Source organism: Hirundo rustica, chromosome 5, assembly GCF_015227805.2.
Source record: "Hirundo rustica isolate bHirRus1 chromosome 5, bHirRus1.pri.v3, whole genome shotgun sequence".
Taxonomy (NCBI): domain Eukaryota; kingdom Metazoa; phylum Chordata; class Aves; order Passeriformes; family Hirundinidae; genus Hirundo; species Hirundo rustica.
The window spans coordinates 60,626,412-60,749,776 of record NC_053454.1 but is presented as its reverse complement, the minus strand read 5'-3'; the positions used below and the strand labels follow the sequence as shown (position 1 = coordinate 60,749,776).

At 46.0% G+C, this 123,365-nt stretch overlaps 1 long non-coding RNA gene across 1 annotated transcript; it reads left to right on the top strand.

Annotated features, from left to right (window-relative positions):
* Positions 1-28,545: 28,545 nt before the first annotated feature.
* LOC131378552 (uncharacterized) lies at positions 28,546-118,046 on the top strand. Its single transcript, XR_009207824.1, has 3 exons — positions 28,546-28,773; positions 29,448-29,561; positions 117,542-118,046. It is a non-coding gene; the product is annotated as an uncharacterized LOC131378552 (long non-coding RNA).
* The last annotated feature ends 5,319 nt before the right edge of the window (positions 118,047-123,365 follow it).

Here is a 123,365-nt window from a genome sequence, read left to right as displayed (position 1 = left end):
TCTGGACAGCACTGCTTCTCGAACATATGCAGCAGGATTGCTCAGGAGAGCGATACAGCTCTCCTGTAAGAGGAGGAGAGGACTAGGACAGAGACAAATTGAGTTTTCACCAACAGCAGGGGCGGACAAACAAGCAGGTCTAAGACAAATCCACAGAACAACACAGGATGGTTAAACATAGACTTTGAGTACTCCTGAGAAATCACAAGTGACTGCCGTCACCATCCAGGCTGGGGAATGTCTCCACATGGGCAGATTCTGCTCCCAGGTATTTAGGGAGAAATCTGGACTGTTTCCAGACAAGCAAAACGAGTCACTCCTTATTCAGACCATAGGCATAATGTTGCCCTCCTGCATTAAAGCTTTGAACACAAGGGGATAAGATCTATGTAGATATTCAGGAAGAATCTTTTGGGGATATATGCATGTTAAATAATACACTTAACGTTGGACCAAAGGCAATGTAAGTGTTATGCTTTATTTGACACTGGAGGCAGAGTGTTCCGTTTCCCAGGCAGCTTGCTCTTACTTGCATATGTATTAGTTTCTATTGGTAGTATTCCCTGCAGGATTGTTTAAACTGACTAAAACCTTGCTTTCTATTTTCCTGTATTTTTAATGGTTGGCAGTACTCAGTGCTCACCAGCAGTCACACATACCTGCTGTGCCTGGCTCTGCTCATTTTTTCCCTAGGGTAAAGCCTGTGTCTGGTTGGAGGTTGGAGCCTGAGTAAGGCAGCTCCAATTATCTGTGAAAATCAATAACCCTGTTTGTGGTGTCCAAAATAGTGGTGCTGTTGCAGAACGAGTATGCAGGAGTGGTGACCATAGGCACACGTTGTCCTTGAGCTCTCATGCTTTCTGGTCATGATTCAGCTAGGCACTTAGGTGTGTTTCAGGCTGTAGTATGATAGGAAATGTGCTTGGGGCTCAGCCTGTGAGGATGTGCCTTGCTATTGTACCACCTGAACTCTCTGAACCATGTTAGACTGACATCCCACAAAGCCCCGAAGCTTTACCACAAAGAAGCTGTGCAGTCTCATTGGATCTCTTCAAATCCAGTGATCCTAAAGTCTTTCCCAGGTCTCAGGCATAGGCAAGTGCTCTGCCCATGTGTGTATTGGAAGGGGACCTGGGCACACATTGTCTCCCACCCTGATTTTCCAACGTGTCTTGCTCAGTGTGTGGATGCCACCAATGGTGTCACCAGAATCACACAGCTACCTTCAGTTAAACCTCAGCAGAAAGATTTTTGTCACAGCAGGATGGGGGAAAGGTCTTGGGGTTTTCAAGTGTGAGGAACATCCAAAAGCCAAGGGTTTCTGTCAGGTCAGAGCCCATTAAAAAATCTTTAAGGATGAAGGACTTTATTTAAGGAGTGTCTTATGTTTATCTTGCCTTCTAAGCCATGCTTAGATTGGGAAAGGCTTGGCTTAGGAAAGTGGGTATTGATGATGGCTTGTATCCCTAATTTTTAATGTCCAGTTGCCATGTGAGTCTTCAGGACTGTACCATGTTTGACAATTGCCATGTATTTGCTGGCTTTCAATAGCAATCTAACCCAGCCTTCTGTTGTTCAGAAGTAAGCAGCCTTCCCTTGGGACAGGGTAGGGCGGTTTTAAAATCGGTGTAGTTGGTAGTGGGTAATGGGTATGGTGGCATTTGTGGTGCAGGGCAGATTGGGCCCCAGGCTGGCTCAGGCCAGGAATGCCATTCAGGCTGCTTGAAGCACTGTATCGAGGCAGGGGCTGGCAGAGGCTGGTTTATCCTTGCCCTCGTGGATGAACACAGCATAAGTATGTGCATAAATTGAAATTGCAAGCAGCGCTCTTAAAGTGGGTGCTCGAGGTTATGTGCTGGCACAGGCACCCTGCTGGACTGAGACTCATCCTGACAGGTACTTTCCCATGGAACAGATCAGCATATTTGCCTGTGTGTCATGGCCCAAATCTTTTAATGCTGTCTGAGCAGAGAGTGCTGTCTGCCTGCTCTGTGGTGGGGCGAGCGCCCTGATGCAGGGCCGGAATGATTCCCTTGGCAAGCTGTATTTTCTCCTTTGAACTGATGGGTGTCAAACCCACAGTGGTGTCAAGACAGATGTGAAGTGCTCAGGGCTCATGGTAATGTATCATGCCCTGTTGTTTTATGTTGATAGCACACTGGCACAATTTACGTCAGCTATTCTGCCTTACCTTGAACTGTAAGGCACAGCAGCTGTTGGGTTTATATTTACAGCACTGTAAGTGTTTAGGCCATGCTTCTGACAAAGCACACACATATTTCATGATGCTCTGCAGCCTCTGACAGACCCTTCACATGGACGGATGGTGAAGCACTGAGTGAGAGTCAGAGAGGGGTCTGCTCTGAAGATGGGCTGTAAATTGCTGTTGAAGTAAGATGTTTGTTCTTTCCAACAAGCAACCTATTTTCATGATCCTTGCAGGACCTGAACTGTCTTAAAATGTGTCAGAGTGCTCTCCCAGATTTGGTTACAGCAGACTGGTCTACACAAAAGTTACCAGAGAAGTGGAAAGTACGGAGTCTGAATGGGTTTTATCTTCCTTTTCCCTTTAAGCCTTCCTTTCCTTTTCCCTTCCTTTTAACCCTGCTTTTAAACAGTGTTAGAGTTAAAAATGTGAATAGGATCTGGGTGCATTCATAGCAGAACTAGGTGGGAGCTGTTGTGAAGTCAGAGCTGTGCCTGGAAACGTTGCTGAATCCCAGCCTCAGCCCAGGTGAGCTGAAGCATGAAATGAAGCCTTTATTATCCTGGGATGTGTGCTATGTCCTGGCACAAGAGAGGGCTGTTGGTTGCAGGTTTTCTGTCCTCTGCAAATGACATTACATCAACGCCGTTTATTTGGCACAAGGTGGGGATATTAGAGGAATAAACAGGTCTTGCCAGTAAGAGCTTCATTCCTAGCGTGATGTGTAATAGCATCAGCCAATCAATTTTAAATGACCTGGCTCCTGCAGCCATGGGGCTTTCTGGAAGACCAGGAGTGCTCAGGCAGCCAGAATACCAGCTCTGAGCTCTCTATAACTTCTTGAGAGGCTGTGGGAATGCCCTGCAGGTGCAGGATGCTCCTCTCTGTCGTGGATACATTTGTCTTAACAGGAATGAGAGTCACATTTCCCAGAGAACATGGGAAGTAAGTCTGCCCTGCTGCAGGCTCCTGGTGTGAGCTTCAGGTAGGTCAAAATCCTCACATATATTTGCACATTGACTCCCAAGTGATACCCTGAGGCTGAAGTGTCTTGAACAGTCTGGGTCCTGCTCTCTTTGGCTTCACACATACTTTGCCCTGCCACATTCAAGATCTATCCAGGCAAACCTGCTCCATCTGCAAAGACTGTTTTTCCCTCCCTCGTCAGGGTGTTGTGAGGATAAACACAGGAGAGATTGCCAAGATTTTATTGATAATAGGAGCCATATAACTACCTGACATGGACATGCTGCTCTTTTGTTCATGTGCCTGGTAAGAAAAGTATTATTTATCCCTGCAACATCCTCTGAGAATGGAGAGCTCCCTCTGGGCTGCACCTGATGCCTTCAAGCTGATCACTGCTGTCCCTGCCATTATCCTCTACCTTATTCCCACACTCTGTAACCTACCCATTAGCTCTTTTCTTCACAAGAATTCATTTACAGTGAGCACCACCTCTGCCTCGTGCATAGGACCCTTCCCTCTCTCTCTGCAGAGCTCTATTGCACAAGTTCCTGGTAAGAATTTGCCATTCCTTTTCTGTCCAGATGGCCATTCCGAGCCCCACTTGACCTCTCACAAACAGGCTCTGGACTCAGAAGCAGGAATTAGCAGGCTTCATTCTCTACTTCACCACAAACTGTGAAGAGCTTGAGCAGGAGGTTGGCTTCAGGGGGAGGCGGTGTATCGGAACACATTGGAAAAGCCACTTCATGCAAGAAAATGTGGGGAAGCAAATGACTGATTGCTGTTGTGCCTGGAGCTGGAACTTGCTTTCCAACAGGGCTGATGGGGGAGTGGGGTTCAGAGACTCCTGCTGAAACAGAGAACTCCTTCAGGTGTCTGGTGTAAATGTCCTTTCCCAGCTATCCCTTCCTCCTGGAGTGAGAAAGGGGACACTCCTCAGTCCTGCTCTCGCTGCCCCTTTGGATTCTGTCCCCGAGAGCCACTTCCCTGGGCTGGGTGGCTCTGTGGATGCCCCTTGTGGCTGTTTTGTCCGTGCCAGCGGTGGCTGTCGGTGATGGCCATAGTGGGGATGGAACCCTCACGGGGAGGGTGGCACCGGCACCTCCAGGCTGAGTGACAAAAGCACACAGTTGAAGTTTTAGCAACAGAGGCCAAACCTGGCCTGCGTGTAACAACATGTGCGGGTTTGGTTGTAACAAAACCTCATGTGCAGGGGTTGAGTGGTCTGTAAGCTCTTCCAGCCTGGTAAGAGTTAGAGACTGGACTCCTTGGAGCACCCCTAAATGGGGGTGGACAAAAGTCATTATTGCCACTGCCAGCAGTGTGTAGGTGCTGGAGTAGGGTCCACCTGAGAGTAATTCTACTGAATTAGTGTAATGATACGTTATGGTTGGGTGTTCATCTGTTTTGTTTCTCTATTTTCTTCTGTAATGAGTCTTTCAATTCTAGAAAACTAAGACAAAATCAAAAAGTGTAAGAAGTCCTACACTAGCCTAAAATGCATGGTCACTTGATAGTCCTTTGTGCTTCTTGTTCTCTTTGACTCTGTCTCTATTTTTTTTTCCCTTTTTTTTCTTTTCTTAGTGTCAAAGAAAATATTTAAAGTTTTTAAATATTAGAAAAGTATGATCTGGCTATTTTTATAAAAATAGTCTTTTTGATCACAGTTACATATTTCAGCCCTGGTTCTGTGCTGCTGCAGGCAGCTGGGAGGCAGTTTCTGTTTGTTCCTTTCTCTTCTCTCATCATAGCGGAGTTTTGGATCCTACCATATCTACTTTTCCTCCTCTTGTTTGATGACTGTTCACCTCAGCAAATCTTCATCAGAGCAAAGTTTTGAAATGAACACTTCAGAGCCTACTGTCACTTTTAGGGGGTCCAGTTCCAGTGACATCTCTGTGGAATGCTTGTCACTGTAAACAGCAAGGTTTCCAGTAGATGTGGATGTAAATCCCAAATTTGACCAGTTTCCCCCTAAATCTCTGGGCTGGAATCAGGTACAAACTGTTTACTAAAGCTGTACCCACCATTGTTCCCAGGCTGGGGTTTTACCTGAGCAGGTGCTACTAAACTCTGAGGGTTTCAGCCTTTGGCCCTACACTGGCAGCACTCTCAAAGTGCAGGTTATCAAACACAAGGCAAACGCTCCAGAGCAGACATTCCCAGATTTCCAGTGTCACTCTCAGCAAGGCAGAGCTGCCTGTGTATCAGCTGTAGGAGGAGTGTGCCTATCCCTGAATCGCCGTCCAACGGAACAGCGAGATCATCCTGTTTGTGAAATGATGGCATTTTAATCCACTGCAAAAATCCACTTGAGCTGGCCAAGTTCCTCTTCTTTCTCCCCCTTTCTTTCTCCCCTTTCCAACTCTCATTCACTGCAGCTAAACTGTGGCCAGAAAGACTATGCAGACTGCGGTTCCAGCAATATTCTCTCCAGAACTGAGACATCCTCTGCTTTTTACTTCTGCCAGCAGCAAATTTTGAGGGGTGAATTTATAAAGTTCAAGGCCTGGGGGCTTTGTAATGGAGACACTCACAGACCCTTAACTGGAGCATTGTGGAATGCAATGCCAGAATACATCAAATACTATTCGTGAATCTGCCATAATGCTGGACATTATCACTCATTATCGTTGTAAGAAAGGAGTGATTAAACGAATAGTTACTGAGAGACACTTCTGGTGACAGGAGGCAATGATGAGAATGAACTGACCTCAGTACACATTTAGAACTGGGAATAATGGGAAGTGGCAGGAAGCCAATAAGTGAACATGGCCCACAGCTCGGATCAATGAATTACTTTTTTTCTGCTTTACAGGAGTACATGGTGTTTAATGAAAAATCAATAGCCCCCTGTAACTCAGAGCTGTAATCAATCGTTTGACCTGAAGCTTTCCCTTTTTTCTTTTTCCCTTTGCTCCCTCCCCTCCCAGGGAAAGGTGTCCTGGGCTGATGACACAATTCAGTTGCAAGGGGCAGTACTTCACCAGGCTCACACAGGGAACCTGACAAAGCTCTGCTGCAATTTATACAAGCAGCAATGTAGATATTTATATGGAAAATCTGGGGATGGACTTGGCCGGCTGTTGCTGCTGCCTTTTGCAGAGAAGTCAGAGCCATGCTTATGTCAGGTAGGTTATGCTCATGCTTAGGCCTCTGGTGCCTGCCAAGGGTGTCCAAGGGGATTGCTTGAACATCAAGGAAGGGAGAAATCTGTGTTGGAAGGTGGTGGGAAATCCACCCCAGCCAGCAGTGCCTGTTGACTTAAGAAGAAGGATCCATAATGCTGGATGTTGGGGGTGTAGTCTGTGATATATTCCAGGAAGAAGCTGCTGTCTGAGTTTTGCAGTGAAGTTGAGATGTTGCTGGTAATGCTGCAGGGTCTCTGCAGGGTCTTACTGGGGTGCACTGACAGCAGGTGTGATATGGGTCTCACGTGTGATTGCTCCTGATTTGCGTCAGTGAGGACACGAAGAAAAATCAGTAATAAATATCTGCTCTCAGCAAGTCCCAGAAAGGACTGTTTTTGGAATTCTAAGGCTTTAAGAACTACTTGACTGGAGATTTGGTTGGTTGGTTGGTTGGTTGGCTGGGGTTTTTTGGGTTGTTTGGTTTTGGGTTTTTCATGTCTTTCATCTCCCTTGCTGGCTCCTTGCTCTAGTCTTGTCACCAACTGCCAGAATCAAAGATGGTCTCCAAGGGTAGGAAACAAAGTATTGACAATGATGAGGACCTGTTTGCTGCAGGATTGTTCCCAACACAGCCTGTTCCTGATTATTTTACTCAGCCTCCTTCTGAACGCCTCAGAGACAAAAGGGCACCTTTTGCCATGGCAAGGCAGCGCTTGAGTGGGAAGGTTTTTGCTCATAACCTGAGCTCCAAGGTATCATCTCACTGTTGATTTAGGTCTCTCTTTAGGCACTGACTAAGCAGTTTTCTTCTTTGATGCATTGGAAAAATAAATGGGTTAAGCTAACATTCCCAGCATCTCTCTGCTTCCTCCCTCCCCCAGCCCCCTGCTCCTTGTTGTAGTGCGGGAGGAGAAGAGAACAAGCGTGTCTCCCGGCTCTGACGGCTCCCTTCTGCTCCTCCGTGTCCGTGGCTGCTGCTGTGCCTGCTGGCTGAGTGGCTGATTTTCTGGCACCATCACAGTGCCGGGCCCTTGGCGGGAAGCGCGGCTCACGTAGGATTGCCAAGCTACTCTTTCCAGGGATTGCGTGTGCCACGACTCTCGCTCGGTGTCACGTGCTGCAGCCTTCTGAATTCTCTTTGCATGTGGCTAAAATGTGGGTGCCTTGGGATGCGGGAGTGAGGGGGTATGATGGGACCTGGGTGGACTGGGGGAAATGCTGGGGTGGAGATGGCACGTTTCCTGAGGGGCATAGATTTAGTCATGCATGTTTTGATCCGTTTCAGAGCTTTGGGTGGAAACTGGGTGGGAAGAGAATGTTCCATGTCAGAGCTGCACACATGCCTGTATCCTCTCCTGAGAGTGTGGATGGCTTCCCTGTCCATTGACGTGCTGGGACTGTGTCTGTCAGTGCCCTCTCCAAGCCTTGGCTGGACAGGCAGGTATGGCCCCAAGGCAGGCTGATCTCAGGGGAAACCATGTGTTCAGAGCAGATCTCCACAGCAATGATGTGCATTCCCACTCCTTTTCCTTCATTCTCTCACCAGTGCTTTGCCTGTAGTGACTGGTCTTCCCCATGTGACGTCCTGCTGACCTCTTTGCTTGGAAAACACAGTTTGGGGTTGAGGACAAGCTCCTTGTACTTCTAGACTGTTCCTGATAGGTGCTGGGGGAGGAAAAGATCATACTGTACTGCTTAGGAATGTGTTTGGTTCTTGGAGTTCTCTGTTCCAAAAGGATTTTCAAGTTGATTCCTTGCCCTGTCCTACAGCTGTTGAGATTTGGAACAAAGGGAGTGGGTTTCACCCAGAAAGAACATATTCTGGGATAGCTGAGTAGTGGTAATTTTGGGGTTGCTCCGAAACGGTTCCCGAACTGGGAGAGAGAACTGGATGCAGCACTCAGAACATCTACACTGGTTTTGTATGTCACGTTTGGCTCTGAAGACACATTTATTGCTTTTATTCCTCTGTGATCCCAGTTGTGACACTGTTGTGCTGCTGTGGGTGCAAGCCAAACAGTCTTCACCGTATTCCTTTTCTGTCCCATTCCTTCCAGACCTTCACCTGGTCTGAAAGAGGACTGGCCGAGGGCCTTGGGAATTGGCTTCAGGAGAGATGATCCCTTAAATGCAAAGGGAATGGAGAGTGGAACTCTTGCAGGAGATGTTGCTCACTCCCCACTGCCACATCTATGGCTCTGAACTGCCTGCTCAGTTGCTGGCCCACTGGGTGCAGCAGGAAGCAAAAATGCTGCTGGTAACAGTGCTGGGAGTCAGAGGGTCCATGAAACTCCCAGTCTGGCTGATGCAAACCTCCTCCTGCCAGTGGAGCGAGTGAATCCACAATAATCCTGCATTGCTGCAATGGCAGCTTGGCAGGTGGCTGCGGAGCAACGAGGAGCTCTCAAGCTGTGATAAAACACTGCATGGCAATGATGTAACAGCCACATCCTACCCGAGCCCGTGTGCTGAACAAAAAGGACTGGCTTCTCCACGGGTGTAAATTGGGGGAGCAGCGCCGACCAGGGCGGCCGAGGCCTCAACCCTGGGGCTGCTCACTCAAGTCTTGCCATCAATCTCTGCAGTGTCATTTGGAGATGAACCTGTATTTTTACCTTCTGCTGCTTGTCTTAATTGATTTCTATTTTTTTTTAAATACTGTTTGTTAATTCACGTTGTGTCTTTGGCCGACCAATTATATGCATGGCCATATTGTGTGACTGCAGCAGTCTGGTGCGGCGCAAGGAGTGCCACATCATGTGAGACGTCTCATCTCCATGAGTAACCTCAGCACCGTGGCAAATGAATACACGAATACAGTACAGGCAGGAGAGATGAAATGCATTGACCGCTGCCCCTACTCACCACGCAAATGTCATTCTTCTGGAATTTTTTTTCCCCCTTTCTTGTTTTCCTGACACATTTTGGTCCCCTTTTCGCTTCTCCCCTTTTCCCTTAAGTAGAGATGACACAGATCAATACCTTTGATGGAAAGTAATAATCAGGCCTATTAAGTGACAAAGGTTTACTCTGTAACAGCTGTGCTGGCGGGAAAGGAGAGCTTGTCTGACTAATGAATCATGAAACAATCAGGCAGTAGCCATTTGTGTTTAGATCTGTAAATATGGTGTGGTTCAAGTGCCAGACCATCTCCAGCACTCCAGCTGGGGGCACAGATGGTCCACATTCAGCACAGCACAAGTGTAAAGAAAAGCCTCCCTCCTTCCCCCTCTCCTGCCTGTCCCACAGTGCCCCTCCCAAAGGAGAGAGCAGCCAGCTTGGGGATTCACTTGGGCTATGGGCAGGAATCCTGAAGTTGCCCTTCCACACTCCGCAGCTCCCAGCAAAAGGCCTGCTCCCCTGCTTGTCCAAGACACAGAAAAAAAATGGGAAACCCCTCAAAAGCAATGTGCTGTATAAGAATTCCTATATTTTGGACTGAAACATTGGAGTTTATTCCTTGCTCTCTATCCCTTGGATTTCTTCCTTATGCTCTGCTGATACCTTTCTTTCCGCAAGGCATCATGATGTCCACTTGTTAGTCCTGAAGGGCGAGTGACACAGCAGGAATTCAGAACTAAAACACAGGAGCAGATCCTGTCAGGGATTTCAGGCTCTTTCTACTCTCTTGACTTGAGCTGGGAGTGCTACTCCCAGTACTGGGAGTTGAGGCAGCCCCTTCCTTAGCCTCCTATGGGAGACTGGCTGTCCAAGGCATGGGAATGCCAAAGGCAGAAAGAGCTGAGTGTGCAGGTAACCCATTGCCTGGGGTTGGTGCTTTTGGGGCTGAGGCATATTTTATTTGCAATATATATATTTCTGTCTTTATCCTGCTAGAGTTATAGGGCGTGCTTGAAAGCATTTGATACGTGTTTTGTTGTCTTTAAATCTCCTGATAGGGAGGTGGTGGTGAGACATCACTGTCTGGATTGGTCCATGGGAGGAAATTGTTAGCACTGTGATCAACTTTTCAAACCCCTCCAAAGAAGCCAGTACTGCCAGAAGCAAGGAAAGGACTTGCCATTCTTATTTTGGTATTTATGTCTCCTAGGCATATCCAGTTAGCTCCCATCTCTGCTCATTGTTGTTGATTTCTTTTAGAGATTGTTATTCCCTCAGTAGCTTCCCACCTCCGAGAAATGTTCTTTCCAGTGGTTCTGGCCTGAGACTCCAGCTCAGCCCTGTACTATGTCTTCTGTGCTGCTCCCTGCTCACAGAGCAATGCCCTGCAAATGAGAGTCAGAGAAGGCATTTCACTGCTTGGTAATTTATGCTCATATCACTCTTGCTGTATGTATAACACTACAGGACACCAGCCAGTGAAGAGACACATCCCCAGTTTATGGGAAGCACAGGTAGGTTTCTGCACCTCCACTACCTGGTTCTGACTCCTGCAAGGGCCCAGGAACATATAAATCCTGCTCAGGACAAGTGATGTAAAATACTGTGGGATTCCCCCCCATCACCTGCCTTTTGGGCTGTAACGTGCACTCTGTGAGCTGAGTTATGCTAAAGGACTATATACAGACCTGTTAGAATTTCAGAGGTGTCAGCAAGAGAGAGTGAAGGTTGGCTTTGCTTCAGGTGGTTTTAAATCTGATCCTTTCTCCCTCTCTCTGTGAAAAAGGCTTTGGGACTGAAGTTACAGACCAGCACAACTCAGTAAAGTCCATTGACCAAAAGTTCCTGAATCTAGAAGCAAATATATAGTTTTTATGTCTCAATATTTTTGGAGAGGTGTGTAAAGCACTGGAGAAACTACTTGAATTCAGGTGACTTTAAAAAGAAAACTATTTAAAGTGTAGAATGAGGCCAAGGTGAGCAAAAGGCACGGAAGAGGCAGGTGAAGACTGCCTGACTGCCATAGCTCACTACCCTTCAGTGGCTGTGGCCGCTCGGGTCCCCTCAGTGCAGGACAGGGTGAGCTTCCAGTGCCCTGAGGGCTCAGCGCCTGACATTCACCTCGCTGGGCTTTTTCACAAGGGTTACACAGCCCTCAGCCTGGGTAGCTCAGGGTGACAGTCTGAAATAGGGAGAAAGGACAAAGAGGAGAGGGAGCAGACTTTTTTGTTCTCCTTTCATTTGTTAAGCCATTATTTTGTGAGGACAAAGGAGCAAGTTTGCCAAAACCCTAAGAAATACAGTTTTTGGACTTCAGCAATAGTAACATTCTCGCCAAAACTCACATTATGTCCCACCTCATTTGAGCTGTTGAATGGTTATATCATGCAAGAAGGTGGATGAGGGAGGAAAGCTCCTAAATTCTTCCAGCTTGATCAGAGCAATCAGTAAACCTCACAAAGGTAATTATTCTCTGATTTAAGGACTGCTTCTCTGTTTGCAATATTATTTGCTTGCAGTGACCAAAATGCCTTTGAGAACTTTGAGAAATTTAAACTCATGTAATAATGTCTTCATCCCTCTCTTGTCCAGTAACCTCCTTTCCTTTCTTTTACTTTTGGGGAGGGGATTTATATTTTTTTTTTCTCAGAAACTAGGCTGAATTTTGCTTTTTGAAGGCATCTTTTTAGAAAAAACCAACTGGGGCTGTGCACAGTTGGCTCTTGAATATGGAGTTTCTACTGAAACTTCCCCGCTATTATCTTGACAGTGTTATTATTATCAAAGCCTGCCAATATTAGGTATGACAGTGAGTGCTGACGGCAGGGAGGAGCAGAGCCTGGTCAGCAGAGGAAGGGGGCCACTCACAGTTGTGCACCCTGTTGCAAAAGCTATAATAATTTAATCTTCTCATACTGGGATCTGCATTTCTTCTGCCCTGTGTAGAGCTGCTGAGTACCTGGTTTGCTTTGGCCAAATCACAAGGGCCATTTCTTGAGCATTTGCAAGACTTCAAATAGAAGATCATGCTGGTAATGACTTCAGGGCAGGATTGGGGGTTATGTTTTTATTTTTTTCGTCCTAGAAATAAACAATTTAACTACTAAAATGAGGCAGACTTCTGGCTTTTGATTGTAATTTAGTTCAAGGTTGTGTTAAATATGTTAGTAGATCAACCACTCGCCTTCTTTCCCAACCTGCTTAGCAGAAACCAGGGAAGGCAAATCAGCTCAGTGTCGACTCGGTGGATATGGAGCGTCACATACTGTAGTCATTAACTACCAGCTGCATAATCCAGGTATGGATTTTCCTTTTTAGCACTGTGTTTGTTCTCCAATCCATCAGCATATAGCAGGATATGTTACATGTCTCATTGTAAAGACAAGTAAATTGGCAAATCAGTCCATGAGGTGTTCTCATTTCTTTGCAAAAATCTGCTTGGTCATAGAGAAGTCAAGACTGACATCTTCCTGGAAGACTGGCCCTTCCAAACCAGTTGTTACATAACCCCCTCTGAGTCCTGTTGGGATGTGCAGAGGAGGAGCTGTACAAGGTGAGCTGGTCAAAGCTGGCTGCTGAGCACGAATTCTCTGGAGCATGTGAGTTGCTCCCAGCCAACAGAAAGCATTTTCCTGTGTTTAAGCAGAACACGGGAAACAGAGCCCTGGGACTAAGCTACTGTCTTTAACAAGGCACAGATTTGCCTTTTTGTAGTATGAAATGGCTCAGTAGCAAATTTTGGTTTACCAGCTAAACTAAAGCTATACACAAAAAATCATAGGCGGTGGCTGTTCATCCAAAGCTGTACTGCGGCATTATCTCTTCCTCTCTTTGTGCTCATGTGTCTGTATCCAGAATGAGAATATCTTGCAGAGAGGTGTACACCTGGAAGTGTTAGAGTCAGCTTTGGCCAAGCTCGCAAACAAACAGTGTTAATTTTAAACGCAGGCTGGAGATTCCCATGACCACAGGGGTCCAGCCCCTTGTTTAGCAGCCTGGTGGTCTGAGGCATCGGGGTCAGAGTGCGTCTCTGGGCCTGTGTGTCTATTGTCTGTCCTTCCAGCTTGGGCTGGAGAGAAGGATAATGGAGTCTGAGCAGTCCCCACTGTCGAGCCCTCGCCACTGGCCGTGCCTGATCATGAATTATCACAGGGAGCTGCTGACATTGGGTGGCCACCCAGGAGCAAGGAAGAGAGGCCTCTCCCTTGGAATGTGGGTACTGGGAACAAGATTTGGGTTGAGCCAGCCAGGGCAACAGGGTTGACGCCCTTGGTCTTCCTCCTTTGGAAGTTGCAGTATTTTTGGCAAGAGGAAAGCCAGGGATGGGAATTCCTACATTTCCCTGGGACTGACCAGGGTCCTGGCAGCAGGGACACCAGCCCCTGTGTATACAAGTTGGCAGTCATTTTAATCAGGAAGGTAGGAGGTCTGCTGCCGCAGGTACATATCACACGGACAGCGGGGAACACAGACTGGCAGGACACTGGGAGATGGAGAGCGTGGGGAGAAGCAGTCGGAGAGATTAGTCTCTTTGATATGCCTGTTGTCGTGGAGACCGGGAAAATATTTTGCTATTGTTCTTGTGAGTTGCTGCAGTCATCCATTCCCGTTTTCCTTTGGAAGTTGGTGAAGCTACAGCTGGCTACAGCTGGGAGAAGAGAACAGAACAGTGTGGGTTGTTGCTGCCAAATAAGGGACTGCTTGAGGAAATTGAAAAGCCATATTTTGCTTACAGAAAGAGATGACATGCTCTTTTGTACCACTGCTCTCAAGCCCTTGTTACAGTCTGAAAACAGGGCAACAGGCAGAAGGTAGTTTTTAGCTATAGTTGTTTAAGGTAGCTCCAGTGCAGTCGCTGTGGCTGCACAGTGTATGTATCCCCCTATTGCCCTGTTCTGCCCCCAGTAGAGTGCTCTTTTGGGCATTGTAACTGTGTGTAAGCTGTTCACAGCTCACTGCAGGCTCCTTCTGAGGACAGGTTTCTGCTCCCAGCCAACACAAGGGATACCTGTACCTTATGAACCTGTTGTTTCTGGATACTGTGCTTGGCAGGACAGCAGGCTAAGGTGCCCTCTGCCTACTGCATGGAACAGCAGGTTAAACTCACACTGAACTTCCTCCAGGGGCTGGCAGGCTTGCACTGACCATCATGTGCCTTGCCCAGTTACATGAGAGGTAGCTGCATTTGTGTTGCTGCCTTTGCAGTTCCCAGTTCTGGGAAGGCTCAGCAGGGTCTTCATACTCTGGTATTTCCTGTGGCTTTATGCCGAGCCACTGCTTTCTGAGCAGCTGCCTAACAGGCTGCTGGCATGGTGGGGGTTAACTGGGACGTCACCTCCTGGTCCCACTAATTGTGCTGTGGCTTCCAGCACCGTTTCAGACACTTGAGGATGTGAAAAAGATGGAACGAAACCAATGCAAAGTGAGCTTGAAGTGGCTGCTCTCCTAAATGTCAGCTGCCCAACTAAATATAACCCCGAGAGTAGAATTTATGCCTTGCACTCCTTTGCTTTTTATTGTGGGGAGAAAAAAGCCAGGAGCTCAACGGGCTGTAACTTTAATAGGTCATTCCAGCCAGTGCTTACCTTTACAAAATCCTGCTAACGCTGGGAAGACAATACAGTGATCAAAAGCAGTGATGAGATTTTTTAGCAGCATTAACCGTCATGACCTAGCAAAATGAAAGAAAATGGTTTAACAGAACTGTCAGATCCAATATAGCTAATAAAGGCATGGATAAATGTTTATTACATACCGGAGACAGATCATTTCTGTACAGAAATTGAGGATGACCTTTACTGATAACTCTTATCTGCCTGATATCCTGAATAAGAAAAAGAGAAGGGGGGAGAAGGCTGCACTATTGCTGGTGTTTATGAAAGGTGGAGAAAAATTCGCATTTGCAGATGATGGTTTTTAGACAAGGCCTCTCAGCAAAATAAAGATATGGAATTGTTCATTCTGTGCAAGGGACTCCAGGCGCTGACCTGGCTGGATCAAATGTAATGAGTGCATCCAACTGGGGCACTTTATGGAGACTTGATTTTCATACATTTTGTGTATGTGCATGCTCACATTCTTGGATGTTTGTGTTTGAGTCCGCGTTTAGGGCAGTACACAAGTAATTCTGCCCTCAGCTGCCTTCCCTCCAGCTGGGTTTCTGTGCTGAGCACCAGCAGCTGAAAGCAGACTCTCAAGGGAGGCCAGTCTCCCAAAAACTCCTGTTGAAACTCAACTCAATGGCCAGACCTCTGGAAGAAATGGGAAATGGAAGCCATTTATTTTGAACTGTGAATGGCATGTAAGCTTCTCAAGGCAATCTGCCTTCTCTGTTCCCATTCCATACAAAGCAGCACGTGAGGATTTGAAACACAGGTAATTGCCAGTGCTGAACCTGTCAATTGAGGCTTCAGAAGTCCCACCCTACCTGACAGCCAGGTAAACATGGGAGCAGGCAGGTCAGCAGGCTGCCTGAAGCACCAGGAGTGGGCTAGCAGAGTTCTGCTGTCAGGCAATCAAAGAACAAGTTAAATACAGACTTTTTTCCCCTCAACCTAGAGTTCAAGCCCCCAAACCTTTGCTTTCCTGGTGTTCTCAGCATGATGTAGAATTGATATGCTGAAAACACAATTGTAGCCGTGAGGGTGAGCCTCTTCCAGAAGGGATACATCACCAGCTACCAGTCAAACAACTGCCTGGAATGAGATGTGAGTGAAATCGGAATCAGGCTTACTACATGCAGTTAATCATAAATAATGCTGTCTTGGTAATGGCTGCAATTAGTTATGAACTTCAATCATTGCTACCGTTTCCATGTTGGCCAATTATGCTGCAGGAATTACCAAGTAACCCATAGCACATTAGCTCTCTGTACTGCCATTGTGGGGAGGGCTCAGGTCACTGGCTCCTCGCAGGATGAATTAGCATGGCTCTCCCTGCACAATGGTGCTAGGCTGATTTACAGGGCTGGAAGCTGCCCCTTTGTTTGCTGGGGGTGTAGCAGCAGCACACTGGAATCACAGCTTTGCAAGGGAGACTTACCCAGCCTTACAGGAACAATGGGAAGTGCACAGCATCTCTGGCTGTGCAGGTGACTTACTAGATGCTGCCAGTAATTCGTAGGTCTGGGGGTGGTTCAGCAATAAGCTGGAATCAGACTTTGTATGGTGCAATGAAGCTGGGAAGAGAAACACAATTAATGGGCTCACCTGACTCTAAAGCGTAAAAGATGAGCAATTTCTTAAACTAATGCTGATGAGAGGCTTATAAGTTCTATAGGCACCTGCCCTACAGCTGATTGGAATGCCTTTTGTTTTGGTTTGCAGAGGTGTGGAGGACTGCTCTCTTCTGAGGGCAGGAGTGCTTGTATTACTGTGGGGTATCACCTGGCTGCAAGCCTTGGCCAAACAAGACAGGACAGTTTACTCCTGCTCTTATGGTCTTTGCCTTGATGCTCTGTCACTTGATTTCTTCAGAGAACAACTGACTTGGCTCTTTATGTGAGCTTTTGTTCATCAAGTTGTATGGAAAATACTATCCTTGACTGTTGAAAGCCATTTCTGTGTTGATAACCATAAAATCCATGGCAGTGGAAGTGTTTGAATACTTCAAAGCTTCCAGACCAGGCCCACAGCCACACTGAATTATTTTGGGCGAGAACAGCACTCTAAAGGCTCTTTTTGATGAGATCTCAAGCTCTGAGTTCTGTTCCTCTCAAGGGTACTAAGCCTGTGCTTTGAAGATCTCATACCTGGTTCTGTGCTCTGCATTTTCAGAAGGAATTATTTTAAAGCAGAAAATCTTGGGGAAATTAGCTTCAGTTTTAAAATAGAATATTTTGTCAAAATCAAATTTATTTCAACGAGGAACAATCACTCTAATGGCTGAGAAGAATGCAAAGATTCAATGAGGTATGAATAGCTGTAAGATGGTACAATTACCACCTCAGAAACAATATATTTGTAAAGTTAATTCCTCTTGAACATGAACAATCTCCTTACACTTGACCCCTCTCTATTGCCTCTTCCATGCTTGAACTCTCCTTGAACTTTGTAGATCCATCTTGAGAGTACGATATGGCCATCTCTTTTGCATCTGGTTATTTTAGCTCCAATTTGCAGCCCTAAAATGGCAATTATGGTGATATATTGCTCAAGTCACCCGACATGGATGAGTATTGGGATCAGTGCGTTTATGCACAGGAGTAGTGAATGGAGACTACAGCTATGATTTTAAATGACTTGATTAATTCTGAAACAACACTTCAGAGTCCATTACATCCAGCAGGTGTTGGGGTTCAGGCTGCACTCCCATTGCATATTCAGGCTGCCTTCCCTCAAACAGCACAAGAATGTCATCTTTATTGTCCCCTCTTTTTTTGTATGTCCAGCATTCCTTTCCTCCCCCTTGCTCCTCCTTTCATATCTTCCCTGACTTTTACAGCAGGACAAGAGGGGCAGGTTTGGGATAGAAGTGTCCCTGCTGAGGCTGCTGGCCTCTGTCAGTCTGTCCCCTGTCCTGTGGGCAGTACTTCTGGGAGGCAGAAAACAGGAGCAAAGCACAGAAATCATTTCAGCTTCAGGGCTGACTGGATCCGGATAAAGCAGGGAGCACCGGGCTGAAAACTCTTGCCATACATCACTCTGTAGGGACAGCCTTTTGTAAGGATCAGTTGTCATGGGGCTTTATTATGTGCTTGTTGCCTTTATTGGAGTCTTTGTGGCCTGATCCCGATGCACTGTGTCTTGTTTCAGCTGGAATAATTGCTGCAGTTTGGGGAGTTCAGCCCAGCAGAGCCGTGGGCTCCGGCAGAGAAACAAGACGCTATTCAGGGAGAGCACTGGAACGACTGCTCCGTGGCCGGGGTGCTCCTTCCCATGAATAAGGGGACAAAAGTCTGGGGCTAATGAGAAGCACGATGTTGGAGTGTTTGTTTTAAAGACAGTGGCTCATTCTGCAGCCTGTGCTCTGGAGGCAAGGGAAATTCTGTCTGGGGTCAGGAGTCTCCCAAAGGAAGGGGCTCCTGTTTGCCCTCAATCTGCAGCTCTTCCCAGCAGAGGTGACACTGCATGAACCTGCTCTGGAGTCCATGGAAATCACTGAGAGCCTGTCTCCATCGTGGAATGTGCTGTAATAGGACAAGCATGAGGCTTGGCTGAAGTGTATGAGAGGATCTATCGGACACATTCATGGGGGATGGAAGGGGTGTAGGGCTCACCCTAAAGCTCTCTTGGAAGGCTGCTGGCTCAGACCCACTGAGGGAGTGGAGGGATGATATGCACAGGGCTCTGTAGAAGGCTCCTCAGGGATCAGATAAGAATCGTCCTGGACATCTTGAGGGAGATGGGGGGGGACACATAAGAAGTACTTCAGCAGTTTTTTACTGTAATTTGGGTTCGCACCTCTGTGAACAGCCGGTCAGGGAAATATCTGTCATGGCCTGGAAATGCAAAGGATTGGGTTTGGGGGGTTGTGGGGTTTGGGTTTCATTGCTTTGGGAAAATACCTAGTTCCTTCTATCCTTTTTTCCCCTTGATGCTCCATCAGACTTTTATTTCATTTTTAGGGTGGATAGAAAATAGTGTGCCAGCCAGCAGCAGAAGTGGCTGACAGGACTGCCTGACTGACAGGACTGTCTGCCCAGAACCTACTCTGTGCAGGGAAAACCATTCCTTTGGAAGCCATTCCTGAGCTGGGGGCTGGCTCTGTGCAGTCTCTTCGCTCTGCACAGCCACCTCTCCTTCCACCCATGCTAGCGAGGAGGCTCCTTGCATGGGGGCTCAGGCAACTGCAAACATTCACTGCAACACCCAAACCAGGGATTATTTATATTCCAAATCCCATTTTTCAGCGCTGTCAATTTTTCCCTTACGGGCAAACGAAAAGACAGTTAAAGGGACTTTTGGTGACATCCCCCCTGTTTAATGAAGCTTGGAGTTATGGGCAAGTGACTCGAAGTGCTGTTATTATCTGCATGAGCGGGCGAGGCCGAGGGTCCAGCAGCGTGTGCAGAGCTCCCACAAATGTGCACATTGATCATGGCTAATCAGAGCACCCGGGTCAGGGGGGCTGCAGAGATGGAGAGTGCTGAAAAAGCTGACAAATGAAGCAGCAGAGCTTTGGGTTAATGCGATATTCAAACAGAATGAGCTATTCAGTTTCTTGGGAGCTTGTCACTTTTCTTTTCCTCTGACGTTTTGCTGGAGACTGCAGTGGGGAGACAGGGGAAGTGTGAGAGTTCATGAGAGAGCTGTGTCCTAACTAGGGGGGCCAGGAGGAAGTCTTTCAAGTGGCTCTAAAGAGCAGAGGAGAAAGGCACGAAGGAGTGTAATTCTCCTGTGTCCTCCTCACTTTGCCAGTGCTTTGCACTCTAATTTTAAATTAGAGCGCTTTTTGGATTTTTTTTTTTCAGAAGGTGATTCTGCTTAGGAACCTTCGTAATTTCTGCAGCCAACACTGATCTGTTACTCTGCAAAAAAACTCAGGCTCAGGCTGGAGTGTAGCTAAAGAGGAGATGTTTGGGGTGCTTGTCAGGCCAGAGCTGTGCTCTCCCCAGGGCTAAGTTCAGGACTGTAAGAGATGAGGAGCTGTGTGGGATGCTGATATGGTTGGTTGGTTGTTTTTTTTAGAACCACTGCATTGAAGGCGGCAGGCAAAACACATGTGTCAGAAGCAGCATTATTGCCTTACTTGGGCTTCTCATGACTTTCTGGTTTCTCAATAATAAATGCCTCACATGAGGGCTTCTAAGTATCTGTTAAAAAGTCCCTGTATTTCCAGTGCTTTGCATGCTGAAAGCCTGGCTGGTAATGCACAACAAACGTACTTTAAGTGGCATAAATGGTATCTGCCAGCTCCTGTGTGGAACTGCACAGACCAGACCACAGGTTTGGGGGTTTACTCCTATCACCCCTGCAGGGCAGCAGGGGGGCTGGAGGACCCTGCTGTCAGCTCTAGGGCTCTCACCAGAGGAGTGGCCGGGTTATAGTACGGTTGAGGCTGGTGTACTCTGAAGAAAGTAGCACCTCATGCTCCAGGGAACTCTTAGCAAGAGCCTGCCTGGAATTAACAGCTGGAGAGATTTATTTGGTGCTCTCTAGGTTAGAGGAACATAATGGTCTAAGGAGTGAGAGAGGTTTGAGGAATGCAGGGTCAGAGCTCCTGGAAGACCTTTGTCGATACAGTAATCCCGTGGGCACACAGTGCTGAGCTCAGCTTCTAGGGGAGGACTGCCCCAGGAGGTTCTGGGAAGTGCTGCAAAGCTTCCCCAGGGAAAGAGCAGCAAAGGATCACACACTTGTGCTTGATAACTTGGGCCATCCCTTTTCTGTGCAGCTGTTGATCAGGAAATCATCCTTGAAAAATTAATCAGATTGTGCTTTTTTAGTGGAGTTTCATCCCTCTCAGACAACTTTGATTTCTCATGTTTTACTTCGTTTCTCCTTACTCTGTTTCCTAAGCATTTTCTTCTGCTTGGAAAATCTGGAAGTTATTTTTTTCCTAACTTGCAGTTACTTCAGCATTTACAGGGGGCTCTGAAATGGCTCTTCCATCCCAGATGCAAATAACTCTGAGTCCCCCAGCAGGACATTTCAGGGCTTGACCAGGAGAGTGTGTGAAGTTGGCAAGAAGAAAGCGGTGTTATATCAGCACTGCAGGGAACAAGGAATTTCTCTTTTCAGGAATAGCGTCCCTGGAATAGCGTCACAATGAAGTTGGAATGAGAAGGGCAGAGCGAGAGGAGGAGAGGAAGCACACGGCTCTTTGCCTGGTACTTTTGGAGTGCACGACAGCTCCAGTTCAACAGTGGTGGGAGCAGCCTGGTAATGTCACTAGACTGGAGGCTGTGGCCTCTAAAGCTTGGGACAGCAGAGCTGATACGGAGCTGACAGGAATGTGTAAGAGCAACAATGCATAACACAGCAAAGCCCTGGATTTCTTTTTCCCCACACACTGCAGAAAGCACAACAGATGGAAGGAAGACCTTGGGGAAACAGTCATGGAGCTGGGGCTCAGGACATGGGAATTCAGCCATTGGGGTAGCACAAGATCAGGGAGAAGCAGATGATCTGCCTCTCCTTTGTTTTGCAGATAATTTCAAGATGTTTTTCTTTCTCCTCATCTGTTTTGACTCTCAGTTCTTCAGGGCTGGCATAGCTTCATATTATCTCCCTTTTAGAGAGAGGCTTTCTTCCAGCATCAACCTGTCCTGAAGTACAGAAGAACAATACTGACTATTTGTTAATGCCGACAGCATAATTATTTAATCTTCCCCTGCTCTAACCAGTCCTGCAGTCTGCTGCTGCCTGCCGTGTGAGGTACTTGGCAACATTCTTCTACAACAAGCTCTCTCTTCTCATCAAGCTTCTGTCTCAGAGATGCATGTGAAGCATTTCAGTTTTTTCACCCTTTTATCAGATGCCTGACCTGTTCTGAACAGTGCTCAGCTTATGACCCCTTCCCAATAAACAAGTTTCAAACAAGCTGCCACATCAGATTTTGTGCAGGAACGACTGTGAGACAGCAAGGAGAGCTGATCATGCCAAATAGCGCTCTTTGGGCCAGACCTCGCTCTCCTTCCCTGCGGGAATTAATTTACATTCTTGGAAAAGCACGACCATTTCACTGAAAAGAAATAATTTCTCCAGCACCGAGAGATCTGCTGTTCTGTGGCGAATGGAGTGTATTTAATTAGGCAAAATATTCCTAGTGAGTTGTCCTGGAATGAACAGTGTCCAGGGCACTTGGTTCTGCTGGAGTTGTGTGTGATTTCAAATGTGAAGGAGACACCACAATCACCTGAGCCACAGGTTCTTTGGTCATGGAGAGTGTCAGAAACTCCCTAACACTGCCAGCGCTGTGTGCTGGAGTCTCAGAATGAGGCAGTGTGCAAGTCGTGCTGGGGAGCTGAGTAGCTTAGAGCTGGGTCTTGGTGCTGAAAGGTCTCAGCGTAGAAATTATTTTGGTTTGGGTTTCTTTTTCATCTGCTTTGTTCCTTTAATCATAATAATCAGTGGAACTGAAAGAGTGAAGAAAATGGTGATTTTTTTTTTTTTAGTGAATTCAGTCTTTTTGACCAAAACTATTACCATCTTTGGGACACTTGCTGGCAGCTTCAACAAGAGATGCTGAAGCTCGGTGAGTGAATGGGTGACACTCACTGTGCAGGCAATAGGTGCAAATGCTGGTACACAGACAGGATCCCGTGCCCAGTGTTCCCTCCCCAGCCCCCCATTTCTGTTTCTAATAACTCCTTTCACTGCTGCTGAATGCACATTGCTCAATTTTCCCTGGCAAAGGGGGAAAGCATCCTGAGGCTTTGCAGTGCTGTTCTCTACAAAGGTGGTGTGCCAGAACAAGGCACCTAGGTGCCAGCTTTGGGCAAGATGTTGTAAATGTTGTCCATCAGAATCCCAGTTCCCAGGTGTTTGAACACAGGCACTTGCCTGGAATGTTCTCTTCTTGGTGAGCTGGCCACCGTGCGAGTATCTGCGTTGGTTTGGAAAGGTCAGAAACACTGGGAAGGATTATAGGTAAATATCTCCAGGTGTGTCACAACTGGGTGTTGACATCACTGTGCAGCTGAGCTCTGTGCACACTGCAGGGACCCATGACAGTGACAAGGCTTGATCCCTCAGCTCGCCAACCCAATCTCCAGGACACGGTCGTTTGCTGATAAATATGTGATTTTTCAATAAGTACATTTGGTCCTGGTTTGTCCTGTGTGGAGGCAGCTGTGGAAGTTGGAAGTCCTCTAACTTCTGGGCAATGCCTTGTAGGACAGCTAGCAAATGAGCAGAGGGAAGGTATGGGTTGTGTATTATTCTCTTGGAAAAGCAAAGTGGCAAGAGGACAGCCTGGGAAAATTCACCCTGTTCCAGCATTCCTGTTTTGGTAAGCTTCTGTGGAGGATGTAGTCTTCAATGTTCTCATAGTGCTCAGCAAACTCGGGCTCTCCAGACACTCCACAGTGACAATAAAATTTTAAACACAATTTGATTTTTTACATTAGCCGTGACTACTTGGTGGTGGGTGGGTCTAGAACATCTTAGGGTGTGTTTGCTGTTGGTAAGAGTAGAATAGGATAAAACAATTCTTTCAGACTTCATAGCATTTAAGACTTGGTCTGTAATTTCCCTTCCCTGGACTTGAGAGTTTAAAAGGGGGAAAATGCTTCAAACCATCTTGTAGTCACCCTCCTGACTCATAAATATTTTCTCCATCACTTCAGTGTCATAATTTCTCATTTCCAAGAGAAATAATATTCAGCAGTGAAAGCCAGGGCCAAGCCCTTTGTTAAGAGGTCAGGGACTATAAGAGCAGCATCCTTTGAAACAGGTTGTGAGGCAGGAGACCAGTGTACAGCAATGATTGCTTGTTTGTTCAGTTTCCTTGTTTGTTTGTTTGTTTGTTTTTGGGTTGGTTTTTTTTGTGTGTGTGTGAAATGGCTTGGCACCAGTTTATGCTTCATGTGAAATATTTATTGTTGTCTTATTTGCAGGAATTTTAAAGGCTTGATCAGAAATATGATCTCTCTAGTTTGTATGCATACTTACCAGTAACTCAATTAAACCCCAGCTGCTGTGCAGGAGAGCGAAGATGAGTTGGGTCCTTTTTCTGGGGATTGTTCTTTATAGATTGCTCTTGTGCCCTCTTTGACTGGTGAGAATTTAATTACACAGAAGGAAAAGAAAAAAATCTAGTACTTTGCTTGGGGATGGAAAAACCTCAGAAATCTTACGGTTTCCCAGAAATGTTTAGAACCAAATCCCGCTCTCAGCTGGTGGAACAGCAGTTTCGATGCAGTTCAGTGGAACACTAGGCTCTACCCCTCTTTCTCCCCTTTTCTCTGATAATGATGGAAGTTAGCTGGAAACCTGATTTTCAGGTGGCCAAACTCCTCCATGCCTTTTGATTGTACAGCTTGTGACTGTTCAAATCCATGGACTTCAAGATTCTAATGATTTTTCCAAAGTTATTTTGAGTCATTGTTTAATTCTAGCATTAAAGAACAATATTGTTGGTCGTGTGGAAATATTAGTTCATGTAAGATTGATAACTTCACCTTGGTTTTTTTGGGTTTGGTTTTATTTTTGTTTGTTTGGGTTTTTTTTTTTAATATTTGGACAGGATTAGGCAGTGGGAATTGGAGTGCATGCACAGTTGAAACTACATCATATGGCATTAGTGCTCAAGTCTCAATCCTAATTCTGACAATTTTAATAAAGGGAATTCATGCTGTCACTTCTGTCCTTTTAGAAAATCCTGGATAATTTTTAAGGTGAAAAAACAATCTCCTGATAAAATTTAAGCCTTCTTCATCGCAGTGAACCCAAAGGAAACTTAATCTACATAATTAGGATATAGTGCCAGCTATGTAAATTCAGCCTTTGTCGTCAGCCTGCAGAATGGGATAAGGCTCGGAGAAATGCCTCAGCTGAGGGGGTTGCTGTGCTTTGAGACTGGGGCGTTCTTGCACAGCTTGGGATTGTGTTCCCTGTGCTGCTCTTTTCCCCTGGATAGTCTGCAGGGAGCTTACTTGGGCTTTTTAAAGAGAAAGAACTTGGGAGCACCAAAAAGCCAAGATGACAAACAGCATGTTTGAGGTAAGGGGCCCTAAATTAGAAAGGTGAAACCAGAGATGAACATTTCAGATTACGGGTTCAGAAGAAAAGATATCTGGTGGAGCTGTTGACACCCCTCACATAAACCTCCTGCACAGCCCACGGTGCTCCCGTGTCCATCCCTTCCTTTGACTCCGTTGGTCTCGTCATGCCCGCTCCTGTCTGCTTTTTCCATCAGCTGTGACACTCCTGCTGCTCCCAAAGCGACAGCCTGGTTCGGGTGCCCTGAAGTCAGTTGGACAGCTTGGCTCGTGCCATGGCGCCGGCACAGCCAGGCACGCCCTGATCTCCGTCATCTGCTCCTCTCACGAGTTTTGGATGTGCACTAGCTCCTGAGAGGGTTCTGCTCCACGGCCCCTGTGCCGATCCAGCCGCTCCAGGCATGAAAGCGGCGCCGTGGGCCCATCAGGACCCGCTGGCACTTGGCACAGCCCATGGAAGGCCGTGTGCCCCTGTGCCATTCTGGGAAATGTCTCTATGTGCTGGAACTGCACACTGTTGTCAGCCTGGTGTAATTCCCGCCTTTGGGAGGTGACCTCTGCTGTGGAACCAGTTTGCGTGTTTATCATGAGCTTAAGTTGAAATTGGACATTCAGATTAGGAGTTAGAAAATATTTTTTCACTGTTTGGGTGCTCTGGAACAGGATGCTCAGGGAGGTGGTGGACTCACCATCCCTGGAGGTGTTCAAGAAGCATCTGGATCTGGCACTGTGCGATGTTGTTTAGTGGTTTAGGGCTCACGGTGGCAGGGCTGGAGACTCTGGCAGCGGGGACAGTGCAAGGCAACAGCACCGTGCCCTCGGGCAGGACCGTGTCCTACCCAGCCTGTCACCAGCAGCTTGTCCTCAAGCACTGGGCCAGAGGCTGGCTCAGCTCCTGGAGCAGAAGCCTGTCCTGGATCCTGATATTCCTTACTTGAGTTTTTGGTTTATAGCATTGTCAGGTTCACTTTACAAATGCTTTGTGCACTTGGGAGTGTGAGGAGGTACGTTTCGATCACTTGAAATGCTGTTTGTGAAAACAAAAATGCCCCTTTCCCATGGTGCTGCTCTATTTTATTAATGAAATTTTAGGATTGGTAAGTATTGAGAATTTCCTCAATTTTAAAATTCATCATCTGAAGCCAAAGGAATATTGGATAAATATGTAGTAGTTTCTTACTGACTGCCTTCTACTCGACGTGTAATATCTTCCTATTTAATTACATTTGCCAATCCGGGCCGTAGAGCTTCGAGGCATTCTTAGTCTTCCCTTGTGTCAGTTTTTGTACTGCCTTCACTTGGTTTATTGATCTGAATTAATCTGTCGTGCGCTAGTTTGTTTGTAGTCTCAAATATGAGTATGAAGAGATCGCTGGGGATTTTATCGCGACGTTTCACGCCCCGGCACTCGGCGCCTTTCGCGCCGGGAGTGACCAGCAGGGGGCGCCATCCCTTGCTCGTGACGGGGGGCGCTCACGCGCCCCTCACGTGGCCTTCGGAGCGAGGCGCGTGCGGTGCCCTCAGGGCTTGGCGGGAAGCGCTGGTCTCGCACTTCCTCTCAGATCTGGGATTCCGCTTGGATTTCGTCCGTAAGAATGCTTTACTTGCTCGGGCGGGGATTGTTTCCCGGCACTTTGGGCTCCCGAGGGGTGCGGGTCGCAAATCCTTAAGCCCAACTGATGGTCCTGTACCCTTCCTGCTGCTCCCAGTCTCAGGCTGGGTTTGACGACAACAGGTTTTTGATGTGTTGGGAAGCGGGTAGGTTTGGGTCCAAAGGGCGGCGCAAGAGTTGCGGGCTCTGTCCCAGGCTGGAAGCCTGTCTCACTGTCTAGCTGGGAAAAAAAGGGATTTAGGTCCCGTGGAGTCATTTGCAAAGCAGGTGAATTTTGCCCAGTGTTGCGCTAAGCGGTTTAAGTCTCAGTTTCCGGAGTAGGACGTTTTTCGTTTGGATTTGCCTGTTGTGCTTTTAGGTAGTTGATGTTTGTGCTAAGGCACTTTTCTTCTTACGTGCTTTTCAGATATTTCTGTGTTACTAACTAGATTTTTTCCTTATTATTTTTTTGGTTTATCAATATTATGTGTGTAAGAGTGCCGGGGAAGGGGTTTCTGCCCTTTGTTCTATTCCAGTGTTATTGTTTGTTAAGACAGTGATAACTCAGTGCTAGTAATTAGGAGCAAGTATGTGTAGTAGCATATTAATCCTACATTAAGTCTACCAGGCTTGCAACTATTTACACCAGTTGTCTATGAAACCTATTGTCCAGTGGTTTCTGAAGAAAAGGAGTAGTTCACGCATTTTTAGTTGGTGGATATACAAATTGCTGAGGCTCTTGGGTTTTGTGCGTTGGTGGTTGTTTTTTTTTTTTTTTTTTTTTTTTTTTTTTTTTTTTTTTTTTTTAAAACGTAGCTTTATCCTTTCATTGTGCTTACTCAGCTGGCAGATGGTTTAATGCATTAAGTGGTGGTCGGGTAGTAGAGTGCGTGCGGAGTGCACTGTTAGAGCTTCTCTTCCAAGCAGTGCTTTGTTTTAACCATTACCCACGGGTGTGCCCCAGTCCGGTGCCTTTAGTGGCGATGTTGGTGAGCACAGCAGTGCTGCAGGGGGTGGGCGAGAGCTCCCCCAGCTGTGCTGAGCTCACGTAATAGCAATTACGTGAAGGAATGCACCTGTGAGAGCCATCTCTCCCAGGCCATTTACAGGTATGGCTGCTTGTGGCAGTGTGTGTAATGTATTCTAACCAGCTATGAATGCAGAGGTTAAAAACTAGCTCTTAACTGATAATGACGTATATTTTATCTGTGCTTCAGCTTGGTTTCAGGGAGGATCAATGGCTTTAAAAACGTGAGGGTTTACTAAAAAAAAAAAAAAAAAACAGCACCAAAAACCACCTCCAAAACCCAATAACAGAAGAAAACCAAACCTGCAAAAAAACCTCAACAAACAACAGGAGCTCACTTTACCCTGGAAGTACAGCATCTGATTCTAGGTGCTTGTAGTCTCCAAGGATAATACTTTTCGCGCTCTCAGGTCTTTAAAAAGAATTGATTTCTGGCTGAGACAAAAAGAAGCAAATGTTTGGGGTTGTTGGTTTCATTTTAACTTTTTGTAAGTTTTTGGTTTGTTTCTTGTTTGTGTGGTATGGCACAACAGAAAAAAAGAAATTGAAGCTCTGGGGGTGCTGGGCTTTTGGGTGATCGTGAGTAAATGGAGCCCATGGATGTTGTAAGATGTGTAACAAGCTCTTCTGCTAGAGATTGGGAAACAGTTGCACCTGCTCATCACAGAGCAGGCCTTCGGCTGGGATGGTTCTTTTACTGTCTCAGTCTCCCCGTAAGGAATGTTGGGGGTTCAGTAAGAGTTACGTTATTGGGAAGGGGCTGCAGCACTAGTTCTTTACTGGCAGGGAAGCAGAGGCAGGGGAGACAGACGGCAGCATGTTTTGATACTGAGCTTTGGAGCAAGGAAATAATTATGACTTTATCAGCTAAGTGTCAGTCATTCTGTCTCTCGCTGTTTTGACATGTTCAATTCTAGTGATTGGTGGTAAAAGAGATGAGAGTGTTAGGGAGGTTTGAAGGGAAAATTTTAATGGATGGAAGCAAGGGGAGAAAAAAGCCTGTCGAAGACAATTTCTGGCAGGCAGTTGGGTTCCTGGTGCAGACAGATTGGCTGATGTTGATTGTTGACAGCTTCTGCAGCTTGCTAATTACAACTGTAAAAAATTCAGGTGAATGACAGGAACTTGAAATGTTAATTCTGCTTTTATTATTTTGCAGCTGCAACTGTTAGTTGGCTCTTGCTGTAATTGATGGACACTGCCAGTTGCTTAGACAGATGGGAATTAATACTGGTGTTCCCATTAGAACTCACCATCACAGTCATGTTGGCTTTGGTCTCCTGCACTGGGTTGATGTGTGCAAGCAAGTCCATGTGGAAGGAGCAAGCATGGCTCCTGCCTGCAGTACTTGTCTTCCAGGGTATTGGAGCCATCCATCCAACACAGAGCAGATGAGCTGCTTGCCAGGTCAGTACATGCAAGAACAGGCCCTCTGTTTGCCCTGAACTTCTGGAAGAGGTTACACGTTGATAAATGTTGCCATAATAACGTGGGAGTCTTAAGACTTGTGTTAAGTTGTTCTGATTGTTCCTCATCAGAAATGCAGCTGTCATCTTGGCTGGTGTCTCTGAGTTGTAGTCACCTGCACACCATGTCATTTGAGAGCTATAATGCTGGTTGAAAGGAAAATGCTAGAGGTAGGGTAAGTAAAGCAGTTAATAATGTTAAAGAGTAGAGGAAGATAGCAGTGAGTCAGGGTTTTTCTGAAGCAGAGGTGTAATCTTCTAGGTGGAAGAAATGATTAAGAGAGTTGTAGTTGTTTGACTGACCTGCAAGTGGGCCTGCTTTCCCTATGGGTAAAATCCTGGTCTCTGAGTATGGATTTGCTTCAGCCTTGCAGGGTTGGGTTGCTGAGGAAAGAAGTAGCTCTGTTTGTCCCTCTGAGGACTTTTTCCTTTGCAGAGGTTCAGTCTGTGGGAGTGAAGCAATTCAGCGCACGCAAAGAGCCCTTTGTGTGGGGAGGGAGCTGCAGACGTGTTGGTCCAGGTTGCTGAAACCTTGGCTGGTTTTTGACCAGCAAGGTAAGGTCATAAATTCTGAGCCCTCAGAAGCTTTTTTTTTTTTTTTTTTTTTTAAAGTAGTTTGCAGAACACATGGCTTTGAGACGGTGAGAAAAATGCTTCTTTCCTGGATGCTGAGAGGTTGCAGCGCGTGGGACTCTCATCCCCGGAGGCATCTGTGAGCTGTGGTTCCAGGTAGGCTGACAGAAGAAACAGCAGCTAAGCTGGTGGTGCCGATGTCCCTGTGTGCTAGTTTGTTGGTTCTGTGCAGGACAGGTCATGCACCCACAGTGCCCTCTCCTCCTCCCAAGTCTCCTGGCATCAGATCCGTGCCTGATGCTCAGACCCAGCAGGTCTGGCCGCTCGCTCAGCCTCAGGGCTGAGGTGTGAGAGTCACAGGAGCCCCTCCCCAAACCTGGCTGCAGAGCAGCGGTGTGCGTGGCCGTGCGCTCACACGCAGCACAGGAGATGTTTGACGCTCAACGTAGGAGTGTGTTGCCCACTGCTATGCCAATTACTGGATATTAATGGCAGTATAACATGCATATGCCTAAACTGGGAAGCAGAAGGTTAATAGACGAACAGCACCAGAAGATCCCATTTATCAGTTTCTATTTATCTCTCCTTGGGAGGTGGCAGGTTTACAGTAAATACCTTCTGTCCTCCTAATTTCCTAATGATGGGGATAATGATGGAGAATGGTGAAGTCATTAACTGGGACAGCCTCTGTGCATCACTCTGTCAACCACATCTCTCCAAGACCTGCAATGAAAAGTGATAGGCCCCAGCTGTTCACCAGATTCAGTTCCCTTCCCCCTTCTCCATGCTCAACCCCAGTTGCAGGCTTAGCAATTAAAGAACAAGGGGGAAAAATGAGACCCCAAACCTGAAATACAAAAGCCAGTCCCTTTCTCTTCCATGGCAATGGTAGCCTACTCTGCCCTGCACTTGAGTGTGGGTTGGCCCCCATTCCAATGCTCCCAGTTAAATGCAGTGGTATCCCCAGGCTGCATGGTGTCATTTGGGCCAGGTGTGCAGTCCTGGAGAGAGGAATATGAGCTGGCATGCGTGGAAGCTGGAAGAAGATTGTGCTTCTGGAGCAGAGGCACTGGGTTTCCTTGGTCCTGCCTACCGTTCTTGCCTTCTGTGGAAGAAGCTGTTCAATGCCTGTAAAAACGGCAGCAGTTCTCTGTGTCTGACTCCGTGTGCTGGGGTACTGATGGATTTTGGGGCTTACCAATGGTCTTGTGGAACTGTGAGGAGTACACAGGGTGGGATCTGGTTCTAGATCCCGCTGCTTGAAGTTCACAGGACAGGAAGGTGTTCCTGAAAGATGAACCGAAGTTCAAATGAAGATGCGTGTAAGTAAATTATTGCTTTGAAAAGATTGTCTTTTTTTTTCTCACGATGACATTTCTATGTAGGTAGTTCTTGAGGTTTTTTTCTGTATTTGTTTTACATTTGATGACTGTTTTCAGAAAGTTAAGAATGGTTTGCCATTTATAGCAGCCATGTGTTCATCCAGTGAGGGCCTGTGGTTATAGCCAGCCCTATTTCAAGCAGGTTGTGGCCTGGAGTACCATGTGGCAGGGCCACCCAGCTATCCTGTGGGTGGTGCCTTTTGGTCCTGACTGCCACTTGCTGTGCTTGAGTCTTGACTTCTGCCTGGGTGTGTTCTGAAAAGAGAAGCCTGTCTGAAGTGAGGTTTTCCTGTGCATCTGCCGTGTGCTGGGCTCATAAAAGAACTCTTGAGCTGTGGGAGCTTTGTGTTAAAAGGGTTCATTAACTTTCAGATGTTTCAATTGAGAAGTTTCAGAGCTGTCAGCATTAGACCAGGGTGGCCAACTCAGCCAAGAGTGTCCCTTGGCAGTCAGGTACAGATGTGATTGCTAGTCAGAGCACCGTAAGCAACCTAATAGTGTCCCAGCAAGTGTCATACTTGAGCTGGAAAGGATTAAACCAGATAGCCCAGAGGGGCTGTAAATGATTTTTATTGGGCTTTAAGAACTAGGGAGACAAGAGGAGCCTTTACCTGGTAGCTTGCTAGGACTGGTGCCTTCAGGGTTGCGGAATGTGTGCAGTGGTAAAAGAAAGTATTCTGGGACTGGTCTTAATCTAAGCGAGTGCCTGTGTTCTGAAGCGCCTCAGGCCATGGTGGTACAAAGTGGTGGTTTTTTTACTGATGTCTCTGGTCTCTGAGCACAGAGACTTGAGAAATGAAAGGCAATGGAAGACTTTCCTGTTTGGGAGATGTGATGTTAGCTAGTTAGCGCATGAGACTAATGGAGTGTAAATGTTCCCTAAACACTTTGTCCTGGTTTAGGGCAAATTTGGGAGAAAACCCCTGAATGGGGTCCCTCCCCCCAACCGGTCCAGTAAAGAACTTTCTTGGAGAAAAGTGGAAAAAACAAAGTGCATACAAATATAAAGAATGAATAATATGAAACAATAAAACCTCTCGTTCTGGAGTGAGATGGCAAATTGAGAAAGTTCTTGCCGTGGATGTAGCTCGGCTGTCTCTGTCTTTTATCAGTCTCAGTCCCTCTGGCGCTGCTGGAAAATGCGGAGACCCCTGTGGGCCGCAGGTGCAAGCCTCCAGTTCTCGTCTGGGTTTTTTCAGTCCAAAGCAGGTTTCAGTCCCAAGAAAAAAAGGAAAAAAGCCAGTCCAGGGAACTTCTCTGCCCTAGCTAGCTGAAGCTAACTAAAAGCAGAAAGATGTCTGTTCTGCAGTCTCTCCAAGCTTCCGCCAAACAACCTGGTCCAGAGAAGAATGTGTAGAAGTCAGGCAGTTTTCTCAAAACAAACTCTGTGCTTCTCCTTGCTCTTAGAACGAGTCTTAAAGGCACAGAACTCAATATACAGCACAAACAGAACAGGCAACTGGGGATACAAGCATCATAAAGTCACCCTAGGACACACTTCCTTCTCCTTTATTTTCAAATTGTAGATGCTTTTCTTGGCTGTTCAAACCTACCAAGTATGTTTTTCTGGTGTTTTAATTTGTGCTGATCTGTTAACTCTGTGCTGGGGAGTCTTCTCCCAAGGGAGTGGAGTTGAGATAAACACCTCTGATATCACTTGGCTAATAACTTTGTGCCTCTGGTCAGAAATTTTGAGGCCAGAAAAAAGAGAGTTTGATTTTGTGGGGGGTGATTCAGGATCCTCTGTTTAACCTTGTTAGCGTGACACAGGCTTAGGGGCTGATGTTTGACCCTAAGTCTGTCCTCCAGCTTGGTTTTAGACATGTGAGGAGGTGCCAGTTTGCTGGATTCTAGCCACCCCTAGGACAAGCTGCAGGGGCTCCTTGATGGTTTTGCAATGTTGTGACCCATGCTGGGTTTTCTGGCCAGCTGGCCTTGCCTTGTCTCGAAGACAGGCTTACCCAGCATTCCCAGTGAGGCCATGCCTTGTGGATTGCAACCCTCCCATGTTGCCATGGTTCCCATAGGAGCTCCTAGCCAAAAGTTAGAATATACTTGGTTTTTAATGTCTTAACTTGCTCTGGTCTATCTATTGCAGGCCCGGTGGTCCAGGGATGAACTCAGTGCTTTTGTTTCTGTGGCCATCCTGTCTGTTTTTGACAACTCATGCTTGACACAAACCAGGCAAAATAGAACATGTGATATTACACAGCTGTTGGCTTCTAAATAAGGAAAATCATGTTAGTCCTTCTATAAGCAATCTGTATGTTAATTTCAGGAAAGCACGAGGTGGCTGTTCTCACTGAGAAGAAAGAGCTGATAGATCTTTTAACGTAAGCTAACTGTATGGAAGACTTAAGAGCCTAGCAAGGAGGAAAGTTTTACTTCCTTGAGTAATGTTTGATGGGGAAAATAAAGGCAGAACCAGTTGCCTAACACTGTGGAAATTTGTTTGGATAGGACAATATATACAGCACCAAATCCTGAGGAGGATGGATGCTGTTACAGATATTGCTGGTCAAGTGAAAGAAATGTCACTGGAGCATTGTAATAGCTATCTGAAATAATTTTTTCAATTATGTGTAACATACAGCAGTCGATGACTTAAAAAATTATCCTATCTGACAGGACAAAGGCAGCAAAAATGTGAGATTTAAGACCATTTCTAAAGGTGCAGGGTGTACATGCTAACCCTCTGGCTATCAGTGGTTGAAAGGAAGCAGGAGTGGCTGTTGGCGGTGAGCATTTAGCTCTTTATAGCTTGCCTGACTACATCTGGTTCTGCCTGCTGCACACAGCCAAAGCTTCCGGCAGTGCTTTGCACGACATTATCGATAAACCAAATGTTTTACATGGATTTCAGTGGACTCTGACTTCCAGAGGGATGGTGTAAAAGGAAGCTGATAATGGTGTTTTCCTTGAGTAGCTAAATTGTTCCTGCCTCTGCTGGACGAGGTGCTGAAGTTTGGATTCAATAGGAGGCACATGTTCTTACAAGTGTCAGTGCTTATTGGGGCTGCTCTGTACTGCTCATGTAGGGGAGAACTCATTGACAGCTGTGGAGAAATGTGAAATAAAGGCAGGGGGCTGTTAAATAAGATGAAGATAGCTGTTTTAAAGGAGAGGCAGCTGGGTATGCAGTGTATCCCACTGCCTCAGCTCAAAAGCGATGTCCAGTGCTGCATTGGCTGTGGCACTAGGGTGTTTAAAGGGAATTCCAAGAGGTGTAGAGAGTCCTGACTGGCTATCCACCGCTTCTCTCTTCTGGAAGAGCTGTTGTGATTTGTCTTGCTATGAAGGAACCTCCCACTTGCTGGTCTCAGAACCTACACAGTGTGAATCTGCCCCTGCTGCCCTTGATTTTGACTCCTGAAAGTCCTATGGTAAAGAGCTATTAACCTCTGGTAAAGAGTTAAGCTTTCACTAAGTTGTATTTAATTTGTCATTTTTACCTTTGATATGATATTTTCCTTTCTCTGCATACATCTTTCCCCTTCTCGTCTTTGCTCCTGCTAGCAGAGGACATCTCTGCGGTTCTGTCCTGCTCCCCTTTTTCAGATAAACCATCCATGATACAGCTCAAAGCTCGATGGACTGCGCATGTGGCATTTTTGGCATAACTGCTGTAAGAAATGGGCAGCACTGTGGTGCAGGGCTGTGCCTGTCTGTTCCCAGGGCTCTCACTCAGTAATGGGGTGTGTGCTCATATACTCTGTCAGCTGCTGTTGGCTTGGCTTGCCTACACAGGCTAAATGTAAGGCCCCCAGTGAACATTTCTGTCACTTTTGCTGTTCTGGCCAGTTTGCTTAATCAAAGAGCTGGAAGGAAAGCTCTCATTAGAGAGGCTTCCTCAGTTGTACAGAAGCCTCTGCTTGGCTAATTGAGGCTTTAGAGAGCCCGTGCTTCTGGTTGGGGTTGGTCTGCTTGATGTGATCTGGGCCTGAGGCAGAATGAAGCAAGCAGACTTAAATGATGTCTGAGCAAACATGATGGCTGGAGATGAACAGGGTTGTATTTTGTAAGGCTGTTACTCAGAGACTACAGAGTTTTTTGCTGAAGCAGTAAACTGCTGGAATGTGCTGTGGGTGGAGAGGTTGTTGGGAACATGTAGGTGAAAGTGGGAGTCTGCAGAGTGAATTGATCACTTTCTGCTTGCGCATTCAGTGGCTGGAGCCCAGGCCCCTTCTATCATGTTTTGGAGGAAATGAGAGTGCAAGGCAAGGTGAGCTGCAGAGCCTGCAGTCTGAATGGAGGAAGCGGATAAATGCCAGGCAAAAAGGTGTATGGGTTGGGGGGACAGAGCTAAGGACTCTAGCTAGTGTATCTGTAGTACTTGAGGCTCTTAACCCTTCTGGAGCAGTGTAACCTAGTCCATTTTGTATATTTTACACAACTCTGTATTTTATTAAATTTGTTTGTGTAGTACATGAATTCCTCCTAAAAGTTGCTGCCTGAGAATGGGTGAACAAATGAAATTATTCCAAGGGACTTGTTTTAAATTATGTCAGTAGAACTTACGACCTTAATAGTCGGTGTCCTAGAGAAGAAGTGTGATGGAGGAGCTGAAAAAGAGCACTTGCTCTTTCAGGATGTGGGAATTCTTCCTCTGTGGTCAGTGACCTGAGTAAATCACACCTGAGCAGGGTTCCTCTGTTGTGGGCCAAAGGCAATGGTCTTAATGCTGTGCAAAATGTGGAGTTGCCAGGCTTGCTTTGGAGGGCCCTGGCTTGTAGGTGGATATGCACTGGGTGTGCTGGGTGGTGAAGAAGTGGAAGAACAAGAGACTGAAGGTCATATGTTCAGCTGCTGGTGCTGAAAGCCAATCTCCATCCCAACCAGAGTATCTGAGCAGAGATTTCAAGCTGCTCAGTTGCATCCTGCATCTTTTGGAGAATTGTGTTGCGAAGGATTAAGCTGTGCTTGAAAGAGTTGGAGTGAGCAGTTGCTGCTGGTTGGGAAGGGTTGATCCTGGTGCCTGGGCAGGGTCTCTGGTCATGTGACAGGATCCTCCTTTCCTATGTCAAAGGAAATGGACCAGCTACCAAGTGCCTAGAATTAGTAATGAAGCTGCCCAGAGAAAGGATGCAACCAGTGCAGGTCAGTTACTGAGCAGGGAAAGATGGAATCCATTTCCAAGTGGAGATGGAGGGAAGGAGAAAGGGGAAGGGTCAGTGGCAGTGTCCATTGGATGTTTACCAAATTCCTGTGCAGCATTCCTTGTCAGGCAGGCCTGGTCAGATGTGTCTCAGTAGGTCTGGCCTGTCAGGAGTCAGTGCAGAGACAAAGGACAGATGGGGAAAGGAGGCAGGAAATAAGGGAATGTACATGATGTCACCCAAGGGACGTGTTAACTGTGAGTTTCTTTGTTACCAGTTTGATGCTGTATTAGTGCCTGACCTTGCAGTGAGGATTTGGCCGTTCTCTCCTCCTCCCTGTTTCTTTTGCTGTTTGCTCTTTATCTTCTTGCAAAACAATGAAGATGGTGAAATCTGGAGAATTCCTTTGGGAGTTGAACTCTTTAGATACAGCACTGATTTGTGAAGAGAGGTGGAGGAAGTTGTGAGGGTCGGAACGAGAAGGTTTGTCAGGAGAGCTTGGGCGAGGAGCTGAGATGACTGTGAGACAGCACAGTTGGGAGCAGTGCTGGGTAGTTGCCTTACTCGTGTTGTGTCAGAATCTTCCCACGCCACAGCGGGTTCCAAATGTGTGACAGAACTGTGCCTATGACTGAAGGATTCTCTGTCATATATCTGCTGTCTGTCTCCCACATATGGAGGCGACAGGGACCTTTGTTTGGTGGCAGAGGATCCTTGGGCAAGCTGTCTGCACTGATCTGAAAAGATGGCTTTGTGGGCTGGAGATGAAGGTGTGGCTGGGCAGCGAGGCAGCCAGGAGGGCTCCAGGGAGCTGAGTGCAGGTTTGCAGACAGATCTGACTTGGCTGAGTGATGGCTTGTCAGGCAGGGGTGAAGTCTGGATGAGTGCCTGGAATAGATACCTTATGGAGAGCTGTTTAACACAGAAAAGCCATCCTGAGCTCAGGTAGTCCCAGAGCCACACATTGTTAGGGACCGGGCATGTGTCCTGAATGAGTGTCCCCATAGGCCTGCTTTATTCTGTGTCCCTTGCCAACATTCTGTGTGCTGCTGGCCTTTGTCAGAGTGTGCTGGGCTGGATGATTCTTTGATGTGAGCTACAATAGATGTTCTTCTGAAAGAAAGTACTGCAGAAGTGGTGTAAAACAAAGGGAGCTTAGAGTTCTTAAAAATACATCAATGACTTCTTACTGACTTAGCTAATTTTTTCTGGCTCACTGGTTGTTGAAAACAAGCAGAGGAAGCTCTCTGGTCTTTGGGCTTTAGAGAAGAGGAGCAAATGATTTTTCCCCTGACTTTCAAGGATCCTGGGCCCATGGCAGTGGTAAATCAAGGTGGCCTCTACAAGGCAGAGCAGGATAGTGGAGTTAGTGGATGACTCAGGGAGTATGCAAAAACTTATAAATATATCAGAGCTAGTCATGAATGAAATGTGTCATGTTCTGATTCCCTAAACAATTCTGAAGAGCTTGATTCAAGACTTTGTTCTTACATTGTAGTTGTGGCTTTGTCCCCATCTTTGCAGTGGTCTTTCACTGCTCACCTTTCTAATAAGAGCTGTCTTTTCCCTTGGATAAGTGATCTGTAGCCCCAAGAGCCCCAGAGGAGTAGGTGTGGCCAGGTCTGCCCATGGAGTCCTGCTTTGTCATACACATAAAGTGCTCTTGGTGGATTATGTGGGTGTACTGACTCCAGCTTTGTTTATTCCTTGTTTCCCAAACACTTTTTCAGAGCCTGGCAATCTCCACAGAGCAGGCTACAGTAATCACAGCTGTGGGAAGGTGAGGAAGCCGTGGACAGTCTTGGGTTGGAGCTGCCATTGTTAGTTGTCATTGTTTCTCTCATGTCTAAGTGAGACTTTTATACCTGGGGTAGGACGTGGTCAGTCCTTCATGAAACCTTGTGTGCACCCTGCCCCCAATGGCGATGTCAAACCAATCAATGAAAGGGTCTGTGATGATTTTGTATCTTGCAGCCAACTGGAAGGAAAATAGTGTCTTAAATGACAGCCATTAAATCCAGTAAGGAGCCAATTTATCATGGATGTGGAGTCATATTTCCTGTCATCTGGGACTGTGAAAAGGTGCTCATGGTAATGCTTGCTTAAAATATGTTTCATCTTCCTAAGAACGTTTGGGATTTTTTTTTTCCCCAGCTGAAGATCTCTGTGTTGCAAAAGTACACTGGGATTTAACATATTAAGAGCAATTAGCTAATCCTAAAACTTGCCTCTGGCATTTGAGTGTATACTTATGTAAGTAACTATATATATATGTATGTATATATATGTGTATATATATATATATATATATACACATGCATATACACACACTGAAATTGAGGGTGTGTAGTAAATGATGGACAGCTTCAAGAGCAAACTGACCAAGGTTGTGTAAAAGTTACAAAGTGGGGAAAATAACTAATAAGATAGAAAAAAAAAAGGTTGCTTAAATAATTGTATTCTGAGATTGTTTTCCTATGGATATTCATTGAACTGCAATATATATAGTGGGTTTGGAAGGAGGTGAATTCTCCATCCAAGGTAGAAAAGAGAAGGTTTAGTACAAGACATGCTTAGATACTTCAGAAACTCCTAGAGGCCCAAAATAAGAGATTCAGCATAGGAGTTAAAATTCTGATCCATATCAACATCTGGAGTAACTTTTTGTGTGAGACTATTCAGCCCTTATATACCTGAAGTTACTTAGATTGGGAAGTAAAGGTGAGGGTCAGAACTCTTGAGCTGTATCTGAGTATGCCCAAGCCGAAGCACATGTCAGCCTCTGTACATCTCACAGGCAGATGCAGCATGGCCTGGAGGATCTGACCTGGCCTGGCCCATCCTTAGATTTCCCACCTGCTCTGTGGTGAGGTAAAGCAGCAGTGCTGGAGCAGAGTCCAGAGTCAGGAGTTTCCAGGTCCCTGTGACTGCCTTTGGAGCTCTGTGGAGCTGAGTTTGCATCATTGTAAATTAAGCTCCTGCTGAGGTCAGAGGGCAGGAGCTAATCTGTAAATGAACATTCCTCAAACTCTAGTTATGCATTGGATCTTTGAGATCAGCTCTAACAAGCGTAATGCAAACTGGATTAGTTTGTTGTATGCCACTGGGAAATTAAATGTGTCTTCCAAGTTCTTGTCACTTAAAATTTGCTGTGACATTTACTGTGTTTGACAAAATGCAAGAAAAAGAGGTTCCAATTAACGAGGACATGAAATGGTGTGGATGGTGCAGTTTATTTTGGAGGCATGATACTCCAAAAGGTCAGTCTCTCAGTCAGCTGACCTCTGTTGTTTGTAGCGTTGGCTGTGGCTAATGAGCACTCAGCTCAGTCCATAATGGGAGCTTTATGGAGGACAAATCCAGATAATGGATGTTTGTGGGCAAACTGGCTCTTTCTGATAGCTGGGGGGGAGGGGGGGTAGATGTATAAACTCTCTCTAACATAGAGAAAAAGGGTCTGAATGCAATGTTTAAGAGCCAGGAATGTCACCAGAAGGTCAGTATCCTCACACCTGAGGGGAAATTGTTGCCGTCTTAGTGTTTCTGCTTGGGCTTGCACAGAGCCATATGTAACAGGATGGTGGTTTCAAGCTGGAGCAGAGTAGTAGCTCCTTGGGTATGGTAAGTGGAAATGTATTGCTGCATCCACACAGTGCAGTCAGTGCTGACAAAAGCCTGGAGAGAAGGTGGCCAGGTCTCCTGATAGGCTGTTTCTTCATCTGCTTTAAATGTTGGTATCTATCAGCTGCAAGTAGCTCATTACTTGTACCAAAATTCATGGCAGCTGCTGGCCCTTTATGTGGGCTGTTTCCAGTGTCAGAACTGGGCTGTAGTATTTCAACCTAAAAAAAATTACAGTTTGAAAATTCGACAGTTGGGCAGAGGTTCTATAGATTGTGCTGCATTTATACCAAACTGCCCCCCAGGAAATGTTAAACTGGCCAGTGACCTTCCCTTTTCACTCAGAGCTTTAGGTGTTCAGGTAAAAGAATGTGTCATTTTTCTGTGTCCCATCCAAACCATGTTTTACTTAAGTTTTTAAATGCACTGTATCTCACAGGTTTTTTTCTTCTGTTGTTCAGCGAAGCCTGGTAGGGCAGTGCTGGCAAGTGGCGGCTCTTGAAGGTGGTCAACCTTAATGCAGCCCACAGATCTGAGCATCCCTGATGCTGGCTGAGTGCTTGGGAAATGTTAGAAAGAAATGTTAGAAAGAAATGAAAATAGTTCAATATGCTGCTGGGATCTCTCTAAACTTTACTTATTTAAGAGGTAAGGATGAACACTTTCTTTGCTGTATAGTCCTGCTTCTTAAATACTGTGTTTGTTTTCCTTCACTGAACTCAATTCCCTGTATCCACAGTTTCGGAGGGGTGTCCAGCAAGTACCAAGGTTATACTGTGCTGTGAGCACGACATCCTCTAGGCAGTCTCTAGGATTTACCTTGTCTGCTTTCCACTGGGCTCTGTTGAATTCAGTGGGAGTAGGATTCCAACTTCCACTGGAGTTGGGAGAGGAGAGGAAACAGTGAGAGTAAGAGGGCTGGGAGAAAGCTTGGACTGTTGTAAGTTGGTGGCAGTAGGATCACAGGCCAGAGCAAGAATAAGATGGTTGCCTTGAGATTCTGGTAGGAAATAAAAGCAAGAACTTGGAGTGGTGGAGCATGATACTCTCAGGCTTTTGGCTGAAGCAGACTTCCTGAGGCACAGTGCGAAAGAAATAATTTCTCAAATTAAATAGAACTCCCTGCATAACCGAAGTCATAGCAACCAGATGACCTCACTGCAACTTTACTCCCCCCTCCTTGTAGTTGTTTCTTTAATTTTGTACAATATGTTATTCTTGTTGTTTGGAATCATGGGGAGGAGGGAGAGAGGGAAAACCAACCTGTGTAAAAATTAGCTTTGAGTTATTCCATCTGTGGACTCTTAATTTTGTCATGAAAACAGAGAAGCCTGGCAGGAAGCGAGCTTGTGACTGGCTCCATGTATCCTCTTGTCTGGAGCTGGGGAAGAAGTGTGGCATTTAGAATGAAAGCAAAAGCTTCATTTCTGGAACTCTGAGTGTTTGCCCAATTCTTTGACCATCTGTTTTTGTTGACAACCACCTCTTTGTGTTGTGCCAAAGTTATTTTGGCTTTTATAATTTGTAGATGCATGCGTGTGTGTGTATGGTGGAGTGGTTGTGTGTGTCTGTGTGTAGATCATTAGGGTGCTGCTGACTGGGTCAGATTTGGGGAAGTGGGATGTGTAAAAATAGGTATTTTGTGAGAATTGAATTACCAGTGAGTAATCCTGGCTTCTCTCAGAGACACTTGAGTCCTATCCGTGTTACCCTGTCAAAAGCTGCCAGCTTCTAGTGGCTGTCCTTAAGTGTCCTTTGGTTGCATCACAGCCATTTAGAGTACGCAAGTACTTGCCTCAGAAATCACTGCTGGGATGAGCAGTCCTGATGGAGAGCCCAGCAGCTGACTGAAGATGGATAGCCAATGGGTCCCTGTGCTCTGTGGTGCTGGCATGGAGGTGCTCAGCCACCTTAGCCTCTCTTGAGCTGTGCTTCTCTTCCATTCTTGGTGTCAGGGGATAGGTATTCAATCCCTGTATTCTTCATATGCTGATTTTTTCCTCATAGAAAAAATTTTTTCCACTATAGACTGGAGATGCACTGGAGCAGCTGATGCTGAGAGCTCTTATCATGAAGCTGCAAAAGCACTTGGAAATTCAGCCTCAAAATCAAGCATGAGACACCTTTTTGAACATACATGTATGTTTCTAAACCTGCATTTTAGTAAAATGTCTTGGTTTTCTTCTGAAAGCTATGTAGAGAAGCTGAGCCCTTTCTGTGCTGCTTACCACACTGGGCTTTTCCTGCAGTGCTTTCTGAACTCCTGTTGGCATGAGGGTAGGCCAGAGTAACATCTACAGCCCATGACAGCGGCAAAATGAGGCTAACAAATATCCTTCCGAGGATGCAGTGTGACAGCTTCATCCATCCCGCTGCATTTGCATCAGGAGTGTGGAATGGCTGTGTGTCATGGGCCACTGCCACTGCACACAGTCATTTATTTAATAACTCGTGCACAGGCATTAAAGGGGAGCCTGCAAGACATCAGTGTGGTGGAGACAAATAAGAAATTAAGAGATGGCAGCATTTAGACAAGTCTGGTTTGTGCTATTCCATCATCGTAACCTTCTGGTCAGCAGTGCTTCAGGTATAAAGTGAATGGAGATTTTATGGACAGTAGCAAGGCATGCGTTGTGGCATGACACAGGGGCTTCCCTGTGGTTTTTGCTATGTTCTGAGTTTGAGGGTGGCCTTTTCCAAAGGTAAGCTTGTTCCCTTGCAATATAAAGTGTTGAGTTAATTATGCACTTTACATGAGATGTTTCTGGTGCGTGAACCAGGTAGTTGAAACTGCTTCAAATCTGGATTACTTATTTTTCTCCAGAGCATCATTAATTCACATGAAATTGACTCTCTTTGTTAGTCAAGATTTTCCAGAAATACCAAGTGCTGTAATTCCTTCCTGGGGAGAACTGATTTAAGGTGGAGTGCCTTGAGATCCAGCTGCTTAAATATTTATCTAGAGAGAAAAAGTGGAGAAACTGAAACCCATGAAATTGGTAGTCACTTCTGAAACTCTGTTCATAAGCATAGAATGAAAATCCTTCTGTCATTTTAGATGCTTTTTCATGGACTGCCTTCCAGTCCTGTGTTTCTGTGTGCAAACAAGATGTCCGAAGTCTGTGAGATGTGTTGACTTGTACAAATGCTTCTGGTGAGTGCTGGTGTAGTTGGCAATGAACAGATTACCTCAGAAACAAAACTGGAGTTATAGTAAGAAAACCAGGACTGAATTCAGGTGGGGACAGTATGTCATGCTGAAAAAAGGGAACAGCAAAAGTTCTGTGCATGTATAAATAGATGGTGTCTTTATGGTGTCTTTTCTGTGAAAAATACAAAGTGGGTTTTTAAATGGTAGAGTCCAGATGCGAAGCTCCTAAACCCTGTGCAGACACTTAAAATGGATGCTTTTTGCTGCAGTGGGAATGAAGAGTCCTTAATTTTTCTTCAATTTTAACAACATAAAAAAGATTTCATGTTGTCTGCTCCAGTAGTAAGTCATCAGATTAACTAGAGAGGGACACCAGAGGTTGTCAGTCCCCCTTAGCATCAGTGGTGTTTTTCTCACAGCCAGGATAGTTCTAACCCTTCAGTTCTCGTTTGCAGAACTTGCTGTGTGCAGGAAATGTCTCCTGGGTCGCTTTGCTTAATAGCAGTTAAGAATAAAGGGCCTCAGAAGTGTCGTGTTCAAAGCATTTCTGTTCTCAAAAGGCTGGAGAAAAAGGTGTTTGAAAAATAAAAAATGCCAAGGGCAGAACATGCATGGAAGAGTAGAAAAAAGGCTCAAGCAAGAGGGATGACTATTCCTTTGTGTTCTCACTGACCTAGCACCCTGTATTTCCTGTGTTGTTGTTCTTACTATTATTGCTGCCACTGCATTACAGGATGGCTGCAGTGGTTATGACTGCCTGCTGGGTAGGGGAGCGAGTGTCTCAGTCTTATCTAGAAACTGGGGTAGCTCAGCAGCAGTTTGTGTATGCAGCTGGAGAGAAAGGGGACCTCTTGGGCCAGGCTTGGAGAACGGTCACCTGTCTGTGCATGTCAGACACCTGAGGTGGTTTCTACTGTTGGCACATTGCTGAAGGGTGGCACATTGAGGGCTGAACTGCAGTGTCGTGTGTGTCTGCAGTCACTTGCTTGGGCTGCTTAAAAGCACCGATGTGAAGAAAAATGTGCAAGCAGGGTTGGCCACTTGTATCCTCTCCATACCTGGAATACTCAGGACATAAAGACAGCATGTTCTGCAGCTCTGGGAACCCATACTTTTAGTCATTACTCAAGCTGTTTGTTGGTATAAATGAGTGCCCCTTCATGGATTTCAGTGGCATTATCATCCATGAAAGCAGGCAGGTGGTGTTGGAGAAGGCATGTAACAAAACCAGAAGGTTCTTGTGGAGTTGTGTGTAGTTTTGTGGTGTTGCTTTCTGGTGATATTTAAGACTGATGTTTAAGACCTGTGTGTTTTCTAGATGGCTAAATAGTTAAAAAAAATACCAGAAAAACAAGAAAGGCACCATATACTTGATGGACAAGAAAAAGCGTGTACCTAAAACAAAGCCACGTGTAAACTCTGAGTTCTGCTCACTATTATTCTGCTCAGAATAATAGTTCATTTATGTTGCAGTGGCAGATTGTTTCAAGGGTTGATTTCAAAGCAGAGAGCAGTGCAAAGGGAAAGGGTGAGAGCTCTGTCTACCCATCAGTCTGGGGTGATGGGTGGTGATCCAGTCAAGTGGTATGCAGGACCTGCCTCTCTGACTGCAGTTTTGTGATTTTGTGGTGCCCTGCTTTTTTTCAGGCTGTTAATTTGGGCAAGATTTCTAGTTTTCAGCATTATTATGAGACCACTGGTAACGGCTGAGCACAGCTGATGCCTTATGACTGCTATAGCTATTTGGAACTAACAAATACTTAGTTTGGAAAGCACATGGATTCAGTGAGATATGAGTTGCTTTCGTAAGATGTAGCGGACTCTTGAAAAGTTTTTTTAGTGACTCTTGGGATGTGTTTGATCTTATGGCTCCAGCTTGCCTAGCAGCTGCAGTCTCAGTGTGGAATATTTCAGATCCTGATGGGTTGGTTTGTTTCTCAGTTTCTGTTCAGACTTCTTCCCGTGGGTGGAAAACATGCCTTTTTGCCTTGCTGATATTGGCACCTACCTAGACTTTCCAAAGTTGATGGTAGAAGCTAATGCAAAATACTGAAATTGTAGATATGTATAAACTTTCTAATGAAATTGTAGAAAATGTGGATAGAATCCAAAGGTTCTGTCTTTGGAGATACGCGGTACCATCTCATGTCAGAAGGAGTTAAAAGTGCAGAAAACTGATTTGAGGAAGAGTGGGCTGAAAGGCCCTCTCAAGCTTCCTTTCAGCTGTAATTCTTTGGATTTATTAGTCTTATTTGCAGCATTCTTTGTCACTAAGGAAGTATTGTAGACTGTTGCTAATTCTGGCAGGAAAACTTGTTTTGGTCAGCAGAAGTCTTGCCTGGCATTTGCTAGGTGCTTGGTGGTTTATGGGAAAGGCTGTTTATCAAAGAAGACTTCAGGACTTGAAATCCAAACCCCAGGTTCTTCCAGAAGGAATAGAATTGTCCTAGTGTGTGATGACCTTGATAATTTTGATGAGAATTCTACATTACAACTGTCTGATCTTGTTAGTCTGATTTTTTTTTTTTTTTTTCCCTGTAAGTTTTAAACCTGATTTGGACGAGATTGAGTAGATAAATTGTGGCAGGTCTTATATACTGCTCAGTTCTGGAAGCTGTAGAACATTTAAGTGAGGTGGTGTCCATTGAGGTGTGAGTAGCTTGTTGGATCTGGTGGGACTTGATGATGATCCATACAGTGTATCTTGCTGAGAAAAAGAAAGCAGCCAGGGAGCTTTGGGGGGCATGAGGCACTATGGGTTAGATAAGGAGGATGGGGGCAGAAGCGGATGTATGAAAAACAGCAGCAGCAAAAGACAAAAGCCCACATATTGTCTTTGACTGCATAAAACATCGATGGAGTAATCTCTAATACTTACTGTGTTGGTTCTGGGTGAATGCTAGGTATGTTCAGAGGAACAAATGAAGTTAGGGGAAGCCATACAAACCCTGTTTTTAACCTTCAAACTTGTTCATGAAGCATTTTGGGTTTCTGTGCAGGTTAACAGCCTGATTGGGCAGAAAGTCTGATTTGGTGCAGTTCTACTGCCAAGAAAAGGCTGCCCATTTATGCCACTGGGGCATGATGTGGTGGTTAAAATGTACAAGTTGTAGCTCCAAAGGGGTTAAAGCAGTTTGAGGTGAAACACTAGATTGGCAGTGTTTGATTAAATAAAAACAAAACAAACCAGAGGGGAATATTTGAGCACGTGGGTAAGTAGAAATGCTCTTTTGTTTTCTTTTTTTCATGCTTCTTAATGTGTAGAGCGGTATGGAAAAAATGCTAGATTGCTGTGATGTGCTCATGCTCCACATCCCTTAAATCCATCTGTGGCTGCAGAGCTGTTGTCACACACAGGCTCTGTGTGCTGCGTATTTTGCAAACAGCTACACCTACTTGAAGGCAGCACGAGGCATTTGGGCTGGGATTGCCAGGCTGCTGGATGTGCTCGGAGCCCACAGGCGGTGAAATGCATCATTCCAACCTGAGTCACCGCTTTGGCTGTGTGGGCATCAGAATATCCTCCCGTGCTGGGGGCAGGGGCAGCACACTCTGTGTCTGACTGGAGGGTTTAATGGGCAAGGGTTAATGAAGTCGCGAGGCAGTGACAGTGAAACTGCAGTGCAGGGCTGTCGCTGTGCATGGGGGTGCGCAGGGGGGTGGATGGAGGCAGGTGTAAACTCTGCTTGGAGAAATCAGAGCTCTCCATCTATGCCATGTCCTATTGGAATATTTGTCTGGTTCATTCTGGCTTCCCCACCATGGATGTGTTGTAAGAGTAACTGTGGTCCCCATCCTCCCTCCCTCCTCTTCCTTTCCCCACCGCATACACCCCCCCCTCCCCCCCCCCATTCCTCCCCCCCCCCACAAGCTGGAGGGCCAGAAGGTGGGGTGGTACCTCAGGATAATGGTAGCAGAAGGCGAAGGAGGCAGACAGCTGGCAAGTTCTGCCCCAATATGCTTCTCTGAAAGAGGCAAGGAAAATGCAGAAGATGTGATGCCTGAATGGCTCACTTTGCAGCAAAAGGGAAGATTAAAAGTAAAATTAGTTAACATCTTGCTCATTTCAAACCACCACACGCCATCTTTTTGCTTTCCTCCTCTCCCCGGCTCCCCTCCAGCCATTCCTCTGAGGCTTTATATTCTGAGGGAAGGAGGGAAAAGTCCCAGGCAATCCAGGGATTTTGCAGAAATCTATGTAGTGAGCAGTGCTGCAAAAAGACTGAGCTCTCCTGGTAGCCTTTGTGTTGTCTCCCTGTCATCTGTATGAGCCTGGGCACCTGGGGCAGACAGGCAGCCACAGGCCTCTGCCAGGAACTTCTGTTCACTGTACTGACATAACAGTATAGGAGTGTGCAAAGGCAGAGGGTGTGGATGGAGGCTGGGGGCCCTGCAGTGGTTCAGTCTGGGAGGGGAGTTCCAGAAGCAGGGTGTGGGTGCTCCTAAGGGGATCTGGGACGCTAGAGATGTTGAGTGGGAGAGATGTTGCTGCTGTCTGCAGCTGCTAAATGGAAGGGTGAGAGGAGAGCTGAATGCTCCTGGAGGTACACTGTGAGAGGGACAAATGGAGCAATAGGAAATCCCATCTAGATGGAAGGCGGGAATTAATTCCCTGGGAAGGTGGCGAAGCATTTGAACAGGGGGTTGGAACTTAAATGAACAATACCTTATGCTAAAAGGTTTTTATTTTGCCAGCTACTGCTGCTTCAGACCATGTGACCAGCACACCCCTTGCTGGCAGGGAGCTCCTGGTGTGTGGTGGGCTGGATATGCCAGTACTGCTGGGAACAGCACTCTGATTCAGGACAGGATTGCCTTGTGCCTGTTGTGTAGGGGATGGGTCCCAGTGATCTGAGGGTCTGATTTCTTTGTTGTGTGGTCAGCTGTGTTTTGAGGAGGTTTTTGGTTCAGCCAAACAAAACTCCATGGAATGTTGTGGTGGTTGGTTTTATGTAATGCTGTTCAAGCAGAACCCGGGCCCTCAGTGAAGCAGATGGCAGCTTATTGAGCAGCCGTGAGCAGAGGCTAGGTATTCACTAGACCCCTCTAGCAGCAGTGCTGCGGGCTTTACTCTGACACATGACTTTTCCAAGGAGTCTGGTGAAACTTGTACCTGTGACATAAGACTGGAACAGTGGCTGTTTGGCTCTGAGTGGGTACTGGTCACCAACAGAGTCTGCAAAGCGATGCAGAGGAATTGGGAAAATTATCATGTTTAATCCTTCTATCTCTACTAGAAATACTAACTAACCAGTCTTAAATGTGTACGAAACACTTCTCTGGAAACTTAGTGAAAGTTCAGCTAAATCATCATGCAATTATTGTAGAAATATGTATTTTAGTACAGTTGATGCAGTTGAGGACAATTCCTTTGGGTAAATGTTGCAGTTGGTTAATGGAACAGAAACAGATAGATGCCAGTGCAGACCGCTTTTGAAAATTCCTTTGTTACCAACACCCCAAATCCCATGTATTGCTGTTTTCAGTACAAACCAACCATGCCAGCAGTTGGGGTTGGGGAAAAGCACCTTCCAAAAGCTGTTTGCTTGGTTACTGCTCATGGCAGATTTTCTCACACTGACTCCTGAACTATGTGCTCTGGATTGCTGTTGCAGATCCGATTCAGTTTCAGCTGGAATGTAACTCTGATCCTGCTTGCTGATTCTCATGCTGGACAGGAGTCTGGTGGGAAAGACAACAAACAAGGACGTTAATTTTTTACTGATTTTGGGGCCTAGGTCTCTGAGGTGCTTGTTACTCTAGCAATGCCTTTATAGGTGAGGGATGATGGTGCTCCTTGATACCAGATTGATTTCTGTTGTAGCCCAGCAGTGCTGCTTAATCAGCACTTCTCATGCTCGTGCTAAATGCTTTGGGCTGCTAAGCAGAGGTCATACCTAGGCACTCTTGTTCTTAAATATTCACCTGCAGCACTAGTTCATTAACTGCTTTTCTCTTTCTTAATCTCTTATTTATAAAACAGGCCCAAATGATTGGTGGCCCTAGGGAATACCTGAGATGCCTCTAGCGAGGCTTCTTGTGTGTCTTGTCTGAGCAGACAGCACCTAAATGCCCTGGGCTGTGGCATTTTCACTGTCAGTATTCAAGTATTCCATCCCTGAATTTCTGACCTCGTGGTTGTTTTGGTGATGACTCAAGTGATGTGTCTCAGGTTACCATAAGCAATGGGTTTTTACTGTGATGTGTACATGACTATTGACATCAGGATGAGTAAAAGAATAGGCTTGTCACTTGCAGGCTACCCAATGTGGCAGAGGTGGCTTTGGAGTACCAAGTTCCTCAGCTGCACGTGTATTTTTTATATATTTGCCTGTATACTTCTAATGGGGTGGGAAAGAAAGTACGGTCATGATGGGAAGTTATTTAGTGCTGCATGGAGTTAATTGCTTCTAATCAGTGCTTACATCCGTCTGGTTTTATGGGAGACAGCAAGCCTTGGTTGGATGTGCTCATTAGCTATCCTGTAAATCACAGGGATGCTCTGGCATCTACCGTATTGTGTGCCGGTTGTCTGGGTTGTGTTACCATGTAGCCGTGAAAGAGGAATGGTGTGCACTGGGATGGGGACGGATTTGAGTCTTCACTTAGGATACCTTGTAACAATTTGCAAGTAGAAGTTGTTTCCCAGTTGGCCACTTAAGCCTTGATGAGAGAGTTCCCTAGCTGTGTTAAATTCCATGAGAGCGAATTATGTGTCAGGATCTGCTTTCCCAGCAGATGTGAAAATGGTGCTCAGGATGGCATAGTCATTGTATTGATACACAGTGTGAAAGTGCAGTCACTCGTCCTGGGGGCTACTCTGAGGGGCTCCCCATCCTTAAAAAGAAGAGTTTCAAAAATTCAATGCAAAGGGGCTTCTCCTTTTTGTCAAAATAAGCAAGTTGTGTCAAAGAATCTATGTTCTTTGCATGTCTTGATAAGTAGTAAGTAGTGCTGGCAAGAGGTTTTGGCTCCTCTATTCCAGGGCCAAGTTAGATAATGAGTTGGAGAACCTGCCTTCTGCAGCTGCAGAGGTGCCCTGTCCCCAGGTGTTGTGGAGCCCTGCCAGGCCCTGTATGTGCTGCAGCATGATGGATATGTGTGGGGTGATGAATGGCGTGTGTCTGGGCACCCATTAGTGCTCAGGCACTGCAGGAAGATTAATTGGGTCGGGTCGTACCGGCATCTTTCAGGACTCAACATATTGGACATTTATCTATCCATCTTCCACATCAGTTACAGCACTGTGTGCTCAAGTCAGGAGACCTACGGGTGAGTTAGAGCTGTGTGCAGATAGAGGGGGGCTGTGGCTGTCTGCTGCAGCTCCTGCTGCCAGGGCATTGTGAGCTCAATGCAGGCAGAAAAGGAGTCCACAGGAGCGTTGGTCTTGGATAGAAACTCGGCTGCTACATTCCTGGTAATTCTTAGTTTTTTCCCTTAAATCTTTCTACTCACAGCTCTCTCACCAGGTGGCAGCCTCTAGCATGCTACGCTGGGAGCCTGGGGACATGGGAGACTGAACCTGGATTGTAAATCAAGACAAGAAGGAGGGGAAAAAAAATCCAAAACTTAGCCAGTGTCTGCTTCTGGAGTTTTTAAATGTTGGGGTTTTTCATAGTTTTTCAGAAGCTGTCACCAGGAGATTGAGCAACTTTTGGGGTTTCCTGCTATTATTGGTTAGTTTTGTTTTGTTTTATTTTTTTTTTTCTAATTTCTTTGAAATGGCATTGGCAACAGTTTTGCAATCCTGTGATTGTAGACGTGCATGCATGCAGCATGAGTGTACATGGCCTGCATCTCTTGAGTCTCCACTGAGTCGAGGCACAGACAGCTCTGCTCATTCCTTCAGGAGGAAGTCTGTGAATGGAAGATCATGGTATGGTTTGGGATAGGGTGGTTGAGGTATGCTGGAGACAGTGCAAATGAGAGTGCAAAAGGAAGCAGTGCCCAATAGCAATATATTTGATATAAAAAAATCACATAGAGAGAGAAGAGGATGGGTGTAGGGTGCACGGAGTGCACAGCCTGGATAATAGGTGAGGAAGCTAATCCAGTCACCAACCAGTGAGGGTTTTTAGGGGAATGGAGAGATTAAGGAAGTAACAGTTCATTGTATTCTGCATGCCTTATGGGCTTAGCTCTATCTTTATAATTGATTAGCTGCCAAAAAAATGTGCATGGACAGTTGTGTTTGCTCATGTATCAGTTCTGATTACGTGGCCGATCTGGGATTGCTTAGAGCCTCAGCAACAGAAGTAAACCAAAAGGCAGGAATCCTAAATCTGGGTCTCACCTCCTTTGTTGGCTGTATGGGAAGCCAACAGGTTGGTAGGGCTCTGGGAAATTGTACTGTGAAGTGAAAGTCCATGTAGGACTAAGGAAGATACCTAGTTTGGTTCCAGGTCAGGCAGCCTGAGAGAGATGTGCTTGAGAGAGAAGTGATGAAAACATAGGAGATGGTAGTAACCATTTTGGAAGAATAGGAGCTTCTAGCCTTACTGTGAAGGTGTAGGGCTTGCAGGCTCACATGGCAGCACCATCTAGAGGATTCTCCTATGCTCTGGGTCCAGTGGAGATGTTCACCTGCCTGTCTGTATTCACAGGTACAAGGTTTGCCTTCTTAGCTTGGCCTAGAAGGATCACGTAGACACACATAGGGAAAAACTTGTTCTTGGGGTGAGAGTTTTGAGTTGCTGAATACTTTGGAAAAATAGTTGCACTTTTAAGAAATGACTATTGGGGAAGGTCTCTCGTGCCTAATGGGGTTCATGTGTTGGTCCATAATCCAGAGTAGGGCAGGGGAAGATGGAAAGTTGGGGCATCAGAGATTTACAACTAATGCTGTGGCTTCTGTGTCTGGATTTCTTTAGCCAAGCTCACTCTCCCAGCCAAAAGCATTTAATATTAACGTCTCTCCTAAGCTGCTGGGTTTCGCAAAGCTCTGGAGTTCCTTTTTTTCCAGTGTTTTTTTTTTTCCTGCCTGCCTGTCAGGCAGTCTGGACTCTTGGAGTGAATTCCTGTGCCTGTGTGTGCAGAGCTGCTAAGAGATGGCTGCCTGCACTGCTGTGATGTCCCTGTCCCCTGCTCCTATTACATGCGTTTGCAGTTTAGTAATTGTGTGTGGATGGCAGAGTTGGTGCCAAGCCCTGCGTATCCAAAGTCGTTTGGTGAAGGAGTCCATTATGCTTGTGGCTCGCAATGATAAATTCCCTGTGATGGTGGCAGCTCACAGCAGCCCCCTCTCATAATGGCATTCTGCTCCTGTTGGCAGCCTTCCCTGGGCAGGAGACACTGCCCTGAAATAGCGCAAGTGATGAGAACAGCAATGGCTGTGCAACACTGGGAGACCAAAACATGGAGCAATCAGTGCTTCCTTTCCTGGGATTGCTGTGTTTAAGGAAACTTGCAGAGGAGATGGCACCTAGACATCCGGATGTTCCCAAGGCAAAAAGTCAGATGGACTAACCCAAGAGACCCATTCCTGAGCATGAGGGGCTGAACACAGTTCTCAAAAGTAGATCAAAGTGTCTTATGTGCCCTATTGCAGTAACTTCACAGAAGAACCATTTGGAACTTGTTTTTAAGATGTAAAGGATGGAGCAGGGGTCAGCTAGCAGTGGGGGAGGGGGCACAGGTGACACATCTGAAATAGAAGCAGCTTCCAAATTATGTACTCTATCCAGAACCTTTTGTTTTTCATGTGTTGACCTTGGGAATAGTGCACCAGCCTTTTGATGGACTTGTGCCCCATTGAAACCTAATCTAACTAAAGCAGCACTTGCTGCTCAGTAGGGGCCAAAGTGCAGTGGGGTCAAATGTATGTCAGTAATTTAAGGATTTAGTTATAAGGCTGTAAAATGATAATCAAGAAAGCTGTCTCTAGTGGAAACAGTTCAGTGCAATGGGTAAAACACTGTTGGAAGAAGATCCTGATATGCCAGTGCTGTTGCCAGAGACATTTGATACATTCTGTAAGGGATTTATACATGAGAAAGAGTTCCCAGGGAATGGCTGGAGGATCGGTTTATTCATGGACCAAAACAGTTGATGGAGGACTTATCTTCCTTCCTCTCCTTTCTCAAGAAGTCAGCCCAGTTATCTTAGATTCAAGGGTAGAAATCCACTTGAATTTGGGCAAGTAGGTTTTTGTTTGCAGACGAGTGGACTTAGAGCTCTGAGGTGAAAGAAAATGCAGCTTTAATAATCAGGAAATGGTTGATACTGCTGAACTCATTAGATACCAGTCACTTATAGGGTGTTAGGCTGTCTGTTTCCTAATTGTTAATGTTAATTGGCTGCTTGTCTACTTGTATGGGGTAAGTGGTAGGGAACCACTGCCATAGACCCAGGCCCCCAGCTGTGAAGGGCTGGAAAAGGACAGTCGCTCCTGCCTAGATGGGCTAGTGTGAGGAAAATTAATTTATGGCTTATGCCAACCTTGAAAAAGGTAGCTTGAGTCAGCGAAGGGAGCACTGAGTTCCTGTGCTGACCATTTCGTGCAGGCCCCTTACTTGGGCTCTGAGTGAGGCACAAGAGAACTGCAAAATTAAACCTACTGCCAGCTACTTGGGGTGTTTTTAAAGACTGTTCTGCACACAGATACATACAGAGCAGGCATGCTTTTTTTGCTAACCAGTTTATTTCAAGCGTGGGTATTTCTTTAACTGGGTTATTTGCAAGTCCCTTGCTCCTGTCATTTGCCCTTGACTGCGGTATAACCATAAAACATCTACTGCAAGACCATGAAGAATCCATATGTCCATGTCAGGCCACCAAGATGCCAGGGCTTGTGGGGTAGCATAAGGATGTCTGAAGGTGACACATGCTGTCATTTGATGAACAGAGATGCAGAAGGGGATTCTGGCAGCCACTACCTTGGCCTTGACAACTTGTGATGGTGACCAGGTGGGGTGTGTTATCTTAATAGTCTGGAGCTCTTGTGAATTATTTGCTGATAGATGTAAACAGCTGTTATTCTTGGTAATGGAAAGCAATTAGAAACATCTGTACTCTTGGCGATGAGTAATGCCTCCCATCTTCACTGCTCCCAAGTGCCAGTTGGAAATAACTACATCATCAGGATGGGTTGGCAGCCCTCACTGCATTACGGCCTGGTTCGTACTGAGCTGTGAAGAACAAGAGGTGAAGCACGGTGGAATGAGCCTGTATCTGAGCTTGCTTGGGTTTGTTTCCCCCTTCAGGATGAGCAGAGGGCAGCCAGGGTGCTCCATGGCTCCCTGTCAGCCTGCAGGTAACTCAGCGTTCAGAAGCTTTGGGCTGGTATGGCTTCTGGAGCTGGAAGTCTGTGATAGCACTTTGTGCCCAGATACCATCTTAGGTGGAATTGCAGTGATCCCTGAGGCCTCAGCCAGACACATATGTCCATCTCAGGGCTCGCTGACAGATGGAATGAGGTCCTGGTTTGGAGACTCTTTAGTAAGGGAAAGACCAGGAGAAGCCCAAGAGCGCAGGATCTAGCAGCTATGATAAGGCTTCTCAGATAAGCTCAGAAGGCCCTGGTGACAAACAACCTAGTAACAGTGAAGTGTATTGTGCAGAGAGGCTGGTTTTGGCCCTCAGTACCCTCTGAGGCGTGTTGTTGAAGAACACATGGGCTGGAGCTTGTCTTTATTCCTCCTTGTAAATTACAGAAAACTCATTCTGGCTTCCTGGCCCTTCTGAATCACAGAATGACACCCTTGATGTCTCCACTTGAGACTAGATGAGTTTCATTTAACAAAACAAATAATTGGGATCATTTAATATAAAATCCTTATCTTTCAGTTTTTGAGTGTGTGATTTTTATTCACAGTTTTCCAGGAGCTCTGGAAAAGGTAAGAAACTAAAAAGGCCCCAGAATCCTGATGTACAGAGTATCTGCTTTAATCCTTTGAGAGCAAGGTCATCTTTAGGTAAGGAAGGGTTGTTAGCAATACTTCTGAAGTATTTGTGAGGAAAAGGGACTGATGGAGCTTGATGGGTTGGTAGTGTTTGGTCTGTGATGGATTTTTTTTCTACTTTTAGTTGACTATTTGTTTGTCTCTGTTATTTAAAAATAAAATAAGAAAGTGTTCATCAGACAGGACTTCCCTATTTGTTAACTGTGCAGGTGTTTTTTACTTTCTGACAGTTCCTCTTGGTTTTTTTTTCAGAGTCAGAGTGAACTTGTTTTCCATCATTGTTTTCATTGTGCAGGAGTGCATCATTTTATGGCTTTCACATGGTTTTAAAACAAAGAAATGCTGAATTTTGTGTTTGTAGCCTCTCTGTAGTATCCTGGTTAATAAATTGCGGGCTGCTCTCAGAACCAGATGGATCTGTTTCGTTCCTGAATTGTAGTTTATAAGCGGAGAAGAAGGACTAGATGGGCAGAATGGACAGTAGAGGTGTACAGCAGGTTTTTTGCTGTATTAGTTCAGTCTCACGGGCTATGTGGGTTAATTCTTAACCCCACCACATGAAGAAAAGCAGGGAAGTAATTAACACATGAGACAGAAAATATGAACTGCGATTCTGTGCAGGGGCATTTCATGCTTTATTGGCTTCATGAGAAGGCCGAGGTGCCAGAACAATAATTAATATATTGAAAGAAGAAAAAACAGATAAATTATGCAAGGTCAGGGCATTTGTTGGCTTTGCAAGCGGGAGAATTGTACTGAAGCATGTGGTGCTTGCGCCATGCAGAAGCAGTAGCTGGGCTTTTATGCTCCCTTGGTGTGGGGTGGATGGCTGCAGGGATGCAGGTATGGATGGTCTTGGAACAGGCTGTTACCCTGATGCTGAAAGCTAGGCCTGACAGAGCAGCTGCTTTCCTGTGGCTGCTGCTGAGGGGGTCATTTCAGAAGGACTCTGGAGTGTTGGAAAGTCCATGCTTGGAAATGAGTACTGAAGATGTTTATACAGGCAGTCTAAATTCTAGTTAGAAACAGGAGTGGTTGTTGTCCTCCTGTCCTCCTGAGTTCCAGTAAAATCAGGACAAGTAACTTGTATGTGCTGTGTCTCCACACACAGCAGGGTGAAATTCCCTTGGGATGCTTTGCCATGCTAAGCTGCCCATGTGGGGATGTTTCACTTCATGGTGAATCAAGTAAAAGGTGATTTCTTGGTTTCAGATTATCTGCAAGGGAGAGGGAAACCTTCAGGTTTCCTTGTCCTTTGGTGCCTTGGAGCTAGGTAGGTGCACAGTTCATAGCCATGCCATGGTCCCAAGTGTTCCTTGAGGTTTCAGTGGGAGTTAGCAGAAGGTCTTCCTTTTGTGTAACTTAATGAAAAAGGGAGAGTGGAGGAGGTGGAGCTGGCCCTTTGGATAGGGATCTCGAAACAGTACCTGTGAGTGCCACTGGCTGTGGTATCCCTGCACAATGGGATGTGTGCTAATGGAGAGAGCAGGTGGGTGCTAGGTAGGGCAAAGAGAACTTGAATACCACCTCTGGCTCTCAGCTGGGTTGGAAAAGTTGGGAAGCTGATGGGCAGAGTTGGGGAAAGAGCACAAGTTGTATGGATTGATGTAGCTGTCCCAAGGACTGGGATTTGATCAGTACGACTGCGGTTGTATGCCAGGGACAGCTGCTGGATGAAGGATTAGGATGGACTCTGATTGCTAAGGTTTACTTTACAGATGTCATAAAAAGGCCTTCTTCAAACCTGTTCATTCCTCCAGTGCTGCTTTTCCAGATGGGAATTACAGAGCAAGATTCAGTGAAATCTGCTTCTGTGTTATTTAACAGAAAAGAATTACAGTAACCTTTTCTAATCCTTTCATTTCAGGTTTGATTTACCTGCTGTACTTTGATCAGAAATTTGTGTAGTTTTACAGGATTAGGTATTTTCATGTCCAGTTGTGGAATGAGTGTAGTGTATAAAAAATTTTATGATTATTGTATTTTGAAAGCTGGGATTAACCTGTGATTCTTGATTAAAAAGATATATTGTACAGGATGGGGGTGGGTACTGATATTGTTGCTTGGCTTGTGTCCCTTCTTGTTAGGAAGAAAGCAAAACTGAAAGTGTTTTCCAGAAAGTATGCTAGCGGAGTAGAGAATTTTGGAATTAGGGAAGGTAGAATTGTTTTTACCTGTTTAAACACTTGGAGTTTCCTTGTGAACAAACAGAGAATGGTTGGTAACAACTAGGCCTTTGCTTACTGTGTCTGATGCTAGGAGATGGCAGTGCTGAATCTGTGTCTACTGTTGTAGCTCTGCTGAGGATGGTATCAACCTCCTCTAAGTCAGGGACTTCAGTATCCAGTGGAAAGCCTCTCATTAAGGCCGAAGCTGACTGATGTTTAGGAGGTGTCAACAAAAAGCTAGGTTTGTGCAAGTTGCTTTTTTCTGCCTTGGTGCAAAATGGTAGGGAAGGCAGTTCTTAAAGTCACCCTTAGACACAAGTGGAAGAAAGGTGCCATGAGGGACAGTGTTACCTGCCACTGAATGTGGGATACACCACAGCCAGATGGCTGAAGGGATGGCTTGGAATCATGTGGATATAAGGAATACTTCCATATATGTGTTTAATGTAGAAATGCATTTTAAAAGCTTAAGTGTTTATATTGTACATAGCATTATCTTCAACCTAGTAGAGAAGTGTTGGGACTGCTGTGTATATTTTACATATAAATAAAGAATAAATCCATATAATGTGCTCTATTACAATTGAAGTCCTCCTGAAAGCCTTTTTTTGGTTCTGCTGCTGTTCCTCCCTTGAGTAGAGGAAAGCAAATAGTACAGGTCTGCTTTGCTTAAGACTATTGTGGGAATTTTGGTGAGATAATAGCATGGTGGATGTCCACAGCTGTGTGAGGGCTGGATTTTTTTCTTGGTCATCCGTTTTAGACAACAACCAGCATTTATGAGGGAGAAGGTTTTCATAGGTTTGTAAATGAGCAAAGGGCAGTCTTGCTCTCAATATCAAGGCACTGCCTAGTGCAGCAGGAAGGAAAGGTGCTTTGGCTAGTGGGCAGCTTGTTGAGAAAAGGGCTCCGGTGGGTAGGTTTCCCTTGAAGAACAGCTTCATGCTTTTTCTCCCCTTAAAGCTGTTGTCTGGGTAGTGCTGCTGACCACCGATAACACAGTCCTGTTGTGGATGCAGGAGTCAAGGGGCTAACAAGGAATTTCTTTTCTCCATGCTGGGTATGAAAGATATGGTCCCATGAAGTCCCTCAGGAGAAAAACAGGAATTGAGGGCAGGCTGGAGCTGTGTACTACCAAATGATACAGTCCTGGCTGAACTGGAGCATAGCGTGCAAAATCAGAGCCAAAGTTCCAAATGGCAATTATCAAGCAGCTTGGTTAACTCTCTCTTCCCTAGGAAATCACTCTCAGGATTATATGGTCTCAGGAAAGATTAGCAAAGCTGAGGAATCTTCAGGTTGATAAATAGGAAGATTAGATGGAAGCAGTGGGAAAGCTACTTAGTACTGAAGTCTTTGCCCTGAGAGCCAAAAGAAAAGCATTTAACTAAGTGCATTTGGAAGGAGCAAGCCTGAAATTGCAAGAAAAGATGGCATAAGGAGGCAAGATGACAGCTGGAACCCAAAGCAGCTTTCAGTTGCTTCTCCTTCCCATTGATGGCAACTTAACAGGAACTAGTACCAGGAACAGACAGTACACCATAACCCTGACTGCAGCTGTAACTGAGACTATACACAGGCTAATCCTCCATGGCATGAGGCTCTAGGGGTTAGGGGAAGGACCAAACCTCAGCTAGACTGGAAACTGTGGGTACTGAATCATACAACCCAGATCCCTGATGCAGCAAACTAAATCTTCCTGTTCTCTATTCACAATCGCAGCCTGCTTGCAAGGGTGTTCTGGGCAGTGAGTCTTGGTAAAGCCTGTGAAAAGCATAATTTCAGCTCAAATGAGTTTTTCAGTTTGATTGCCACAAACAGTGCAGTTGAGTAGCACACAGATAAGAACGAGTTTGTGGTAAGTGAAAGTTGGTTTGGTGTTTTAATGTTTTCGGGAAGTTAGTGTATTAAAGGATTTTCTCGTGGCCATGGACTTTTCCATCCTCCATTGACAACGAGTTGTGGTGAGGCATCCAATTGTCTGTCTGAACTGTGCAAATGGAAAGCCTGTTGTTTCTCCCTGAACACCCTCTCTGGAGAGTTACGTGAGGTCAAGACCAACGTCCCATTTGGGCTGCAAGAGTTGAGGTGATCTGGAGCTGAGATGTCTTGCTGCCAGGACTCCATGTACCATCTGTCCCCAGGACACACTTCCACCTCTGTGCCAGCGCTTGCTTTGCTGCCTTGCTGAGGGATGTGCTTGGACCCCTGGGGCTCTGGGGTGTCACTAAGGATGGAGCTCAGGAGTAGATTGTAGCTGATAAGTAGTGTGATGATCCTAAGGAGAAGTGCAGGTAGAGGAGCTGGAAAATATTTTTGTGTTCTTGTATCTCTTCTTAGTACAAACGTGGAAACAACAGGAACCCTGGGGGTCTGTAAAATTCTGCTTAAAACTGATAGAAAATGGATCTTTTCTCACAACTAAGAAGTTTTCACTTCTATCCACCAAATGAGAGACCAGTGGTCATTTTGAAAGGAATTCTGTTTCTCTCCTGGATCTCCACTGCTTGTTTTGTAGTTTATAGATGCTCTTTTAACTTGTTCATTTAACATCACTGGTGATCCATGGATACCTGGATATAGCAATGTGATAAAATTAATGTCTTGGAAGTGTCATATGTTCTGTATACTTGTGCTGTCAGGAAGCAATGCAGCAGAAACATGAGAGCATTACACTGAATGATGTGGCAGTCATCTGACTTCTTGCTAGTGATAAACAGCCCAAATATTCCAGGGAAAAATTAACAAGGAAAAAAAAAAAATCCAGACTGGGCAGTTGGAAAGTTACAGAGGCATAGTGGTAAAACTAAGTGTGAGCACGTTTGATATGTGTTGGCAGGTGACTATTTTTAAAAATAAAGTCTTGCTTATGCCACTGAGATGGAAAAATGTGTAATTGTTGTGGTTTTATTATAAGAACAAAGTTGGATACAATGAGTTTGAAGGACAAACAGCAAAAATACAAAAAGGATTTTCAGCTTGAATTTGTGTGGCTGCCTTTCAGCTTTGCTGAGTGTAATCACTCCTGTCATTTTCTGAAATGACTGTGTGTCATTAGAGGAAAAAAGCCCAAATCTGAGCCCCTTAATAGGGCACCTGTGCTCACATTTGTGTCTGGAGCCAGGTTTCAGTATGACTTCCAGCACACTTCTCTGCTCTTTGTGTCTGTACCATTAGAGAGGCGGGTTCCTTGTCCTGCTGTCCCAAAAACCCTGGCTGACTTCTCAGATCTGCTGTAGTCTCTGTCTGGGATTTGGCACAGGAGCATTGACATTACTGGTTCCAGTGCTCATTACTTACTGCTATAATTTTCTGTCATCTATTCTGTGTTTTCAAAGTCTTCTATAGGTTGGACTAATCCAAATGAGTCGGTATTATCTGAATAGGTTGTCACCTCATTTCTCAGCTTCTTCTCTAAATCATGACTAGTGACTGTAAATAACTCTGGTCTTAGTGTCTTGGGACACCTCCTTGTTAATCTTGAGCCATTATATTAATTGACCATTTGATCCTCATCTCTGCCCCGCCCCTCCCTTCATCCCTCTAACTTGCAGCCAGAATTGTCTGTCGGTGCACAACTGCCTGATATTTTCGGAAGGCTTGATGAGACGCTTGGAGGATCTTTGGGAGCCCAGAATCAGATGTCATCACACACAGCTTGGTCTCTTGCTTTGATGCAATTGCATTATGGCATAATTTTCCACACTCTTCACAGGCTCACTGGTGATTCATTGCACCACTGTGGCAGCTGCTGCTGTTGCTCCTTTTGGTGTCTTGTTGGCTCTCCAGAGGGGAGGATTGAGGTGGGGAAACAACTTGGGAGAGATGTATGTGGCAGGGGAAGGCAAACAAGCCCTTTGTTCTGCTTGCTCACAGTATTTCTGCCAGCATGTTACCGTGTCATCTCAGAAACAAAAGTGGAAGTGGGAATTGATGACTTTGTTGGAATAAAATAAAGAAACTTACTCTGTAAGATTATGTACAAGTCAATCAGTCTCTCATCTGTTATTCACTCACCATTTCGCTGTAAAGCAGGTTATAAGAACTGGCTTTATCGATTCTGTGTTTCACAGTTGCTGTATATTGGGGAGTGGAAGAAGTTTGGTGTTTCTTTTTTCTCTGTCTCAGCGCCTATAGGCCATGTTTTAAAGGCTAAGATTCCAGGATATCTGCATAAGGAAATACAAATCTTTCTGGCATTTCAATTTTCCCCCTGGAGATCTTGTTTTGATGCTCACGTGCTGGGGAATTTTGGGAGCTCCTTTGGTTATTTCTGCCTTTATGAAAGCAGCTTTTCCATCAGTGCTGTGAGTTTGGTACTTAGCAGGAAGGTAGGGGAATACAGGCGATGGCTACTGCAGTCCAGTGCTTGTGTAAACTTCATGTTAGTAATGGAATAAATCGATTCCAGGGCAGCCAGTCTCTGCGGCTTGGCAATATTAGGGAAGTAGTTGCTCTGTGTGTGTATGTGCAAACCCTGTGTGACAGAGCTGCTGAGGAGTCCTAGACCCACAACTGGTCTGTCACAGTCCCATCTCACTTGTATTTCCCTCTCTTGTTCCTGAAGAAAGAGGTGATGGAGGCAGGAAAAATAACTGAACTCTGCAGAAGAAAAAGCAGAGTTGCCAAACAGTTCTAGTTTGGATTGAGGCAGAGACTGGATGCTGGGGTGGGGAGCTAGATGATCCATTTCGCTGGTGTCATAGTTGTGTTAAGTGAGCACTCGGAGAAGCTGTAGTTGGGAGTCCCCCTATCTCAGAGGCCAGGAATTTGACCTGGATGTTGATAAACGAGAGGTCTGTAGATGTATTGTGGATGAACTTTGCTGTGTGAAATGTTACACTGAGTCTCTTCTGCTCTTGGGTCATTGTTGAGATTTTTTTTTGGTGGGGAAATTATGGATAGATAGATGTGAAGGTGGAAGACAGATGGATAGACAGAAAGACAGGATCAGATAGTAGATGAGTTACAGTTGTAGCCTAATGCATGTGCTGTCTTAATGCTGCAATATTAGCACAGCATCAGAGTCTCTCTACATCTGCCCCCCTTCCTCCAACTGTACCGATTTATATGAAAATTAAGATTACAAATTAAAACCAGGCTATCCTGGAGTTTTCCAGTTCATCAGCCATCCAATAAAAATGATGTTGAGCTTGTGTGCATAATTCCCAGAAGATTACTTTGTCCTTACAGCTAAGCTCTGTCCCTGATACAAAAGATCTCTATCCAGTTTTATTGAAATAAAGAACTAACATTATAATCCCAATATTGAGGTATAATCTTCATTATCTCCTGACCCTCTTGAGATTTTTTTTTCTCCCACCCCCATTCTATCCTGATTCAGATTTATTTCATTTATAATCTCTGTGTGTTTACCTTTATTCAGATAGGATTATAAACCAAATAAATAGAAACCCTTCCCCCAACATGCCCTAACACACAGCAAATACCCTTCAGCTGAGCTTTCATTCCGTGATGTGTTGGGCTGAGCTGTGGTGCACTGGGTTCAGTTCCCGCTGACTCTGTACCTGGGGTTCCCCACAGCAGCACTGTCCACACGCCCCTGGACCTGCTCCTCGGGGCAGGGGCTGATGCTGGACCCCCATGCTGGCAGGCATGGTGGGAACACGGTGAATGTCCATGGGGGTGCAGGCAGGTGGGCTGGCCTGTGTTGGAATGCTGCTCCTGCTGAGTGCACCTCCTCCTTACAGTACTTCCAAGCACTTGGTGGTACTTGAGTTTCCTTCTATGCTGAATGCCTGGCTGAGGCCAGGAGTAAGAATGAGCTGACAGGCATTTGGTGACTTGGTCAAAACCTCTGTTCAGCTGATAAAAAGAATGGCTTTTCTTTTCCCAGTCACTTTCTGGCTGCATGCTGTGCCCTGGGCTGGTACCTGCCTTAGTGCTCAGGAAATGAGGGTCACTGTGCTGCTCAGATCGAGGCTTTTTTGGATACAGAGCAGTGTTTCTGTGCTGTAGGAACAGCCAAGTGGTAGAGGAGAAATCTGTACCTGCCTCCTTTTAGTCACACACGGCAGGGTCTGGTAATGGGTGATGTCATGGTCAAGTGTTTTTATGTCAAAGGGTTAATACAAAGCCTACCTCTGCCAAAGGGTAAGGAAGGCTTTTGGTGGCTGTGTTCCATAGTGGTGAGATAGTATTAAGGATACCTCTTTGCTTACTATAATCACTAGAGTGTTTACCTACATGGAGAAGAGAGGAAGCAACCTCCAAAACGTGAAGTGGTAAAAGCGGTGGTTTTCGGAGGTATGTGCATTGTACACCATCGCAGCAGGTTGGAGATCCCAGAGGTGTCTTGGTGGCATTTCTTTAGGAATGTAAGGAACAGTCACCTGGATAAGAGCTGAAGAGGCCAACAGAACCAGTGGGGTCTAGTATAGGAAAAGGAGCTCCTGGCTAGCCAGGTGGCATTTCTGGTGGCCCAGTGTCTCCCTCAAGTACTCAGTCTGTATGAAATGAGGTTGGAAATACTAGGTTTCAGTGAGAAGAACTTGGGAGATTCCAAGGGGAAGACAGCAGTGCAGTAGTAAATATGTGATGTTAGAGGGGATAATTTAGTTTGCTACAGAGATATTCCATGTTGCATTGCTGAAATAACTGTGAGGCTTGTCCTGGAGTAAAGTAAGTATGTACTTAAGAAATCACCCAGGTAAGCTGAGGTTATTCCTTCTGTGTCTCCATCTGCTAAGCTGATAACACAGAGACATATTGATGAGGGCTCAAGGAAAACATGAAATATTTCATCAGTAAGATTATACCACACAGAGACAGATGTTGGGAAGCTGTAACATTTAAAAATAAAGGGATAAACACATGCTTGCAGGAGGGATGGAAAGATTATGGTGGGTGGTTGTTTTAGGGTTTTGGTTTGTTTGTTTATGGTTTTTTTTACTGCATGGGCTGAGTGGGAGGAGGGAAGGGAGAACAAGATGCTGAGAGAGGAAGAGGCTGTATCAGAACGTAAAGGAGGGGTTACTACATGAGGGCAGACTGAGGAGGTGAATGCTGCTGCCTTGGGATAAGCAGCTTTTGCGAGAATAAGGTAGGAAAGTGAGCTTAACCAGGTTTATGTCTCTTATATGGACCAGCCATGCTGCTAGTCACGGCAGATTGTGTTTAAGTCATTAATTGTAAAGCTTTACTTCTGAACTAGTCAGACCTAGGAGACAGGTAGTGCTTGACTTAGGGGCATCAGTGAACAGAAGGCCCACTGTCTGCTACAAGTAGTGTCTGTTTGATTGTGTAATACTTGCATGCAGGTGTCAGTCAGGTGAGTCTTCTGCCTTGCCTGTTGCTGCCATGGTGTGTGACAGGCACTGCCGAAGTTCTCCTTTGGAAAAGTTCCATGAGCCGTGGAGTTGTGCTGCTCTGTAGCAGCTGTCCCAAGCTTTGCTGTCCTGCTGACCCTCACAAGGCTCTCAGCTGCTATGAGTCATGCCTTGAGCAAGCTGCATGTTATTCCTGAGTGGTGTTTAAAAGCTGGAAGCATTTCCATTGGGCTGGGGCGGTCCAGCCATAACTGGCTGGTACAGGTGTTTCTGCAGTCCCCAGCAGGTTGGATGGTGGTGCGGAAGCTATGTGCGTGTAATAAAATGGATGTTTTCAGCAGAAATGCTTCAATGGAATTGGTTATGTAGTGCCTGGGGAGGAAGAAAAGTGTCTTCATCCTTCTCTGAGGGTGTGAGAGCCTGTCAGTGGCTCCTGTCTTTAGCAAAACTGGCAGTACTTTGCAGGTTTGGTGCCAAAGAGGGTCCTACTGGCACAAGTTTGTGGCTCTGTAGGTCTCAGTGGACCAGGCATCTGCACTGATCCACAGTTCCTATGAAATTATGCAGAGGTGCAGATTTGTTTAGGGCCCCGCTGGGCAGTGACCAACTGAAGCTTCCTTGTCTCGTGCCAGTGCTCTTGGGCTGGGGAGCTGTTGACCCCAGGCCCCCACTGACAGGTTTCCTGTGGATGTCTGACAGTTGCACAGAGTTCCTGGGGTCAGGAAACAATGCTTAGCTTCCTAGCTGAGACGAAACAGAGGCCATCAGGTAAGGGATGTGCTTTCCTCTTGTCAGAGAGGGTTCTGTGAGGAGTAGATGAGGAGGCTGTAATGGTGAAGTCATTCTGTTGGAGCTGGGAAGGACACTACTGCTGCTTTCGGGGGTTGTCCTGATGATCCCCAGAGTCGCTGAGTGCTGGGAGAGTTTTCCACACCTTGGTGAAGTACGGAGTTTACTGCCTCACCAGCAGGGAGAGTTCCTTTGTAACTTTCTCACTTTGATCCTGTGATGGATGACACTGCCAGGGACATCTTTAATGCTGTACAACCTCTGAGGTTCCCTAAAGGTGATATACATCATGTGTAAACGTTGCCATCTGCAGAATGCTGCTTTATGAAGAACTTCCAACTCTGCCTTAAGTGGGAGGCTGGAGTGACAAAGTGATGGTGTCACTTTGCAACTGGCCCTTGAAAGATGGTCCGTTCCCTTCGGGAACCATCTGTGTAGCCCCGTGTGCCTGATGGAATGTTTATTGTGTTTGGCTGAAATAAAGAAAATCATCTTTATGTTCCTTGTGCTGTGATTTTCAGGGAGTTTAAAAGCTTTCTGAAAATTTGTTTCCTTTTGGCCCAAGGACAGTTAAGTTTGGAGCTGGAGCACAGGCTGAAGGTTTAGCTTTGGAAGTTTTATGAATCCCAAGTGTCACAAAGAGCAGTTGATACTGATTTCTTTCCTCTTCGCTCGGGAACCAGCCTTCTGTTTGCCTGTGATTAATCAATTTACATAGCAGGTGGGGATAGCAAATTACCTACTTAGCTACAAGCGGGAGTGGCTTTAAAGGGATGGAAACATCTGAAATAATGTTTGAAAAAAGAACTTGTGAAGCTGTGTGAGGTCAGTGGCCAGCTGTTGTTAGGAGGAGTGTCTGAGGAGCAGCCTGACGTAGATTATCACCTTAATAATGATCGTGTGATTGCCCCTCACTCTGGCTTGGCCAGCCCTTCATTCCCCCCTGTGTCAGCCTTCTTCCCTGAGGCTCTTGGAAAGGTTGCAAGGAGAGCAGAGATGTATGTGGGGGTGTTCTGACCTGGGCTTACTAAGGTAATGCTTATCCACAGGTGCCCAGGTACTGGTTGGGTTCTAGTGTTTTCCAGCATTGGTGTGAGCATGTACCTGGAATGGGCTGAGAGAACAGCATGAGGGTACCTACACCTGGAACTGCTGCTGCTCTTGTGTGGCTGGTCCACAGCACTCTGGCTCTCTTTACAGTGGTGTTTTGTATCAAGTAACTTAAGAGCTATTGTTTCTTTAGTGTAAATACTGAGGAAAAGGTTTAGAAAAGTGCTGAAATTCAGCCCTTCTGCCTTCTATCAAGTTCCCTTAGGTTGCTTTGTTGTTGTGGTGGTGGTGGTTTTTGGTGTGGGGGGTTGGAGGTTTATTCTTTTTTTGTTTGTGCTTTTTGTTTCAGCTGTGGGGGGGAGGTGGGGTATTTTCCTTTTTTTTCCCCAGTATCTGATTTTGTTATTTCACATAAAGGCAGGGAAACACTGTGCATGGCACAGAAAAGATGATGGTAACAGGGACAGATGAGGAAGGAGGGCAGCAGTGCCCATCTCAAGAGACAAGGCTGGAAAGAGCAGCTTGGTTAGCTGTGTGTTATGGCATCTGTCGGGAGTATGTCTGGGCCATGAGCTGTTAGAGCTGAGAGATGGAATGGGCACACAGGGAAATGCGTATAAACCGCTCACAGAAAAATACCCTCTAGCACAGGAGATGGGCTCTGCTGTGCAGAGATAGGCTCAGGCAGGGGGGCAGTTCAGTATTAGAACATGGCACTGACCCACCTGCCCTGTGCAGCTGTCCTGGGACACATGGAGGCTCTGACACTGCTCACCGCTGAAGCTGTGTGTATCAGTAAGATGGTTCCTCGGCTGGGAATACCAAACAGCTCAATCTGCGTGTGGCATTGCAAACTGGGCTTGTCCTCTTTCCTGTCTTTCCTTCTTGCCTTCCTCCTTCTGCCTGGGGTTTCTCTCTCTGGGTGATTGTCTTCAGAGCCCAGAACCACTGGCTGTGATGCCAGTGTGTCCCTGTCCCAGCTGATCCCTAGTTGTGCCTAAATGCTTCTAACAGCCCTTCCAGTGTGGGTGAGAAGGCATCCTTGATCTGCTGAATCTCAGTTTTTCCAGTGGCAATATGGGCAAATTGATTTCCTAATTTCTCATTTTATGTGAATGGACAGCAGGACAGCTGCATGATGCTGGTTACAGCAATGGGAGTGGAAAATGCAAGGATCTGTACATGTCTCTAAGTCCTTGGCTTCTTGACTAAAATAGCTTCAAGCGATTTCCAAGAAATTTATTTTTCTTGCTCTAGCATCACTAGAAAAATCTAGCCATGGGGTATTCAGAACAGTCTAAAGTAAATAGTAATGACCACTCATTTAAAACCCTAGCGTTTCATTAAATGTGGTTGTGCATGGTTCTTGTAGATCTGCCAGTAAGGGACATGGGTTTGGCTTCTTCAGGCTCCAGGGCTGACATTGGTTTAATTGGGAGGAAATAGACAAGACAGCCAAGTATCAGAATTTAAGATGCAGATGTCAGGCTAAATGTTCATAGTGCAGGCCTTATATGTAAAAAAGTAGTTGCGCATAAGGGTAGGTGGGGCATCCTATTAGGAAAGGCGGCTCACAAACAGCACTATGCCACCTGCAAACCGGGAAAAAGTGGTGCCTGCTTGGAATATTGGCCTTACAGACCTGTTTGGTGGCTGGCATCTCTGGGGTGTGTGTGCTGTCTGAGCTGCACCCTCAGCAGCACAGTGGGAATGGCAATGCACAACATCCAGCAGTGGAAACAAAGGTCATATGCTGGTCACCACTCTCCTGCCCTACCTGGCTTATGTGGCAGAGCTGCCACTTCTCATGAAGGTCAGAAGGGAGCTACCGTGTGCTCTCTGGAGTGGTTTTTGGAATCATTGACTATTATGAGAGATATGAGGATGCGCTCAAGGAGTTTCTGCAGTCAGAAGGCCTTTGGCTGTTCAGATGGGCCTAGGTCAGGAGGGATGTCTGGAGAGGAATATTGCAGGGCAGCAGTGAAGCATGTGGAGAATTTCTATGAGCAGTTCTCTGCAAGATGCATTTGTCTACAAAGTCTCTCAAGGTTCCTTGGAGAAGATAAATCAACTGTCTTCCATGTTAACAAGAACACAAGTTGAGGAAAGATTTGGCAGTGAGCAGGGCAGCAGTGCCCACCCTCATGGCCAAGGACATAGATGGAGCTGCAGGACAAGAGGAAGCCTGAAGGGATTCTGTCTTGAACCTGACTTGGCAGTTGGGAGGCTGAGGTGCACAGCCTGGTCCATAGCCCATTCTTTGAAGGTGTGTGAATGGAAACATCCGGAAGAGGGCTGGCTTGGAGCACTTTATTACTATCAGTGCCTTAGTAATGTTAACACTTTGTCATTGCTCACTTTTATGGGGGGGCTGGCTTCAAATGCAGTATATTATGCAATGGTTTTGTCATGTATCAGTGATGATATTAACAGTCTAATGCTAAACAGGTTCTGAGGAAATGAGGAGGAAAAAAAAATGACTTACTATATTTACCCTGAAACAAGATTCAATCTGCCACTGTATTTAATGCTGTATTTTTCATTATCTCACAAGCATATGTTGGAACTGCTACAGATGATGAAGTTAGCTGCTGGGCAGAGCTATCATCAATGCTTTCCATCTTTATTTTAATAAGAGGAGCGAGCAAATTGTTTGTGACCTTTGTCAAGGGCTTCCTGGAAGACAAGAAACCTAGCTGCAACAGAATTGCTAGCCTGGAGCCCTGCTGAATATTCAACGCTTGAGCCCTGACTGAAACGTGCTGTAACAAAGCCATTGTGTCTGATGGAGCCATGTCTGCCACAAAGGAACTGGGAGCTAACAGCAAAAGTTAAACCTTTCCTTTCTTTTCCTCACACTCCTGGAACAATGTGGCAATATGCTGTTTTGTTCAATCTACTTGCAGGGCAGGAAGCTGAAAATGGTATTTCCCTGACAGCTGGCTCATCATGCATATGCTGCTGTGTAGAGAAAAAAAAAGTGGGCTTTTGGGGTTTTTTTAGGAAGTGAAAAGCTGGCATATGTGCTGTTGGTATGTGTCACATGAGGGGCATGTCCCCTATGGCCGAAGCACTGAGGAATAGGGAGATGCTGTTTTGAGATACCTCACACAAAGAGAACCTTGTGTGACTCAAAGCACATGACAGTATGGAGCAAACAAGAATGGTGAGGCAGAGTTGGTTATAAAATGCATTCCTGGCATGGAAGGGGTTCCTGCAGAATCCTCTCGCTCATGCCAGAACACCAAATGCCACCACCCCTCCACATGAAAACTCCATCCTGAGGCATTACTCCAGTCTGTAGGCAAACTGGGACGGGGGTGGCCAGGCCTGGGACTGGAATTACCTCTCAGCAGCAATGGCTTTGACGTTTTTACTTGTGCAGTTCTTAACAGTTTGTGGAGATGGAGATTGTGCCAGATGCTTTCTGTTGATGCAGGTGAAGGCTTTGCAGGTGACCTCAGATGAAACACTTCACTGTAGGTGCTTATTTAAGCTTCCAGGAAGCATTTCATATATAGGGAGAAAGAAAAGTGCAGTAGAAGTGATAATACACCCCTGTCTGCTATCACACCCCTGTCTGCTATCTCCACTGCTGGTGACTGACTCAAGTGTTCACACTCCCATAGTATGGTGCACAAAGGTGATCTGGGCACCAGGTTTGTAGTGGGGTGATTTTATTTTGACATCAATTGTTTATAATTCTCTGAAATCTCAGTGCATTACTCTGAGACATTGACAGTAGTGTTTTGCTCACTATGGTATCCTCGAAACTTGGAGGGAAAGCCCTTTTGATCATCTGAGGAAGTTCAGTTATCAATGCAAATTTCTTCTTCTTTTGTGGAGCCCACAACACTGGAACTTGAAAATATCATTCCAGAATTGGTATGTAGTTATCCTTGTATGGATGTAAAGGCTGTACGTTAGACAGGGAACCTGCCCTTAATTCTCCTTGCAAAATGAACAATCAGTGATCTGGAATGGCCAAGATATAAGTCACCTTTGGCACCTTTTTCTAATGACTTCAGACCATTTGTTGCACCTTTGACTTGGTGATGCCATTTATCAGGATTATTTTCACATCAGAAACCTTCTGAAAACCGGGTGTACACTGATTCCTGGCATTAATGCTTCTGTGTAAAACCATCTGGTGGAAGCTTGGAGTGCTGAACGAAAGGTGTAAACCTGGATTAGCATGGATATGGTTCTCTATTGCCTTTGGCTCATTCACATTTCACTGGATGTTTTCCAGGTTCCCTTGAAAGAGCCAAGATTGCCATCATACAGTGTAATGGCATATGTTAAGATTCATATGACATATTACCTAAAAGTCATAAATGATTATAGTGTGTCTCTTTAAAGGGCTGTGATTAGAAATTTTTGTATAAATGCACCTTCCCAAGAAAAATGGCACATGATGTTAAACAACAGTATGTATGGCAGCTCTGATGAGGTACTTTGACTCAGGATGTTGCCTTGAAAACAATCTGATTGGATTATAATGAGGAATTCATATCCTTTATTAAATGCACTGATCTTAGATGAGGTTTCTGCTGGCACTGACATTGCTGGGGAAGAATATGATTGAGAGACAAACTTGTAGAACATCCTGTTCTGTGAACTGGGAATACGTGGCCCTAGAGTCCAGTTTGTGGTCCTGGCATTTTGTCTGTGTCACTTGACAGAAATCCAGTATGTACACTCGTGTATAGAGATGTCCCGTTGTCACATATGACTGAGACAAGGGTTCAGTTGGGCTTTTAAGTTGCTGCCATAAAAGTGAAAAAGTTATCCCTCCCTTAAATTCTCATTTTTCTGGTGTAAGTCAGCTCATCTTGAGTTCTGCCAATGATGGAAGGTGTGATATGCCCACTTAAGTTAGCTGTAGATTTGCTTAACTGCTGCTTCAAACACAGGTATAGAAATCCATCCAGCAAAGAGACACAGACCTAGAAAGCTGACCTAAGTGAGCTGTGTATCTGTATTTCAAAAAACCAGCAAACAACAACAACAATGAAACAAAAAACCGAAAAAGCCCAAACAAAACAAACCAAAACCCTCCCCACCATAAAGAATTAATTGGATGGCTTTCTGAAATACCTAAACAGAGGACATGGAATAATTTGGATGAGGCATTTGAGTAAAACAGGAAGGATTTAATTCTGAGAAGAATGTGCTTTTTTTTTCTAACAATAGATTTTTCAAACAAGATGAGGAGATCCAATCATTCTAATTAGCACTGATTCACTTTCTCTCCCAGAGGGATTATATCCGTGCTCTTTGGTGGGTACAACTGCAATTTGCTCTCTTCTGTCAGTGGCTGGGACATTGGAGCAGCCCAATACAACATGAAATGGATCAGACCCAAATGGAGGTGGTGAATCTATTAGGAGTCAAAGCATTCAAGAAGCAGGAAAAAAACCAGGAAACAGCAGGCTCATTTTGAAGCACATGTGAACTTGTGCAGGGCTCACACAAGTTGTCAGAGTGACTCTGACTCGTCTTTCATGTGGGATGTGTGTGACATGGCCCCTCAGTGGCCTGCATCCCATGGCAGCTATTCTGGCCTCTCTGCAGTGTGCAGTCGGTGTGAGATGTGCGGTGCTGCTGCATGAGCACTGGTGTATTTTCAGACCCAGGTATTGTATGTGGCTGTGTCTGCCTGCTCTTGTCACCCCCCCACCGGCACCACAGGCAGATTTCCAAGGCTCAGTGTTGCCACGGGATCAGCTCTCCCATGATTATGTGAGGGATCAGCGTGATCGGCTGTCACTGATTTCACTGACATCTGTCCCCACAGCGAGACATGCTGCAACATGAATTATTGAAGACATACACATGCAGATCTGTGTCATCATTACGCCAAACAATGCGCTTTGCCACCCTCCCGAGAGCACGGAGAGTCGTGTGGACAGCTGCTTTAACCCTTTCTAACAATCTGTTACCAGTTTCCCAGCACAGGAACTTTGCGGAGGTCTGGGAGACTTGAGCAGCCTCAGTTCTTGCTCCCCATGCTGAGCTGCTAACGCAGAATTACTGTCTGGGGAAGTTTCCTTCTCTGCAAGGCTTTGCAAAGCAAGGCTTTTAAATCTTGATAGGGGAGCTTGGTCTCACCACAGGGAGAGCATGCCAGACCCAATTCAGAAAAATACCTTCCTCAGTGGAGGAGGGCTTAAAACTTCATCATTAAGCATGACTGAGACTTTAAAACCTTTGGTGTTCTGAGTGCTTCAGTCACTGCATGGAGTCTGAGGAAGGGGGTTAGGAAGCAGTCTTAGGAACCAATAATGGACTTGCTGACTTGCGTCACTGGGTGGATTCCAAATGTGTGCTGCACATTTATGTTTGCTTGGTTTAATAGTGTGTATGATTAAGACAACTGGGTCCTTTTGTCAAGGATAAACTAACAGACATTTGAGTCTCAAACTACCTATCCTGTCAAAAATACTTTGAGTCAAGCTGGCTTTTTTTATCCCATAGTCGAGTGAGCATCTTCTGAATCTGGGTAACTTTATGGTTAGTGTCTTAGTCTTGGTTTTGAAAAGACAGGTGTCTGCTATGGAGAGGCAGGCCTCTCTAGGAAATGAGGAATTTGAATCCTTCCCTCCGTGTTATTATAATTTGGAAAATTAAAAATAAATCTTTTCAGTCAAGGCTATGGGGAAAAGGAATAACAGTCCTTTACTAGTAAATATAACAGGACAGACAAAAAAACCCAGCACTTATAACAATAGTAGAACAGAACCAAGAACCCCGAGGGCAAACGGTGGAAGCTCCGGCGCTGATGGCTGGAAGCCGGGCGCGGTGGACTGTCCTCGGCAGGCAGAGGTGGCAGTGCCGGAGAAGCCGCAGCGGCGAGACCCGGGCTCACCCAAAATCCAGCAGGACAGCGAAGAAACTCCGAATTCCTGGGTGCTCCAACAGATGGTAGAATTCCCAGGACCAGACTCCTTCGTTAACCGTGGACTCCAGCAGCCAGCCGTGGCCCGATCGGTGCTCCCCCCGGAAGAAGAAAAAGAGCCGCGAGATCCCCCCACCCTCAGCTCTCTCCGGGAGCTTTTTTCCCTCCCCCAAAACTAAGTTATCAGTTCTTTTGTCCAGGTTAAGCACTCAGCACTTAGTCTCCTAGCAACTTGGGAGGGGGAAAAAATTCTACAGGAGACTTAAACCTCAGCAGTTAGGATGAAGCTTTTTCCCATTTTAGTGCAACTTCAGCTCAGATTTGAGGGAAGGAGACGCATAAAGGCCCACTGTTGACCCTGGAGGTCGGGCTGGGGGGCCCGCTATGGGATCCAAGTACCTCTGCTCCACTGACCTTCTGAGTGAACTTCGTAATTCGATGGCTGTTTACAGCTGTGATTCCAACAGTTTTCATCAACATATCTGATGAACCTTTTCTCTGCTGGTTTGAGCTTACAGAAATGAACCATATTGATGGGTTTTGCTGCCTGCTCAGTGTGGTTATGGGTTATTCTGTATTAGTTTGTAATGACTGGATTTGTTTGGATTTTTTTTTTTTTTTTGGTTTGGTTTTTTTTGTTTGTTTGTTTGGGTTTTTTTTGTCTTTTTTAATCTCACTGTTTTCTGCTCTTGCACAGTAGATATTGATTCAGGAAAAGACTTAATACATCTCAAACATTGTCAGAAGGGAGGATGAGCTCTCCTAAAGGGCTTAGCAGGAGTCAGATGTGGTCTTCACCTTGTTGCACAAATAATTATAATGCAGACCCTTGGTCAGGGCCGTGCATCCACAGCCATGAATGTTTGAAGCTTTGGGGGAATGGATTATTTGCTCTAAATATACTCCAAGTAATTGTATAGCTCATATCCAGCAGGTCAGGATTACAAATTTCATTACAGATTTGAGAGATTTGAAGCCTTTTTACAATCACCCTAAGTCCAACTAAGAGGTAAAATCATTCCTTCAAGATGGACTAGGAGAGGGATACTGATTTGACTTTCCCTAGGCTTCAATTTCATTAGGAAAATAAGAATCCTTTTTCATTTCATCTGGGTTTGATACACCCTCAGACATATCAGGTGTGATACATGCTTGGAGCCTTTTCCCCCCACATGTCTCAAAACTGTACAGGTCAATATCCTTTGGGCCTCTCCTCGCTTATTCCTGAACAACTTTCTGACTACTGGCTAAGGGGGTCCCTTGTGAAAAGCCTTGTGAGGCTGAGGAAATGCTGCAGACAAGTTGCTGGAGGATGTCTACGTGAGACCAAATGGTCAGAGTATGGCCTAGGAGGTGAGGGTCGATACAAGAAGGTGTTCAACACTGATGCTAACCCAGCAACAACTGGTTTTACCTACACACAGGTCAGTCAGTGATTATGTCTGTGCAGCAGGGTATTGGTTTTCTGATTGGCAAAAAAACACTTACTATTAAAGCTAATTACACTAAGATGGAAGACCCAGAAGAGTGGTAGAGAGGAATAAATCGTGAACTCTGTGAGTTGTCTAGAGTCTTGAAGGGTGTGAGCCAGAGGTAACTCTGGGTGCTGTGGGCAGGCTGTGACTGGGTGTGAGTCGGGTGCAGTACTGAGGTGCTAGAAGATGAGCGTGGGCGCTCTTTGGAATCAGGGCTCACGCAGGTGGGAATTGAGATGGGGAAGTACGTACAGCCCTTTCTCTGCTGCCATGGGCGTGAGCCAAGCGGCACGCTGGGTTTAAATATCAGAGATTGCTGCTGCACCATGTCTTCTTATCCACATCTGTGGCCCTCATCTTCCCTTCCTGTGGCAGAGCAGAGGATGGTGACAATGAATTCCATAAGGTGAGTGAACAGGATTGTCTGTTTCCCATCAAAAGAGCAGCATCTGTTGTTTTTAGCACTTCTTGGAATCATGAGTGTCTTAAATCAAACTAACAGTACATTAAGGTTGTTTGAGGAATTAATACTCCGTATTTCTGGGTGGGGGGATTTTTGTTGTTTGTTTGATTGATTTGTTTGTTTTGTTTGGTTTTTTTTTTTTTACTAAAAGGACCGTGCCTTTAGTGTTTCAGGCTTCCCTATAGCTGGTGTTACTTTCCAAAGCAGCAGCTTACTGCTGTTGTTTTCTTATTACTTTGCTGGTGTCACATGGGTGTTTGTTTAAAAGCGGAGCTGCACTGTACCAAAAATTTTTGTGTGAGTGGACATACGGGGAACCTGTGGGTCATATTCACTGTTCCTGGCTGCTGTAGTCATTTCAGCCTAAAACATGTTATTAGCCTTTGGCTTTGGGAAGCCATATGGCCAACAAATCTGGCCAGAAGCAGACTGAATCCAATTCACAGAAAGCTGGTAAACCTGGATTTGTTGCTGAGAGTGTCCAAATGTTGTCTTTAGTCAGCCAAGAAAATACTCACAGCCAAACTATTATGATAAAGTAAGACTGATTGTTGTGTTTTCACCTGACAAACACAGGTGATGGATGCAAGGAGTGACAGGAAACCACCAGCATCTCTGTCAGGCAGTGCAAGTTCATAGCTGCTCATTCTGAAGTGCAGCTCGGGCTCCGGTATAGTATCAGTATTATGCTGGCGAGGCTTTGGCTACCATCCTCTTCTTTCTCCTACCTGAGAGGAGGAGAACAAGCTTAGACTTGGTGCTCAGTGCTCTGCCCAAGCAAAAGAAGAACAGTGCGGACTTGGGCATCACCTCTGTTAATATTTATGGCAGCATTGCCCAGTGGACTTCTAGTTCTGGGACCTAGCTGCAACTGGATTGCAGTTGTTTTTCAGTTTTTTAATGAGGGAGATGTAACTGTTATTACGCGTAAATCCAACATGTTTAGCTCCGCAAGAGGGGAGGTGGTTTTTATTATCTTCCTCTTGTAAGAGTTACTTGTTTAAGAAGCTTTCAAAATATTACCCAGTCACTGAAGGTTCTTTAAGAAAAATATGACTGCTCGTGTAAACAATTAATGGTTGTTAAGCGTGGCAGTGTATATTATGACAAACAACACATGCTACATTATGCCAGCTGGTGTAATGATGTGATAATGTCTGACTCATTAACTCTGGCACACAGTTTACGATGCCCTTCTATGACAGGATTAATTGATTCACACATACATTAAAACAAAAATAACTAAACTGAAATTCAGCTGGAAGCCTGGCTTCTCATTTGTCATCAGCCCTGTTGGTGGCTGCAGCCAGTCCGAGCCCAGTGCAGAGCCAGCTGAGGTTTGTCCCCTGACCTCTGTTTTGGCCAACTCCATGAGTATCTTGTGAGAAGGGAGGAAGTGATGAGAGCAGCCCCCAGACTGAAGGGCCCCTGCAGTGACTTTCAGGTATTCTGGGACCGTTTGCATGAAGTAATTAAGTTGAAAGGTGAATATACCCCAGAATTGCAAAGCCCTTTTTGCCTGAGTAAAGCCGCCGATGCATGGCCTGTTTGCTGTCTGTACAGAGCCAAGAGCTAGTTAATATATTTGTGTCAGCACACTGAGATAAGCTATTACTGGGGAATGTTCCCTCAAATGAGAACCTGAGCATGAGGAGAAAGTGCTGAGGAGTGGCTCAAAGTTGTCCAGGTAGTAGGAAAACTGAATTGGAAACAGTTGAATAAAAAAGAAACAAACCAAATTAACTTAAAATGGAAATTTAAAAGCTTGTGGTGTGATGTCTGCCTTGTGCTCTGGTGCCAGTGAGGAGCCCAAAGTGTCTCAGCTGTTGACACTGAAGCCATATTGTCACTAGGCTTAGAAAAATAATTCCCATTTGACAGGGAAGGAAGGAACAAGTTAATTGTTCATACTAAGAAGTCTTTACTGTTGTCTTGCTGAGTGACAGTTTGTAGCAGAAGGAAAGTCCCAGGGCCTACCTGTGTGCTCAGAGCTATCGGCAAAGGGAGACAGAAAGAAAGAAGAGCATGGGGGTAAGTGCAGGAACTGTCTGGAAGCATGAAAGAAGCTGCAGGTGGAATTGAAAGTTTATTTCAACCTGTGGCTTCTTCTGGCTTTCCAAAAGGCAAAGAAGCTGGTAAAGTAAACAATGTGATCTGAGAAAAGAGACTACTACTCAAATGCCAAATAATGGAAGAGTTCTAAGGAAGAAGTGGCATTGTCCAATAAGTAGACTTGGTACCATTTAAGAAATCGAGGTGGATGAATCTGAATGTTTAGTATGTTCTTAATGTTCACGTTTTAAATAGGTTCTCTTCGTTTGTGGTATGACTTCCATAAGTGGATCATTCCTGCAGCATGAAGCAGAATGTGAAGAAGCTCTCTTTGGGCAGAGAGATATGTTAAAGGGGGAGCAGCCCAGTGCAAGTACTTGGAGTAGGTGCTTGAACTTTGCTAGTGGAAGCTGGGATGTGGATGAGATCTGGGGCTTGAGTCAGACCTGGCTGCCCCAGCTGCTGTGTTTCAATCTTGATGAACATAGGCAGCAGTCACTGAAACTCTCTGAAAGCTCAAAAACAGGTCCCTGGCCCCAGAGGAGTTTCCTGCCTCACGGGCTTGCTGGATCATAGAATTATATTGGCAAAGGATAATCCAGAAGTGAGTCTAACAGGCAATCTCCGTTACAGGCATTTCTATGCAAAAATGTTTCTGAGTGAAACAGTATAATGAAAAACCTTTTCCTTCCACTGAATACTCAGGATTGGGGTTTTCCTCTAGTCCTCTCTCTGAAAAATGGACATGTTTTATGTTTCATCCACCTTCCCTACCTCCAGTTTCCTCTGAAAACAGAATCTTTTGTTTGGGCCAAGTTTATTTCCTGTGCTTTTTCCAGCTGGAATCCTGGAGTGATGGTGTTCTTGGTGCTGGACTGCCAGCCTTGGCTAATAGGGCAGCTGGTGATCCTTACAACTGTTTTCAGCCAGGGTTCTGACCCTGTGGAGGTGGTTGGGAGCATGGAGCACTGAGATTCCATTTGAAATGAAGCATTTCTGGGGTGTGTTGGAATGGAGCTAGCTCAGGCTTTGTCCGGGGTATTTGCACTGAAGTTTTGTGCATGGAGGGCTTACCAGAGCATCCTCTCTTTGTTTTGGGTTTGTGTTGGGTTTATGATTGTGGTTCTCTGCCTACAACTGGGCAGAGTGCCAGTAGGAAGGATAATCATACTTGATTTATGATGGTGAAGATAAATGGAATAGTAATTACAGGCAGTATTTTGACTGCTTGAGTTATGTTGGGCACTGAGTAGTTTCACATGTCCTAACTTTCTCTGCCAGTGGTTGCTGATACCTGAGGGGGTTTTCAGATGTTCATGCCACACGCTCTGGCCTGAGCTCTAGGCACATCCATGGGGAGGTGAAATCCCTCCTCAAACATGGTTGTTTCCTGTGGCTTTGAGTCTTGCTCCACTCCCTCTGCAGTCATTTCCTCTTTGAAAAGCTCTCCTGTGAAAGTGTGCCTCAGGTGTACCTCTCTGTCTCACTCTGTGGAGGGCCCTGACGGGCCTCAGGGTGGGCTGGAATTTCTCCAGGCAAGGGGAGCACTGAGGTATTGTTGAGTTTCCAGCTTAGGCTTACTGAGCAGAGAGCTGGGGCTGTGCGCTCAGCCGGCATCACAGTCACCTGGTGGGACACGGGGACCACGACAGATACGTCTTATTCTTGAGCTCAACACATTCTTCTGGAGACTTCAAGTCTCCTGCATTGAACTTCTCTGGTGGGTTGTGGGGTTTTTTTGTGTTTTTTTTTGTTTTGTGTGGGTTTTTTTGTTTTTTTTTTTTTGTTTTGTTTTGTTTTGTTTTGTTTTGTTTTGTTTTTTTGTTTTTGTTTTTTTTAACTCAAGTATGGTAAATCTCTGACTTGAAAACCTAGTTCAGATCAAGTCCTTACAGTGTTTGGGTACACTATGAAAATTGTTTCTGTCCTAAAGAGCTTGCAGTAAAGAAAGCAGGTAAGGAGAAAGAGTATTTTATCTCCAATAATTCCTAAGAGTCTGGCATAGACAAAGATTCAAGATATTGTCTGTAATTGATATACCTCAAACTGGTATTTTTTTTAAAAAAATTAGGTGTTTGGCCAGAAAAATGCCGCATTAATCTGTGTGAACCTTGGCTGTAAGGATTTGAGTTTGGCTTATCGTGAGATGTACCAATCTCAGTGGGCTGATAAATCAGGGGCTGTGCTGCTCTTCGGGGTTTAGATGACATAATTGATTTCATGAGGTTTTCGGAAGAAAGAAGAAATTATGATGACAAAAACAAGTTATAAATATTGCCTAGGTGGGGGCTGAATGCCTGCACACACACTGTACAGATAGTTTAGCATACCTGTACAGCATTGCTGGTAACAGAATTGTGCATCCTGCCTCATGCAATCTCCTAATGGCCAAGGATGTTTTAATGGCCACCTTAAGTAAAGCATCCCCCTGTGCTTGGAGCTTGTGTCCCTTGGGCTCTGTGGTGTGCACGCACAGCTTTGAGGGGTTTCCTAGCTATTGCCAAGGGGACAGTATTTCTGGGGCTCATGGTAATGGTGGAGAGGCTGAATTTCAGCTGAAGGCAGCATCTGATGATGAGGGAAAGATAATAATCACGTTATCAGAGGGATAGTGGATCGCATAATTAGCTGCATTTAGACTTTGCTCCCTGCTGATGTGAAGTTCATGCTTAAGGTAGAGTTACTTTCATAGACCCCACCAGCCCTTGGCCTGGAATTTGTCAGAGGTTTGTTGTTTGTACTGGATAAGTATGTATCGCTAATAAGAAACAGCCTGTGAAGCTGCTGGGATACTAAGGACTGTAATGCATGCTAAACACAGGGGCCAGGCACTGCAGGCAATTCCTCCAGGTCTCCTCTAAACCAAATGCTAAAGGTTTTGCTGCAAACTGAAGTGGATATTTAAATATTCCTCAGGTTAAGTTTATTTGTTTTGTTTTGATTAAAACAATTGGAACAAATGGTGTGGCTCTGATTTCAACAGGAGATTCAAGAGGGTGACTGACTGAGTAGAGAGTGTATTTACTCCAGGTCTCAGCAGAGAAATTACTCATGGGGATCTTACCTGGCTACCTGATAAAAGGGGGGGGAAAAAAAAAAGGCAGCAACAAATTTTCAATATCTAACACATATAGTGTCTGCATAATGTTGCTTTTAAATGGATGATAGTTTAATTTAATGTTTAGTCTTATGCATGGGCTTACTCAGACAAATAGTTGCTTACTCCCAGGGGATTATGGGCATTAATATCAATGTGATAACACAAGCATCACAGCCATGCTCAAACAGAGAGCAGGAAGATTCAAAGCAGGCTGGTCCTTACAGGATCTGATTTGTTTGGTTGATTTCATTGTGATTTTTCCTTCTTGAGAGACAAGAGAGGCTGGAACAGCTGCAGCATTACCTGTGCCTGCAGGTGAGAGGGAGCTGGGTTCCTGCAGCAGTCCCTGGTGGGATGCGCATGAGACATCTTGTCCTTGAACTGCATCAGGGAGCTGCAGCTCTGGCTATGCTCACATCCCCAGTCTGTGTTTCAGTGAATGCTCTGTCCTTCCCACCCTGCCCTGGTGACCCTGCTTGCTGCAGCTCCCAGCTCCAACTGCTTAAACTCTGGAAGAGCAGCGTGGGAAAGTGTCCTCAGTGAATCAAGATTCTGCCCTGCCTTGGGTGTGTGTAGGCAGCACACCGGCCATCAGATGATGGCTTGGTGCTCAGAATGTGCATGTAAGTAGTTCTGCTTAGTGGCAGTGCAGAGAAATTATTAATTAACCAGTTTGGTAATAGAATATACAGAGGCGATAAAGCTGCCTAAAGGAGGATCAGAGGGCTGTAATTTCCTGCTATCACTTGAATTATATTATGGAAATCAGCTTCAAAAACTACAGGAAAGTAGAGTCAAAAAATATGGCTGTAATGGGCTTGGGTTGTTTTTCAGTTGCCTTTTTTTCTGATTTGCTAATGATTATTCTGTGTTCCATCCTTAAAGTCATTTGTGATGTGTCCCATGCTGAGAATTATGACCAGCAGCAAGAAATGAGAAATTAATTTGTTTTAAATGATACTACACATTATCAGGAGAGAGGCTGCATTTTCAGCCACCAGAATGATTCCTAATGACAAGCTTAATCCTTCCATCAGACCCAGCTGCACAGAGTGCTGCACGTGGGCTGCTGGGTGCCAGGGTAAAGCACAGGGTGGATAGTCTGGCTCAATTGTTTGACCCAGTAAGTAAACATGGTGCAAAGATGCCCTGGGTAATGGAGCACTCCTGCTGAGAACCCAGTAAGGAGGGAAGTGTGGAGATCAGGCTGTGTGGTTTGCAAAGGTGCATGTCCCTGATGGGAGTTCCTGCGGCTATTGAGGTCTGGAGCTTGCACAAATCAGGCAGTGAGGAACGAAAGGCCCAACAGTGATAGTTCCCAGCACTCCTGAAGGGGCCTTTCATTAGGAGCTGGAGCCAGGAAGGAGCTCCAGACCTAACTTCCTGGCCATTAGGTGGTTAAATGGATGAACAGGTAATGACATGCAGAAAATCTCGTGTTTCCCTGTAGAATCGAAGCCCACCTTGCTGTGAGTTTCTAGGCTGTATTTTTGGCACAGTGTGATGTTTTTCTCTCTGTCTTATTCCACTGAAATTCTTTTTCCTCCAGTTTTCACCCAGTTTGGGCTTTGAGCAGTACACAAGTGGAGATTGGAATTGTTTAAGCTGTCATGCTGATGGCACAAGTTGCACACTGCTGCTGGTGTAGTGAGATTTACAAGTAGTGATGTACAGGTTGATGGAACTGCGGGTCTGGTACAGAGTACAGTTTGCATGGGTTTGGAGGTCAGTGGCTCAGAGGAAGAAGCTCTTTTCTAGGTTTGAGAAGTACCGAGTCAAGAATGCCAGGCTATGGATAGAGCAGCTACAGCTGTGATCTATGCTCACCACAGCGCACGTGTTGAGCAGAGCAGTCACCGGTTGGCAGGCTCCAGTACAGCCTTCTGTGCCTTGTGTTTTAATATCATTCTCATGTGTTTTTGTGAATAACTCTTGTTTTAACAGCTCCAGACCTGTGGAAACTTCTTGGTGCATCTCTGAAGGTTTTGTTTAAGCTGGAAATACTGATGCACTTAGAGAATCTCCCTCCATTTTTGCTTCTGAATGACATGGGAACATACTGAAGGAAAGTACTGATGTTTGTTATGCTGGTCATGCCTCCAGCTGTGTGCCTGGGCTGCCCCAAGGTGCTGTTGTTTGTCCTTGCATGAGATGTCGGGTGCCTTGGAGTGGTGTTTTCAGTAAGAATTGTTTTACACCTTGGCAGCTGTTGTTATGGTTATTTCTGACTGGGTCCAGGACTTTGCTGTGCCTAAAGCAGTCAAAGCATGATAGGTGGAAGAAGTAGGCCACTGAAAGAGGTGTCTGAACATGGGCTGAGTGTCCTACGTGGGATGGATCGTCCCCTGTGCTGTCAGCTACTGCGTGTTCCGAGTGCTGGAGAGGGGCTGTGAGGGCTCATCAGCCCGGGCTGTTTGTTGTAGCCCACAGCTGGCTGTGGAGTGTGGGCTTGTGACTGGCAAATGAATGAGTTCACCCCTCATCTTCTGAAAGTGATACTGAGACTCTCCGCATCTCGTATTTTAATTTTTGTGTCCTTCTTTGTCATTTTCCCAATGAAAATTACCGCTGCACTGATCTCAATGTTAATGTATTCCTGCTTACATTTGACTTCTGAATATGTTATGGCTAATTATCATTACACAGGACGAGAGATCAGAGCCCTGACTGAGGTGCTCGGTGTGGGAACAAAAGGAGGCCAATGCTGCGCCTTGGCTTGAGGCCCAAAAATGGTGACCGAGCGTCTTGAAACTGGTGGAGTCTGGGGAGGGGGGCTTATTGGCTTGTTTTTCTCTTAGTTTCATTTTACTATTTTTTATGAACTGGGGGGGAAGGGCCAGGATGGGGCTAAAATTTCCCCTTGAACATGATGTCAATATGTTGGCATGTCTCCTTTTATTAAGATGCCATCCAACTGATAACAAGTCCTGCTGTGTTTTACCAACATAAAAAATTAGACTGGAGACCAGGGAGCGGCAGGTGGCTTTTGGCACCAAGAAATAATCACACTTGATGTGGAAAGTAAAGTAAAAGGAGCCATCTGTTCACTGCAGGAGGACGTGAAAAATCACATTAACATATTGTCACTAACATCATGAAATACACAGTTAATAATAAATTTAGTTATCATGGCAAGCTGCATCGGGTGCTTCCTTAGAACAGGTATTATGTGGAAGATGTGCTTGCCCACACACCGTTGTTGAGCTCTGTCCTGGCTGCTATGGCAGCCCGAGCCCTCCTGTTTGTTGCTACTGGTGTGAGGAGACATTCCTGTCTCTGCCAGGAGCAGGGGCAGTGCGTCAGAGCTCCTCTCTTGCCTCTGCCTTTTCTTCAGCTCTGCCTGGATCTATCCTCGTCTTCTGACTGCCAGGCAAGCTACACAAGGAGGAACTAGAAATCTGATGGAAAGAAGGGAATGAAAAGCCTAGAAAACAAGAGGAGTCATGAGTCACATCTATTTGCAGAGTCCCAAAGTCCACTCATTGGATCACTGGATTTGTTGGGCACCTGGGGATGGGGCCCTGTGTTAGCTGGCAGTGCTGGGTGCAGCCTGTCTCCTCATTGTCACTGCCTGCATTTCCCAGGGGTTCCAGTACTGTAAGCACTGATGGATCAGTCCTCACAGCTCCCTGTGAAGTGGGACTGAGGGGTGTGCTCATTTATAAAAGATGAGGATTGAAGCCTGGAAAGGCAAGCAACACCCACACACAGGCAGGCCGGGGCAGAAACAGCATTGGATATAATTAGTGTCAATCAACCTGGCCGTATGGAAAAGAGATCTTGTCAGATGAACTTGATATCTTTTGTGCTGAGATTATAAATCTGGCTGATAGACTTCTCTTGGTACTGAATGAGATTTTGATTAAGAAACTGAAATGATACAAAGTTATCACAGCTCACGAGATTAAAAACTTGTTAACTACGAAGTCCTGAAATACAACTATAGCCAGGTTCTCAGTGTGATTGTACTGATACCCTGCAAGACTAGCTTTAGTCCTGCACTGTTACAACTTGCAATTTTCTGTTACTGGCATTGAAGAAAATGCACTGTGGCTCTCAGTGAGAGCCCAGAGGTGTCTGGGATGTTGTGTAGCAGGAGGGGCATTGCTAAAGATGCTATTGCAACTCTAGAACAGCACTACAGAGTTAACAGTGAGAGGACTGAAGTGCTTCCATGCCCCTGCGGGCTCATGAGTTCCTATTTCAAGGCTGTTCTTGGTCCTGGAGCTGCCTGTTCTGGCAGTCAAGTGGAACTTAAGAGAATGTGAAGAAGACTGTGGAAAAGATGGAGAAATTGGATTACCTCTCTTCTGCAGAAGTGGCATGGTCACTATTGAAATGAAGGAGGGAGAAAGCTGAGGAGAGGCTGGAATAGCAGCCAGGGGCTCTGAGACTTGGGTAATAAAAAGCTCTTCAGCAAAGAGACATAAACCTGCAATAAAAAGACTGTGGTAAGAGACCGTGTCTGGAAGCTGGAACAATTTTCTGCTTGCAGGTGCAAGTTTTCTAGTAAAAGGCGGGCTTGGTTTTTCATGCCTTGAGATCTTGGTTACTTTTTCTACCAAGTTATGTTTTCAGTGAGGAAACAAGACCTGAAAAGTAGATTTGAATATCTTTGTTTTACTCAGTAATCCATGTTATGACCCTTCTTGAGAGACCATTCTGCTTCTCTTGAAACCTCTAAACAGAAACCTTTTCTTGTTGTGAAAGTGAGTTGCCTGGAGTAGAGTGAAATTACGGACTTGGCAGAATGTTTGGCTGCTGACAGTTCATTTTACAAGTAAAATGTCACTTGAGGGGAAAAAGCCATAGCTATTGACAGCCTTTGTGTGTTCTGACAGGCCTTTCTAGTTTAGCTCCTTCGTTTTGTACCTGATGGACCTCTCCGGCTGTGGATGCTGAGGCAGATGGGCTCCATAGGCAGCCTGAGGGCACAGGAGGAGGGAGGGACCAGAACTCCGGAGTGCCCGGAGCTTTTTCTCTTTCATCACAGCGCTGAGGGGACCCACAGAGGCTGATAGCACTGCAGGGGCTCCAGGAAGAGCTATCAGTTCCCAGGGATAGAGGGCACAGTCCCCTGTCAGGCCATATGGGCATTTTAGTGCAGGCACAGGGACTGGGCGAAGGTTGTACCTGTATGGCCACAAGCACCTGTGCTTCATGATGGATTGCGGATTCTCTTTCCTGGCTTGCTTGTCACCTTTCCCTACTTGTCTTTTCCTTTCTGATGTACAGACATCCCTGTCTCTGCACAGGGATCCCACCTGTTTGCAGCAGGCAGGGAGTCAGCTCCTCCCAGCTGACGGCATCTTGCAATAATAAAATAGGGACTTTGAGGCCCCTCTAATGACCTGCAGGGTTCAGGTTATTTGGTGCTTGACGTGCTTCCAGAAGCCAGTGCTATTTGCAGAAAAGGGTTTGCTGGACTTTACAGTTTGTCAAGCTTTTGTACGTATAATGTTCATGCACAGCTTGCAGTATGTCACTGCCAGAGGTGTCCAGCCAACTCCCTGGGATATGCCCGTTGGTGTGGTGTGGTGTTTTAAAGGACAAGAATGTTTCCACTCCTTTTCCAAAACATTGCCATAGCCCAAACAAAGCCCTTTCAGGATGCCTCCTGCTATGGAATGGAAATGGAGTTGCAAGGAAGCGTCACCATACGTATCGCAATGTGTTCGTACACACTTGGATCCTTGGAGTAAGAGCAGTGAGCTGTAGTGTGTTCTCATTTACATAACTAATTGGAGCACAGTCCTTATTATTTTGATGATGAGTCTGCATAATAGAAATCTCCTTAAACCCCAGTAGGAGACTGGGGAGATAAATACCTTTGAGGTTCGGTCGTGTGCTTCCTTCAGTACTGCAGCGTGCTTGAAGTGGTGCTAAAGATTTCAGAACATCTGGCAGGAGCAGGTGGTGGCTTACCTTTCAATATGTTATTTAAATGACAATTTAGTTAAGCCTGCAAATAATAATAGTCATAAAACCAGTCTCACATATATTCTTGTCTTAAAGGAGCTTTCTGACCTGAGCTATCAAGCCCTTTTATGTTATGGGCTCAGCTTGTGCCCACTCTCTCTCTCTGTGGTGCTGAGCAGGTTTCCTATGCAGTGTTTGTGCTGAATGTTTTTTCTTTACTCTCCTGTCTGAAATGAACCGTCGTATTGAATCAAGGTGTGAGGTCTAAAGTGAACTGTAATATGAAGGTGCGAGTGCAAAAACAGCTGGAGGTGTCAGCCAGGAGTTGTTGTCATGTCTGAATATTCTGTTATCTCTTGCATCCCATCCTCAGAGAGAACCTCTGGTGCCTCAGACGGTGACTTAGGCTGAGTTAGTCTCTTCCTGTGTCCACGGTGTCAGTCACTAGCATGTATGATCCTTTGGAAGTGGTGATCTTTACTGGTGGCCTCTGATAAATGCTCTCAGAGCAGGAGCAACACCTCCCCGTGTTTCAGTGCTCTGTGTTGAATTCTGCCTGTTCCACAGACATTTCTTTGTTTCACCACATCAGCACTGTGACTGCTTAGCACTGAGTGGTAATGAGAGTCTGATGGGTACAAAGAGGCCCTGCTTCCTTACTTTTTTAATTGGCTAATAAAATTAGAGGTCTTTAAATTTAGAGATGGAAAGCTGACTGTAGCTGTAAACATGCTGATAGAGCATCGGGGCCACAGGAGATACAAGATGATACGGAGAAGGGGATGAATAAGATGCATTTTCTGTTGGAAAAGTCAGAGGCATGGATGTAAACGTGTTTGAACCAATAAGGTGATGGCTGCAATTTTCATTGTTCAAGAACTGATTTTCACTCTATATTAGTGCATGAGGGTAGATTGGTGGAGATAATGCTTTCTCTTGGCTCGGGCTAGTGGCTTTGAAAACAGACTGGTTTGCAGAAGAGAGAGATCATATTTAAAAAAAAAAAAAAAAAAAAAAAAAAATCTGAGGATACAGCTACTGTTTCCTCCTCGGTGATTGCTGTGAGTGTAGGTGAGCCTGGAAAGGGTATTTCTGTGGTCATGGCAGTGGGACTGCATTCCATGGAGTGATGAAAGGAAACACTTTTTGTCAAGTATTTACTTTTTGGCACTGCTTCATGACCTCCTCTCTATATTTTATTGTGCCGTATAGAAGGAGGTTGATTGCTCCCCACCTCTGTGAACCTGGAGCAGGTTTTCCAGTGGGAACGGAATCAGCTACATTGTTGCCCTGTTACAGTCCAGTTAAAATGCAGCTTGAACACTAGCTTGATTATTAGTGGTCTAGAAGGCCTTTTTCCTTCAGTGCCTTTAACTAGGATTTCCCATTACAGCCTTGTCCAGAAGCCCGTAGGGCTGAGAGCTGTGCACAGTGCTGGGGGCTGTGCTGTGGGCAGAGCTCTGGACCCACGCACAGAAAGCAGGTGTGGTGCAAATGCTCCCAAGTCTACCTTCTGCAGTGACAGGGGACTGGGCATGTCCCAGCTGGTGGTTCTCACCTTGGACCTTCAGCTGAAGGCATATGAGGTTGGAGTCAAGAGTGCCATGAGTTGGTTGCAAAACAATTCCTCTTTTACTTGTTTACATTTTGGTTTAGTGTTGGAAATGGTTAGGAACTGCAGGCTTACAGGGCCTCCCAAAGACCACAGTTGTGTCTCCAGGGGTGCAGTGGGAAGAGGACTGGAAATTTTTGGGCTTGCTTGCTTTCTGCTGTTTTTAAACCTCTTCGGTATTTAATCATTGAGAGGAGAATTAGTGGAAAGGACTTCAGAGGAAGATGTCATTAAGTGGAACTCCATGCAGTGAAATGTCTGGTTTAACCCAGCTGGTGTGGCACAGTGTGGACTATCTTGTAAAGGCATTGCTTGGGGCCAAAGGTGCCCCAAGCTGGGGTTTATTTGGAGAGAGAATGGCTCGCTCTCACATATTGCGCAGTAGGAAACCTTCTGCCTTGCAGCTCCCAAGTGATTTATTGGAGGTATTTAGCCAAGGACTTAAATGGGTTAGTAGACTAGCACCTTCAGGGAAGTTGCTCTTTATAATTTAACTTTGAGAGAGCAGGTTATAGTGCTCTCAAACAGTCGTGTCAAAGACCCAGCAAAAATTAATGGCTCAGAACTAATGGCAAGCTTTCCAGGATGCTGCTCTGATTTATTGAGTGGTGCTAAGCTCCAGCATCCTTGTGTGGAGAGCACTTGCCTTCCTCTAAGGGGGCTAATATTACCTCAAGCTGTTGTCAGTTGAGTTGGTGAATTGCTGAGATGCTGCTTCGGGTGTAGGTAGCTGGTGGTGATTGCTTTGAAGCATTCAGGGAGCAGAAACCCTGGGGGAAGGCTGATGAGCTGCCCGGGAGGATGATGTTCCAGCTGTGTAAACAAACTCCTGCCGTCTCCTGGCCATAATGAGGACCAGGCCCCAGCGACAGTGCCCACTTTGCTCTGTGCTGCTGCATCGGAGCTGAGCAATTTGCAGGGGAAAGTGATTGGAGGCAGGCCCTGGGATGCACGTAATCCACTAATCACCACTCGGAGATTCCTGGTGCTCGGGAACAGCAGGAGGGAATTGGCTTTTATGAGCTGAAGGAGACGCTGGCATATGTTGTTGAGGAGAGGGGGAGGAGGGACTGCTTAAATATTTATAGATTAAGGGTACATTGGGATCCCTTCTGTCTTCTTGTGTGCCTGGTTCCCCTACTTCCTCCTGGGGACAGCAAGACACAGTCTCTTCAGTCTTGCTGGTGGTTTAACTGGGAAGCATCCAGTCTTGAGCCTCCTTCCAGCCCTTGTGCTTGCACTGTTGGACTGGGTGCATGTGGAGCCTTGTCACCACCCATCTCACTGGGCTGGCTCAGTCTTCCTCAGAAAATAACACAGCTGGAAAAACTCAGGGCATGGTAGCCTGGATGCTTATGGAAAGTGAGGGTGGAAGAAAAATAAAAGCAAGTTAGTGGCAGGCAGAGAACATCTTGCTTCAGAAAGCTCCCTGTGACACCGTCCTGTGTCTGCCCCAGTCATCCCAGGCAGAACCTGTGGAGTGGAGCTCTGAGGTTCTTCCCACCCCTGATTTCAATATAAAGGTTTGTCTTCCTGCAGGCAAAAAAGATTGCCTGTTTATTGGAAGGCTCCTTCTTCAGTGATGACTTCTCAAGCGTGAGTTCCATGACCATTTCCTCGATGAGAGAAAGGTGTGTCTCATGTTGTGCACAGTCACAGCTGAGCAGATGACATATGCTGTCATGTGCAGAGTGCTCTGCTCAGTCCTACCTAAGGAACCTATGAGGGAGACAGAAAAGGCCAAGGAAGAAGGAGCCCTTGGTTATCTCCTTTTGTTCAGTTGAAGCCACCCAAAGTAAAGGAACAGTATTCCATGTAGGAGCCTAAGGGCAGAGGAGACACCTCTCTGCTGCCAGAGGCAGAAGAGAAGCAGTGAGAATGATATCAGTGAGCAAAGTGTGTGGAGGAGCCCTTCCAGTGTGGACAGTGACTGTGGTACTGTACCTGAGGAGCCGTGTTTTCCCTTGCTCCAGCCTGGTGAAAGCTGTAGGACTTTGGTTTGGGTTTTCTGCTTTTGCTGTGCTGTAGGAAATTAGTTTCTTTGTAAGACGTGCATATTTTTCTCAAGTGCTGCTCTTTTCATCAATCCTCCTAGAGGATTTTTGAGGGGATAGAAATACCATGGCAGCCATTTCAGAGGTGCTGGCTATGATTAGAGTCACTCAGAGGCACCCCTTGTGACCCTGGTGCAGGCAGAGCTGATCCCCATGTGCTCAGAGGCCTGTCTGCTGTGCTTCTTGTCTGCTACAGGTAAAATATGGAGAGGGAGGGGCTCAGAGAAATCCTGCCAGTTACCTGCTTTCAAAGGACCCCACAAAGCTCTGAATAAGCTGAAGTTGGTGTTTGCAGAGCAAAGTAACTTGGTTTTATGTTCCTGCACATCCTCAAATCTCTTCACTTGCATCATTCAACTGGTTCCATGTACTGTTTGGCTCTTTTGCAGGGATTGGTGCATGAGTGTGTTCTGTCCTATCCAAGTTAACTACTCTTTTAAGTACTTATGTAAATTGCATATTAAATAGCTTAATATTGAATATTAAATTCCATAAATCATTTCTAATTAGTTAGAACTGTTGCTGTAATGAAGATCTGCCCCTCAAATCCAGTGTTGTGCAGCCAGCCTGAATGCTTCCAGGCAGCTCAGCTGATGTGCTGAAGGGACCACTGGAAACAGCAATGCAAACTGGGTGTTGGAAGTGTTCCAGAATGGTCCCAGACAGTGTGCAGCTCTGTGTGCTCCATGACGGAGCTTAGGTTGTTCTTCTGATGGTCATGACTTTGGTGATTCATTAGGAGGCACAGACTTAGCGGGCCACAGGTGCCACAGGGGTGTTACCTTCGGCTTTGGGAGTGTGGAAGAGTTTCTGCTGGGGTGATTGAGGACCCTAGAGCAGGTTAAGGAGTGTTTCTGTCCAGCTGCAGCATAAACCCTCATAAGTGAATTTTAAGCCTGGTGGGGCTTTAATGTTGTGTTCAAGGGAATAATTTACGGCCCAGTCTCCAAGATTAGGTTAAAGTTAACGCTCCATCTGTGTTGTCAGTTCTGGCAAGTTCTGGCCTGAGTTGCTTCACTGGCTGGCAGTGTGGAGCTGTTAACCTGGAATCTGGTGATTTGGTGCACCATTCAGTCATCCAGCCTCCCCGGTCAGTGGCCTTTCACTTGCACTGTGCTGCTATGGCTTTGCCAGTGGAAATACTGGCACCTTGTATGGAACTGGTAGTCCCACTGCACTTCTTGTATTTAGCCAATGGTGTCACTGCTGCTCCACAAGATTGGTGTTTTCCTGTGGATTTGAGGAGCATGCAGTCAGTGGTTCTCAGCATTCCAGGGGCTGGTGACTGCTGTGCTCCCCGAGAACAAGTCTGGGCAGGTGAGGGGAGCCCTTAAGATCTGGGAGGAGAGTGGGTGCTTTATTTTCACTTTAAGCTTTCAAGATGGCTATGAGAGTGGATGTGGTGGGTTTACTGAAAATGGCAACTATGACATTGCTGGGATTGTTGGAACTCCCAGCCACTGCCACAGAGAAAGCAGAAATGAACCCGAAGAAGCCCTCAGGCTTTGTTAATGAACTTTGGAGAGCCTCACGCTTGTCCTGTCCTGGTTTGCCGGTTCTGGTTCCCTACTTAAGTGGATGCTGTTGTTGTTCCGACTGTTTTGATGCTGTGTTGCTCCTGAGAAAGAGCTGACAGTGTGTCAGCAGTGTGTGTGCTGGCTTTGACGGAACTGCCAACACATGCAGTTCATATTTTTTATAAATGCCAACTATGGGTCCTACAATAGGATGGCACCCTGCAGTGAGGTCAGAGCTGAGGGGAAGACACCAATCCACTCCCATTGTAGGGGGAGAAAGGGAAAATCCTGTAAACTAATTAGCTCATTTGGCTCAGATGTCATTTCTGATCAAGCCACTTAATGCTGCTCTCAGTGGCAGATCGGATGTCTTCTGCATTGAATGCCATTCAGCAGAACCCAAAAGTATCCGGGGCACCTGTCATCTGCTCTGTGGGGGTGCTGGGGACACAATTAACAATGGCAGAGAAACTTCTCTAGATCTAGTTCAGCCACCAGAGTTGGGTTTGTTCTGTCAAAGGGCATTTCAGTGAGGTCGACCAGATGTCAGGGTTTTATCTTGTGCCTGCTTACTGGGAATTCCCGGGGAACAGCTTTTGTCCGAGAGACAAAACTCATGGAAGAGCCTGAGGGTATGGTCTTACCTGTTACGGTGGACCTTGGACTCTTTCTTACACATTCCCCGGAGCCAAGAAGCAGCTACATCAGTGTGGGACAACGAGGCTCCATGATGCAGGACAGGAATTGAGTCCCTAAAACTGTGGTTTCTGTGCTGCAATGAACGTTAAAATGGACTGATAAACAAGGAGGATGTGCTTTGAACAGTGGATAAATAAAATCCTCACCAATGACTTACAGAGCACTCAGGGTGTTCGTGTGATTCAAGTGTGTTGATATTTGACTTGGAATGACATGGTATAAAACCATGTGGTTCAATTTTTGCTTTTCCGTCACCTTTATAGTGAGGAACCATTTTTCCTTCCAGGATTTTTTCACTTCTGACAGTGAAAAGGGTTAAAAAATAGACAAAAATAAATGATCAAGTGAGAGATCACTTGATCTTTTCCTGCAGAAACTGGTCAAAATCTAGGAAGTTCTTCTTATCCCCTGCTTGAGTGGCTTTAAGCTTTCCCAAAGATTTCTCAGAGAACTTAGAAAAGGAATATGGGATTTCCCTTAGCTCTAAAGGCCAAAGTGTGTGTAAAATAGCCTCACTTATAATAAAGCATCCATGCGCAACTGATGCTGGGGTATGACAGGGTGGTCGTGCAAGGGAATGGAGGCCCAAAGTTCTTCCATGGTGTAAATTTGGCATCTTTCCAGTGATTCCAGAGGTGTTAATGCTGGCTTGCACCAACTGAAAATATGGTCCAGATGGTCTTCTCTTATGAGAGAGAAGTATCATGAGCCCAGTGTTTTCCCATTGTATTGCACTTTGTCATGGTTTCACACTTGTGAAAATTGGCACAGGATCAAAATGGAGGTTCATAGGGATGGATACACGCCCACAAGTGCAGAACACTGGAGAGAGAAGCCCAGTGGTCGCTGAACTACCATTTTTCCCAGAGGTAAACTGCATTCTGGTATATTCAGGCTGAAGCACAAATTCATGGCTTCGTATAGTCCCTGTCTATATTTGGGTAATTACAGTAACAGAATCTTGTGTACCAAGGATAATCTGTACTGGAAGCAGTGTCTGCAGAAGTGATTAAGGATAAATATGACAATTGTCGTTGCTTGACTGACAAACTTAGTGAGCTTTGTTTGACAATGTCATGACAGATCCCACGCTAGGGTAAAATATGTGTAACTTGTGTCTTCATAAACATATGGTAAGTGTAGTGGGGAAGGTGATTTTCTGACACGTCTACCTGTGGTGTGCTTTAATAATGTGTGGTAAAACTGCTGGAAATCTACTTGCTTGTGCTCTCTGCAGACTTTGCGCGAGATAAATACCACTTCTCTAACACTCCTAATTCAGATTTTGGATTCAGAAAGAAGAACAAGACTATTTTCTTGTTATCTGGTTTTTCTCTGTACCTATGGCTGGCCTGATGCTCCATGATGAAATTGCTTTTGTTGTTCCTGCTGAGATTACTGGACCTGGCCGAGCACTGGTCAGCAGAGGGTGCATTATAGTGTGTGGGGGGGAGAGCTTGGATTTAACTTAATCATTACAGCTGCAGGGTGTTGGGCTGCAAATTGGGAAGGTGTCCCTTCCTGGCACTAAGGGCCAGGTGAGCTGATGGCTGCATGGCTCACGTGCAGCTGTGGTGGTGGATGGCACTAGGAGAGGTGACTGGGAAATAGCCAGCAGCAGCTCCCAAACTCACCAGGAATAACTGTGCTGGTGGTCAGGGCATCAGAGAAGGGCCTTCCGAACAGGGTCCAGTTGGCAACCTCTGGATCTGTAGGATTGGACAGGCAGGATCTGTGGCCAAACACCAAAATCTGACCTCTGGCAGTTACTGGGCAGTGTGTTGTTGGGGTTGGTTTTTTGTTTGTTTGTTTGTTTGTTTGTTTGGGTTTTGTGTGTGTGTGGTTTTTTGTTTGTTTGTTCCTTTTTGGTTTGGTTTGGTTTTTTTGTTGTTTTTGTTTTTTTAATAGAGGGAGGTTTGCATCTCCGTATTTGAGCGTGTGAGCATAATACGGTGAGAAAGGTGTCAGGATGCATTTTATCTAATACAACAGGATGCTGTAGGCAACACTTTGAAATTTGTTGAAAAGCAGGTGACAGCCACCCATGTAAAGAGTCTCACTTCCCTGAAGTGTGTTGTGCTGGGCTGTTGCTATTAATTTCACAGGCTCTGCCTGTGAGTGGGGAGTGAATGAGTGATGCAATGTTGCTACCCAGAGCCACCTCGGCCTCAGTGGTTCCTGGGCTAGATAAACATGTTGCATGTAATCCACTTAATTCCATGTGTGAGCTTGTCAGAAGAGCTGCCAGCAAAAGCAGACTAAAGATGTGCTCAGAAGTCTGTGTGGAGAAGAAACTGTGTGGTGGATTACCACAGTGTGTTACTGTTCTTCAGAGTTCAGAGGTAGCTTTACTTCCAATCAGTGATTAGAACAGTTGCTGCTGGATCTTAGTATAAATCGAGTCAGGTGTGGCGGGAAGCATCCAGCTGGAATGATGAGCTGTAGGACAGCAGAATGCCCAAGGTGTAGCATAGGGCTGGCTCCTCAGCCCCAGCAGGGATTCCATGGGGAAAGTCACACTGCAACTGTCCACACTTGGCAACATTTCTACCCTTGTTTGGTTTTCTATCTCCCTGTCACAGTGACAGGGATGTGAAGTACAGGTGGAAGTAGCAGGATTGCTCAGCTGCTGGTCATGTTCGGCGCTGCACATGGGTCAGGCACACGCAAACACATTGCTCCCTACTGCCTGGGTCTTAGCAGGATGATAGCACATCCATTCCCAAAAACTGTGTGGAATGAGGGTATGATTTGTGGTGTGTCATCCTCTCTTGTATAAGCCAAGCGCAGTGACTGCTACTCAACAGTCTTCGGAAGGGTCTGGTTTAGAATTTGGAAAGGCCAAGCAAAGCTCAGCTCCTTGTGCACATTCGATTCTCATCACTGTTGAGTTGCAATTCTGAGTTTCTTTATGCAAACTCCAGGAGCAGTAACAAGCAAAGTCACTGAGAAGGAAGTTGTGTGTTTTCAGCACCAACTTCTTATCTGGTTGTTGGTATAACCCTTGTGCTTTGTCAAAACTGTTTTACTGTTGAGTTTGTAGGAGTCCAAGCACTTTATTTACTGTGTTTGCCAAGCCTCTCTGCTAGAAGTGAGGCATTCTAGAAAGTAGCCAGAGATGTCTGTCAGGTTCATGAACTGCCTCAGTATTGCTGCATGTTGTACCAGTCTATTCCAAATGGAGAAGAAGTTGCTGGGGTTGTTGCTGAGCTGGTTGAGCAACGTGCCATGCCTCCAGCTACTTTCCTTCCACTCTCTGGATGTTCAGTGGCAAGGTTCCCACCTTGTTCTTGAATTTTGGGTATGAGTGGGCAGTATCAAAAAAGCTGATGCCTGACTGGAGCCCATTTGGAAAGCTGGATCAATAAAATGGCTTGGAAATTCTGTCCCTTGGTACTGTTTGTAATCAAGGTAATGAAATGAACCCAGATCACTACATTTGAGATCAGGCTGGGATGTGTCCACCTCTTGTGGTGTGTGTGCCAAGCATCATGCTTCCTGTGCTCCAGGCCTGGAATGCAGCTGTCACTCTCCAGTGTGAAGAACAGGAAATTTAATTTGTTGGGTGGAAAGAGTTAAATGAACTTTAACTGAAAAGCTCTGTCTCTCCCTCTCAGGATAGAAAATAGCCAAGGGCAACAGCGGATGACTAATGTGTAGAATATTGCAATTAGTATAGCAAGGTACTTACAGGGATCAAATTAAAAAATTCATTAACGTACGCACTTAATTAAGAAACACTTTTCGGTTTACATGATAAATTATGACACCTATTAAATCTTCTAGTACAAGCTGTAATGGCTTCTTTGCTCCCGGGCAGAGAACTATTGCCTTTGAGGTCCCCTGAGCTCCCCCAAGGACCACAATACTGGTTCCTTGGGTGTCACAAACAACACTGGTCCCTGGGAAGTGCAGGCCTAGCTTGGCTGGAACTCACTGAAAGTCAAGAAACCAGCATGGGGATGAGAGATGCAGAATGATCAGATGAACAAGAGATGACCTTGAGAGTAAAGAAACAACCAAGAGAGCAAAGTCCTGAGGAGGGTCCCAGCGAGGAGCTGGTCCCTGGACACGTCCCTGTGTGACTGGGCTGGAGTCTTGCCCATCCTGGCTGGTGGTGTCGGGAGTATGGGAGAGTTTCCCAAGGCAGGACCCTCAGCTGCAGCTGCTCCTTCCTGCTTTGGGCATTCCTTGCGGCTTTGGGGCACAGCGACGCTGGGGTGGGAAACTGCACTGTTTGTTCTGCTGCACTGGGAATGTGATGGATCAAAGGGACATTTAGGGGAACTTTTTTACATTCTGAAATAGAGCTACCTTGCAATTCCCAAATCACCTGTTACTGTAATTGGGGGGTGGAGGGGGGTAATCCAACTAATGGAAACCCATGTTTTGGCTTTATTATTATACAGCTTTGAAGTAAATCCAGAGTATCAGTTTAAAGCAGACTGTTTGAGAACACTCCAGTCTTTAGGAGAAGGGTGTTTTCCACTTCATTTTCATAAACCACCTGGGCTTTTAATTTTCATTAGTCTGTGCTTTGCTTATCCAAGATGTCTCTCTAGCACTGGCCAGAGGAGAGTGTGGTGTTACCAATGTGAGCTGACCTCAGGGACTCCAGAGGTTGGTACCAGAGATCTCCTCCAAAGTTTTCAGATGTTGATCTGTCCTAGCAGAGAGGCCTTTCATGCTTTTCTTAGTTATTCCAAAACCTGTCAGTAGAACAAAACCGGTAGATGTAGTTTCCCCCTGTCATTGTTATTCTATTTATTTGGTTTTAGTTTCACTTGACCTGTAATCTGCTGCTGGTTTTGGCTCTGTACAGTAGCTGGTGAGGAGCACTAATGCGGCCAGGTGAGCATGAAACCATGGCCCAGATGTTGAATTCCACACATGCTGTGATGCTTTGGAAAATCATTTTGGGTTCCTGAGCAGAACCTCCAAGAACTTAAGATGCATTCGGTCTTCTGCTCTGAACACCTCACACTGCTTAGGTGCACCTCGAGAGTGCTTGGTGTCTGGCATCTCTCTAGCACTTCAGGCATTTCAAGTACCCATGTTATAGTTTCAGAAATTGTGTGTTTCATTTTTGGGTTTTTAAATTAAACTGTTGAAAATCAGACTTTGCTTATTGTCCAGAATGCTTCAGTCAGCCTGAACCTGTGTTGTGCTGCCAGAGCCTTTCTGGGAGTGGAAAACATCTTTCTCTCAGACTGATGTGAATTTTGTCATAAATGAGTTTGAGTTTTGAATAAGGTTGATGAAATGCCCTCAGTTTATTAACCAGAGCAATTCTAAATAGTCTAAAGATTTACTGTTCATTAGCAAATGTTTGAGGAAACTTGAAATGAGAACAGGGCAGGAGAAGCAGGAATAATGGCTTAATTGTTACAGGCGCATAAATAGCGTTCAAAATGGAGGTGTTTCTGCAGCCCCCAAGTGCCTTGGCTTCGTTGTGGAGCTGGACAGGGTGGATGCAGTTGGGACATGCCTCATGTGTGCAGCTGTTCAAGTGGTGACGTGAGACTTTGATGCTCTTTGTGTTGGTTGTTTTCTTCCTGGTTGAGTTTTGACTGTTTTACTTTGCTCTTGGCGAGCTGTGGGCTGGTAGTAGGTTTTCCACTTGCATCTTCTGTCTGGTGTTCCCAGAGATGAACACTTACCTGGAAGACCTTTGGGGAGCCATGGGACTGTTCCAGGTCAATGGCAGGGGGACAGGGCTCAGCTGTCCTCAGGAGCACCTCTGCACTCTCCTTGCACCCCTCCTGCCTGGGTAGGATCAGGATTCTGTTGAGCACTTGCACAGAGGTCTGCCCTTTCACTTAATTATACAGAGTGCAGTAATCTCTGGCATCCACTGTATTTTATCAACAGTGACAGGCCTGCATAAATAAATAAAAATCTCACTTTATGCAGTGAAATATCTTGTTGCTTTTTAATAAATCAATAACTGGAGGTGACATGAGAAAAGCATCTTGAAAACAATTTCTGAGGTGATATGGAAGGCACTAGATTATCTGAAACAGTGATTTTCTTTGCAGATTGTTTGGTTTGAAAAGAGTTTCATACTGAGTTCTCCTGAGCAGCCTAGAACGGCTGCTAATCACTTGGTTTGTCAGCATTTACAGCTTTAGATCTTGCTTGAAGTGCACGAGGTGCCTTACATGTTCAAGAACTAGCAGTAAAAATCACTACCAAATAAATATTCTGGTCCCATTTCAGCCGACTGCATGTTTCTTTTTATGACAGAAGGGAAGGGTTGTTCCGAGCTGGGAAGAAACAGCTCAGATTTCTGACTGCAGTTTTGCACTCCTCCAAGGCTTTTTTCACGGAGTGCCAGCACTCGTGTGCGTGCTACCTGTGTTCCTGTGTGAGAGCTGTGGTACTAAGTACAGGTGTGAGTCCTTTACTGGTGACCAGGTGAAGTTCTGCCCAGAAGCCAGGGCTCTCTGAAAGTACCTGGGGCTGTCAGGCTGAGAGAGCAGACCCCAAATGGTGAAAGGCAGACGCGGGCAGCATGATTTGTTCTGACATGTGCGAATGCTGCTGTGTGGACATATGCACCTGATCCAGCTGAGCTCAGCCTTACCTCGTGTGTGCAGCAGGATGTGTGCTTGGCCCTGTGCCTGAAGTGGTCCCTCCAAGGGGCTGCTGTCTAGTCCTGTGCAGTGGGAACTTGCTCTCAGGTGTGCTCTACTCGCAGTGAGGGCTCCTGTGGGCTCTGTCAGAAGGGTTCTGGGGTACCCTGGGATGCTGAGCCCAAGGGGGGCTTTTCAAAGAGCTCATTGCTCTGTTTGAAATGCCAGTTTCTGCCATTAGGAATCTTTCTGGAGCAGAGGGACACGTGGAAACTCTGCATGTGTTGTTGGCCTGCAGGGATCATTTAGCAGAGAATGATGGGAATTTTCTTCAATACTCAGTGTGAACAGTCACACAGACTGAGTGTGTGGTGCCTCAGTTGCCTGCGGTTGCTGTTCTGCAGGTGTGTAATGCCTTGGTTATATTGGTGTGACATTCTTCTGTCCTGTCCTCTACTGAAAGTGTGGGGTTTGGTGTGGGTCTGAGCAGCTCCTGCCACAGGGAGCACTGAGGACTCAGGAGCTCCTGTGGCAATGTGGGGCTTAGGCCTGGGGGTTGTCCCCTTCCCAGTCATGGTAATCCACACGTGACTGTGTCCCCTGCTCACCGAAACAGGCCTTGGAAATGTGCTCAGAGCCCTGAACCGGAGGGGCACTTGAGACTGGCAAACTCTTCCATCCCCACTGATGGTTGTGACGCCCTTGCCTGATGGGAATGGCTGTGTGTGTGCTGTTGGTGCCGTGCACAGTCCTGCCTCCGGCCCTGTCACATGCCACATCAGAGAGCATTCACCAAGAACGCCAGGAATCCACTCCTGCTTGTCTCTTTTGCTCTCAGCTCTCTCTAACCTTCATTGGATTTCTCCCTGTCTCTCCTCTCTGGTTTGTTTCCTTCATCTTGTATGCACTGGCATGGAATACTGATGAGGAAATATTTGGTCTAAAGCCAGCTAGTCAATTTTGGTTAATTAATTGGAATGGTGATTGGCAAAACCCCAGCCCAAATTTTTGTAGGTAATTTATAGCCTAGGTAATCGTTTACTCGTGGATAATTATCTCTACCTGTAGGTAGCAGAAGGTAATGGTTATGGAGATCCAGATGCATCCCTAACAAACGCAGGCTGAGGAAATTGCAAACACTTAGTCTGAGTTATCTGTTTAATTACTAGAGCTGTGCACTAGCCCCATCCTTCTTGGATTCCTGCACCTTGGGCCAGGTGAGCAGAAGTAAGAGAGAAATGATTTACTCTTCCTGGGAAGTCAGCATTCCTATCTGTGCTTATGTGTTAGCCAGCACAGATGTGCTGGCTCCTGGGGTGTCCTAATTTGCTTCATATCAGACAGCAATAAATCCCTGCAGCATGTGTGAGGCAGTGGATGAAGGGTGATGGGAGAAAGCAGAGTGCTTTGGGCTGTAACCTCTCAGGGATGCAGATCATGTTCTTGGCTAATCCAGATGTGGATGTGGGGCAGCCTTTGGCTGGGTGCTTGACTCTAGGAAAGGGATGAGCTCATCAAACAGGGGCATGGGGCACCTGCTCTAGAGTTTCCTAGTGCCAGAGTGCCAGCCTGTGCAGATGTTTCTGCAGTGCTTATGGGCCAGGAATGCCATCCCTTGATGTGCAGCACTCTTGGACCTGGTTTCCAGTGCTACATTCTGCTCTGCAGGTGACTTCCTCCTGCCACAGATGTAGGAGGTTTATTTTGGAGGGTCATGCCAAGTTGGCATGACTCTGTGCAGGACAGGGGATGTCTTTTGTCTGCAGTGACAGCGCTGTGCTCTCTCTTGTAGACAAGAGACAGGAACTACTAGAAAATTCCTGTTGGTGTGTTTGTGATTGAAATCCCCCTCTGCTACAGACATACCAGCGTTTAGAACAAAAGAGCAGCATATCCCAGTGAATGTTCAGTACTTAAAAAGTGACAGCTACATGAGAGGAAGACCAACCAACTGCTGGGATTCCAGACAGCTGTTCCCTTCCACTGTGAATGGGTTGGACCTGTTTCTTTGTTTGCCTGAAGCTGCATGTTGTGCCCGTGGAATCTGCTGAAGTTCCTATTCCTTGCTCCAGTGTGAAGCAGAGCTCCCCAGTACCATCCTTCTGCAGCAGTGGGATGAAGGGTTGTTTTTTCCCTTGTAAAGTCCTTTGAGTACATAGTGTCATTCCCAGAAGGGAGCAGGCTGGATGGCGACATGCCTTGGAATAAGAAGCAGGTCTCCATGCTGTCAGTCTTATTTTGCATTAGTGACAGTATGATTTTTCAGCTCTGCCCCTCAAGAAGAGAGCAGAGGCTTCTCCAAAAAGAGGAGAGAAAACCCTTCCATTTTGCCTAGCAACAGAGCAATATATCAGTTTTGAAAACCAGATTCTATGAGTCCTGTTGGGTTTTTTAGCATGCTGGCTTTTCAGTATGGCTGCCTTGCTGAGGGAGGCAAAGGAGAGCCCAAGGGTTGCATGCTTGGGTTAGGATGAGGGCTGGTACTGCCCCCTGAGCTGTCACACCTGCCACGTCTCCTTCATTGCTCGGGGAACATCCCCCACCGCCACCTACCCCTGGTGCAAGGTGTCAGCAGTGACCCAGCAATGTTGCTGGGCACCCGGAGCCCTTGGGATCACACACAGAGGACCACCAAGTCTGCACAAACAGATAAACGTCCAGGGTTTGGCACAGCCAATGGGATTTATATGGATTTATACCAGGCACCAGGTTGGGTCTATAGGAAAGCTGCTGGTTTGAGGGGATTGCATATGGCCCAGGAGAGCAAGGAGAATGGGAAACATATGCTTGGCACCCACAGGTGCTGCAGAACCAAGTGAGTGTGAATTGCTAAAGCGTAGTTTACATAATCTGGTCAATAATATGCACAGATGGAGCCTGAACGTATTGCATGAATCAGGAGATGCTGAGCGCCGGAAAGGATGGCACGGCAGCAAACTGAACTTTGAGGGGAAATTGAGAAATTATTTTCTATTTGCTAGAGCAGGGGAGAAGAAACCCAATAGAATTAGAAGATGTTTGCTGTGGACAGCAGCGCTGGCCACTGATGTGTATGAAATGGGTCATGTTGGGAAATGCTGGTATAAAACCAGTTGGGCTGGGCATTGTGCCCAGTCTGCAGAATTCCCTCACACTGCCTCTGGACTTGAGTGGTTGTGGGTGGTGGTTCGATTGGCAGAAATGGTGCTTGCAGGTACATTTGGATGGACAGGAATTCTTCTGTCCCTGTATCTCCCAGTCAATTTTGGTGAACTTTGTGTTAGAGCAGAGCCCTCTCCTTAGTATTGCTGATCCAAATTTGCTTTGCTCAGCTTGAAGGTGTTTCTTGTCAGGGTTGGCCCATGATGTCACCTGGATGGAAGGCAAAAATGTGTGTTAGGGCTTGGACTAGGGCTGTGATAGAAATACTTTCCCCCCACTTATTCTGGACACCTGTGCTTTTGCCAGTAGAACAGTCAGATACACCCTGGATAAGCGAAAGGTGTTTTTGAGGCAGAGAGTCTTTACCTTGAGTAGCGTTTTGTTGCCTGCTCTGTTAGTGACTCACAGTAGTGTGGATGACAAGGATCAGCTCCAGCCTGGTGGATGGAAAGGACTGTTGGGCACCAGCACAGGAACCACTGGTATGTTTGTGGTGCATGGAGGGTCAGAAGCCCATCAAAAATTGAAGTAGGAGAGTTTGTGTATGCAATTCCTTGCTAACATCTCAGCAGAGATGGAAGTTGGCACATATAGAGTCTTTGCTTGGATCTTTTGTTTTTATATACTTTGCCAAAATTTAGTTTGGCTATTTTCATTTTATGTAAGTGTGAAAAATGTTATCTGTTTAAGTTGCTTCTTTGCACTTGTATGAATAAAAAATGGCTTTAATTAAATTAGGGAAGAGCTTTGACAAGTGATTTGTCTATAATACGTACTTATGGTTTGTGGCATTTCAAAGAATAAATAACCAAGATGTTGAGGCTTAAACATTGGCTGCTGCACATGTTCTGTCATTCCTTCATGGAGAGAGAAGTGTTTTGAGTGTGGATTTAAGTCCCCATCCTGCAGATCTTTCATGTTAGGCCTCCCTTTTCCTTCAGAGATAAGGCACCTGTTAGTGACACGAGGAGGGAATTGAACTGGAAGCAGCCCCTAGGCAAGGCTCAAGTTGCAGCTCTGCGGATCTGCAGGAGATCCTGTATCCTGCAGGAGACAGCAGGAAACTCGGTAAACTCGTGTACTAATAAAGCCAAATAAGGCTGGAAAGAGTTGCGACTTTGGAGAGACTTTGCCACAGTCCCAATGGCACATCAGCTGCAGGGAGACAGGAAAGGTGTTGGAGGGGTGGGGGAGGGAAGGAGAGGGAATCAGAAAAAGAGGTGATGGGTTAACAGTGCCCAGCTCAAAAAGGAGAGCTTCTGAAGAAAACTGCCTTCCAGGATTATTGCCCCAATGGGATTTTTGCTTTGCCTTCTTTAGCATTTGCTTTACTTGGAAGAGACAAGAAAGCCAGGAGAATGGAAGGATCAAGTCACCTCACTCTCTTGTTTTAGTGGCTGCATTGACATCATGGACATTGGCAAGTCCCAGCTCTGGGCGCAGAAGAGCTGAGGGAGGGTGACCTGTCCAGCAGAGCATGGCTGTGGGGCCAGCCAAGAGCCTCTGACCTGGGCTCTGCATGGGGCAGCCCTGGCAGCCCCGGGTCCTGGTCTCTGTGGTGTCTGTCAGCTGCAGCTCTGCTGGGGCACAGCCCACCCTTTTATTTATTTGTAGTTTTTCTCCCTGACTCTTTGACACCTACCACCTCCCTGCCAGCCTGGTGTGGCTGATCAAGCTGTTCAAACAACTGGAAGACATCAGAAGTTAAACACTCATTATTTTAATTTGATGCTAATCATGTGTTAATGAGACTAATCCTTGCAATGATTCAGGTAATTTGCTTAATGGCTGCACAGAGTACAGATTACAGCAATCAGTCACATCTGATAAGATGTCTATTGTGGAGGAGCCTGTCAGGCTGTCAGGTGAATGAGGTGGGAAAAGACTAAGGAGCAAGCTCTGATCCGGTATAAGTCAGGAACCTTCCTGGTGGGAAGGGCATAGGAGGGGGCAAGTCCCCCTGCACAGTCAGGTTTGTGGCAGCTCCGGAAAAGCACCTCAAATCTGTGCTTCAGGGCTGATCCACTGGGGATCTGGTCCTCTCCTGCCTGGAGAAGGACTCACACTGCCATCTGCATTGGACACTGTTCTTGAGGACATTTGGGTGTAAGAGACACCTAACTGATCTCATGGGGTAGTCCTCTACTGCAGTTACAAGCCTGTGTCTGGGTTATTGTCCTGACGGATCACTTCAGCATGGCTTCTGTTGGCATTGAAGCTGAGGTAGCTCTGGAAAGCTGCTCCTAGCCACTCTGTGTTCCAGCAGGTCTTGGCTGGACAAAGTGAGGCTCAACAGAAATGCTTACCTGGGTGTAAAAAATTGTAATTTAGGGTGAGCCCAACCCTGGATTTAAGTGAGAGGATGCAGGTACCCAGTAGTGCCATTGGTGAGATGATACTTGGGTGCTTGTCAGCACAGTCCCTGTCCCTGTCCTTTCAGGCACATTAATCCTAAACCTCCACCTGTCAGGCCTCAGCATCAGTTCCATCGGAACTGTACTGGCTCAGCCTCCCCAAAAAACACAACTGGAGACAGTCTCTCATGTGGGAGATGTGAGCCCAACAGCTACCTCTGAACTAGGGATTGGGGTTTGCACCATCTCCTGCAGCAGCAGGATATTTTGTGATTCCTAAAATAAAGAATATGATAGCTTTTAAAAACCTAGGTTGAAAAAAGCCATTAATCATGTTCCCGTCTGCAGACTCAGGAATGGGAAAATGTCTTTGGCTTGTCTTCATGATGCGTGGCAGAAATTACTGTTTGTTCAGTGGTATTTGGATTCCACCATTTGTGGCAAAATACGCTGGGATTTAATCAATTTGCATCTCTGCTTAAGGCCCAAATTGTTACAGGCTTTAGGGGGATGACATTGTCCTAAAGCACTCATTTAATGATTTAGAGCAAACAGATGGTTTTATTTTTTCCCATTAGAACCTTTCAGCTTTTCTAGTTACATAGAGATATAATTATTATCTCTCCCTTTGATTAAAATGCACAGTATTAATGCCTTACTCTGTCGGGTTCCAATTGCATTAGTTCTCTGTGGGTTTATTAAGTGCTGTTGAGTTGACATTGTGTCCAACACACGGTGCTAAGTGAGTCTCTGGAAATCAGCTGACAGGGAATGCCAGGCACTTGGCATTTGGGGTGTTGGAGCAGGAGGCTGGGCTGGGGTGAGCTGGGCTGGCTGCAGGCAGAGAGCGTTTGTCCTGTGCAGGAGGGGTTGATAGCTGGCAGTAGCTGTTAATGGTGGCTGCTGTGACACAGGCCCGTGTAGCCCTGTTTAGAAGGTACAGGAGGTTCCATCCTTTTGGAGCGAGGCACACAATGGCAAAATGCTGAGCACACGGACTTTAGGATGGGAGTTAAGGAGGAATTTGTTACAGTCTTGAATATTTTTTTAATGTTTTTTTAACTGATTGCTGAACAGAAATGTTAATTCTGTGTCATAGTGGGTGGAGCTGAGGCTTGAAAATCTTTTTAACAGCTCAGAGGTTTTGGCTTGGGAACACTGCAGGAACATCAGCACTGAGACATGCAAAAAAAAAAGCCCATATGGTTTATTTACTGTATGTGATGAGTGAGTGGCAGTCTGTTTGTATGTTTTATGTCTTGTGCTGGGTAGTTTATATGTTGGTCACTCAGTGATCACTTGACCTGTCATTTTTCAGTTATTTGTGAGCATTTTAGGTTTATCAATTGCTTTCCCAGGCTATAACTTACCTTTTTTGAGAGCATAATTTGTTTATAATATGTATTTTAACAGCATGATTTGTTTCGTGTTTGTAATTAATTTTGAGCTTTGAGACTAAAATTGCATGAGAAATCGTTATGGAGAGAGCTATTATCTCAAATATTGCTGCTAAGGACTCATAATATACTGTGACTCTGTCTCTTTTATTACTGACTTGATTTTAGTGATCTTGGAACTGGGATTTAGGATGTTGCTGTGGTGCCAGTGGTACCCCTTTCTGAAAAGTAGTTGAAAGTTCCACCATGTTCCTCTGGCACAGCAGGAAGTATTTAGGGAATCCTACCAGCTAACTTCTTGGCCCAGTAATTCCAACTTAATTCAGAATAGCAAAGGAGCTGCTCTGCCTGACAATGTTTTCTTACACATTGTTCCTGGACCATTGAGCAAAGCCCTCAGAACAACACAGTCAATGCAGGAAATGGGCATTTCTTCCGTTAAAATCACATTTTCTCTCTTGTTGTCTTCTTGTCAAAGACAACTAACTTTCTCTGAGATGACCGAAAGTTTTTGTTTCCTGGAAAGACTTTTTTTTTTTTTTTGTAACCAGTCCAAGGACATACTGAAAAAGACAGTTTCAAACATTTGTTGGACATTCCCAGAAACATGACATTTCTCCATGACACTCCATGGAGCTTAAAACCTTTTTTTAAAGGGGGTAATTCTGTGTTGCGGATCACTTGAGGGAGGCTCATAAATGGGAGTCTTTGTGAAGAACTTTGTGAAGAGGGTGAAAGATGGCAAAATTGAGTTTCAAGTTAAGTACTTAAAAATGTGACAGTTGTTTTCTGCTTGAAAACATAAAAAACTTTTCCAGGTAAAACTGGGATGGAAAGCTTTGCTTCACATGGTGTTATAAGCAAGTTCGTGCCCAGTAAGTGGAATTTTCAAACAAAAATGGATGTTGTTAACAAAGGCATATCTGGAGGCAGTGTCTGTGCTGTGAAATTAGTGTCTGTAGGACAAAGTTGAAGACAGGCAGCTTGATTAAAAGCATTCATAGATACCTATTTTGGGTTTATCATTCTCAGCATTGCTGTAGGTGGACATGTGGCCTAAAGAGCCAGAGGATCTGGTGTCTTCTTTCTGTGCATTGATGCATGTTTGCTGCTACCAGATGAAGGTAGCATGAATTGCAGAACTTCTCTATAAGAAGACTTGAAATATTAATTAAAAATTCAATGGCTTACTTTCACTTTGACAGTACCTTAATTTGCTGGGATCATTTCCCAAGGCTGGTGGGAGCTCATGGAAGTGGGAGCTGCTGATTATGTTATGGTTTGTCCTCTACTTCTGAGGTAGATTTTCTACTAACTTGTGTTTGGAAAAGCACACATTTGGAATGTTTGTGTAATGTCAACTATTATCCCTCTAATTCCCTGTCCATCTGTAGGACAAACGTTTAGGCTGTGTGCAAACTATACCGAGTCTATATCATCCATAATGTATGACTGTATATGAGAATGTGCCACCAATGTCAATTTTTATTTTATTAAATATAAGCTGCTCTCCCATCTGCGCATTGGAGACCCCATACATTGTTTGCCAAAAAAAAAAAAAAAAAAAAGGCACCATTTCCAAGCATTCAATAATTTTGCATGGAATGATATGGAATTCCTCAGTTTCTTCTCTCCCTTACATTGATAGGACTCCCTGAGTTTTGATGCCTCGTTGCTGGTTGTTCCTTGCTGTGTAAGAGCAGTGCCCTGATGGCTGAGCAGCCGCGCAGGCTCAGCCTGGTTCACCCTCTGGCCCGGTCCATTGCTGCCGTGACGCCACTGGCTGCAGAAGTGCAGCTGTGCTGCAGGCGAGTCAGGTTCTGTCCTCCCTCCCAAGCCTTCTCCCACCACGACCCAGCACTCCAGCCACGACAAGGCCTTCAAATGAGCAAGGAGACAAATGTTTGCTGCAGCTTTTTATGCTCTGGCAGATGAGCTGCTGGGACCTTTAGTTGGCACCTCTCTGTGGTTCCAAAGGAGCCAACCTTGTCACGGCTGCCTTCTTCCCTTTTTTCCCATTGCAGGGATCTCGCACAGTATGTGCGTGTAAGAGCCTGAATGTCTGTGTGGCTCGTGATACCCCGCAACAGAGATTGACAGGAACCAGAAGCCAGGTTCATCAAAGGCACATATTTCTGATCCAGAATTGCAGTGACTGATCTGTGCCAACACAGACCTAGACTGGCCAGATAGTCTGAACAGGAGGAAAATGCAATGCCAAAAAGGAAGAAACTGAAACCTAATTAATCAGAAACAAATAAGTCATCCTAATGGCAGCACAGAAGTGGTACCAATTTAATTGGAGAGTACCCTATGTTCCGTGAGGATGACACTGTGCAGCAGTTCCACTGCCAGTTACTGCCATCACAAGTGCTGAGTAGTGAGAACCAAGTGAGTTAGTGCCTCAGATGGGCTGGATTCTGCTCATTTCAGTTCAAGCTCCCGGGAAAGTTCAAATCCTACTTTGGGATTTTGGTCTCTCTTTCTCTGGGTATGCCATCCAGATTTGGGGCCCTCTCAAATCCATCAATCCTCTGCGTTGTTTAGAATAAAGAGAGTGGGTTTCAAGGAAATGAGATGTGATGCTGTGATAAGGAGGTGTGTTCACCGGGCAAACAGGATGGGAGCTGGCTGCTGTCTTAGGCACGCCTCAGAAATTTGGGGCATGACAGGAACTGAAAACAGGTGCTTTTTCACCACAGAAGGAGAGAAGGTGTGTGAAGTGTGAGAACAAGTCACCAAAGGTCCCAGTGAAAAGGAGATGGGGGGAGCATCTGTCCCCTCTCTGTGCGGGTCTGGCAGTGTCCCTCACTCACATCCTGCTGTGATCAGCAGCTGCAGCAAATGGGGTGGCTGGGGCTGGGAGGATCCCTTCCTTCAGTGTCCAGGAGATCAGTCCCACCCAGGACTTGGAGAATGCTAACCAAGGGGGAACGCCATGCGGAAGTGGCACAGCTGTTGTTTCAGGCCAGTGTTGTGTCGTGCTTGGGAACAGCAGGTAATAAGAGAGAGCCCTGCTTGGGAGAGTTTGGACATGAAATGCTTATGGTAGCAAACATGGGAGAGAGCAGTCACAGGTGTAGGATAAAGGTAGAGAAAGGAGACTGGTGTCCTGCTCCTGTGTCTGGAGTGCTGGCTTTCTCTGGATGAAATTTGGCACTCAGTTTTCAACAGCTATTAGACCCCACAGGTTTAGAAAACCCAACCTTTAAGAGAAGACGTTGGATGAGAGAGAAAAATCACTTCTGTTTCCTTGGTTACAGAAGAACATGAATAAATTATATGGGGAAAAAAAAACAAACCTCAGTACATTTTGAGTGGTCATTTGTGACAACTGGTCCTGTGAGTGTTTGCACTTGGGAGGAAGAAGCAAGAGCTCTTCCTCTCTGGAATGGGCCCTGTGTATGGTGTGCAAGGCTGAACAGCTCACCTCTGTGGGCAGCCGGGCTGGCTGGGCCACTGCTGGGACAGAGAAGATGAGAGACCCCTGCCGCTGGCAGGGGAAGAGGCTCTGAGACCCCATGTCACACCTCAGCTCTAGTCAAGTGAACCCTGCAAATCAAGCTCAGATTTCAATGAGTTTAGGTCTCCAGCCTAATTCGTAGATCACCTAATTTCCTGCTGACTGGGTTTGCAGAGTCTGTGTGTGACTTGGGTATTTCCATATGGAACTGTTTTACCAAGACGAGGTGTGAATTTAAAGTGCCCTCTAGGAACATTATCTTCTGGAGTTATGTTATTTACACTGAAAAATACTTTCTTTGCAATCTAGTTGATGTCACTGTAGAAATTGTTTGAACTATGCCAGCAGGCTATTCTTAGTGTAGAATAAGGGATCCTTCTGGATATCTCTGCCTGTTTAATGATCTGTGTTTATTGTGGACATGCATTGATGACCTTCATTCGGTTCAAGAGGATTATGGATATCTGCATACCAAACTTGCTTTGGAAATGGGTCTTGGAATCTGTTAGCTTTGAATTTTTCTGAGCCCCAGTCCTGTCTCCATTCTAAAGGAGCCCTTCTCCTACAAAGCTGGGTCTGATTTCCTGCTGGATTACCTTTAAAGGCTTGTGGGCAGAAGCTCTTGGTGATCCTACTTTGCTTGTACAGAATGCTTTTCATCCTGGAGGGGAGTTTACAGCTGTGTGTACAGCTCCTGCTGTGGAGGCTGGGATAAAGGTCATCCTTTTCAGGATAGTGATCTCAGGTGTGGCATGTGTAGAGGATTGCTTTAACGTTGTTCATGACTGCATCCCATGAACAGTCTTAGAGCGTTTGGAGGATTCTCTAAATGGGATGCCATGGAGCTCCTGCAGTAAGTGTCCGGCATGCCCAAGGGCCCCCAGGCAGCAAAGGCTGTGAGAGAGGCTTCGCTTTTCAGCGCGTTCTGGATGGTGGATGAGGGGTCACTGGTCTGAGAATGGAATCAGCGAGGATTCCTTCCAGAAACAGAGGCAGTTCTTCAATGTGGCACCACAGCAAACCTTAACTGTAGCACGCTGTCCTACAGCAGTGGCTTCAGGGTCCTCTCCAAGTAAGGAATGGCCGGGGAGAGCGGGATGGACTGCAGCAGCCAAAGCCTTTTTTGTAGGGATCCTCTGCCATGGGGATGGGAAGCTTCTTGGAACCCTTGGACAGGCAGAAGAACTCACATAGCTCTAGGCTGGGCATGGCAGATTCCAGCGTCAGGGCCAGCTGTTCCCGACCCCCACTGCCTGTGTGGGTCCAGCAGCATCCCTCACTCACACTGCGCTGTGCTCAGCAGCTGCAGCAAACAGGGCAGCTGGGGCTGGGAGGATCCCTGCCTTCAGTTCTGCCATTTAAAATTCTGAGATAGGAAAAGTTAACACACTTTGGAAGAGTTTGGGGTTTTTTGTGGTTTTTTTTTTCTTTTTTTTTTTATTTTTTTCTGGCACTTACAAGTTCAGCACGCTTTTGTGCATTCCAAGCAGTCCTGCCCAGATCGACCACCTGTTCCCTAATTCTGGGTATAGGCAGGCTATAGTTCTTTTCCATATGGGCAGTGTAATTCCATTAAGTAGCAATCCAGCACTCTTTTTTTAACATTAAACCTCGAGAGTTAATCATCCATCTGTGTGTAATCATTGATTCCATTAAGCCTTATGGCCTTGTCAGATTATCAAACATTTTAAACAGCACTTTTTTCTTTTTTCCTTACTCGACAGCAAAAGCATTTGTTGGGGGCACGATTTAAGTGAAGTTTTCAAGCCATACCCCAATCTTGGAGACATTTCCATTTCCCAAATCTTCTCCCTGTTCCCAAACAGAGAGCTGGCCTACCTGGGGTCATTTGTGCCACACACTGGGTCATTCAGGTGTTCCTTGACAAGGCAATGCCAAGATGTTTACTTGATGTTGACAACTCCCCCACCCCCAAAAAAACCCAATAAAGCAACACAAAACCCAGCAAAAGCACCCAAACAACCCCCACACATGCTTTTTCCCCCCTGTTTATTCAACACTGAGGGCCTACTCACGTTGCCTTGAATTTGGGGGAATTACGGTACTTGTGCTGCAGTCAGAACAGCCCCTCAGACTGATGGATGCATCTGACCCTTATTTTTGTAAGAACAGGGCAACCTGTTGTGCGACTGCACTTAGAGTTTTTAGTATGCAAACAGAACCTAAAGCTGTTTCTCCCACGCAGGATTTGAAAAATAAGGACATGATATTCCTGGGATTAACCGTGTTCTCAAGTGATTTCCTAAATGTGACGGTGTAGCTTCGCATAGGCATGTAATTACAGCCTGGTTATTGTCCGGAAATTCCTGAAATCAGATCTCGGTGGTAAGTCTGTTGGATGAAGAGGAAGGAGATGCTTCAGACCTCCTTACAAAATCCTGAGCCAAGAGGGTGGTGGGTCGCTGTGGTGACAGGTAACAGGTAAGGGATTAATGGCAGGAGGCACAGTTTTTTCCTTCAGACTTTCCCTTCCATACATATTAATTTCTCTTAATTGCATTTAGTGTGACTTCTGAGCCAGGAATGCAGTTGCCCCAGCTCCAGGCACTGGTGGCTCTGTTTCACCTGGCTGGAGGGGGGTTTTTTTTGCTGGAGACATATCTCCTGCAGCTGAAAAGCCTTCTCAAATCTTTGATAAAAGCTGCTGAAACAGTGTGAAACCTAATGGTACAAGACATGCCCGTAATTTTGGGGTTTGGGTCTGGATTACATTTGTCCTGTGCTTTGGTCAGATAATTTATCCTACGAGCAGTACATATTTCAGCTGCGGTTTTGGTGACACTGTTTACTCAGATCTTTTTTTAATGAAGAATCTGTGAAGATACTAAGGTGACTTGAGAAGTGAAGAGAAGAAATGACCAGAGAAGTAGTGAGGTTTTGATTTTGAACTATTCTGTGAATTTCAGAATCTGAAGTGCTGGCAAAGAATCCAAATACCATGTCTGATTCCAACCAAACCACTGTGATTACTACTGAACCTGATTTAAAACCCAACAAAAATAGCAAGGGGGGGGAGGTGGGGGGTGTTGGTTTCTTAGTTCCTTGTTAATTACATTCATTTATTTTTTTTTCGGAAAAATATTAGAGTGATAATTAGGCCACACATCATGTGTGGTTGGATAAATACTAGTTACATGTTGAGAAAGGGGGCAGAAAATTGTATCTAATGAAAGGAACTGGTGCCAAATAGTATAGAGATTTGCGTTTGTCTTGGATAAGTGCCGTGCGTTCACCTCGGCTGAAGGAGGAGGTTGTACAGAGCGCAGCGTGCCCAGAACAGCTCTGGCAGAGGCCAGGGACCATTCCACTCACAAACAGGTCACCAGCTCGGCTCTGGGTAGCACAATGGCTGTTCTGCAAGCAGTATCTTTGGGAATGTTTGAGTAGAGGTGTCAGTTCTTGTACTTCATACAAAGCTTAGGTCTGCTGTTCTCAGCCGTGGGCTGCAGTCAGCTCTCCTGAGGCACAAAATCTCTGAGGTGGGATGAGGGCTGGCTTACCTAGGAGCAAACAGGAGTGTATGGGACAAAAGCCCTGTGTTCCTGCCATGACTGCATGGTTTTGGTGGGACTTTTGTGTGCTCTGGAGGTTGTGTCCAGCCTGGCCCCCAGGGCCACCAATGGCAATACTGCAGCTGGCGTGAGGGAAGTCACTGAGCCATGTGTGCAGATGTCTGGAAACTCAGCATATTGTGAATTCTGCATGGAATTTCTTGTGCTTGTGCATCACTGAACTGGAGCAACATGAGGCAGTGCTGGGTAGGATGAAATGAGGGGAGTTGGGGTGTGCCAGACAGGCCCACAGAGTTCAATATGGTGACTTCTGGCCTACTGGGAAGCTTGATACTTTGGCTTCATGGATAACTTAGCAGCTTTATACATTCCAAGTCCAAAATTGTAAAAATTAGGAAGTACGGGATGTTGCAGTTAAGAAAATTTATAATTACATCAGTGAGCTGTCTAGCTGAGGGGCTTACTAAAAATGTCTTGAGCCTTCAATTTCTGAATTGCTGACTTTCCCCCCAAATTTCAAACGTACAAGAGAGGAAGCAAGCTGAATTGCTGTTTGTCTTCTTGCATTTCTCTTGAGCGGACAGAAGGTACTTGAAAAGAATTTTTAGTGGGTTTTCCCTTGCTTTGAATCATGCCATAAATGTTAGGTCTTACGATGATAAAGTAAATACCACACACAGTACGTGTATGGTAGGAAAAGCTGTCCAGCTTGTTTATACCCAAAATCTGCACTGGGCCTTTCTCTCTCTGTTGTAGGGCCGGGGTTTCCTCGTGCCAGCTCGACTGAGGGCAGAGCCACCCAGTCCTGTTTGGAGCAATTATAAAAGTTGCCTTTCTCCAGTCAAAGAGAGGTATTAGAAAAATGAATGGGAGTAATTAAATCTAATTTAGTCATGTAAATGAGTTTAATTAAAAGAAATCTACCCTTTAATAACTTGAGGGGGAAAGGCGCTCCACACGGAGTTTGGAGTTTGGTTAAGCTAACGAGACACAATAGCTGAGCTGATGAGCCCATGCTGTTGTCACCTGCCATGTGCCCGGGGGGCCAAGGCCTTGGGGTGGGCATCTCAGGAGCAACAGCTCTTCCTTTGGCCTTGGCGTCCCCCCTACATTTGTATGATGTTGTATTGATACTTGAGGAATCTGCAGAGAAAATCCTCCAATGATTTTGGGTAAGAATTGGTACACGGGTTGAGGTATGGCATTTTGGGAAAAGAATCCTTGAGCTGCTTAGCTGCTCTCCCCTGTGTTGCATCCTACAAGACCTTGCTGTATGAAGCTGTAGTCATTCCTTAAATGCCTAATAAGCAATAAGCTTTTACTGCTTATCGGTGAATCTGTAAATAGAGAAGCAGTGTGGGGAATGGTGCCAGGGGAGCTCCCAGTTTTCCAGGAGTGGCTGTGCCAGCCATGTGGCTCCATCCTGGCAGCCTGACCTCATTTTTCCATCGCTTGGAGGGTGCTGCTGCCTAGGGGTATCGTTTGAGGCCCTTCTTGATGGGGGAGTCGGGCGTGGCCCTTGGGTGTTCTGGGGCTGGACAGGGGCACAGAGATGAGGATGGCTGTGGGGGGAAGAGTTCTGCTCCCAGCAAGGTGTCATCTTCTGCCTTGGAGAACACCTGACCATCACCTGCAAGTTGTTTCTGAGTGTATCACTTGGAGCTTTGACATTTATTCCTTGTGGTGAGTGGGAAGTAATTTTATTTGCCATATCATTGTGCAGTGCAGCATGGTAGGACTATGGAGAAGTTGTTTATTCCTCTGAGTATAACAAGGGGACTGACAAAGAGGACTGAGGCCTTGTGCTTTCCACCTGGGAGATGCCAAGGTGTGTTAGAGCATCAGGAAGGGCTGGGGCTGATAAATGCATGACAAATGCTGGATGCTGAGTGCCATGGAGGCTGCTCAGAAGGCGAGTGGCCCTCTTCTCACATCTGGCATTCCTGAGCATTACAGAGTGCACGTAAGTGGTAGCCCAGGGCCTCCCAGCTTTGGGAGCTCAGCCTCTCAGCTGGCTAGGACATGGCAGCCTACCACATACACTTCCTCTGGAAATAATTCTGATGAATCATTTCTTCAGAGTTATTGGTGCTGTCTGTGTGTCTCTGCAGGAACTGTGATTACAAGGCCAGAGGCAGGTTAAAAAAATGAATTCAAGGAGCAGCTGAATGGAGCTGAGCAGAGGTAGGGAAGAAGGGGGCAGAGGCCGGTTCCAGCTCCCTGCCCACATCTCGTCCCAGTTCACTAAGATTCACTGAGATTGTTAAAGTCATCTGGTTTTATCTTCTTGCCTTGTCCGAAGCATGACGTGCACTGCACGGAGCTGTCTCTGCTAGGGAATGCCACTGACTGGGTTGAGTGGGATGTGGGCAGGTGTGCAGGAAGGGCTGCATCAAACAGGCTCCTCGGATAAACCCATGAGAGCTGCAGCTCCTGTTGGCATAGCTGGCAAGTTCTTCCTTTCCAGAGGTTTGTAGATTTGTGTGTTTATTTTTCTGACTTAATTTACACCAGTTGGGACATGTTTGGCCATTAGTTTCTGTTACCCCCTGCCTGTTGAGGAACCCTGGCTAAATGATGCTGTTTATCATTTTGGCTTTATGCAGAAAAGTTGTCTTGTGCTTAGTCTCTCTTCAGCCAGGTAATGTACACTGTGTGTAGGGATTTTATATGTAGATCAGTTGTGTAGCTAAAAATTATTTCAGTAAGCTCAACTGTATGTATCAGACCCAGCTAATGATTTTGAAATTTCTGTTTTTCCTTTGAATATAGCTTTTTGACAACAGTTTGCAACTGCAGCATCCTATCGTATGTTTTCTCTTTCATGGTCTTTTGATTTTCTGAAAGTAGTCTCATAAAACACTTCATTTCTTCTTCAATAATAGTGAGCATTCTGCAGCTGGAATTTCAAGTGCTGGTTCAGATCAGCATGTACGTTTTGATGGGATGAAGCAGCTTCTAAAGAGTTAGTGTGTGATTTTAATAATCGGTGCTTGGGTTCAGCTCCACTCCCAATGCCGTCTGCCGAATTTCTTTTCCCTTACAGGCAAATCCTTGTCTAGGTGGACACTTCCACCACCTAAATCCCCTTCCAGCCAGCTGCAGAGATTCTGTTTAAAGCAAAGAAAATTAAATACATGAAAATCTAAAAGTCTGATTTGGGTTGAGCAAGCGGGAGAGTGATTGCTATTAGAGGTGCTCACAAAAAAAAAATACTGAATTTGGATTCCTCCCTTCCTCCCCTTCTCTCTGCCTTGTATCAAAGCTGGGGCTTTTTTCGGAATTGCTGTTTTGAAGACTAAATTAAATTCAGACAGCTTTGTTAATGATGCCCTGCACTGGTTATTTGCTCTGACTTGGCTGAAATTAAAACTTCTTTTTTCTCTGCAAATTATTTGCTTCTTCAGGATTTTGTCCAAGCTGGTTCATCAGCACAGCAGAAGTAGTTTGAGCTGTCAGTGCTCACCTGGATTTACTCAGGTTTGCCAACATGAAAGAAATGCAGCCAAGCCCTCCAAGTAAAATTAAAAGAAAACCTTGGGAACCAAGGTACTGGAATCAGTTGCCAGGAAGAGTTGTCTGAGGGCTAAGCCTTGGGATTCAGCAGGCTTTTCTAGACATTGTGCTGCATGGTGTATTGATCTCAGCCTCTTCTGGTGGCTGGATGGGTGCTGGAAATGCAGGATCAGTGCTCTGTGGCACCCGAGGAGCTGCTGGAATGGGGCTTTGCCAAAAGTGCCTGGAAACTGCGTGGAAATGTGCATGGACATTCCTCACGCTTGTGTCCATCTTGAGCTCTTTTGCTCTTTGCCAGGAGGCCAAACCCTCAGCAGCTAGGGAGAAGGGCATGCGTGGGCTCTCCAGGTGGTGTCTGCTGCAGGGCTCAGCGCTGCCATTGATGTCATTTCTCTGAAGTAGCCTCCATCCCGGGCAGCTGTGCCTGTGGCAGAGCTGCCTGCAGCTGCCCCAGCCTTGCTGGACTCTCTAGGGTGTGGGAGCTGCCCTGGGATGCTCCAAGAACAGCCACCACTGTGGATACAGAGATGGATGGGCACCAGCTTTGGCTCTGCCGGTTCTGAGAGCTGCCTCCTTTCTCCCAGCTGCTGAGTGCTTCTTTCTGGCACCACGTGTGTGTAAAGGCAGAGTTGGATGGTGATGGCAGCAGCCACAGAAGGCTATAAAATGAGACTGAAGCAGGAAATACTATTTCTCTAATTGCTGGGGGGGGAAAGTGGAATTGCTGTTATTTACACCTGCTGTAACAGGGATTAAATCCCACAATGAACTGCACTACTCTAGATTGACACCAGAGAGCAAAATTTATCCTGCTAACTGGGTGTCCCTCAGATTCCATCAGACTGCGCTGGCTCACTGATGATAGAGGGCTCTGAGCTTTGCTGCTGTTCTCAGCCTGTGCATTGCACCCCTGACACTGAGGCTGCCGGAGCCCTGCGGGGTCCCTGCTCGGGGCTGGGGCTGTGCACGGCAGGCAGCGGGAGGGACCCCCCTGCGTGCTCCCAGGACTTGTGGGCACATCCAGAATGTCTTTGGGGATGCTGGGGCTTGGAAGTGAACCCTGCTCCCTCCTCTTGCCACTCCCCAAGACATTGGTGGAGCAGTGTGCTCGAGTGGATGATGCGTAATTGAGCATGGCTGTATCCGAGTGTGTTCGGAGTGCAAAACATCCTTATGTACAAACAGGGTTTGTGTGTTAATGTGCTTTTCCTTCATGCAGGCCTGGTTCCATTAGGAAGGGAGGCACTGTGTAATATAATAGACATGATTAACTTTAATTGCACTTCTTTGTTGGGAAAATAGACATGTAATTAAAAACCTGACATGCGTTGTACTTTTTTTCACCAACAATTTACTTGCTGGCATGTCTTCAAGCGGGTATTCCTCAAGGCCCTCACCACTTACTCGTGCATGTCTCCACAAGTTCAACTCCTGTGTTTCCAAAATTCCGGTGTCCGATGCCCAGACTGAACTGGCTAGTTAACACATCCTGCTGGTCATTCCCTCCTTTCCCCAAGAGAAAAAGAGCTGTGGATCTTAAAATGCTGCTCATGTTGTGGGACGATTTGGCCTATTGATTTACTGGGAAATGAGATGCTTTTTACCTTCTCGCTGCTGAGGAACATGCCTAGTTCTTACTCAGAGTCTCCTGTCCACAGAAGGTGAGGAATGACTCAGGCTAGACTTCAATTGTACCAGTTAAATCATAATTCTGGTTTGTTTGGAGTCCAAACCTCTTTTCCAGTCACTTCTGTGTATGCTGGGAAGATCTTTCAGGGTTTCTTAGTACCATTCTCATGTCCCAGGAAAAAAAGGGGAGGTTCAGATAGCCCCAGCCAGGAAGTGTTACCCACGGCTGATTTTAGTTCCCTGGCAGCATCCTTTCCCTTTGGGAATTCCTGTCTCTTTTTCCCGCTCAGGTCTCTAAGACGGTGCTGAGTTACTGAACTGAAATGTTGTACCCTATCTTGATGCCACGGGTGAAATGGAGTGACGTGGAGCAATGTGAGTCCCTTTGCCTGGCAGTACAAGGACATACATGAAAACCGGAGGTGTTCTCACCTACCAGACACCTCTGGGTGGGTACAGAGCACTGCTCCACCTTACAGGAGCAGATAAACAGACACATAGCACCCAAGTTGTACGGCATGGTTAAACACTTCGGCTGTGGTCCAGGGACACTGTGCGCATGGGGCAAACTCCACCAGAGGTCCTCCAGGAGAGCCTGGGGAACGTATCGGCCTCCGTGTTCCTTTAGCTGGGCTGCGCTGGGGTCTTGACAAAATTCCTTCTGTCCTGGAAGACACTGTTGCTGTGCTGATGACTTGTGCTCAGCTGTTCCCAGCCTCTGGGAAGGTGGGGTTTTATGGACCCCTCATTCCATTTGTTCTGTTTATCTCTGCCACACTTTATTTTGTCCATCTTTCCATGGTCTGTGTTGTTTTCTGGTTCTTTTATTGTCATTATTCAAAACATGAATAGAAGTGAATATCCTCTAAGTTATGAATGTAATCAATTTTGAGTCTTTAATTGTAATTTTTTTTCCATAAAATTCTTTTAATTTAGTCTAATATAATGGCACATCAAGCAGTAATGGGTACATTAAATTGAATCATGATGTTCATATACACATTTTATGACACAATCAAATATCCCAATGCATTAATTCATGTCAATCAGTTAATAAAATTAAATAGGAAACATTTCTCTAGTGCTGTTAACTGCGTTTCTCCCATTTGGAGGGTGACAAGATGGTGAGGGCCTCTATATCTTGCCTAGTCCGTGTTTTCTTGGCTGCATCGGAGTCAATACATTTACTTACTTGATGAGTACAGAGTGTGTCAGTTCCCGTGGCCCCCCACCAAAATCCAGTAATGGGGAGCACAAGGCCCCACCTTTACCTTGTCCTACCCCAGTTCTGTTGGTACAGTCCTGTCCCCAGAGACTTAGGGAATAAGGAATAAGAAAGGGATATCAGCTGTGAACTTGGGGGATAACTTCTCTTTAAAGATGTCTTCCCTTCTGATGTTGGCCTTCAAGGACAAAGAGCTGCAGCAAGTTTACTGCACACTGTTGTGAGGAAGGAGAAGAGGAAATTTCCTTCCTTAGCAGTTGGCATTGGAGCAGTTCTTTGGGCTTCTCATCTGCTGCATTCCAGGGTGGGGGCCAGCCGGACTCCAGAGGGTGCTGAACCTGCAGTAGGTCTCTTTCCCTTCTTCGCTTGTAAGCATAAGTTTTCTTTCTAGTAACTCTGTTCCTTTGCCTTGCTAATAGCCTGCTGACAGGTGTTTTACCTTTGTTGTACAGCGCTGGATGGAAAATGGACCTTTTGTGCTGTAGTTACTCAGCATGCATTAAAAATGGACTGTAACAGAAGCAATGAGCTCTCCACATCTTAGACTGAGGCAGTAGAATGTAGGTGGTAGCAACTCTTCCTTCTTATTTAAAGAAAGGACTCCTGTCAATAAGCAACTGAGTCGCTGAATGAATTGTCTCTGGACACCCCAGCAAGTGTTTCAGAACTGACATTCCCAGCCCACACTTGGATAGGGTTTGCTGGAGCTGTTTCCTCTATGATGCTTAAAACGTTTATTTCTCTGGTTTTTATTTTCTATTGTTTTATGCCTACATGCAGGACTCCTAAGTATCATGTCTGATCCCAGAGTGAGAGCCATGATATGGCAACCAAAAGAGGGGATTTCTGACTTGAGGGAAAGAGTCTGGCTGTGATTTTATGATTTTATCAAAAATTCAGCCTCTTCATTATGGAGCTTTGAGCAAAGGCTGGAGATGTGCACAGCAGCTAACCTGAACGCTGACAGCTGAGTGTTCACCAGGGCAGTTGAGTCTCAGAAGTCAGGGGTGGAGTTGTAGGGGTATGTTTAACTCGGTGACACAGGTTGGAGAGAATTCACCATCAGTTGGCCGTTTATTGCCCTCTGGCTCATTGTTCCCTCATAATCCTGTATGTCACAGACACCATTTGTGTTGGGAAGGAAATGGGTGAAGAAAGCACTGCTGTCTGCACCCTGTCTGTCCATGGTGGTTAGCAGCAGAATGTCTGGGCATCTCTCAAATGTGCCGGGCACAACACAAGCTGTGCCAGAGGGCTGGAACAGCTGCTTTGGGGCATGGTCCTTGTAACCCTAAGGCTTGTGCCCAGTGCCTGTACCCTCTGTGGAATTAGAACCTGGCCAGGCTCACTGGCAAGGGTTTGTGAAGAGGACATTTATTGCTTGCTGCTTATTTCTGCCTGACTTGTCACTGGTGCCTGGCTCAATGTGTGCTGAGCTTGGATTCCTGCTCTTCAGGACCTCTGATGTTGTTAGTAAGCAGTAGCCACTGTGGAAATGCAAATGAGAGTGTAATTGGGAGATAAAAATAAGCAAAGTCTGAGACCTACCAATGACAGGAAATGTTAAAGGCAGCTGTGGTAGTCCAAGATGTGAAATATCTCTAAGTACACAGCATTTGGACACCCCGTTTTTTGCTGAATGGGTTGAAGTCCTCCAAGCCCTTGTGTTTTGATATCGTCTGATATTATGGTTGGTTTAAGAACAATGAGGAATGACAGCATTATGCATCTAGGTCCATGTGAGTGTGTGTGTGAGCAGGGAAGGGAAGGACTTGCGCAATGCTGTGCAACCCACCAGGGTTGCGCTGGTGGGCTGGCAGGAGTGAGGGCGTTTTCTGCTGAGGCACCACGTGCCCAGCAGTCCCTAGAGAGTATTTGCTTTTTTCCCCTTCCCTCCCCATAACATTATAAGAGAGAAGGATTTTTAGGAAGGCTGATCTACAACATAGGTGGAAGCACTAGATTAAGTTTAAGCTCAAACACTGACCCATGATGGTTCCCCTACTCTGTGCTGTGCCTTTTGGGGTGAAGGTGTTTTCAGAGGAGGATAAAATTCCTTCTAAATGAGTAGAAGGAATATTTATATACTTCCCTGTATAGTGCCTGCGAGGAATGGTACCAGTGGCATCTTGGTAGGGACAGCTCTATTAGGCCATTTCATGGGCCTGTGGTGTTCCTGAAGTTGTGTCAGCTGTGGGAAAGAATCAGCACCTCTGGTTTGTCATCTCGGAAGTATCTGTAGGCTGATGGCTCAGCACGTTTCCCAGGTGTGCTCTGCCTGATACAGGAGAAAATGTTGAGTCAGCAGAAACAGAGCACAGTTCACGGGCTGTTGGCGTTTTATTCCATGCACAACAGTATTTGTTTGCAGGATTGTCACAAGCCAAACAAATCTGTTGGAGATGCCTGCTGTCAGAGGGGATTTCAGAACTGTCTGTTTCTGTACAGCTGGAATTGTGGTCCATGCTCCATTCTACCTCTGTGCTGGAGTAGTGTGGGAGAACCTTTGAGAAGGGCTCAGATACCCTTCACTGGAGACCCAAACTGGTTTCATTGTCAGGAGAGGGACTTGAGACTTGGGAGGAAGAGTGGCAGGTAGAAGGGGCTCAGGGACAGGCCTGGCCTGTGCAGTGCCGGGGCTGGGTGGGATTTTGGAGGAGAACATGGCCAAGAGCAGGCAGTGAAAGCTCTCCGAGCTGAAGCTGCAGGGAGATATTTAGCTGAGGGAAGGAGGTTCCTTGTTTTATTTGTCCGGGTAAGTAACATTGTGAGTGTGTAAGTGATGTAGAAGAGATGATCCAAGGCACTGGGTAAACCCTGAGACCGAGTAGTCAGTCTATTCTGAAAGCAGGTGCTGCTGCTGCCTTGATAGAAAATTCATGAAGAGGGACCAGGGCTGGGGGAAGGGAGCAGAATTGGTTCATAAAAGGTCTCTGTTTCTCCATCCCCATTGCAGCGTCCCTGCCTGTGCAGGGTGGAGGCAGGATGGATCCCAGGAGTGCTGGAGGGAGGGATGCAGAAAGTGAACAAGTGTCTGAGTGGGACAGGAGGGCTGGGAGGTCCCTGCTCTCGGAAGTCTCTTTCCAGAGCACAGACAGATGCTGCTAGGTTTGTGCTGCATGCATTTTGGAGTCCAATTCCCAGCCAAGGCTCCCCTTGGCAATGGAGCGGAGGGTTGTGGAGGCAGGAATAGCAGTCCTCCCACATCTATGGAGCCGATAAACAGCTGCCATGGGGGCTGGGCAGAGCTTTTTGCCTCAGGCTCGGACCCATCAGGCATTTTGTGGGAGTGTGCCAGCATCCACATTTGACAAGGCAGTGGGTTGAGGTGCTTTCCTTTTCTGGCTGTCCCTCCCCACTGCCCCTGGACTTAAAATATTTAAGGAGCTGCATTGCCCTCCCTGGGCAGGATGAAAAGGCAGAGATGGGTTTGTTGGCAGTGGCTGTGCCAGGGACAAGATGTGACGCTGCAGGCCCATCCCCTCACGTTCCAGCGGCTCCATTTGGGGCCCCGGGTCTGACCACAGTCCCATAGCAGCTGGAGTGGCTGGGAGCAGAGCACAGCATTGCACTTTTGGCTCTGACAGCCCTGTCAGCCCTTTTCCAGGTGTGCAAGGGAGCCTGGCTGTGACAGGTCTGTCAGTTTGTCTCAGGGTGTGCAAAGGGAGCCCTTATAAAGGAAAGCCTTACCCAAGATGCAAAGTGCTTAAAAAAGCACATCCATTTTCTCCCTGTAACCCAGTTTCACAGCCTTTGGGGTGCCTGCAACAGGAGAATGGGCCATCTTCTCTCCCCTTTTGTGGTCTCTAAGAGCAGCATTTCCTTCCTCCTGCTTTCTCTTCTGGCAGCAGGGACTGTGAGTAGGCACCGCACAGCGCTCTGTTGGCTCCAGCTTTGGGAACCAAGGACTGGGACATTCCTTCTCTTGGTGTCTGCCTCGGAGCGTTGCAGAGGCTTTGAACTGATGGAAAAAGAATATTGTGATTAACAGGTGTTTACTGTGTGCTGTCTTTTCTACTTTCCAGCTCACCTTGAGATCATGAAGACCAAACTGAAAAGGTTTCAGAGACAATCCTTCCTTCCTTCCTTCCTTCCTTCCTTCCTTCCTTCCTTCCTTCCTTCCTTCCTGCCTGCCTGCCTGCCTGCCTGGCCTGGCCTGGCCTGGCCTGGCCTGGCCTGGCCTGGCATGGCATGGCATGGCATGGCATGGCATCTGTCATTCATGCAGTGGTAGGTAAGATTAGTATCAAGGCTGTAAGATCAGTGAGGCACAACCTCCAGGGCCATCATTCTTCTTGTCTCTGCTCAAACCTAAACTTTTTGGCGTGATTAGCACACATTCTTTGTTGTTTAAAACTGTGGGTTACCGGGAAAGAAGCAACCCAACACACAGTGAAGGCACTCTGGATCCAGACCTTCTGTGTTTGCATTGAAATGCCTTCAGGACAAAACTGGTTATTTTCTAAGCAGCATCTCTGAAAATAGTTGAGGAAAAAGTTGAAATGATCTGCCCTTGAAAGGAAGAGATGAGGTGAAGAGTTCCAGCCTGGCAGAGTCTGTCTTTTGGGTCTTTCCATTCTGTCTCTGGCTTCCCATGAGGAGCATGATCCCTTGGCACCAAAGTTAGGGAGTGTTTCCCTTACAGTATCCATCATGGATGGAGGGGGGGAGGGAGGGGTGTGTGTGGAATGCTGAGGAAGGAGAGGCATCTCCAAAGGCATCACTAATAAAAATACTCATCCTAAGTGAGAGAAAGGGTTCTAATCAGTCTGCCTCATTTTAGGTTATTAATGTAATTGAAAACAGAGTCTACCTAAATCATGCAAATTATATGCAGGGTGAGGAATTTTTTCTGCTATCATAATAATAATCTAAATAAAATGTGGGTT